Source organism: Ambystoma mexicanum, chromosome 6q, assembly GCF_040938575.1.
Source record: "Ambystoma mexicanum isolate Mex_15411 chromosome 6q, UKY_AmexF1_1, whole genome shotgun sequence".
NCBI classification, from domain to species: Eukaryota; Metazoa; Chordata; class Amphibia; order Caudata; family Ambystomatidae; genus Ambystoma; species Ambystoma mexicanum.
Window position 1 is genome coordinate 1,608,873,117 of NC_090937.1, and position 144,179 is coordinate 1,609,017,295.

The 144,179-nt window shown below is 49.0% G+C and overlaps 1 protein-coding gene across 1 annotated transcript; it reads left to right on the top strand.

Moving 5' to 3' along the window:
- The first annotated feature begins 44,646 nt into the window (after positions 1-44,646).
- On the top strand, positions 44,647-120,632 carry LOC138516898 (zinc finger protein 658B-like). Its single transcript, XM_069632352.1, has 2 exons — positions 44,647-44,769; positions 107,238-120,632. The coding sequence occupies exon 2, from the start codon at positions 107,459-107,461 to the stop codon at positions 109,223-109,225; it is 1,767 nt and encodes a 588-aa protein (XP_069488453.1). The 5' UTR covers positions 44,647-44,769; positions 107,238-107,458; the 3' UTR covers positions 109,226-120,632.
- The last annotated feature ends 23,547 nt before the right edge of the window (positions 120,633-144,179 follow it).

Sequence of the window (144,179 nt, forward strand, 5' to 3'; positions counted from 1 at the left end):
ATCCTGGCAGGGTAACAGCACCCGGGGATAGAGAACCAAGCACTGCTCTTGCAATGGCACCTGATGTCTGATGTCCAGGGCTAGGATCCTGGCAGGGTAACAGCACGTGGGGATAGAGATCCAAGCACTGCTGTTGCAATGACACCTGGTGGTCAGGGCTGAGAGCGTGGTAAGGTAACAGCACCTGGTGTTTGGCAATAGCACCCGATGGCCAGGGCTAGGAGCGTGGTAGTGTAACAGCAGCTGGGAGTGGAGTACCAAGCACTGCTCTTGCAATGAACCCTGATGTCCAGGGCTAGGATCCTGGCAGGGTAACAGCACCTGGGGATAGAGAACCAAGCACTGCTCTTGCAATGACACCTGGTGGCCAGGGCTGAGAGCGTAGTAAGGTAACAGCACCTGGTGTTTGGCAATAGCACCCGATGGCCAGGGCTAGGAGCGTGGTAGTGTAACAGCAGCTGGGAGTGGAGAACCAAGCACTGCTCTTGCAATGGCACCTTGTGGCCAGGGCTAGGAGCATGTTATGGTATCAGCACCTGCGATGGAGAACCACGCACTGCTCTTGCAATGACACCTGGTGGCCAGAGCTAAGAGCTTGGTATGGTATCAGCACCTGTGGGTGGAGCACCAAGCACTGCTCTTGCAATGACACCTGATTGCCAGGACTAGAAGTGCGGCAGGGTAGCAGCACCTGGGGATGGAGAACCAAGCACTGCTCTTGCAATGACACCTGATGGCCAGGACTAGAAGTGCGGCAGGGTAACAGCACCTGGGGATGGAGAACCAAGCACTGCTCTTGCAATGACACCTGATGGCCAGGGCTAGGAGCGGGGCAGGGTAAAAGCACCTGGAGGATGGAGAACCAAGCACTGCCGTTGGAATGACACCTGATGGCCAGGATAGGAGCGTGGTATGGTAACAGCACCTGGGGATGGAAAGCCAAACCCTTCTCTTGCAATGACACCTGATGGCCAGTGCTAAGAGAGCGGTATGGTAACAGCACCTGGGGATGGAGAACCAAGCACTGCTCTTGCAATGACACCTTGTGGCCAGGGCTAGGAGCATGTTATGGTATCAGTACCTGCGATGGAGAACCACGCACTGCTCTTGCAATGGCACCTAATGGCCAGGGATAGGAATGTGGTATGGTAACAGCACCTGGTAGTTAAGAACCAAGCACTGCTCTTGCAATGGCCCCTAATGGCGAGGGCTAGGATCCTGGCAGGGTAACAGCACCTGGGGATAGAGAACCAAGCACTGCTCTTGCAAAGGCACCTGATGTCTGATGTCCAGGGCTAGGATCCTGGCAGGGTAACAGCACCTGGGGATGGAGAACCAAGCACTGTTGTTGCAATGACACCTGATGGCGAGTGCTAAGAGTGTGGTAAGGTAACAGCACCTGGGGTGCAGAACCAAGCACTGCTCATGGATTGACACTGGATGACCAGGGGGAGAAACATGGTATGGTAACAGCACCTGGGGGTGGAGAACCAAGCACTGCTCTTGCAATGGCACCTGGTGGCCAGGGATAGGAGCGTGTTATGGCAACAGCACCTGCAATGGAGACCCAAGCACTGCTCTTGCAATGGCACCTGATGGCCAGGGCTAGAAGCGTGGTATGGAAACAGCACCTGGGGCAGCAGAACCAGGTACTTCTCTTGCAATAGCACCTAATAGCTACGACTAGGAGCGTGGTATGTTAACAGCACCTAGGGATGGAGAACCAAGCACTGCTCTTGCAATGACACCTGATGGCTAGGGATAGGAGCGTGGTATGGTAACAGCACCTGGGAGTGGAGAACCATGCACTGCTCTTGCAATGACACCTGATGGCCAGGGCTAGGAGTGTGGTATGGTAACAGCACCTGGGAGTGGAGAACCAAGCACTGCTCTTGCAATGGTACCTAATGGCCAGGGATAGGAATGTGGTATGGTAACAGCACCTGGTAGTTAAGAACCAAGCACTGCTCTTGCAATGGCACCTAATGGCGAGGGCTAGCATCCTGGCAGGGTAACAGCACCTGGGGATAGAGAACCAAGCACTGCTCTTGCAATGGCACCTGATGTCTGATGTCCAGGGCTAGGATCCTGGCAGGGTAACAGCACCTGGGGATAGAGATCCAAGCACTGCTGTTGCAATGACACCTGGTGGTCAGGGCTGAGAGCGTAGTAAGGTAACAGCACCTGGTGTTTGGCAATAGCACCCGATGGCCAGGGCTAGGAGCGTGGTAGTGTAACAGCAGCTGGGAATGGAGAACCAAGCACTGCTCTTGCAATGGCACCTTGTGGCCAGGGCTAGGAGCATGTTATGGTATCAGCACCTGCGATGGAGAACCACGCACTGCTCTTGCAATGACACCTGGTGGCCAGAGCTAAGAGCGTGGTATGGTATCAGCACCTGTGGGTGGAGCACCAAGCACTGCTCTTGCAATGACACCTGATTGCCAGGACTAGAGGTGCGGCAGGGTAGCAGCACCTGGGGATGGAGAACCAAGCACTGCTCTTGCAATGACAACTGATGGCCAGGACTAGAAGTGCGGCAGGGTAACAGCAACTGGAGATGGAGAACCAAGCGCTGCTCTTGGAATGAAATCTGATGGCCAGTGCTAAGAGAGCGGTATGGTAACAGCACATGGGGATGGAGAACCAAGCACTGCTCTTGCAATGACACCTGATGGCGAGTGCTAAGAGTGTGGTAAGGTAACAGCACCTGGGGTGCAGAACCAAGCACTGCTCATGGGTTGACACTGGATGACCAGGGGGAGAAGCATGGTATGGTAACAGCACCTGGTGGTGGAGAACCGAGCACTGCTCTTGCAATGGCAACTGGTGGCCAGGGCTAGGAGCGTGTTATGGCAACAGCACCTGCAATGGAGACCCAAGCACTGCTCTTGCAATGGCACCTGATGGCCAGGGCTAGAAGCGTGGTATGGAAACAGCACCTGGGGCTGCAGAACCAAGTACTTCTCTTGCAATAGCACCTGATGGCTACGACTAGGAGCGTGGTATGTTAACAGCACCTAGGGATGGAGAACCATGCACTGCTCTTGCAATGACACCTGATGGCTAGGGATAGGAGCGTGGTATGGTAACAGCACCTGGGAGTGGAGAACCATGCACTGCTCTTGCAATGACACCTGATGGCCAGGGCTAGGAGTGTGGTATGGTAACAGCACCTGGGAGTGGAGAACCAAGCACTGCTCTTGCAATGGCACCTAATGGCCAGGGATAGGAATGTGTTATGGTAACAGCACCTGGTAGTTAAGAACCAAGCACTGCTCTTGCAATGGCACCTAATGGCGAAGGCTAGGATCCTAGCAGGGTAACAGCACCCGGGGATAGAGAACCAAGCACTGCTCTTGCAATGGCACCTGATGTCTGATGTCCAGGGCTAGGATCCTGGCAGGGTAACAGCACGTGGGGATAGAGATCCAAGCACTGCTGTTGCAATGACACCTGGTGGTCAGGGCTGAGAGTGTAGTAAGGTAACAGCACCTGGTGTTTGGCAATAGCACCCGATGGCCAGGGCTAGGAGCGTGGTAGTGTAACAGCAGCTGGGAGTGGAGTACCAAGCACTGCTCTTGCAATGAACCCTGATGTCCAGGGCTAGGATCCTGGCAGGGTAACAGCACCTGGGGATAGAGAACCAAGCACTGCTCTTGCAATGACACCTGGTGGCCAGGGCTGAGAGCGTAGTAAGGTAACAGCACCTGGTGTTTGGCAATAGCACCCGATGGCCAGGGCTAGGAGCATGGTAGTGTAACAGCAGCTGGGAGTGGAGAACCAAGCACTGCTCTTGCAATGGCACCTTGTGGCCAGGGCTAGGAGCATGTTATGGTGTCAGCACCTGCGATGGAGAACCACGCACTGCTCTTGCAATGACACCTGGTGGCCAGAGCTAAGAGCGTGGTATGGTATCAGCACCTGTGGGTGGAGCACCAAGCACTGCTCTTGCAATGACACCTGATTGCCAGGACTAGAAGTGCGGCAGGGTAGCAGCACCTGGGGATGGAGAACCAAGCACTGCTCTTGCAATGACACCTGATGGCCAGGACTAGAAGTGCGGCAGGGTAACAGTACCTGGGGATGGAGAACCAAGCACTGCTCTTGCAATGACACCTGATGGCCAGGACTAGGAGCGTGGTAAGGTAACAGCACCTGGGGTGCAGAACCAAGCACTGCTCATGGAATGACACCGGATGACCAGGGGGAGGAGCATGGGATGGTAACAGCACCTGGGGCTGGAGAACCGAGCACTGCTCTTGCAATGGCACCTGATGGCCAGGGCTAGAAGCGTGGTATGGAAACAGCACCTGGGGCTGCAGAACCAAGCACTGCTCTTGCAATAACACATGATAGTCACGGCTCGGAGCGTGATATGTTAACAGCACCTAGGGATGGAGAACCATGCACTGCTCTTGCAATGACACCTGATGGCTAGAGATAGGAGCGTGGTATGGTAACAGAACCTGGAAGTGGAGAACCATGCACTGCTCTTGTAATGACACCTGATGGCCAGGGCTAGAAGCGTGGTATGGAAACAGCACCTGGGGCAGCAGAACCAGGTACTTCTCTTGCAATAGCACCTGATAGCTACGACTAGGAGCGTGGTATGTTAACAGCACCTAGGGATGGAGAACCAAGCACTGCTCTTGCAATGACACCTGATGGCTAGGGATAGGAGCGTGGTATGGTAACAGCACCTGGGAGTGGAGAACCATGCACTGCTCTTGCAATGACACCTGAGGGCCAGGGCTAGGAGTGTGGTATGGTAACAGCACCTGGGAGTGGAGAACCAAGCACTGCTCTTGCAATGGCACCTAATGGCCAGGGATAGGAATGTGGTATGGTAACAGCACCTGGTAGTTAAGAACCAAGCACTGCTCTTGCAATGGCACCTAATGGCGAGGGCTAGGATCCTGGCAGGGTAACAGCAGCTGGGAGTGGAGTACCAAGCACTGCTCTTGCAATGAACCCTGATGTCCAGGGCTAGGATCCTGGCAGGGTAACAGCACCTGGGGATAGAGAACCAAGCACTGCTCTTGCAATGACACCTGGTGGCCAGGGCTGAGAGCGTAGTAAGGTAACAGCACCTGGTGTTTGGCAATAGCACCCGATGGCCAGGGCTAGGAGCATGGTAGTGTAACAGCAGCTGGGAGTGGAGAACCAAGCACTGCTCTTGCAATGGCACCTTGTGGCCAGGGCTAGGAGCATGTTATGGTGTCAGCACCTGCGATGGAGAACCACGCACTGCTCTTGCAATGACACCTGGTGGCCAGAGCTAAGAGCGTGGTATGGTATCAGCACCTGTGGGTGGAGCACCAAGCACTGCTCTTGCAATGACACCTGATTGCCAGGACTAGAAGTGCGGCAGGGTAGCAGCACCTGGGGATGGAGAACCAAGCACTGCTCTTGCAATGACACCTGATGGCCAGGACTAGAAGTGCGGCAGGGTAACAGCACCTGGGGATGGAGAACCAAGCACTGCTCTTGCAATGACACCTGATGGCCAGGACTAGGAGCGTGGTAAGGTAACAGCACCTGGGGTGCAGAACCAAGCACTGCTCATGGAATGACACCGGATGACCAGGGGGAGGAGCATGGGATGGTAACAGCACCTGGGGCTGGAGAACCGAGCACTGCTCTTGCAATGGCACCTGATGGCCAGGGCTAGAAGCGTGGTATGGAAACAGCACCTGGGGCTGCAGAACCAAGCACTGCTCTTGCAATAACACATGATAGTCACGGCTCGGAGCGTGATATGTTAACAGCACCTAGGGATGGAGAACCATGCACTGCTCTTGCAATGACACCTGATGGCTAGAGATAGGAGCGTGGTATGGTAACAGAACCTGGAAGTGGAGAACCATGCACTGCTCTTGTAATGACACCTGATGGCCAGGGCTAGAAGCGTGGTATGGAAACAGCACCTGGGGCAGCAGAACCAGGTACTTCTCTTGCAATAGCACCTGATAGCTACGACTAGGAGCGTGGTATGTTAACAGCACCTAGGGATGGAGAACCAAGCACTGCTCTTGCAATGACACCTGATGGCTAGGGATAGGAGCGTGGTATGGTAACAGCACCTGGGAGTGGAGAACCATGCACTGCTCTTTCAATGACACCTGATGGCCAGGGCTAGGAGTGTGGTATGGTAACAGCACCTGGGAGTGGAGAACCAAGCACTGCTCTTGCAATGGCACCTAATGGCCAGGGATAGGAATGTGGTATGGTAACAGCACCTGGTAGTTAAGAACCAAGCACTGCTCTTGCAATGGCACCTAATGGCGAGGGCTAGGATCCTGGCAGGGTAACAGCACCTGGGGATAGAGAACCAAGCACTGCTCTTGCAATGGCACCTGATGTCTGATGTCCAGGGCTAGGATCCTGGCAGGGTAACAGCACCTGGGGATAGAGATCCAAGCACTGCTGTTGCAATGACACCTGGTGGTCAGGGCTGAGAGCGTAGTAAGGTAACAGCACCTGGTGTTTGGCAATAGCACCCGATGGCCAGGGCTAGGAGCGTGGTAGTGTAACAGCAGCTGGGAATGGAGAACCAAGCACTGCTCTTGCAATGGCACCTTGTGGCCAGGGCTAGGAGCATGTTATGGTATCAGCACCTGCGATGGAGAACCACGCACTGCTCTTGCAATGACACCTGGTGGCCAGAGTTAAGAGCGTGGTATGGTATCAGCACCTGTGGGTGGAGCACCAAGCACTGCTCTTGCAATGACACCTGATTGCCAGGACTAGAAGTGCGGCAGGGTAGCAGCACCTGGGGATGGAGAACCAAGCACTGCTCTTGCAATGACAACTGATGGCCAGAACTAGAAGTGCGGCAGGGTAACAGCACCTGGAGATGGAGAACCAAGCGCTGCTCTTGGAATGACACCTGATGGCCAGTGCTAAGAGAGCGGTATGGTAACAGCACATGGGGATGGAGAACCAAGCACTGCTCTTGCAATGGATCCTAATGGCCAGAGGTAGGAATGTGGTATGGTAACAGCACCTGGGGATCGAGAATCAAGCACTGCTCTTGCAATGGCACCTGGTGGCCAGGTGCCATTGCAAGAGCAGTGCTTGGTTCTCCATCACCAGGTGCTGTTACCATAACACGCTCCTATCCCTAGCCACCAGGTCTCATTGCAAGAGCAGTGCTTGGTTCTCCATCCCCAGGTGCTGTTACCATACCACGCTCCTAGCCCTGGCCACTAGGTGCTATTGCAAGAGCAGTGCTTGCTGCTCCTTCTCCAGGTGCTGTTACCATACCACACTCCTAGCACTGGACATCAGGGTTCATTGCAAGAGCAGTGCTTGCTTCTCCATCCCCAGGTGCTGGTACCCTGCCAAGATCCTAGCTCTGGCCACCAGGTGCCATTGCAAGAGGAGTGCTTGGTTCTCCATCACCAGGTGCTGTTACCATAACACGCTCCTATCCCTAGCCACCAGGTCTCATTGCAAGAGCAGTGCTTGGTTCTCCATCCCCAGGTGCTGTTACCATACCACGCTCCTAGCCCTGGCCACTAGGTGCTATTGCAAGAGCAGTGCTTGCTGCTCCTTCTCCAGGTGCTGTTACCACACCACACTCCTAGCCCTGATATGATATGATATGATATGGTATTTGTAACGCGCCTATACACAAGTGTTTCAAGGCGCGACGAGGCAGGGAGGGAGGGAAACAGGGGGAAGACAGACAAACGATCTTACTAGGCCAGGTGTCATTCAGATCGCGCAAGTGCAGAGGTAAGGGGAAAAGGAGAAAGTGCAGGGGGAGGAGGTGGGGGGGAAGTGCAGTACAAGGAAGTAGCGTAATAAAATAATAAATAATAAATAAAAAGGGCCAGCTGGTGGCAAGTGCGAGGTAAGTGCAGAGCAAGTGCTGAGAAGTGCTGGGAAGGGGGGCTGTAGGGATACAGTGACAGTCCCACAGTGCAGGGGGAGCCAGGGAGGCAGTGCAAGTGGAGAGTGGCTGGGCCCTGGACCGAGGTCGCTGAGAGTGGCCCAGATGCAGGTTTAGTGCAGAATTCAGTGGGGAGTTAAGCAGGTTTAGCAGGGGAGAGGGAGTGAGAAGGCAGAAGCGAAGAGGAAGGTTTTGAGGTACTTCCGGAACCGGAGATGGTTCTCCTCAAGTTTCAGGGAGGCAGGAAGGCTGTTCCAGAGGGAGGCCCCTGCTGCGGAGAGAGATCTACCACCAGCTCGTTGCTTCGAGAAGCGGCTGACCATGAGGGAGTTGGAGACGGATGAGCGAAGGGCTCGTGAAGGAAGATATTTAGGAAGAGAGAGTTGAAGGTATTTAGGCCCCAGGCCCCAGAAGGCCTTGTGGACAATGCAGAGGGTTTTGAACTTAATCCTCGCATCCACTTGGAGCCAGTGAAGAGATTTCAGTCCTGGAGAGATACGGTCCCTGGGCTTGAGGCCAAGGACAAGTCTCGCAGTTCTGTTCTGGATAAGTTGCAGAGGGCGGAGAGTGGAGGCAGGCAGATTAAGATAGAGGCTGTTACAGTAGTCCAGCCTTGAGAGAACCAGGGCTCGGGAGACAGTGAGCTTCTGGGGGAAGGAGAGGAAGGGAAGAATACCTCTGAGGAGGTGCAGCTGGTAGTGTGACTTCTTAGAGACGTCAGATATATGAGGAGAGAAGGAGAGTGTGGAGTCGAAGATGACCCCGAGGTTTTTAGCCTTGCAGGTAGGGGCGGGAAGGGGGCCAAGGGAGGCCGGCCAGAGAGCTGCAGGGAAGGAGGGAGTGGGTGTGCCGATGAGTAGAATCTCAGTCTTACTGGCGTTAAGGCAGAGGTCATTGGCAGCACACCATTCCTGGATAGCAGACAGACAGTCGGAGATGAGGGAAGGAGAGGAGGAGGCCGAGGGTAGCCTGAAAATGAGCTGGGTATCGTCCGCATAGCCCTGGAAGTGGGGGCAGAGCCCTGGACATCAGGGTTCATTGCAAGAGCAGTGCTTGGTTCTCCATCCCCAGGTGCTGTTACCCTGCCAAGATCCTAGCCCTCGCCATCAGGTGCCATTGCAAGAGCAGTGCTTGGTTCTCCACTCCCAGGTGCTTTTACCTTACCATGCTCCCAGCCCTGGCCACCAGGTGCCATTGCAAAAGCAGTGCTTGGTTCTCGATCCCCAGGTACTGTTACCATACCACACTCCTACCCCTGGCCATTAGGTGCCATTGCAAGAGCGGTGCTTGGTTCTCCACTCCCAGGTGCTGTTACCATACCACGCTCCTAGTCCAGGCCATCAGGTGTCATTCCATGAGCAGTGCTTGGTTCTGCGCCCCAGGTGCTGTTACTCTGCCACGCTCCTAGTCCTGGCCATCAGGAGCCATTGCAAGTGCAGTGCTTGGTTCTCCTTCACCAGGTGCTGTTACCCTGCCGCACTTCTAGTCCTGGCACTCAGGTGTCATTGCAAGAGCAGTGCTTGGTGCTCCATCCCCAGGTGCTGTTACGACCCTGCGCTCCTAGCCCTCATCACCAGGTGTCATTGCAAGAGCAGTGCGTGGTTCTCCATCGCAGGTGCTGTTACCATAACATGCTCCTAGCCCTCATCTCCAGGTGTCATTGCAAGAGCAGTGCGTGGTTCTCCATCGCTGGTGCTGTTACACTACCACGCTCCTAGCCCTGGCCATCGGGTGCTATTGCAAAACACAGGGTGCTGTTACCTTACTACGCTCGCAGCCCTGGCCACCAGGTGTCATTGCAAGAGCAGTGCTTGGTTCTCTATCCCCAGGTGCTGTTACCCTGCCAGGATCCTAGCACTGCACACCAGGGTTAATTGCAAGAGCAGTGCTTGGTTCTCCATCCCCAGGTGCTTTAACCTTACCAAGCTCCTAGCCCTGGCCATCGGGTGCTATTGCCAAACACCAGGTGCTGGTACCTTACTACGCTCTCAGCCCTGGCCACCAGGTGTCATTGCAAGAGCAGTGCTTGGTTCTGTATCCCCAGGTGCTGTTACCCTGCCAGGGTCCTAGCCCTGGACATCAGGGTTCATTGCAAGAGCAGTGCTTGGTTCTCTATCCCCAGGTGCTGTTACCCTGCCAGGATCCTAGCTCTCGCCATTAGGTGCCGTTGCAAGAGCAGTGCTTGGTTCTTAACTACCAGGTGCTGTTACCTTACCACGCTCCTAGCCCTGGCCATGAGGTGCCATTGCAAAAGCAGTGCTTGGTTCTCCACTCCCAGGTGCTGTTACCTTACCACGCTCCCAGCCCTGGCCACCAGGTGCCATTGCAAGAACAGTGCTTGATTCTCGATCCCCAGGTGCTGTTACCATACCACATTCCTACCCCTGGCCATTAGGTGCCATTGCAAGAGCAGTGCTTGGTTCTCCACTCCCAGGTGCTGTTACCATACCACGCTCCTAGCCCTGGCCATCAGGTGTCGTTACAAGAGCAGTGCTTGGTTCTCCATCCTTAGGTGCTGTTAACATATCACGCTCCTAGCCGTGGCCATCAGGTGTTATTGCAAGAGCAGTGCTTGGTTCTGCAGCCCCAGGTGCTGTTTCCATACCACGCTTCTAGCCCTGGCCATCAGGTGCCATTGCAAGAGCAGTGCTTGGGTCTCCATTGCAGGTGCTGTTGCCATAACACGCTCCTAGCCCTGGCCACCAGTTGCCATTGCAAGAGCAGTGCTGGTTCTCCATCCCCAGGTGCTGTTACCTTACCACGCTCCTAACCCTGGCCATCAGGTGCCATTCCAAGAGCAGTGCTCGGTTCTCCATCCCCAGGTGCTGTTACCATACCATGCTCCTCCCCCTGGTCATCCGGTGTCATTCCATGAGCATTGCTTGGTTCTCCATCCTCCAGGTGCTGTTACCCTGCCACGCTACTAGTCCTGGCCATCAGGTGCCATTGCAAGAGCAGTGCTTGGTTCTCCATCCCCAGGTGCTGTTACCCTGCCGCATTTCTAGTCCTTGCTATCAGGTGTCATTGCAAGAGCAGTGCTTGGTTCCCATCCCCAGGTGCTGCTACCCTGCCGCACTTCTAGTCCTGACAATTAGGTGTCATTGCAAGAGCAGTGCTTGGTGCTCCATCCCCAGGTGCTGTTACCACCCCACGCTCCTAGCCCTCATCACCAGGTGTCATTGCAAGAGCAGTGCGTGGTTCTCCATCGCAGGTGCTGTTACCATAACATGCTCCTAGCCCTGGCCACAAGGTGCCATTGCAAGAGCAGTGCTTGGTTCTCCACTCCCAGCTGCTTTTACACTACCACGCTCCTAGCCCTGGCCATCAGGTGCTATTGCCAAACACCAGGTGCTGTTACCTTACTACACTCTCAGCCCTGGCCACCAGGTGTCATTGCAAGAGCAGTGCTTGGTTCTCTATCCCCAGGTGCTGTTACCCTGCCAGGATCCTAGCCCTGGACTTCAGGGTTCATTTCAAGAGCAGTGCTTGGTTCTCCACTCCCAGCTGCTGTTACACTACCACGTTCCTAGCCCTGGCCATCGGGTGTCATTGCAAGAGCAGTGCTTGGTTCTCCATCCCTAGGTGCTGTTAACATATCACGCTCCTAGCCGTGGCCATCAGGTGTTATTGCAAGAGCAGTGCTTGGTTCTCCACTCCCAGGTGCTGTTACCATACCGCACTCCTAGCCCTGGCCATCAGATCTCATTGCAAGAGCAGTGCATGGTTCTCCACTCCCAAATGCTGTTACCATACTACGGTCCTAGCCGTGGCCATCAGCTGTCATTGCAAGAGCAGTGCTTGGTTCTGCAGCCCCAGGTGCTGTTTCCATAGCACGCTTCTAGCCTGGCCACCAAGTGCCATCGCAAGAGCAGTGCTTGGATTTCCATTACAGGTGCTGTTACCATAACACGCTCCTCGCCCTGGCAATCAGATGTCATTCCAAGAGCAGTGCTTGATTCTCCACCCCAGGTGCTGTTGCCTTACCACACTCTTAGCCTTGGCCATCAGGTGCCATTGCAAAAGTAGTGCTTGGTTCTCCACCCGAGGTGCTGTAACCTTACCACGCTCCTAACCCTGGCCATCAGGTGTCATTGCAAGAGCAGTGCTTGGTTCTCCATCACCAGGTGCTGTAACCTTACCACGCTCCTAGCCCTGGCCATCAGGTGTCATTGCAAGAGCAGTGCTTGGTTCTCCATCCCCAGGGGCTGTTACCCTGCCGTGCTCCTAACCCTGGCCATCAGGTGTCTTTGCAAGAGCAGTGCTTGGTTCTCTATCCCCAGGTGCTGTTACCCTGCCAGGATCCTAGCCCTGGACATCAGGGGTCATTGCAAGAGCAGTGCTTGGTTCTCTATCCCCAGGTGCTGATACCCTGCCAGGATCCTAGCCCTCGCCATTAGGTGCCATTGCAAGAGCAGTGCTTGGTTCTTAACTACCAGGTGATGTTACCTTACCACGCTCCTAGCCCTGGCCACCAGGTGCCATTGCAAGAGCAGTGCTTGGTTCGCGATCCCCAGGTGCTGTTACCATACCACACTCCTACCCCTGGCCATTAGGTGCCATTGCAAGAGCAGTGCTTGGTTCTCCACTCCCAGGTGCTGTTACCATACCACGCTCCTAGCCCTGCCCATCAGGTGTCATTGCAAGAGCAGTGCATGGTTCTCCACTCCCAGGTGCTGTTACCATACCACACTCCTAGCCGTGGCCATCAGGTGCCATTGCAAGAGCAGTGCTTGGTTCTCCATCCCGAGGTGCTGTTACCTTACCACGCTCCTAACCCTGGCCATCAGATGCCATTCCAAGAGCAGTGCTCGGTTCTCCATCCCCAGGTGCTGTTACCATACCACACTCCTCGCCCTGACCACCAGGTGTCATTCCAAGAGCAGTGCTTGGTTCTGCACCCCAGGTGCTGTTACCTTACCACGCTCCTAGTCCTGGCCATCTGGTGTCATTCCAAGGGCAGTGCTTGGTTCTCCATCCCCAGGTGCTGTAACCCTGCTGCACTCCTAGTCCTGGCCATCAGGTGTCATTGAAAGAGAAGTGCATGGTTCTGGTTCACCAGGTGCCGTTACCATACCACGCTCTTAGCCCTGGCCACCAGGTGCCATTGCAAGAGCAGTGCTTGGTTCTCCATCCCCAGGTGCTGTTACCCTGCCGCACTCTTAGTCCTGGCCATCAGGTGTCATTGCAAGAGCAGTGCTTGGTGCTCCATCCCCAGGTGCTGTTACCTTACCAAGCTCCTAGCCCTGGCCAGCAGGTGTCATTGCAAGAGCAGTGTTTGGCTCTCCATCCCCAGGTGCTGTTACCATACCGCGCTCCTAGCCCTGGCCACCAGGTGCCATTGCAAGAGCAGTGCTTGGTACTCCACTCCCAGATGCTGTTACCTTACCACGCTCCCAGCCCTGGCCATCAGGTGTCATTACAAGAGCAGTGCTTGGTTCTCCATCACCAGGTGCTGTTACCTTACCACGCTCCTAGCCATGGCCATCAGATGTCATTGCAAGAGCAGTGCTTGGTTCTCCATCCCCAGGTGCTGTTACCCTGCCGTGCTCCTAGTCCTGGCCATCAGGTGTCATTGCAAGAGAAGTACTTGGTTCTCCTTCACCAGGTGCTGTTACCCTGCCGTGCTCCTAACCCTGGCCATCAGGTGTCTTTGCAAGAGCAGTGCTTGGTTCTCCATCCCCAGGTGCTGTTACCCTGCCGCGCTCCTAGTCCTGGCCATCAGGTGTCATTGCAAGAGCAGTGCTTGGTTCTCCATCCCCAGGTGCTGTTACCCTGCCAGGATCCTAGCCCTGGACATCAGGGTTCATTGCAAGAGCAGTGCTTGGTTCTCCTTCCCCAGGTGCTGATACCCTGCCAGGATCCTAGCCCTCGCCATTAGGTGCCATTTCAAGAGCAGTGCTTGGTTCTTAACTACCAGGTGCTGTTACCATACTATGCTCCTAGCCCTGGCCATCAGGTGCCATTGCAAAAGCAGTGCTTGGTTCTCCACTCCCAGGTGCTGTTACCTTACCACGCTCCCATCCCTGGCCACCAGGTGCCATTGCAAGAGTAGTGCTTGGTTCTCGATCCTCAGGTGCTGTTACCATACCACACTCCTATCCCTGGCCATTAGGTGCCATTGCAAGAGCAGTGCTTGGATTTCCATTGCAGGTGCTATTACCAAAACACGCTCCTAGCCCTGGCCACCAGGTGCCATTGCAAGAACAGTGCTTGGTTCTCGATCCCCAGGTGCTGTTACCCTACCACGCTCCTCGCCCTGGCCATCAGATGTCATTCCAAGAGCAGTGCTTGGTTCTCCACCCCAGGTGCTGTTACCTTACCACACTCTTAGCCCTGGCCATCAGGTGCAATTGCAAAAGTAGTGCTTGGTTCTCCACCCCAGGTGCTGTTACCTTACCACGCTCCTAGCCCTGGCCATCAGGTGTCATTGCAAGAGCAGTGCTTGGTTCTCCATCACCAGGTGCTGTTACCTTACCACGCTCCTAGTCCTGGCCATAAGGTGCCATTGCAAAAGTAGTGCTTGGTTCTCCACCCCAGGTCCTGTTACATTACCACGCTCCTAGCCCTGGCCATCAGGTGTTATTGCAAGAGCAGTGCTTGGTTCTCCATCACCAGGTGCTGTTACCCTGCCGTGCTCCTAGTCCTGGCCATCAGGTGTCATTGCAAGAGAAGTGCTTGGTTCTCCTTCACCAGGTGCTGTTACCCTGCCGTGCTCCTAACCCTGGCCATCAGGTGTCTTTGCAAGAGCAGTGGTGGTTCTCCATCCACAGAAGCTGTTACACTGCTGCGCTCCTAGTCCTGGCCATCAGGTGTCATTGCAAGAGAAGGGCTTGGTTTTCTATCCCCAGGTGCTGTTACCCTGCCAGGATCCTAGCCCTGGACATCAGGTGTCATTTCAAGAGCAGTGCTTGGTTCTCTATCCCCAGTTGCTGATACCCTGCCAGGATCCTAGCCCTCACCACTAGGTGCCATTGCAAGAGCAGTGCTTGGTTCTTAACTACCAGGTGCTGTTACCTTACCACGCTCCTAGCCCTGGCCATCAGGTGCCAATGCAAAAGCAGTGCTTGGTTCTCCACTCCCAGATGCTGTTACCTTACCACGCTCCTAGCCCTGGCCACCAGGTGTCATTGCAAGAGCAGTGCTTGGTTCTCCATCACCAGGTGCTGTTACCTTACCACGCTCCTAGCCCTGGCCACCAGGTGTCATTGCAAGAGCAGTGCTTGGTTCTCCATCACCAGGTGCTGTTACCTTACCACGCTCCTAGTCCTGGCCATCAGGTGTCATTGCAAGAGAAGTGCTTGGTTCTCCTTCACCAGGTGCTGTTACCTTGCCGTGCTCCTAACCCTGGCCATCAGGTGTCTTTGCAAGAGCAGTGCTTGGTTCTCCAGCCCCAGGTGCTGTTACCCTGCCACGCTCCTAGTACTGGCCACCAGGTGCCATTGCAAAAGCAGTGCTTGGTTCTCCACTCACAGGTGCTGTTACCATACCACGCTCCTAGCCCTTGCCATCAGGTGCCATTGCCAAAGCAGTGCTTGGTTCTCCACTCCCAGGTGCTGTTACCTTAGCACACCCCCATCCCTGGCCACCAGGTGCCATTGCAAGAGCAGTGCATGGTTTTCCACTCCCAGGTGTGTTACCATACCACGCTCCTATCCCTGACCATTAGGTGCCATTGCAAGAGCAGTGCTTGGTTCTCCATCCCTAGGTGCTGTTAACATACCACGCTCCTAGCCGTGGCCATCAGGTGTTATTGCAAGAGCAGTGCTCGGTTTTGCAGCCCCAGGTGCTGTTTCCATACCACGCTTCGAGCCCTGGCCATCAGGAGCCATTGGAAGAGCAGTGTGTGGTTGTCCATCGCAGGTGCTGTTGCCATAACACGCTCCTAGCCCTGCCCACCAGGTGCCATTGCAAGAGTAGTGCTTGGTTCTCCATCCCGAGGTGCTGTTACCTTACCACGCTCCTAACCCTGGCCATCAGGTGCCATTCCAAGAGCAGTGCTTGGTTCTTCATCCCCAGGTCCTGTTACCATACCACGCTTCTCGCCCTGGCCACCAGGCGTCATTCCAAGAGCAGTGCTTGGTTCTGCACCCCAGGTGCTGTTATCTTACCACGGTCCTAGTCCTGGCCATCAGGTGTCATTCCAAGGGCAGTGCTTGGTTCTCCATCCCCAGGTGCTGTTACCCTGCAGCGCTCCTAGTCCTGGACATCAGGTGTCGTTGCAAGAGAAGTGCTTGGTTCTGCTTCACCAGGTGCTGTTACCATACCACGCTCCTAGCCCTGGCCATCTGGTGCCATTGCAAAAGCAGTGCTTGGTTCTCCATCCCCAGGTGCTGTTACCCTGCCGCACTCCTAGTCCTGGCCATCAGGTGTCATTGCAAGAGCAGTGCTTGGTGCTCTATCCCCAGGTGCTGTTGCCTTACCAAGCTCCTAGCCCTGGCCACCATGTGCCATTGCAAGAGAAGTGCTTGGCTCTCCAGCCGCAGGTGCTGTTACCCTGCCACGCTCCTATGTCTAGCCATCAGGTGCCATTGAAGAGCACTGCTTGGTTCTCCATCCCCAGGTGCCATTACCATACCACGCGCCTATCCCTGGCCACCAGGTGCCATTGCAAGAGCAGTGCTTGGTTCTCCATCCCCGGGTGCTGTTACACTGCCAAGCTCCTAGCCCATGTCATCTGGTGCCATTGCAAGAGCAGTGCTCCGTTCTCTGTCCCCAGGTACTGTTACCTTACTGCGCTCCTAGCCCTGGCCATCAGGTGTCATTGCAAGAGCAGTGCTTGGTTCTCCATCCCCAGGTGCTGTTACCATTACACGCTCCTAGCCCTGGCCCCCAGATGTCATTGCAAGAGCAGTGCTTGGTTCTCCATCCCCAGGTGCTGTTACCCTGCCAGTCTCCTAGCCCTGGCCATAAGGTGCCATTGCAAAAGTAGTGCTACCCCAGGTCCTGTTACCTTACCACGCTCCTAGCCCTGGCCATCAGGAGCTATTGCAAGTGCAGTGCTTGGTTCTCCATCCCCAGGTGCTGTTACCATACCACGCTCCTAGCCCTGCCCATTAGGTGTCATTGCAAGAGCAGTGCATGGTTCTCCACTCCCAGGTGCTGTTACCATACCACACTCCTACCCCTGGCCATTAGGTGCCATTGCAAGAGCAGTGCTTGTTTCTCCATCCCTAGGTGCTGTTAACATACCACGCTCCTAGCCGTGGCCATCAGGTGTTATTGCAAGAGCAGTGCTTGGTTCTGCAGCCCCAGGTGCTGTTTCCATACCACGCTTCGAGCCCGGGCCATCAGGTGCCATTGCAAGAGCAGTGCTTGGGTCTCCATTGCAGGTGCTGTTGCCATAACACGCTCCTAGCCCTGGCCTCCAGGTGCCATTGCAAGAGCAGTGCTTGGTTCTGCATCCCGAGATGCTGTTTCCTTACCACGCTCCTAACCCTGGCCTTCAGGTGCCATTCCAAGAGCAGTGCTCGGTTCTCCATCCCCAGGTGCTGTTACCATACCACGCTCCTCACCCTGGCCACCAGGTGTCATTCCAAGGGCAGTGCTTGGTTCTCAATCCCCAGGTGCTGTTACCCTGCCGCACTCCTAGTCCTGGCCATCAGGTGTCATTGCAAGAGAAGTGCTTGGTTCTGGTCCACCAGGTGCCGTTACCATACCACGCTCTTAGCCCTGTCCACCAGGTGCCATTGCAAGAGCAGTGCTTTGTTCTCCATCCCCAGGTGCTGTTACCCTGCCGCACTCCTAGTCCTGGCCATCAGGTGTCATTGCAAGAGCAGTGCTTGGTGCTGCGTCCCCAGGTGCTGTTACCTTACCAAGCTCCTAGCCCTGGCCAGCAGGTGTCATTGCAAGAGCAGTGTTTGGCTCTCCATCCCCAGGTGCTGTTACCATACCGCGCTCCTAGCCCTGGCCACCAGGTGCCACTGCAAGAGCAGTGCTTGGTACTCCACTCCCAGGTGCTGTTACCTTACCACGCTCCTAGCCCTGGTCAACAGACGTCATTGCAAGAGCAGTGCTTGGTTCTCCATCACCAGGTGCCGTTACCTTACCACACTCCTAGCCCTGGCCACCATGTTCCATTGCAAGAGAAGTGCTTGGCTCTCCAGCCGCAGGTGCTGTTACCCTGCCACGCTCCTATGTCTAGCCATCAGGTGCCATTGAAGAGCACTGCTTGGTTCTCCATCCCCAGGTGCCGTTACCATACCACGCGCCTATCCCTGGCCACCAGGTGCCATTGCAAGAGCAGTGCTTGGTTCTCCATCCCCAGGTGCTGTTACACTGCCAAGCTCCTAGCCCATGTCATCTGGTGCCATTGCAAGAGCAGTGCTCCGTTCTCTGTCCCCAGGTACTGTTACCATACCGCGCTCCTAGCCCTGGCCATCAGGTGTCATTGCAAGAGCAGTGCTTGGTTCTCCATCCCCAGGTGCTGTTACCATTACACGCTCCTAGCCCTGGCCCCCAGATGTCATTGCAAGAGCAGTGCTTGGTTCTCCATCCCCAGGTGCTGTTACCCTGCCAGTCTCCTAGCCCTGGCCATCAGGTGTCATTGAAAGAGCAGTGCTTGGTTCTCCATCCCCAGGTGCTGTTATCTTGCCACGCTCCTAGCCCTGGCCATCAGGAGCCATTGCAAGTGCAGTGGTTGGTTCTCCATCCCCAGGTGCTGTTACCATACCACGCTCCTAGCCCTGCCCATTAGGTGTCATTGCAAGAGCAGTGCATGGTTCTCCACTCCCAGGTGCTGTTACCATACCACACACCTACCCCTGGCCATTAGGTGCCATTGCAAGAGCAGTGCTTGGTTCTCCATCCCTAGGTGCTGTTAACATACCACGCTCCTAGCCGTGGCCATCAGGTGTTATTGCAAGAGCAGTGCTTGGTTCTGCAGCCCTAGGTGCTGTTTCCATACCACGCTTCGAGCCCCGGCCATCAGGTGCCATTGCAAGAGCAGTGCTTGGTTCTGCAGCCCCAGGTGCTGTTTCAATAACACGCTCCTAGCCCTGGCCACCAGGTGCCATTGCAAGAGCAGTGCTTGGTTCTGCATCCCGAGATGCTGCTACCTTACCACGCTCCTAACCCTGGCCTTCAGGTGCCATTCCAAGAGCAGTGCTCGGTTCTGCATCCCCAGGTGCTGTTACCATACCACGCTCCTCGCCCTGGCCACCAGGTGTCATTCCAAGGGCAGTGCTTGGGTCTCCATTGCAGGTGCTGTTGCCATAACACGCTCCTAGCCCTGGCCACCAGGTGCCATTGCAAGAGCAGTGCTTGGTTCTGCATCCCGAGATGCTGTTACCTTACCACGCTCCTAACCCTGGCCTTCAGGTGTCATTCCAAGAGCAGTGCTTGGTTCTGGTCCACCAGGTGCCGTTACCATACCACGCTCTTAGCCCTGTCCACCAGGTGCCATTGCAAGAGCAGTGCTTGGTTCTCCATCCCCAGGTGCTGTTACCCTGCCGCACTCCTAGTCCTGGCAATCAGGTGTCATTGCAAGAGCAGTGCTTGGTGCTCCATCCCCAGGTGCTGTTACCTTACCAGGATCCTAGCCCTGGCCAGCAGGTGTCATTGCAAGAGCAGTGCTTGGTTCTCCATCCCCAGGTGCTGTTACCCTGCCGCACTCCTAGTCCTGGCCATCAGGTGTCATTGCAAGAGCAGTGCTTGGTGCTCCATCCCCAGTTGCTGTTACCATACCGCGCTCCTAGCCCTGGCCACCAGGTGCCATTGCAAGAGAAGTGCTTGGTACTCCACTCCCAGATGCTGTTCCCTTACCACGCTCCTAGCCCTGGCCATCAGGTGTCATTGCAAGAGCAGTGCTTGGTTCTCCATCACCAGGTGCTGTTACCTTACCACGCTCCTAGCCCTGGCCATCAGGTGTCACTGCAAGAGCAGTGCTTGGTTCTCCATCGCCAGGTGCTGTTACCCTGCTGTGCTCCTAGTCCTGGCCCTCAGGTGTCATTGCAAGAGAAGTGCTTGGTTCTCTATCCCCAGGAGCTGTTACCCTGCCAGGATCCTAGCCCTGGACATCAGGGTTCATTGCAAGAGCAGTGCTTGGTTCTCCATCCCCAGGTGCTGATACCCTGCCAGGATCCTAGCCCTCGCCATTCGGTGCCATTGCAAGAGCAGTGCTTGGTTCTTAACTACCAGGTGCTGTTACCATACCACGCTCCTAGCCCTGGCCATCAGGTGCCATTGCAAAAGCAGTGCTTGGTTCTCCACTCCCAGGTGCTGTTACCATACCACGCTCCTAGCCCTGGCCATCAGGTGCCATTGCAAAAGCAGTGCTTGGTTCTCTACTCCCAGGTGCTGTTACTTTACCACGCTCCTAGCCCTGGCCATCAGGTGCCATTGCCAAAGCAGTGTTTGGTTCTCCACTCCCAGGTGCTGTTACCTTAGCACACTCCCATCCCTGGCCACCAGGTGCCATTGCAAGAGCAGTGCTTGGTTCTCGATCCCCAGGTGCTGTTACCATACCACACTCCTATGCCTGGCCATTAGGTGCCATTGTAAGAGCAGTGCTTGGTTCTCCACTCCCAGGTGCTGTTACCATACCACGCTCCTAGCCCTGGCCATCAGGTGTCATTGCAAGAGCAGTGCATGGTTCTCCACTCCCAGGTGCTGTTACCATACCACGCTCCTATCCCTGACCATTAGGTGCCATTGCAAGAGCAGTGCTTGGTTCTCCATCCCTAGGTGTTGTTAACATACCACGCTCCTAGCCGTGCCCATCAGGTGTTATTGCAAGAGCAGTGCTTGGTTCTGTAGCCCCAGGTGCTGTTGCCATACCACGCTTTGAGCCCTGGCCATCAGGTGCCATTGCAAGAGCAGTGCTTGGGTCTCCATTGCAGGTGCTGTTGCCATAACACGCTCCTAGCTCTGGCCACCAGGTGCCATTGCAAAAGTAGTGCTTGGTTCTCCATCCCGAGGTGCGGTTACCTTACCACGCTCCTAACCCTGGCCATCAGGTGCCATTCCAAGAGCAGTGCTCGGTTCTCCATCCCCAGTTGCTGTTACCATACCACACTCCTCGCCCTGGCCACCAGGCGTCATTCCAAGAGCAGTGCTTGGTTCTACACCCCAGGTGCTGTTACCTTACCACGGTCCTAGTCCTGGCCATCAGGTGTCATTCCAAGGGCAGCGCTTGGTTCTCCATCCCCAGGTGCTGTTACCCTGTAGCGCTCCTAGTCCTCGACATCAGGTGTCATTGCAAGAGAAGTGCTTGGTTCTGCTTCACCAAGTGCTGTTACCATACCACGCTCCTAGCCCTGGCCATCAGGTGCCATTGCAAGAGCAGTGCTTGGTTCTCCATCCCCAGGTGCTGTTACCCTGCCGCACTCCTAGTCCTGGCCATCAGGTGTCATTGCAAGAGCAGTGCTTGGTGCTCCATCCCCAGGTGCTGTTACCTTACCAAGCTCCTAGCCCTGGCCAGCAGGTGTCATTGCAAGAGAAGTGTTTGGCTCTCCATCCCCAGGTGCTGTTACCATACCGCGCTCCTAGCCCTGGCCACCAGGTGCCACTGCAAGAGCAGTGCTTGGTACTCCACTCCCAGGTGCTGTTACCTTACCACGCTCCTAGCCCTGGTCATCAGACGTCATTGTAAGATCAGTGCTTGGTTCTCCATCACCAGGTGCCGTTACCTTACCACGCTCCTAGCCCTGGCCACCATATGCCATTGCAAGAGAAGCACATGGCTCTCCAGCAGCAGGTGCTGTTACCCTGCCACGCTCCTATGTCTAGCCATCAGGTGCCATTGAAGAGCACTGCTTGGTTCTCCATCCCCAGGTGCCGTTACCATACCACGCGCCTATCCCTGGCCACCAGGTGCCATTGCAAGAGCAGTGCTTGGTTCTCCATCCCCAGGTGCTGTTACACTGCCAAGCTCCTAGCCCATGCCATCTGGTGCCATTGCAAGAGCAGTGCTCCCTTCTCTGTCCCCAGGTACTGTTACCTTACCGCGCTCCTATGCCTGGCCATTAGGTGCCATTGTAAGAGCAGTGCTTGGTTCTCCACTCCCAGGTGCTGTAACCATACCACGCTCCTAGCCCTGGCCATCAGGTGTCATTGCAAGAGCAGTGCTTGGTTCTCCATCCCCAGGTGCTGTTACCATTACGCGCTCCTAGCCCTGGCCCCCAGATGTCATTGCAAGAGCAGTGCTTGGTTCTCCTTCACCAGGTGCTGTTACCATACCACGCTCCTATCCCTAGCCACAAGATGTCATTGCAAGAGCAGTGCTTGGTTCTCCATCCCCAGGTGCTGTTACCCTGCCAGTCTCCTAGCCCTGGCCATCAGGTGTCATTGCAAGAGCAGTGCTTGGTTCTCCATCCCCAGGTGCTGTTATCCTGCCACGCTCCTAGCCCTGGCCATCAGGAGCCATTGCAAGTGCAGTGCTTGGTTCTCCATCCCCAGGTGCTGTTACCATACCACGCTCCTAGCCCTGGCCACGAGGTGCTATTGCAAGAGCAGTGCTTGCTGCTCCTTCTCCAGGTGCTGTTACCATACCACGCTCCTAGCCCTGGCCATCAGGTGCCATTGCAAGACTAGTGCTCGGTTCTCCATCCCAAGGTGCTGTTACCTTACCGCGCACCTAGCCCTGGCCACCAGGTGCTATTGTAAGACCAGTGCTCGGTGCTCCATCCCCAGGTGCTGTTACCATAACGTGCTCCTAGCCCTGGCCATCAGCTGTCATTGCAAGAGCAATGCTCGGTTCTCCATCACCAGGTGCTGTTATCATATCACGCTCCTATATCTGGCCATCAGGTGTCATTCCAAGAGCAGTGCTCAGTTCTCCATCGCTAGGTGCTGTTACCATACCACGCTCCTAGCCCTGGCCGTCAGGTGTCTTTGCATGAGAAGTGCTTGGTTCTCCATCCCCAGGTGCTGTTACCATACAACACTCCAAGCCCTGGCCATCAGGTGTCATTCCAAGAGCAGTGCTCAGTTCTCCATCCCTAGGTGCTGTTACCATACCACGCTCCTAGCCCTGGCCGTCAGGTGTCTTTGCAAGAGCAGTGCTTGGTTCTCCATCCCCGGGTGCTGTTACCATACAACACTCCAAGCCCTGGCCATCAGGTGTCATTCCAAGAGCAGTGCTTGATTCTCCATCCCTAGAGCTGTTACCATACCACGCTCTTAGCCCTGGCCATCAGGTGCCATTGCAAGAGCAGTGCTTGGTTCTCCTTCACCAGTTGCTGTTACCATACCACGCTCCTATCCCTAGCCACAAGATGTCATTGCAAGAGCAGTGCTTGGTTCTCCATCCGCAGGTGCTGTTACCCTGCCAGTCTCCTAGCCCTGGCCATCAGGTGCCATTGCAAGAGGAGTACTTGCTTCTCCATCACCAGGTGCTGTTACCATACCAGGCTCCTATCCCTAGCCACCAGGTGTCATTGCAGGAGCAGTGCTTGGTTCTCCATCCCCAGGTGCTGTTAACCTGCCACGCTCCTAGCCCTGGCCACCATGTGCCATTGCAAGCGAAGTGCTTGGCTCTCCAGCCGCAGGTGCTGTTACCTGCCATGCTCCTATGTCTAGCCATCAGGTGCCATTGCAAAAGCACTGCTTGGTTCTCCATCCCCAGGTGCCGTTACCATACCACGCGCCTATCCCTGGCCACCAGGTGCCATTGCAAGAGCAGTGCTTGGTTCTCCATCCCCAGGTGCTGTTACACTGCCAAACTCCTAGCCCATGCCATCTGGTGCCATTGCAAGAGCAGTGCTCCGTTCTCTGTTCCCAGTTGCTGTTACCTTACCTCGCTCCTAGCCCTGGCCATCAGGTGTCATTGCAAGAGCAGTGCTAGGTTCTCCATCCCCAGGTGCTGTTACCATTCCGCGCTCCTAGCCCTGGCCCCCAGATGTCATTGCAAGAGCAGTGCTTGGTTCTCCTTCACCAGGTGCTGTTACCATACCACGCTCCTATCCCTAGCCACCAGATGTCATTGCAAGAGCAGTGCTTGGTTCTCCATCCCCAGGTGCTGTTACCCTGCCAGTCTCGTAGCCCTGGCCATCAGGTGCCATTGCAAGTGCAGTGCTTGGTTCTCCATCCCCAGGTGCTGTTACCATACCACGCTCCTAGCCCTGGCCACTAGGTGCTATTGCAAGAGCAGTGCTTGCTGCTCCTTCTCCAGGTGCTGTTACCATACCACGCCCCTAGCCCTGGCCATCAAGTGTCATTCCAAGAGCAGTGCTTGGTTCTCCATCTCCAGGTGCTGTTACCATACCATGCTCCAATATCTGGCCATCAGGTGTCATTCCAAGAGCATTGCTCGGTTCTCCATCCCTAGAGCTGTTATCATACCACGCTCTTAGCCCTGGCCATCAGGTGCCATTGCAAGAGCAGTGCTTGGTTCTCCATCGCAGGTGCTGTGACCATACCGCACTCCCAGCCCTAGCTATCAGGTGCCATTGCAAGAGCAGTGCAAGGTTCTACATCCCTAGGTGCTGTTACCATACCACGCTTCTAGTCCTGGCCATCAGATGCCATTCCAAGAGCAGTGCCTGCATCTCCATCCCCAGGTGCTGTTACCATACCATGCTCCTAGCCCTAGCCATCAGGTGTCATTGCAAGAGCAGTGCTCGGTTCTCCATCCTCAGGTGCGGTTACCATACCATGCTCCTAGCCCTGGCCATCAGGTGCCATTGCAAGAGCAGTGCTCGGTTCTCCATCCTCAGGTGCTGTTACCATACCATGCTTCTATATCTGGCCATCAGGTGTCATTCCAAGAGCAGTGCTCGGTTCTCCATCCCCAGGTGCTGTTACCATACCACGCTCTTAGCCCTGGCCATCAGGTGTCTTTGCAAGAGCAGTGCTCAGTTCTCCATCCCTAGAGCTGTTACCATACCACGCTCTTAGCCCTGGCCATCAGGTGTCTTTGCAAGAGCAGTGCTTGGTTCTCCATCCCCAGGTGCTGTTACCATACCACGCTCCTAGCCCTGGACATCAGGTGTCATTCCAAGAGCAGTGCTCGGTTCTCCATCCCCAGGTGCTGTTACCATACCATGCTTCTATATCTGGCCATCAGGTGTCATTCCAAGAGCAGTGCTCGGTTCTCCATCCCCAGGTGCTGTTACCATACCACGCTCTTAGCCCTGGCCATCAGGTGTCTTTGCAAGAGCAGTGCTCAGTTCTCCATCCCTAGAGCTGTTACCATACCACGCTCTTAGCCCTGGCCATCAGGTGTCTTTGCAAGAGCAGTGCTTGGTTCTCCATCCCCAGGTGCTGTTACCATACCACGCTCCTAGCCCTGGACATCAGGTGTCTTTGCAAGAGCAGTGCTTGGTTCTCCATCCACAGGTGCTGTTACCATACAACACTCCTAGCCCTGGCCATCAGGTGCCATTGCAAGAGCAGTGCAAGGTTCTACATCCCCAGATTCTGTTACCATACTGCGCTTCTAGCCCTGGCCATCAGGTGCCATTCCAAGGGCAGTGCTCGCAGCTCCATCCCTAGGTGCTGTTACCATGCCATGCTCCTAGCCCTAGCCATCAGGTGTCATTGAAAGAGCAGTGCTCGGTTCTCTATCCTCAGGTGCGGTTACCATACCATGCTCCTAGCCCTGGCCATCAGGTGCCATTGCAAAAGCAGTGCTTGGTTCTCCATCCCCAGGTCCGGAGCTGTTACCATACCACGCTCCTAGCCCATGTCATCTGGTGACATTGCAAGAGCAGTGCTTGGTTCTCCATCACCAGGTGCTATTACCATACCACGCTCCTAGCCCTGGTCACCAGTGCTTGGTACTCCATCACCAGGTGCAGTTACCATACCACGCTTCTAGCCCTGGCCATTAGGTGTCATTGCAAGAGCAGTGCTTGTTTCTCCATCTCCAGGTCCGGTGCTGTTACCATACCACGCTCCTAGCCCATGCCATTGATGCCATTGCAAAAGCAGTGCTTGGTTCACCATCACCAGGTGCAGTCACCATACCACGCTCCTAGCCCTGGCCACCAGGTGCCATTGCAATAGCATTGCTTGGTTCTCCATCCTCAGGTGCTGTTACCATAACACGCTCCTATCCCTGGCCACCAGGTGTCATTGCAAGAGCAGTGCTTGGTTCTCCATCCCCAGGTGCTGTTTCCATACCACTCTCCTAGCCCTGGCCATCAGGTGTCATTCCAAGAGCAGTGCATGGTTCTCCATCCCCAGGTGCTGTTACCATACCATGCTCCTAGCCCTGGCCATCGGGTGTCATTGCAAGAGCAGTGCTTGGTTCTCCATCCCAGGTGCTGTTACCAAACCACGCTGCTAGCCCTGGCCATCGGGTGCCATTGCAAGAGCAGTGCTTGGTTCTCTATCCCCAGGTGCTGTTACCTTATCACGCTTGTAGCCCTGGCCACCAGGTATCATTGCAAGACTGGTCCTTGGTTATCCAAATCCAGGTGCTGTTACCATACCACGCTCCTAGCGCCATCAGGTACAATTGCAAGAGCAGTGCTTAGTTCTCCATCCCCAGGTGCTGTTACCTTACCATGCTCCTAGCCCTGGCCAGCAGGTGCCATTCCAGTAGCAGTGCTCGGTTCTACATCCCCAGGTGCTGTTACCATACCACGCTCCTAACCCTGGCCATCAGGTGTCATTCCAATAGCAGTGCTTGGTTCTACATCCCCAGGTGCTGTTACCATACCACGCTCCTATCTCTAGCCATCAGGTTCCATTGCAAGAGCAGTGCTTGGTTCTCCACCCCCAGGTGCTGTTACCATCCCACCCTCCTAGCCCAGACTGGACTGGACCCACGCGCCTGGACTTCCCCACAATACAATACATGGAAATTCCACCCAACAGCCGGTCAGGGGGAAGGGACGGAGTCAGGGCTTCCCAGGACTTTGGGAAAAAGGTAACAGGCAATAGAAAGCAAGAGGCCACAGGGGCCATCTTGTCTTCTATCAGGAATCAACTGATTCCAATGGCAGGGCCTTGGTATCCCAAAATGGAGGCTACTCATAGCACCTGTTAAATTCAGCATGGAGCTGCTACCAGCCCATACCCTGCTCTGTGGGCCACACACAGGTGCCCAAAAACATACAATAGGGGTACAGGGTTGTACCCCCACCCATGGGTGCCATAAGGGTATCCCAAGGGTTTGTACACCAAACCAAAATGAGGACGAGCTGCACTGCCAGGAGTCCCACATGGACTCCTCTGCAGAAAACAATACAGAACACACATGAAAAAGGACTACAGGACAGGGAGGCTCTGCCCCTCCAATGCATTTCCAGCATCACAACCATTCTGACATTTAAGTTAATACAAGTATTTAATTTGAACTTTGAATCTGTTGTATGTGTCTTCGTGATGCTTTCACACTTATCTAGTCCTGTCCCGGTCGCAAAGTTGTGATGACAAAATAAATTAGTCGGAAGAAGACTTAAAATACCGTTTTGGATCCATGTGATGGTCCTTTGCCTTGCTTTTGTTTGCAATCCAGATCCATGCCTCGAGGTGTTGGCACTCTACACCTAGCACAACTCCAGCCCTTTCCAACTAAGCCAACCTGGTGTTTCCTGACAATCATTTCAACAAACTTGCTTTTTCCACTCTGTCCTCCATAATTTGACTCCAGACCAAATGTGCTTCAATGAGCCGTTGAAGTTTCATTTTCTGAAAGCCCATAATGCGATTTTGAATGTTTTGAGACCTGTGCTTACTGTCAAACACTGGACATCTTTTATATTGACATGGGCTGGAGAGTGGTAGCACCCTATTGTATCAGACTGGGCGTCTGCTTGCACAATTGCCAACTTCCCCTTTCGTTCTAGAGCTATCCGGAAGGTGACCAATACACTTGCCGACAACACACCACAGACGCCACACTGCACAGCTGTCAGATCTAGCACAGCATAGCTCATGGCAGATTGGGAGTGGGATGGAAGGATGGAGGCCAGTCAGTCACCTAGCTCCTTAGTGCTTGTCATCACCCAGACAAAGTAGCCTACCTTATGACCTTTTTTGTCTTGAAGGTTGCAGCTTAATGAACGGTGCAGTACCTCCGTACTCTGATCAGGTGGGATAAGGGTCAGTTCCTGTAATTTGCTTGTCAATTCTCACTCTGGCTAGGTTCTCAGGTTGTTAGGTCTGAAGGGCAGCAACAGCACTAGCTGAAATGTGAGTTTTTGGGGTGCTTAGAGGAGCGGCACACTTCTCCTGCATCCCCCTGGAACTACACCACTGATTATGCAGCTGTGCCGGTGATTAGTATTGCCACATTCAGATAGCATTTCCCCAATCTAACTTCCTGTGTCGTATGATCAGTACAATGCTCCACTAGCAGATTACCCCAGAAGCGGTCCTGCAGCAATTCTGGGTGTCACTTTGTCTTTAATTGCTGGTTAATTGAGGGTGCATACATTTCCCCACCTCAGACTTGAGTGCTAAAACCTGTTCCATCCATGCGGTTTTTGCAGTGCAGCAATCCTTATACTCCTACTCTTTTATTTGTGTCCTATGCCTGACACTAGTAAATCTTCCAGCAAAAACAATCACGCACTCTGTTGCTGCGGGCATGATGGCCTCGTCTGCACACTGTCTGTGACAGTTATTACTCCTCTGCAGGAGTACAAGGATTAGTGGTGGTTTCTAAACTCCTGCTCAGCCCCACACTACTACTGAACCAGCAGTTATCCCAATCATAAAGATGAAAGTGGCAAACTCCGGATGGTGCACTTTCTTGGCATCTTTGAGGTAGCATGAGCCATGACCAGGATATAATCTCGAAGAGGGGTTAAGCCAGCAAGGATGCCCTCCGAAGAATAGTATTGTAGGAGCCAACATAAAAAAATATCCAAGGTTCTATAAAAATGTGACTTTAACTAAACTAGAAGGACAAACACTATGAAAAACACTGTCAAACCAACCATGTAAAGGAATATACAATTAATGCAGATTTCTGAGTGAAAAGGGACACTCTGAGTATAAAGACAAGGTTATGCAGGGAATTGTTTTTTAAGCACTGTTCAAGCTTAAGGATATGTATTTTCAAAAAGGTATGGAGAGTGGTCTTTGTTGTCACTGGAGACCTTAAAACTGGGAAAGGGGAACAAACACTGTAGGCAATCTTTGTATTCTTCAGTAAGGTTGCGCGTGGCTTCAGGGTGCTTATCACTGGGTCGAGGTAGACACTCTGCTCTTCAGTAAGCGGCCGTGAGATCGAAGCAAGCGTGGGACATGCAGTGATGTGCAGATTCTCGCAGTTAGACGGCTCATAAGGGCCTCTATGGGATGATTCAACTTCAGTGGCGAGCCAGACCTACTGAGTCCAACAGGGTCGGACTGGGACAAGAAATAGGCCCAGACACCCAAAAAAAGTGGCCCACCCCTCGCCTCAAAAAAAGTGGCCCTCAAACCATTATCCGTGAATTGCGCCAATTCATGACTTTACGGAAAATGCTACTTATGGAGGGTTCATGTGTCTGTCACATTACAACACAACTCATAAAATAACAACTTTGCATACAGCTCTATGACAAGGTATGAACCAACTCCCCCACTCACTGTGGTTTTGGGACCTGCTACAAGTCGGTGCTTATACAGGACTCCGCAACCCCAGCAGGGAAGGAGGGTTAGGGTGATGAACATTGGATAGGAAAAGGGGGGTGGGGGGAGTAGGGAAACCAGAATGAGGTTTAGGTTGAGGTTATGGATAGGTTGGGGATGTTAGGGTAGGGTTTTGATCACTGCGCATGCTTCCAGCGAGCTGTTACACTCATAGAAACACGTCCCTACTTCTGACCCTACACACATATACAATATCACTATAGCAGTATACAAAGGCACAGCAACTTAATAAACACATATGAGGTAGCGCAGCACTTAACTTAGGTTAGTGTCCCTTGTTGTCTCCTGTGATTTTGTGGTGCCAGGATGTGTCATAGTAGCTGTTCAAATGCTGCAAGAAAGTGTTACCCTATGCACATTCATTCCCCCCTCTTAGAGTTACATGTCCGAACAGCCATATCAAATAGCAAAAAATAAGCAGCTTCATTAGATTTTCCCTCCACATCCCGAGGCAAGAGTTGCCAGAACAACAACTTATAAAAGTGCAAAGGGCCCAGTGATGGGCACTGTGTATAAGCTCTTTTCCCGTGCACTGTGTACTAATAGGGCTGCACACAGTACTACTTCTGCCATCGCCTCTATGGATTAGGCCCAATGGAATTTAACATGGCAACAGGAATTATTATAAATATAAAAAATCCGAGCCAAATTGAGGTTTAAACATTTTACATCAGTACATCACCACCACTCACCTGTATTGCCCATCATCCCTGCACTCAAAGAACAGTACTTGAGGAATGAGGAGACTCGTGTGACCCCCTGATGACACGGTGGGTCCTTCACTAAAGTCCTGGTAAAAACAAGCATTGGCAAAGCCAACAGTTTTTGCCTGTGCATATGTATTAGGCATTTGCGAGGCACTGCTATTATATGCCCAGGTTCTCGCACCATTTTCACCCCCGCTACCATCAATGGCCAGTTAACACTATGACATTGCTGGGCCTACCCAAAAGCCACAACTGTTGGCATTGACAATGCTTTTTTTATTTTAAGTGTCTGGGTGGCCAGTAAAGCAGTGCATCAGGTCACCACTGGGGTGCCTGCTGATCTTTGGCTGCGCTGGCTATGGAGTGACAAGAAGTCCTTGGGTTGGGTGTGACGTGGGTGTCAGAGTGATGGAGAGCGTGTCATAGCGATGTTACTGTACATGCAGAACAGTCCCACACATCAGTAAAATATTACCTATCCAAAAATGTAGTCCCTCAGTAAGTCACCCCAATAGGGTACTATTATAGCAGCTATGACCTAGGAGTAATACCCTTAGAACTACTGCACGTTAAGTTCATATGATTTTAAGCTTAAAATATGATGTCAAACATTTAGAAAAATATACACATGGAAAATATTAACGTCAGCCAATAAAAATGGACATCGCTGTTTTTATTTTTAAAAGTGATACATAACAAAACTGCTTCTTTTACGCTGTTTAGAGAGTACACACACGATTCATTAGAGTTCTCAAAGGTAACTCCTGTGGGTGTGCTGTCTGTCTTAACTATGCCAGTGGTTGTTGGGGAGTAACAGCACATGCATATTCCAGGTTAAACAGAAAATAGGTCAAACATATAGCAAGAGTTAGGGGCCAAAAGCGTTAACACAGCACTGCACAGCTCAAAAATAAGACAAAGCCACAGCTATTACTCACCTCATCGGAGCCGTTCCTTTCCGGTTTTTCATCTTAATTCCACAATCGTTAAGTATTAGAAATGTAACAGGCAGGCGAAGGAGAAAATCCAGACACTTGCAGTTCCCTTTCAATGAGAGGAGTCATGGCCCACAACAAGCACAGCTACTGCATCACCCTACCACCTGCCAGAATCACGGGCCACAGCAAACAGAGAACAGGCCAAAAACACACAGCCTCTTCCCCGGCTGCCACACAGCAGAAAGGTACAACCCAACACAGATGTAAAACAGGCACCACGCAAATACAGTGCCTGTCCTAACGCAGCACGGAGAAAGAAAGGTAAACAACACCCCCCCCCCCCCCCCCCCCCGGCCCCTCTAACAGGAATGTAAAGTGTAGGTTAAGATGAAAGTAGGGGGTATCTTTTTATGTTTATTTATTATGGATGTTCAGACATGATTTAGTTGCAATAACCAAGCATGACTAACACACGTCCCCAGCCCAGTCCCATTCTCCCCCTCGCTGTGCGATTACTTAAACCCTGTTCAGTGAGCGCCAGTCAGGCATGAATGCCTCACCAGAAAACTCTGACCATTAGGACTCGTCGCTGGAAGCCTTTCCATGACTGAAACGTTTGACAAGACATGCGGGTTTTCATGGATTTCATGAAAGAAAGCAAAACTGGAAAGCACCAAATCATGGCTGACATGAACCTTCCATTAAAATGCATCATTCCCTTGCTGCTCAGGTGCCGCTCTAATTAACTGCTTTTGCCTTTCAATTTTCAACAAAAGGGGGCTTTTTTTCAGTGTAAACGTTTCCGTTAATGTGTATGAGAGGACAATGCATGGCAAAGCAATGAGCAGAAACAGACTGTGTGAAACAGACTGTGCTACGGTGACCAACTTTAAACAGAGAAAGAGAGGAGGGAGGCTGCAGGCTGGCCTAGAGGCTCCGACCTAAACTTACTTGTTGCCATGTCATGTGGTTCCAAGTCCTGGGTCCAGATCTGGGAAGAATCTGAAGATAGATGATAGAGAGATCACAGGCAGCAGCAGGTGCCGTGATGGTCACACTGTGTCTCAGTCTCTGCTGCTGGCCTGCTGCTGCATGGTGCCTGCCTGCACCTCCCTCGCCGCTCGGTGCTGTGCACACACACAGAGACTGCCTGCCCAGGGCCCCATGCCCAGTGAGTGCCACACTGACGCTGCCGCCTGCTGCAGACTAGTGCACACACTGAGTGCTGCCTCGGACAGTCTGACTGTGTCCAGATGTGACTCTGTCTCCAACTCGACTTGTCTGTGCAAAATTCGTGCCCAGCACTGAGCAGGAGGTCCATGTGCATTCTACATCCTCAACTCACACCTCACACGTGACATTACTATGTCACAGAAATAATCCAGTCCTCCGGCTCCTCCGATCTTCTGGCGCCGCAGAGTGCTGCTCCCTTCCGGCATAATCATTTAATTGGTTAATGTATATCCCTCCCTTCCCCGGCGGGCCCCAGCTCCAGGCACAAGTTGCTTTCAACTTTGCATGCAAGTTCAACACATTTGTTGTACTTCTTGCAAAGTTGAAAGCAAGAAGTATTTGTCTCTCACCTCTCTCCCTCAGTTTCTTTCTCTTCCCTCCTCCTCCCAACCTAACTTCTTTACGAGTCTTTGATACAAGAAAACATAATTGTTATGCGGCCCAGCCCAGTACTCGTCAGCCAGCCCCGGGTGTTACATTAGCAAAAGCATTAGCAGCAAGCTGCAAGGATAAGCAAAAGTGCTACCTTGACTGCTCGCTCACACGCACAGCCTCCTGGCCCAGGCGGACTGGTGCCAGCAGCCACGCCGGCCCAGGCCCGAATGCCCGTTCCCAGCAATTGGGAGCACGGACCACCACCGCCGCACGGCGGCCCCCCCAGAGAGTAGCTGCAGCCCGGCCCCTAAACTGCATCTGCATGCATGATGACATTTGAAAAATAATTCAAAGCAAGGCAACAACGTATAAACACACACGTTGTTACCTTGCTTTTATGATGCAAAATAAATGTATTTTCGAGATTACAACAACAAAAAACCGGCCCAGGGTGGCGTGAATAAAAAACCGGCCCCCAGGTCCTCAAATGTTTTTCTATAGCAGGGATCGGCTCTTACAGTGCTGAAGAAAACAAAGGTGATGTTGAGTTGGTGGTTCAAACATGTACTTTGCTGAGGAGAGCTCAGTTGCATCTTTCAGAAGCTAGGAATGTTTTGTCAGTCGGGGGTATTCAACTCCAAAGTGAATCAAAATGGGAGACCAAGATTCTAAGGCTGCTCGTTTTGATTCTGTGCTGATATATGACCCCGTCTAGGGTCTTAAAGGAAAGAGTCCTTCTCCTGTACTGTTCGGCTGGAAAAGTTGAAATGGGGCACTTGCAGGTGTGCAACTTCCGGCAGGCTGAATCCTGGCCACCAGTGTTTCAGCATCATGCTGACTTTTCAACAGCGGGTCATTCTAACTTTTCTTTTGATTTGGATGATGGTGGAGGCACCTTGACCCTTCCTTGGAAGTGCTACATTTCACCCCAGTGGTTGGGACCTTACTAGTCCTGAGATGAGGGGAACACAAAATCAAGTTGCAAGCCACTGGTCTGCCAGATGTCACTTGCCATCTCAATTCTGTATATGCACACAACACCATTTCTTAATCGGCAAGAGTCAAATATCACAACCAGGAACACAGCTCCATCTCTGTAAACATTCTGATCCACGGCTCACGCAGTCCATCCCTCTGGACAGCGCATTGCGAGCGAGAAAGGTCTCTCTACAGTTCAGCACAAACATCTCGGATATACGCAAATATGCTCTTCCGTGAAGAAAAGACTCCCGAGAACTTCCAGTGCTGCCAGGTCAGAATGAGAAAATAAGCTGAATGCCCCTTCAAAACAAGCCCAAAACAATCAGACTCCAATATGGATAAGCTGAAAAAACAAGCACACACCTAAAACGCTGCGGATAAGTCACAAAAGTCAGATTCACCACACTAAATTATAAACCTACAGAAAGGACATAGACATGGTGTGTTACAACAACAAAAAAGGCTTTATTAAATCTTGATGTTTTTGGCACAGTCCAATAACTATGTAAGGGGAAGTGAAAGTGACCATCATCTGCTTCCTCCTCCACGTTGTTTTCTTCCCCAGTTGTGTAGATATGCTGATTAAAACGTTTCAGCATTTTTGTGCTTGGCTCAAAGTTCAAACAGCAAATTGCTAGTCTTCGCAGCCCAAAACGAATGTTCAAAATGCTGCTCAGTGTTTGCTGCCTCACTCGGTTCCGTGTTTTAGACTTGACAATGTTCATCTGTGAGAACACTCTCTCAACGTCTGCATTACTTAGCGGCATTGCAAGTAATGACAGGGCAAACAAGGCCAGTTCTTTGAAGCACCGCTCCCCACTGGCATCTGTAAAATTGAAAACTTCCACCCAGAACTCAGTTGCCTGCCTGTCTTCTTTTACTTTCCAGTCCTGGAAAGAAACCGCACGATACTGGCTTTCCAACAACCCCACATCGCCTCTGAACAGCTTCAGCATGGATATATCTGACAGGGTGGGTTTTGCCTGCGACAGTATCACAGATGGTGAGAATGCTGCCATGGATTTCCACACAGCAACATTTTCGGGGAGTCTTTGCTGCACCTGTCTGGCAGCCTCAAAAAGAAAGTCTCTGCATCTTCCTTTCACAGTCAGCTCCTGCTCCTTAGAAATGACATTGGGCCTCATTACGACCCTGGCGGAAAGTGACTGACCGGACCGCAACAGCGTAAATAGCGTTTCCGCCATTGCACGAAGGAGCAAAGTGCGGCTAATCACGACCCATCGGGCACGAGCATTACGCCATGGCGGAATCCGAAAGGCTGCGATGGCGGAAATGACCCCAAAACGGCCCTTACCGCCGCCGTACGCTGCACCAGGTGCAATACCGCCACCCATCTTAGCGGTCACCGTAATGAGCGGTCACCGTAACGAGCGGGCACCGCAAATTACGGCCACCGTAAATATACGGAAACGGAAGTAAAAGCATGTGGCCGGAACGGGAAACAGCACGCCGCACAACTATAAAAACCGAATCCCAACACAACCATTAAAAATCCGACCCTGACACACATCCCAACCCGTTAGCAACCCCAGTTAAAAAAATAAATATGGGAAAGGTAGCCAAGAAAGCGTGTGACCGCAAGCGGCAGGTACACTTCTCCCGAGAGGAACTGACCGTGCTCACCGAGACCCTCCAGGAAAATGCCGCCGTCGTCTTCTCCAGTCAAATGACCAGGACGGCCCTTGCCAACAAGAAGGCCATATGGGCCCTGGTGGCACAGCGCGTAAGTGCGGTGGGGACAACACCCCGCACGCCACAGCAATGTCGCAAGCGGTGGGACGACCTGCGGATCCGCGTACGCAGCATACTTTCTGCGAACAGGAACATCGCCACAGCTACCGGGGGGGGTTCAGAGTCGCCCATCAAGTTGACCCCCTGGGAGGATATCTGCGCCTCCACCATAGGAATGGAGAGCATAGAGGGAGTCGGAGGGATGGAGAAAGGAGTGCCGACATCCGGAGAATCAGGTAGGTTGGCCAAGAGAAACAATGCGAAATCCACAAACCACGAACATGTGCAGTACCATGTGACCCCATAGTGCAATACATACTTTGCCCTGACAGCGCCCTCTAAAAGTCAGAATGAATAAACAAATCAATCAAGATGCCATAAACAACCCCTACATGTGCAGCATGCACCCCTTAACTGCAGGCAGCCAAATGAATGCATCCTCAATCCACACGAAAATGAGACCACCTCCAAGGCCCAGTCCCAAATCAGCCTCATGTACCACCCCAATGCATTTGATACGTTGCCATTCCAAATCCGACAGACCCATAACTAACGCTCGCCCCTCTTTACTCCACCACAGGGTCCGATACCAACGACGAGCTGCAGGACACCCCTACCAGCACGCCTGCAAAGAGGGCCAGGACCAACGTCCCAAGAGCCTCCACCTCAGGTGCAAGGATCAAGACACGGCAGCAGCAGGAATCAAGTGGCAGCACACTGGAGGGGACTGCAACAGGCACCCCAGCAGCCAGCAAGTCCACAACCCCAGCACCACAGGTCCCCCCAAAGAACGTATCTGATGGCACTGCCTCTGGTGGTAGCAGCACCATAGGTGACACAGCTGTCATGCCAGCATGCTCCGACACGGAAAACAGTGCTGGCGACGTAGATACCATCCATGACCTTTCCCAATCCCCCTGCATGTCCCATCCCCTACACCATGACGAAACCACGCAGGGGCACCTTGAAGACGACGACTGGCCAACCCCCACAAGTCCTGTGCCAAGGCAACATGTGTTGAGCAGCCCCCCTGTCACACCACCGCAAATGTCCATGGCCCAGCAGAGGCAACAGTCCCTCGACCTGCTGATCGAGCAACAGCAGGAAGTGTCCACGCTACTCAAGGACCATGCAAATGAATGCGGGGGTTCCAGGGCAGCCATGGAAACATCCACCGAGACACTCAGGGCACAAATAGAGAAAAGTAGTGAGAGCCTCAGGGGAGAAATGGAGAGAAGCACCGAGAGCCTGAGAGCACAAATGGAGAAAAGCACCGAGAGCCTGAGAGCACAAATGGAGAAAAGCACCGAGAGCCTGAGGGGGGAACTGCATGCGACGTCCAAAGACGTTTGTGCTGAACTCGCTGCTGTGCGCCGTGTGCTCTCGGAGCTCTCACAAACCCTCAGAGACATGCATGGACGCGAGCAGGCAGAGACATCATCCGTGGCAAGTTCCTTCCAGGGCAGCCCCCAACGCAGATCTGGCAGGAACCTGCGCTCCACGGGCAGGGGTGCCCCTGATACCCGTAGAGGGGGCTTGCAATAGCGTCCAACCACGGACAGCATGCATATTTGGACACTGGTGTTGGGGGGGGAGGTAGTAGGGTGGAGGGGGTGTGTTGGGCTTCACTGGGTGGCGGGTCCATAGGGTGTATAAATCAAATCACATTAACAATACAGCATCTCATTATCATCCAATGACATGTGTGGACATTGATATTTGCGTACGAGGCCTTCATAGGCGTACAGTCCACAATGTGCCTGTACTACACACACACAGTGCCACAGGTCCCCTTTCCGTGTAATAGGCACCATGCGTGGTTGCTAGAAGCAGGCATCTATGATGCTCTGTCGGATTGCACGTGCATCCTGTGCCTCATGGACTCCTTGAGGTGCCTCCACATCCCCACCCTCATCATCATCATCATCTTCAGGTGCATGCAGTACAGCGTCAGGGGGCATGGGCACATTCCTACGTATGCACATGTTGTGCAGCATGACACATGCCATGACCATCTTAGAAACCTTCTCATGGCTGTACATGAGTGCCCCGCCAGACCTGCTGAGGCTGCGGAAACGAGCCTTCAGTAGGCCGAATGCCTGTTCAATGACCACACGGGTACGTGAGTGGGCATGGTTGTAGTCCTCCTCATGCTCGTTCTGTGGGTTCCGGATTGGTGTAAGGAGCCATCTCTTCAGTGGATACCCGGCATCACCTGTATGAGACGAATAAAGGGTGTCAGTGGAATGATAGTGCTAAGTAGCCCCCCCCCCCTCCTGCAAGGTCATTGACGCATCAAATGGGCCACGATGTCATGCATGGAATGAGACTCACCGAGTAGCCAGGATCTGTGCCCTGCGTGTCGCTCCATGTAGCGTGGTATTCTTGTGTTCCTCAGGACCATAGAATCATGGGTAGATCCTGGAAATCTGGCACAACAATGCGTAAATATCTTGTTGGAGTCACACACCATTTGCACATTGATTGAATGAAATTGTTTCCGGTTGCGGTACTGGACCTCCATGGCATGTGGGACAACCAATTCAACATGGGTGCAGTCGATGGCACCAATGCAACCCGGGATGCCGCCAAGTGCATGGAATCCCACTTTTGCGTTGGTAATCTCCTGGTACGTGCGTGGTAGTGTGATGTGGTCGTCTGCGTGCTTCAGGAGGGCATCGTGCACTTGGAAGAGTGTCCGTGAGAACAGTGGCTGTGAAATGCCATGCAACTGTCCCACTGTGTGCTGGTAGGTGCCTGTGGCCAGGAAGTGGAGTGCAGACACCACCTTCAGTAGGGGTGGGATGGCGGTTGGGCTATCTATCATGCTCACGAGGTCAGCATGTGTCATGTCCACAATGGCGATTATGGTGTCCCGGTCCAAACGGTAGAGGGTGTGGATCTGCTCAGCAGTGAGGTTGAACGGATCGGCTCGGAGGCGTGGGATTGCGGGCCGCCTGCGTGGTGGTAGTGGCAGTGCTTGTGGGGCTTGCTGACCCTGCCTTGCCCTCCTCCTCCTCCTTCTCCTCCGTCTCCCCTGTGCGCCCGGTTGTTGTACCTGTTGTTGTTCGTCGTCTTCTTGTAGTTGTAGCACTTGCAGTGCTATCTGGTCCCCCAGGCCCAACATCGCTAGTCCTGCCGGTAGCATTTTGGAGTGGGAGTGGTTGTGGGAGGGGTTTGGGTCTGCTATATATGTGCTGTCGGCCTGTATGGCCTCCACCTGTGCTGATTGAATGATTCTGTGGCAGATGCTATCCCTTCTGGCCGAGCACGTCCCGCACGTAAGGCTGCATTTGGCCGCATGGCATCTTGGGATTGGAATCATGTATCAAATCCCGATGGCAGTGTGATGTACTTTGACTGATTTTCATGCTATGCTCCCATTGTTACACATGCTATGATTGCAGCCGCTTACATACCTGTGAAGAGTCAGTGGTATGTAGGGCTCGATCGATGGCCGACCCTCATGCAGCACAGTAACGTACTTCACCGACGGGCGTGGCGTCCCATTTGTGATTGCAGCCAGTTAGCATTATGACACACAGCCGCACTACATTGATGTAATTGTGAATGCAAGCGTTCACAGAAGCCTTTTCGACGTAATGTTGCAAGTGAGGAATTCGAAGGCCAGCATTTTTGGTTTTGAAGTAGCGGCGAGGATACGCCCACAGGTCTGGCTGGAAATGTAACGTTCTATTGTAGAATGTCCTTGGGACATGGCCCATAACGAGCAGGCAATGAATGATATGAATTGAATGGGATGCGCAATAGCGTAGTGGACGATAAGGCAGGACGTTCCCAAATCCATCTTGCTTCACAACACTACAGATCCGGCCAGGGGCACAGTGGTTTTTGCGGACTGCATTACGCACAGACGCGATGGAAGTTTCACATATAATGTGAGTGAATATTCATGCGTTTTCATTGCGGGATGAGGGAATGATGAATGGATGCATGGACTGATGATTCCGTTTAGGGTCTGCCATGTACATGGGTTTTTTGAATCACTCCCCTTCCCCTGCGCTATGTGATGCAAGGCTGCCATAGTGGGACATACGTCTATCTGCCCTTGTCGGATCCTCCCTGTCTCGACGCGCCTTCATACACTTGTGTCTAGGCACGTTACTAATCCCATGTCATGGGTTCTATCTTGACGGACGCATGCACAGTAACCGACGTTGCCAATGGTGTATTTAGCTCGATTGATTTCGTTATGATTCGATACTGATTTAGGGGTGTGTATATTCCTTTGGAGTGGGCTAGCATGCATATGGGTGTGGATTTGGTGTGTTGAATGAAGATTGTAATGCATCATGAGTCCCGTAATGCAATCGGTTAATTTGTGTTTCTTTTGGGTGACAGGTATCTCCTGCCCTATTGCAGATGCCATCTCTACGCCACTCCTCCAGATGGTTTTTACTCTCGACTCCTGCAGCTTCGGGTGAATCAGTGGAGCACCATTTCGATCTTATGGGACGATCGCCAATGGGCCACATGCCCTTACGCTGTACTGGTGGCTAGGTGCAACATTTCGGCCTTTCAGCTCGACTAGTGCCTGCCTCATGGGACGGACCTGCGGTTCTTGCCGCTTCCATGTTGCCTTTTGGAACGTTGATGTAGGCCCTGTGTGCCATGATGGTACAGGGCGTCACACAAGTGGAAGCTGGTCAATTATTGCAGATGCAGCCCTCGGTGATGATGGTTGTTTTGGTGTTATTTTGCAAATTGCTGTGGGGCCTTTGTCATTTGGATGTGCATTTAAATTGTATTCCGATATTTGTCGTGTTGCGTTGTTCTTTGCAGGTGATGTGGCGATTTTCGCTTTGTGGCGGTATGTATTGCGAGATGATCTGCATTGTGTTCCGCCTTCTGAGTTGAGTTGTGTGGTACAGTACTGGCCGCGTTTGCCTACGTAGCACAGTATGGTCACGGATAGGGGCTGCCATTGTGACTGTTTACATGATGTGCTGTTCAGGGGCGGGGGATTGGCTTTTGGCCGACTGGTGCCTGTCAGCCAGGTCGATTGGTGGAATGATGGGATGTTCAGAATGTGGCTGGTCACAGGTGACTGTGTTTGCGTGCGTTTGTTGGAGGGGGACTGGGGTCATGTCCATTGGAATAGCTTCTGTATTGATGCCATCTGTGCCCTGCAGCTCCCATCGGCCCCTCTTGGGATGAGCCTGGCTGCTCAGTCACTCTGCCAACTTGTGTGGTACATGCTTCTGCTGATGGTTGGTTTGTTTACTGGCAAGAGTACAGGGCTGGTGCAATCCCCCTCAGGATGCTGTTTTGGATGTTGCCTTGCGCTGGTGGCAAGCGATGGGGGACTACTGTTGTTTTGTGTCATGTGTTCTTGATTTTCATTTTGATGTATTGTACCTTCACATGCCTGTGCTGCGTCAGTACGGCTATGGTGACATGCCGTACATGGATGCCCACTCACGGGGCGCTTTGAGCCCCTGCATGCTTTTCTACGTTGGCATGCATGGGTGAATTGTAGATTTCACTGGTTGCATAGTGTGGGTACATTGCGCCTGCCAGGAGTTGTGCAATGTGGCCAGGGAGTGGAGTACAGGCACTCAGTGGGCCATTTACGGTTGGTTCACGATGCCGTATTTCTCGCCATGGCGGAATGGTACTTTACGACGTGCTTGATGGCGTTCAGTACATGTCCGCTAGGGTCAGAATTCGCGTACCGTTGCGCCATGGCGGTGATTCCGGTTTTGCAAGGCGCGCGTGCGCGTACTTGGTGCAGTTAGCGTTGCCGTTCACTGCGGTGTCGCTAATGGCATCGTACTTTACGGTGACGGGTCATGATCGCAACGAGCGGTGTTCGATGGCGGTATTGCATTTCCGCCATCATTTTTCCATTTCCGCAAGGGTCGTAATGAGGCCCATTGTCTGCAAGTGCAATGTTGAACATTGTTCCAAATGAAATTGCAGATGTCGGCAAGTGATTACGGTTGTCTCCCAAATCGATGTCAATCAGGCCTGCATCAGATGGAGGGATACATTTGGGGATAATAATTCTCGCAATGATTCCCCTGTAGAAGCTTTGCAGAGAGTCCAACATTTTAAATGCATTGCCACAATCCAGTTGGAAGAGTTTGTTTAACCGTACAAACTCTTGCAATATTGGGGTCAGAAAGGTCACATATAATTTGTTCACCGGGTCACAGTACATTTGATACAGAAGTTCTGCTTCATAGCACCATTCTTTGTCCTTGCACAACTGGAAATGAAGTTTTAGTGCATCCCACTGCTGTAAAACACGCACACAGCAGTCATAGATAGAAAGCCAGCGGGTGGCTGACAGCTGCACAAGCTTCAACGGCTCCTCCCCATTGTTAATGAGAGCATAGATATTTGCATACTCCCTTTGCCGCTGTGCACTGCGTGCAAACCAGTTGTAGGTACTACCCACAAGAGACTCCAAGTTGCGTGGTAGCAGTTCAACTGCTTTGCTTGCGCACAGCTGAATAGAATGACACACACACTTTATGAGGATGAGGTGCTCGTTCTGTTGCCGAAGTCTTGTGTAGGCTGAGTTGTGCCTGTGGACAGTAGTTTTGATCAATCTTACAGAATATTCTTTAAAATACAGAATTTGCATCTCATTTTATCAGCCCCCCCTGCTTCCTTGACGCTATTCAAACAGCCCGTCACACAAGGAATGAATTGCCATTTGCATAGGTGGCCCACCAAGAGAGGGAAACACACACAGCAATGGACGGGCAAGGCATCTCTGCTTGCGGAGGCCAAGCTTCCTGGAGGCCTAGGGTCATGCCATGGCTGTCTCTCAGCTGCTAATTGCGAAACTGAAAGCCCACAAGCACAAGGTTGGACGTTTGAAATGTACGGGGTGCAGAAAAGTGGAAGGCTAAAGTTTAAACCATAAATACAACACGTCAGGACATTTTATGGTGTGCTGGTGGGGCTATGCACCTGCTGCTGGGCTGCTATTGGAAAGTACATTTAATTCGGATCAGTTAATGATGATGCTTCAGGGGTTCACTGTAGTGCATACGGGTTGTACATTCACTCGAATATATCTATTGCCACGTGAAACACCAAAGTCTGCATTCATATCCATACATGCGAGTGCTGCTATGGCTCAGGCGATAGCTCAGTGTATTAAACCATACTTGCCAACCCTACCGATTTAGGCGGTAGGATACCGCTTTTTAAGCAGTCCTACCGCCTACCGATTTTTTGACATGAAATACCGATTAAAAAAAAAATTTTTTTTTTACATTTTTTTTTTTTTGACCACGCCAGCTCGGGGAGTCTTTCAAGGGCTCCCCCGAGCTGGCGCACCGGGAGAATGCCCGGCATGCAGGCTTTTAATGTCAAAGGCACCCACGGCGGTGGGCTAAAAGCGCCCTTCCGCCGCGGGTGCCTTTGACAAAAGGCGCCATTAGCCCCCCACCACGCCAACTCGGGGAGTCTTTCAAGGACTTCCCCGAGCTGGCGTAGCGGGAGAAGGCGCAGCATGCAGGCTTTTAATGTCAAAGGCACCCACGGCGGTGGGCTAAAAGCGCCCTTCCGCCGCGGGTGCCTTTGGCAAAAGGCGCCATTAGCCCCCCACCACGCCAACTCGGGGAGTCTTTCAAGGACTTCCCCGAGCTGGTGTAGCGGGAGAAGGCGCGGCATGCAGGCTGTTAACGTCAAAGGCACCCACGGCGGTGGGCTAAAAGCACCCTTCCGCCGCGGGTGCCTTTGGCAAAAGGCGCCATTAGCCCCCCACCACGCCAACTCGGGGAGTTTTTCAAGGACTTCCCCGAGCTGGCGTAGCGGGAGAAGGCGCAGCATGCAGGCTTTTAATGTCAAAGGCACCCACGGCGGTGGGCTAAAAGCGCCCCTCCACCGCGGGTGCCTTTTGGTCAAAGGCGCCATTAGCCCCCCACCACGCCAGCTCGGGGGAGTCTTTCAAGGACTTCCCCGAGCTGGCGTAGCGGGAGAAGGCGCAGCATGCAGGCTTTTAATGTCAAAGGCACCCACGGCGGTGGGCTAAAAGCGCCCCTCCACCGCGGGTGCCTTTTGGTCAAAGGCGCCATTAGCCCCCCACCACGCCAGCTCGGGGGAGTCTTTCAAGGACTTCCCCGAGCTGGCGTAGCGGGAGAAGGCGCAGCATGCAGGCCTTTGATGTAAAAGGCGTCCACGGCGGTGGGCTAAAGGCGCCCCTCCGCCGCGAGTGCCTTTCACAAAAGACGCCATTAGCCCCCCCACCACGTCAACTCTGGTGAGTCTTTCAAGGGCTCCCCCGAGCTGGCGTGATGGCAGAAGGCGTGGCAGGCGCCTCATTGTCATTGAATACACCCGCTGCGGCGGGCTCATTCAATGACAATGGGCTGCTGACGCGCCCTATTCCTATCATTACCTCCTCGACTGACTATTTTTGAAACTTTAAGATTCCTACAGATTTTTGGTCACAGAATGTTGGCATGTATGTATTAAACACGTGTGGCAGAGATCCTAGCTATGCCGGATCACTGCACCAAGTTCGGGCACCAAGTTCGGGCAGGGCGACTCTGCCATTCCCATGTTTGAGGTTGGCCAACTTCCTACCGACAAATTAACGGGTTTTAACTGGGAAGACTATTCCAAGGCACGTGCGCAGTGTGAACACACGAAGTACGGCCAGGCGTCGGGAAGAAGGATTGCTCCTCTGCACATGCGCACTGAGACCGTACAATCTATCGGCCATGCGTGTGGAAGCAGTCCATTTCTGTGCGCCTGCGCAGTGTGAACCCACGATCTATGGCCAGGCGTCACGCAGAAGCCCGCCTCTTCTGCACATGCGCACTGAGACCGTACAATCTATCGGCCATGCGTGTGGAAGCAGTCCATTTCTGTGCGCCTGCGCAGTGTGAACCCACGATCTATGGCCAGGCGTCACGCAGAAGCCCGCCTCTTCTGCACATGCGCACTGAGACCGTACAATCTATCGGCCATGCGTGCGGAAGAAGTTATTTCTCTGCACCTGCGCAGTGTGAACCGAGGATCTATCGGACAGGCGTCATGAAGAAGCACGGGTCCTATGCACATGCAACTGAGACCATAAAATCTATCGGCCATGCGGCAGGAAATGGTCCATTTATCTGCACTTGCGCAGTGTGAACCCACGATCTATGGCCAGGCGTCACGCGGAAACCCTGCTCCTCTGCACATGCGCACTGAGACTCTGCGATCTATCGGCCATGCGTCAGGAACCAGTCTATTTCTCTGCACATGCGCAATGTGAATTTTTCGCCACCTTGTCTTTTCAGGGTCATCAGTCTGGAGAGATGGAGCCCTCTTGTCTCCTTGCCACCGACGTCTTGCCCGGCTGTGGCACCTGTGCCGCCTATGGACGGTGAGAGATGCATTTCCCTGACTATAGCCTGGATCCTTAGCTCTATGGAGCTGTCTATATATGCACCCCTGGTAGGTTATAAATGCAGTGCCTGATCCAGCAGCTGCAGATGTTTGATGCAATTTGTAGGTCGTGTCATTCTTTGAGATATGAGCACTTTGTTGAAAAGGCCGGGCAGCTTTACCGTAAAATTAGGCAGGTAGTGCCAGCCTGCAGTATCCAGGACTAGGTCCACCATGCCACCCTGCAGTAACTGGGAATACACCCACATACAACCGTCAAACCAACCTGTAATAACGGAGACTGTGCCCATCAAACCATCCTGTAATAGCTGAGACTATTCCCATCACACTACCCTGTAATAGCTGAGACTACTCCCATCATACCACCCTGTAGTAGCTGGGACTTCTCCCATCGTACCACACTGTAGTAGCTGGGACTACTCCCATGGTACCACCCTGTAATGGCTGAGACTACTCCCATCATACCACCCTGTAGTGACATCATACCACTTTAGTATCCAAGACTACTCCCATCATACCACCCTGCAGTAGCCAAGGCTACTCCCATCATACCACCCTGTAGTAGCTGAGACCTCTCCCATCATACCACCATGTAGTAGCTGGGACTACTCCCATCCTACCACCCTGTAGTAGTTGAAAGGACTCCCATCATAGAACCCTGTAATAGCTGAGAATACTCTGATCATTCCACCCTGTAATAGCTGAGACTACTCACACCTTACCACCCTGCAGTAGCTGAGACTATTCCCGTCATACCACTCTGTAGTAGCTGAAACTACTCCCATCATCCCACCCTACAGTAGCCGAGACGACTCCCATCACACCACCCTCTAGTAGCTGGGACTACTCCCATCATACCACCCTGCAGTAGCTGAGACTACTCCCATCAACTACCATGTAAAAGCAGAGACTTCTCCCATCATACCACCCTTTAATAGCCGAAACTACTCCCATCATACCACCCCATAGTACCATCATACCACTCTGTAGTAGCTGAGGCTACTCCCATCATGCAACCCTGCATTTGCTGAGACTACTCCCATCATGCAACCCTGCATTTGCTGAGACTTCTCCCATCATACCACCCTGTGGTAGCTGAGACTACTCCCATCGTTCCACCCTGTAGTAGCTGAGACTACTCCCATCATGCCACCCTGTAGTAGCTGAAACTACTCCCATCATCCCACCCTACAGTAGCCGAGACGACTCCCATCACACCACCCTCTAGTAGCTGAGACTACTCCCATCATACCACTCTGCAGTAGCTGAGACTACTACCATCATACCACCCTGCAGTAGCTGGGACTACTCCCGTCATACCACCCTGTAGTAGCTATGACTATTCCCGTCATACCACCCTGTAGTAGCTGAGACTACTCCCATCATTCCACCCTGTAGTAGCTGAGACTACTCCCATCATTCCACCCTGTAGTAGGTGAGACTACTCCCATCATGCCACCCTGTAGTAGCTGAAACTACTCCCATCATCCCACCCTACAGTAGCCGAGACGACTCCCATCACACCACCCTCTAGTAGCTGAGACTACTCCCATCATACCACTCTGCAGTAGCTGAGACTACTACCATCATACCACCCTGCAGTAGCTGGGACTACTCCCGTCATACCACCCTGTAGTAGCTATGACTATTCCCGTCATACCACCCTGTAGTAGCTGAAACTGCTCCCATCATACCACCCCATAGTACCATCATACCACTCTGTAGTAGCTGAGGCTACTCCCATCATGCAACCCTGCATTTGCTGAGACTACTCCCATCATGCAACCCTGCATTTGCTGAGACTACTCCCATCATGCAACCCTGCATTTGCTGAGACTTCTCCCCTCATACCACCCTGTAGTAGCTGAGACTATTCCCATCATACCACCCTCTAGTAGCTGAGACTACCCCCATCATACCACCCTGTAGTAGCTGAGACTACTCCCATCATACCACCCCATTGTAGCTGAGACTACTCCCATCATACCACCCTGTAGTAGCTGAGACTACTCCCATCATTCCACCCTGTAGTAGCTGAGACTACTCCCATCATTCCACCCTGTAGTAGCTGAGACTACTCCCATCATTCCACCCTCTAGTAGCTGAGACTACTCCCATCATACCACCCTGTAGTAGCTGAAACTACTCCCATCATCCCACCCTACAGTAGCCGAGACGACTCCCATCACACCACCCTCTAGTAGCTGAGACTACTCCCATCATACCACTCTGCAGTAGCTGAGACTACTACCATCATACCACCCTGCAGTAGCTGGGACTACTCCCGTCATACCACCCTGTAGTAGCTATGACTATTCCCGTCATACCACCCTGTAGTAGCTGAAACTGCTCCCATCATACCACCCCATAGTACCATCATACCACTCTGTAGTAGCTGAGGCTACTCCCATCATGCAACCCTGCATTTGCTGAGACTACTCCCATCATGCAACCCTGCATTTGCTGAGACTACTCCCATCATGCAACCCTGCATTTGTTGAGACTTCTCCCATCATACCACTGTGTAGTAGCTGAAACTATTCCCATCATACCACCATACAGTAGCCGAGACCACTTCCATCACACCACCCTGTAGTAGCTGAGACCACTCCCATCATACCACCCTGTAGTAGATGAGACTACTCACATCACACCACCCTACAGTAGCTGGGACTACTCCCTTCATACCACAGTGTATTTGCTGGGACTACTCCCATCATACCACCCTGTAGTAGCCGAGACTACTCCCATCATACCGTCCCGCAGTAGCCGAGACTACTCCCATCATACCACCCTGCAGTAGCCGAGATTACTCCCATCATACCAGCCTGTAATAGCTGAGATTATACCAACCATGCCATCCTGTAATAGCTGAGAATACACCATCATTCCACCCTGTATTAGCTAAGACTGCTCCCATCATACCAGGCTACTCCCATCCTGCCATCCTGTATTACATGAAAGGGTTACTGAAGGGGAACTTGCCCCATGATCCTTTGATTTAATTTCTGACTACTATGTCTCTGGAGGATAGCTCAGTGGTAACGTACTCGCCTTGGAAGCAAGACGTCACGGAGCACCACAGGTTCGATCCCCGGGTTCGTGCTTAGAAACCTCTGGGTATTAAGCGCGTTATAAATAACCTGTCATATTACTAGGCAGCCCTTATCTAACAAAAGAGTTTTACATTACAGCTCCAAGGAACACCACAGAATTGAAATACAAATGACAGCCTGGCAGGTGGACACGTACTTTAAAAACCCAGAGGCTTCTTCAGATGCTGGGGACCTGGCTTCTGATTCTTACAACTTAGACAACTGGCCCAGGGGGGAGAGAAAATCCTGATCTATGGTGTGTAAGCCAGACAACAAATACACAGCTCTTAAAATATGCTGAGTTCGGACTAATTCAGGCTGGTGGCAAGGCAACTCCAATTAGGGGCTGATTCCCCCACACCAGGGGCTCCCCTCCCCGTATTTGCATGTTGTAGAAGCAGTGTAGACACAGATCCTGGAGGTGTATTAAGGCAGAGAAGCAAAGTACCTAAAGGTAGCCAGACAAACGGAACAAGATGGAAACACAGAGCAAAGAGCCTGAGGACAGGACCGAAGAGGCACTGGAGGCAAAGAAGTAGAGAATAGGGGGCAGCAACCAAGTATTGGAGGCAAGGGGATGAGGTGACCAAGCAGGAAGCACAGCTAAAGAGGCACAGCAGGCAGGAGCATGAAGCGGGAAACCCAGCTTTGACTACTCCCGGCATACCACACTATAATAGCTGGGCCAACTTCCCACTAAGCCATCTGGTAATAGCTTGGACTACTCCCAGCATACCACCCTGTAATAGCTGGGCCAACTTCCCACTAAGCCATCTGGTAATAGCTTGGACTATTCCCAGCATACCACCCTGTAATAGCTGGGCCAACTTCCCACTAAGCCATCTGGTAATAGCTTGGACTACTCCCAGCATACCACCCTGTAATAGCTGGGCCAACTTCCCACTAAGCCATCTGGTAATAGCTTGGACTATTCCCAGCATACCACCCTGTAATAGCTGGGTCAACTTCCCACTAAGCCATCTGGTAATAGCTAGGACTATTACCAGCATACCATCCTGTAATAGCTGGGCCAACTTCCCACTAAGCCATCTGGTAATAGCTTGGACTATTCCCAGCATACCACCCTGTAATAGCTGGGCCAACTTCCCACTAAGCCATCTGGTAATAGCTTGGACTACTCCCAGCATACCACCCTGTAATAGCTGGGCCAACTTCCCACTAAGCCATCTGGTAATAGCTTGGACTATTCCCAGCATACCACCCTGTAATAGCTGGGCCAACTTCCCACTAAGCCATCTGGTAATAGCTAGGACTATTCCCAGCATACCATCCTGTAATAGCTGGGCCAACTTCCCACTAAGCCATCTGGTAATAGCTTGGACTACTCCCAGCATACCACCCTGTAATAGCTGGGCCAACTTCCCACTAAGCCATCTGGTAATAGCTTGGACTACTCCCAGCATACCACCCTGTAATAGCTGGCACTATTATTAGCATACCTCTCTGCAGGTGCTGGGACTACTTCCAGCATACTACCCTGTAATAGGTGGTGCTTCTCCCATCATACCGCCCTGTAAAAGCTGGGACTACTGCCCAACAAAGTACCCTGTAATTGCTGGGACTTATCCCAGCATACCACACTGTAATAGCTGGGGCAACTTCCCACTTAGCCACCTGGTGATAGCTTGGACTACTCTCATCATACCACCCTGTAATAGCTGGCACTACTCCCACCATACCACCCTGTAAAATCTGTGGCTACTTCCCACCAAAGCATCCAGTAATAGCTGGAACTACTCCCATCATACCACCCTGTAGTAGTTGAGACTTCTCCCATCATGTCACCCTGTAGTAGTTGGGACTACCACCATCATACCACCCTGCATTAGCTGAGACAACTCCCATCATATCACCCTGCAGTAGGTGAGACTACTCCCATCATTGAACCCTGTAATAACTGAGAATACTCCCATCATTCCACCCTGTAATAGCTGAGACTACTCACACCTTACCACCCGGCAGTAGCTGGGAAAACACCCACCATACCACCCTGTAATAGCTGAGACTACTCAGATAATACAACCCTGCAGTAGACGAGACTACTCCCATCATGCCACCCTGCAGTAGCTAAGACTACTCCCATCATACCACCATGCACTAGCCGAGACTCCTCACATCATACCACCCTGCAGTAGCCGAGACTATTCACATCATACCACCCTGTAGTAGCTGCGACTACTCCCTTCATACTACCCTGTAGTAGCTGAGACTTCTCCCATCATGTCACCCTGTAGTAGCTGTGACTACCACCATCATATCACCCTGCAGTAGCTGAGACTACTCCCATCATATCACCATGTACTAGCTGAGACTTCTCCCTTCATGCCACCCTGCAGTAGCTGAGAATACACCCACCATACCACCCTGCAGTAGCCGCGACTACTCACAACATACCACCCTGTAGTATCTGAGACTTCTCCCATCATACCAGCCTGTAATAGCTGATACTGTTCCCATCATACCACCCTGTAATAGCTGAGAATGCTCCCTTCATACCACCCTGTAGTGGATGGCACTACTCCCATCGTACTACACTGTAATAGCTGAGACTACTCCCATCATACTACCATGTAAAAGCGGAGACTTCTCCCATCATACCACCCTTTAATAGCCGAAACTACTCCCATCATACCACCCCATAGTGCCATCATATCACTCTGTAGTAGCTGAGGCAACCCTGCATTTGCTGAGACTACTCCCATCATGCAACCCTGCATTTGCTGAGACTTCTCCCATCATACCACCCTGTGGTAGCTGAGACTACTCCCATCATACCACCCTGCAGTAGCTGAGACTACTCCCATCATACCACCCTGCAGTAGCTGAGACTACTCCCATCATTCCACCCCATAGTAGCTGAGACTACTCCCATCATACCACCCCGTAGTAGCTGAGACTACTCCCATCATACCACCCCGTAGTAGCTGAGACTACTCCCATCATACCACCCTGTAGTAGCTAAGACTACTCCCATCATACCACCCTGCAGTAGCTGAGACTACTCCCATCGTTCCACCCTGCAGTAGCTGAGACTACTCCCATCATTCCACCCTGTAGTAGCTGAGACTACTCCCATCATACCACCCTACAGTAGCCGAGACTACTCCCATCATACCACTCTGCAGTAGCTGAGACTACTACCATCATACCACTCTGCAGTAGCTGAGACTACTACCATCATACCACCCTGCAGTAGCTGGGACTTCTCCCGTCATACCACCCTGTAGTAGCTATGACTATTCCCGTCATACCACCCTGTAGTAGCTGAAACTGCTCCCATCATACCACCCCATAGTACCATCATACCACTCTGTAGTAGCTGAGGCTACTCCCATCATGCAACCCTGCATTTGCTGAGACTACTCCCATCATGCAACGCTGCATTTGCTGAGACTACTCCCATCATGCAACCCTGCATTTGCTGAGACTTCTCCCATCATACCACTGTGTAGTAGCTGAGACTATTCCCATCATACTACCATACAGTAGCCGAGACCACTTCCATCACACCACCCTGTAGTAGCTGAGACCACTCCCATCATACCACCCTGTAGTAGATGAGACTACTCCCATCACACCACCCTACAGTAGCTGGGACTACTCCCTTCATACCACAGTGTATTTGCTGGGACTACTCCCATCATACCACCCTGTAGTAGCCGAGACTACTCCCATCATACCGTCCCGCAGTAGCCGAGACAACTCCCATCATACCACCCTGCAGTAGCCGAGATTACTCCCATCATACAGCCTGTAATAGCTGAGATTATGCCCACCATGCCATCCTGTAATAGCTGAGAATACACCATCATTCCACCCTGTATTAGCTAAGACTGCTCCCATCATACCAGGCTACTCCCATCCTGCCATCCTGTATTACATGAAAGGGTTACTGAAGGGGAACTTGCCCCATGATCCTTTGATTTAATTGCTGACTACTATGTCTCTGGAGGATAGCTCAGGGGTAACGTGCTCGCCTTGGAAGCAAGACGTCACGGAGCACCATAGGTTCGATCCCCGGGTCCGTGCTTAGAAACCTCTGGGTATTAAGCGCGTTATAAATAACCTGTCATATGACTAGGCAGCCCTTATCTAACAAAAGAGTTTTACATTACAGCTCCAAGGAACACCACAGAATTGAAATACAAATGACAGCCTGGCAGGTGGACACGCACTTTAAAAACCCAGAGGCTTCTTCAGATGCTGGGGACCTGGCTTCTGATTCTTACAATTTAGACAACTGGCCCAGGGGGGAGAGAAAATCCTGATCTATGGTGTGTAAGCCAGACAACAAATACACAGCTCTTAAAATATGCTGAGTCCGGACTAATTCAGGCTGGTGTCAAGGCAACTCCAATTAGGGGCTGATTCCCCCACACCAGGGGCTCCCCTCCCCGTATTTGCATGTTGTAGAAGCAGTGTAGACACTGATCCTGGAGGTGTATTAAGGCAGAGAAGCAAAGTACCTAAAGGTAGCCAGACAAACGGAACAAGATGGAAACACAGAGCAAAGAGCCTGAGGACAGGACCGAAGAGGCACTGGAGGCAAAGAAGTACAGAATAGGGGGGCAGCAACCAAGTATTGGAGGCAAGGGGATGAGGTGACCAAGCAGGAAGTACAGATAAAGAGGCACAGGAGGCAGGAGCATGAAGCGGGAAACCCAGCTATGACTACTCCCGGCATACCACACTATAATAGCTGGGCCAACTTCCCACTAAGACATCTGGTAATAGCTGGGACTATTCCCAGCATACCACAATATAATAGCTGGGCCAACTTCCCACTAAGCCATCTGGTAATAGCTTGGACTACTCCCAGCATACCACAATATAATAGCTGGGCCAACTTCCCACTAAGCCATCTGGTAATAGCTTGGACTACTCCCAGCATACCACCCTGTAATAGCTGGGCCAACTTCCCACTAAGCCATCTGGTAATAGCTTGGACTATTCCCAGCATACCACCCTGTAATAGCTGGGCCAACTTCCCACTAAGCCATCTGGTAATAGCTTGGACTATTCCCAGCATACCACACTGTAATAGCTAGGCCAACTTCCCACTAAGCCATCTGGTAATAGCTTGGACTATTCCCAGCATACCACCCTGTAATAGCTGGCACTATTCTTAGCATACCTCCCTGCAGGTGCTGGGACTACTTCCAGCCTACTACCCTGTAATAGGTGGTGCTTCTCCCATCATACCGCCCTGTAAAAGCTGGGACTACTGCCCAACAAAGTACCCTGTAATTGCTGGGACTTATTCCACCATACCACACTGTAATAGCTGGGACAACTTCCCACTTAGCCACCTGGTGATAGCTTGGACTACTCCCATCATACCACCCTGTAATAGCTGGCACTACTCCCATCATACCACCCTGTAAAATCTGGGGCTACTTCCCACCAAAGCATCCAGTAATAGCTGGAACTACTCCCATCATACCACACTGAAGGAGCCTGGACTACTCCCAGCATACCTCTCTGAAGGAGCGTGGACTACGCCCAGCATATCACCCTGTAAAAGCTGGGACTATTTCCCACCAAAGCATTCAGTAATAGCTGAAACTACTCGCAGCCTACCTCCCTGAAGGAGCCTGGACTACTCCCATCATATCACCCTTTAAAAGCTGGGACTACATCCCACCAAGTACCCAGTAATTGCTGGGACTACACCCAGCATACCTTGTTGCAGGAGCTGGGACTACTCCCATCATACCACCCTGTAATAGCTGATACTGCACTCATACCACTCTGTAACAGGTGACAATACCCATCGTGCCACCCTGTGAAAGCTAGAACTACTTCCTACCAAAAGACCCGGTTATTGCTGGGACTACTCACAGAATACCAACCTGTAATAGCCGAGACTACTCATCATACCACCCTGTAAAAGCTGAGACTACCCCCATCATACCACCCTGTAATAGCTGATACTGCACTCATACCACTCTGTAACAGGTGACACTACCCACCATGTGAAAGCTAGGACTACTTTCCACCATAGGACCCGGTAATGGCTGGAACTACTCACAGAATACCAACCTGTAAAAGCTGAGACTACCTACCACCAAAGGACTTGGTAATAGCTGGGACTACTCCCAGCATACCTTGTTGCAGGAGCTGGGACTATTCCCATCATACCACCCTGTAATAACTGACACTACCCATCACGCTACCCTGTGAAAGCTAGGACGTCTTTCCACCAAAGGACCCGGTAATAGCTGGGATTACTCCCCTTGTTGCAGGAGCTGGGACTACTCCCATCATACCACCCTGTATTAACTGACACTACCCATCATGCCACCATGTGAAAACTAGCACTACTTTCCACCATAGGACCCGGTAATGGCTGGAACTACTCACAGAATACCGACTGGTCATGCAATCTAATGTAGAGGTGCTGTTTTGTATTAATGTTCATACCGCATAACCTGTTTCAAATAATAGTGCATATTAAAAAAAGGCATTTTTAAAACTGAATCAGTGGGGTTGTGTTTTCTGTCTATAAGTGTATTCAATGACAAAGAGGGTGTGAAATTACAGGGAAGAGCCCCAGTGTATAAAAGAGGTAACACATTTTACCACGGGTAGTTGAACTAGAAGTAAAGTTTGGTACTCTTAGCAAGAAAGTTTAAAAGTGTATGATGCATGTGTGACTGGTGAATCATTCATAATGAAAAATGTCTTATGAATAAATCTGTCCAAGACAGTAATCCAGTCTCGTTCTTCGCCTGCCAAGCCATTACAAACGGGGGAACGGCCATATGCAAATCATGCTTGGTCCCACCCCGAAAGGGGCAGTCCAGCCCGAACTGCTAGTTCAAATCCCTTCTGCACGAGACCACAAGCATCCCCAGGCATCCCTTCATTCCACCCTGTAAAGGCTGGGACTGCTTCCCACCAAAACATCCACAGCCTCGCATAGGCGAGTGCTTTTTGATAGGGCGTGTATCATTTCTGCTAGTCCGAGCGGGCAAGCCTCTTCATGAAATCTTTATTTATAATAAAGATGCTGCAATGACTGTGAAGCCTCTAGGTGGTAGCAGTGCACTGTGCCCAGCATTTAAATGTTCTATCTAAAAATCTTTCAACAGCGTTGTTACCTCTGCATATTTCTATTCTCAGTCAGCCAGCTTTTGACAATAGTTTTCTCCCTTACAGCTCTAAAAATGCCCACAAATGAACAGTATGTTGTGCCTGGACATGAATATGCTTCATCAGTAGAGGAGCTGCAGTTGTAATACAGACATTTAAGAAACCTCAATCACAAAGTTGATTTTGTAAACCAATTACACTGGACCTGCACTCTCAAGAATTTTACATGTGCTACGTGGGGTTAATAATTAAATATGTGTTTATGGTCAGTTTTATGCATTATTTTAAAATTGATATGATATGGCATTTATAACGCACCTATACACAAGGGTTTCAAGGCCCAAAATTCACCTTAAACACATCACAAACTTGACGTAAAAAACGTCCAACTGCAGTATCAGTGTGTGGCCGGAGTGGTCTGTGAATGTGAGACAGTGTTTGCGTGAAGCATTGATGGCTTGAGTAGGAAGCACTAGAAGGTGCTATGGGTCAAGGGATGTGGTCAGAGTGGTCTGTGAATGTGAGAAACTGTTTGCGTGAGGTATTGATGGCATGAGGCGGAAGCATTAGAAGGTGCTAGGGGTCAAGGGATGTGGTCAGAGTGGTCTGTGAGTGTGAGAAAGTGTTTGTGTGAGGTATTGATGGCATGAGGAGGAAGCATTAGAAGGTGCTACGGGTCCGGGAATGTGGTCAGAGTGGTCTGTGAATGTGAGAAAGTGTTTGCATGAGGTATTGATGGCACAAGGAGGAAGCATTAGAAGGTGCTAATGGTCAAGGGATGTGGTCAGAGTGGTCTGTGAATGTGAGAAATTGTTTGTGTGAGGTATTGATGGCATAAGGAGGAAGCATTAGAAGGTGCTGAGGGTCAAGGGATGTGGTCAGAGTAGTCTGTGAATGTGAGAAAGTGTTTGTGTGAGGTATTGATGGCATGCGGAAGAAGCATTAGACGGTGCTGAGGGTCAAGGGATGTGGTCAGAGTGGTCTGTGAATATGAGAAAATGTTTGTGGGAGGTATTGATGGCATGAGGAGGAAGCATTAGAATGTGCTTAGGGTCAAGGGATGTGGTCAGAGTGGTCTGTAAATGTGAGAAAGTATTTTTGTGAGGTATTGATGGCATGAGAAGGTTCTATGTGTCAAGGGGTGTGGTCATAGTGGTCTGTGAATGTGAGAAAGTGTCTGCATGAGGTATTTATGGCATGAGGAGGAAGCATTAGAAGGTGCTAAGGGTCAAGTGATGTGGTCGGAATGGTCTGTGAATGTGAGAAAGTTTGCGTGAGGTATTGATGGCATGAGGATGAAGCATTAGAAGGTGCTGAGGGTCAAGGGATGTGGTCAGAGTGGTCTGTGAATGTGAGAAAGTGTTTGTGGGAGGTATTGATGGCATGAGGAGGAAGCATTAGAAGGTGCCAAGGGTCAAGGGATGTGGTCGGTGGATGCAAGAAAGTATTTGTGTGAGGTATTGATGGCATGAGGAGGAAGCATTAGACAGTGCTAAGGGTCAAGGGATGTGCTCAGAGTGGTCTGTGAATGTGAGAAAGTGTTTGTGTGAGGTATTGATGGCATGAGGAGGAAGCATTAGAAGGTGCCAAGGGTCAAGGGATGTGGTTGGTGAATGTGAGAAACTATTTGTGGGAGGTATTGGTGGCATGAGGAGGAAGCATTAGAAGGTGCTAAGGGTCAAGGGTTGTGGGTCAGAGTGGTCTGTGAATGTGAGAAAGTGTTTGTGTGAGGTATTGATGGCATGAGGAGGAAGCATTAGAAGGTGCTAAGGGTCAGGGGGATGTGGTCAGAGTGGTCTGTGAATGCGATAAACTATTTGTGGGAGGTATTGGTGGCATGAGGAGGAAGCATTAGAAGGTGCTAAGAGTCAAGGGTTGTGGGTCAGAGTGGTCTGTGAATGTGAGAAAGTGTTTGTGTGAGGTATTGATGGCATGAGGAGGAAGCATTAGAAGGTGCTAAGGGTCAAGCGATGTGGTCAGAGTGGTCTGTGAATGTGAGAAAGTGTTTGTGGGAGGTATTGAGGGCATGAGGAGGAAGCATTAGAAGGTGCTGAGGGTCAAGGGATGTGGTCAGAGTGGTCTGTGAATGTGAGAAAATGTTTGCGTGAGGTATTGATGGCATGAGGAGGCAGCATTAGAAGGTGCTGAGGTTCAAGGGATGTGGTCAGAGTGGTCTGTGAATATGAGAAAGTCTTTGTGTGAGGTATTGATGGCATGAGGAGGAAGCATTAGAAGGTGCTAACGGTCGAGGGATGTGGTCGGAGTGGTCTGTGAATGTGAGAAAGTGTTTGTGTGAGGTATTGATGGCATGAGGAGGAAGCATTAGAAGGTGCTAACGGTCGAGGGATGTGGTCGGAGTGGTCTGTGAATGTGAGAAAGTGTTTGTGTGAGGTATTGATGACATGAGGAGGTAGCAGTAGAAGGTGCTGAGGGTCGAGGGATGTGGTCGGAGTTGTCTGTGAATGCGAGGATGTGTTTGCGTGAGGTATCAATGGCATGACGAGGAAGCATTAGAAGGTGCTGAGGGTCGAGGGATGTGGTCGGAGTTGTCTGAGAATGTGTTTGCGTGAGGTGTTGATGGCATGAGGAGGAAGCATTAGAAGGTGCTACGGGGCGATGGATGTGGCCGGTGATGGATAGCAAAGAGGGGTTGGTAATTATTTGTAATCTTATACATCTGTTCATTAACCATAGTTGTTCCTGAAATCGTGGCTTGGAGAGACTATTTATGCACCGGACATTAGCCCCAACAGTTTGCTGTGGCAAAGTGAAATGCATCGGTGCATGGAGGAGAAAGGAACATTTCACTGTTTCAGAAAGGGGGCTGCTCTATGAGAGGTGGGGGATAGCAGCAGGAAACCTACTTTCATGTTCTGGACAAGTTGTTTGTGCAAGACTAGACTTGAAAACAAGATGAAACACATCGATATCCTTTGTGAATTCGGTAAGATATATGGTTTTGAACACTGCATTGCCGCCTCACCCCCTGATGAACAGGTGCTATCCTGAGAGGTCCGGGCAGGCGCCATTATGGTTATTAACCATTTGAAACACGTCAGGGCTTGTACACAGGGTTCCAGTTTTGATCCCTAGGAAACGTGCACCCGCACACACCCACCCTCCCCCCGGAAAGTATGTCTCTACTTCAAATTAAGTGAAAAGCCAGTTGAAGCTTGGTGTTTTATGTAAATTGGTCTTGTAGAGTGGACCTCTGCCATACTGATGACCTCTATGTGTGGCATTGCAAAAAGGAGCGCTCAGGAATCAGAGGGAGAATCATATGTATCCAGAGGTGCCGATGTATTCGAATCATGGGTGCCGGTGTATTTCAATGTGATTAGTGGCTGTGAGAATGGAGTGTGCATTTTATCAATTGGGCAGAGCCCAAGATCAATCATTGGAAGGTCAGCACTACATGTTTAGGCTACTCGCGGGCACGGCACAGTCATTTGAAAGCCAGCACTGCGAAATTAGGCTACTCTTGGGCACGGCACAGTCATTGGAAAGCCAGCCCTGCAAGATTAGGCTACTCGTGGGCACGGCACAGTCATTGGAAAGCCAGCACTGCAAGATTAGGCTACTCATGGGCACGACACAGTCATTGGAAAGCCAGCACTGCAAGATTAGGCTACTCGTGGGCACGGCACAGTCATTGGAAAGCCAGCACTGCAAGATTAGGCTACTCGTGGGAACGGCACAGTCATTGCAAGATTAGGCTACTCATGGGCACGGCACAGTCATTGGAAAGCCAGCACTGCAAGATTAGGCTACTTGTGGGCACGGCACAGTCATTGGAAAGCCAGAACTGCAAGATTAGGCTACTTGTGGGCACGGCACAGTCATTGGAAAGCCAGCACTGCAAGATTAGTCTACTCGTGGGCACGGCACAGTCATTGGAAAGCCAGCACAGCAAGATTAGACTACTCGTGGGCACGGCACAGTCATTGGAAAACCAGCACTGCAAGATTAGGCTGCTTGTGGGCATGGCACAGTCATTGGAAAGCCAGCACTGCAAGATTAGGCTACTCGTGGGCACGCCGCTGTCATTGGAAAGCCAGCACTGCAAGATTAGGCTACTCGTGGGCACGGCACAGTTGGGAGGAGAATGGGTGGCAGTGGGCTAATGATGTGAGCAGGGTCATTGCTCCATGAGGGGTAAAGTGGCATTCGTAGCCAGATTGTTGCTGGGCTGGTGATAGACTGTGTGCGTAGTGTAAAGAGCTGGACAGAGGATTTGGTTCATTGGGGGCAAGAGGGAATACACCATGTTCCAGAGTGCTGCCTTCTGATGAATGATATGCACCGCTATTTGATAGTGTTTCATGTTTTACACCAGTATTTAACTACGCATGTTAACTACGAGCATACCGTTTCCTGACAGTGTCATTTTAGTCTGACATTTTTTGATACAATAATTGTCTGTGTATATTATTTGCTCCATGTTTCAAACCATGTGTCCTGCAATTTAAAACGGATTTGATGTGGGGAGCGCTGTTGTCCGCAAACGAAAAATGGCCGCCTAGAGCCAGAGCTCCATCCCGGCGAACATCCTAACAGAAAGATCCTGACCCAGAGCACCCCGCAGAACAATAAAAAAGAAGCGGAGAGTGCAGCTAAAGATCCTCGCCATCAACAGAAAAAATCCTGGAGAGAAAGGCCACTCTGACAAGGAAATACAGCGAAGTGAATTTCGAGGGGTCGAGGGAGGTAGCGCGAGCCGCTTCTCAGAACCGCGTGAAACCAGGAAACAGTTGCAGACATTCCTGCCAACAGACCATAGCGACCTAACGGCCTGCTACAACCCGGCGAACGAGGAGACAGTCGATTCGGCATGGCTATTTAATGCTACACTCCTGCTATGAGGGGAAATTGAAGGTCTGAAGCAGACGTGCGAAGAGGAGCGGGGTAGAGAAATCCCGACACCTCAATCCAGACAGCACCCAATCGGCCCGTACGTGGCCACTGCGCTGACAAATCAAGGAAGACCCCGAACCGTGTCGCACCACCGGCTCCAGAAACCTGAGGACCTGCAGTGGGGAGCGGTACAGCCATAGTAAGGTAAGGGCGCCGAGCGACTACGCAGCAACAAGGCGGCCGCCCGCCTCTGGTTGGAACCCGGCGTTGCGGGATAACTGCGTAGGCCCTTGTGCATCCCCTCCCAAGGAGTTAGCAGCGGTGGATACGGAGCTCACCCCCTGAAAGCGGACTAACATCGGGTCCGGCTGGCGAAACAGCACACATAAGGAAGTGAAGATTCAATGTTCTATTGATGCGTTAAGGCGGCCCACAACTGAAGGGAATCAGCAATGCCCCATACTCTGCAGCAACAAGTATAAAACCCTGGCAGGCCGAAACGGACTTAGCAGGCATAATTTTCAAAAATACGTGGGAGACCACAACCCACTCACACACGAGCGTAATGCAGAGCCTGGAAAGAGACACGGGAAGTGAAAATAATCCTATAAATAAACACCCTACCTCTGAGGCACGGTTAATCTGAAAACAGCACAAAGTTGTATTTAAACGAAATCCGGAAAAAATAAGGCTTGATGAAAACTATGATTGAAGCTACTATACACCATAACAATTGATAGATCACGACCTTCACACAGCAGAACACGCAAACCCGAACGCAGCGCAAACAAGTTCTATGCAGAGTTGGAAAATATGCCAAAAAGCACGTAAAGGGTGGATACTCAGAATAAACTGGGGAATACAACACCTGGACAGAAGATAATAAAAGCAGTTCGGCAACAGGAATACAAAAGAACCCGAACGCTCCGCAGTAACAAATTGTAATATATCAAACACCGGTTTGGGACGATATTAATGGAGAGGCTGAAGCGCGGGTGCATGCATCAGAGATTTAGATATTATATAAACGCATAGTATACGCTAAAGCTACTGGAGACTCTGGATCGGCACGTTAGGAAACATCACATAAAGATAAAACGAATATCTGACAAAATGCCAAAAGGAGCAGGGGCCCGGAAGAAAGGGCCAATGGACTCATTTACTAACAGCCAAATGTCAGAACCTGGGCCAGGAACGCCGACCACCTCCAATGCCCGAAATGATGCCGAAAGCAAAAACAAAGTTGACAGGCTAACTACCATTGTCCAAAATGGGTTCCTTGCGATAAATGTGAAATTAGATGATATCGTATCATCTATTGGATCCTTAAAGGCACGAGTAGATAAAGAAAACTCCAGAATTACAGAAGCAGAAGGCAGAATTAGCACCAATGAAGACACCATTGCTAACCACGATCGAGACATAATGCAGTTGAAAGGCGAATTTGTTAAAATACAAACCAAATGTGAAGATCTTGAATCTCGCTCTCGGCGAAACATCAGGATTGTTGGTGTATCTGAAAAATTCAGTAAAGGAGCAATGGAACAACAAGTTGAAACCCTCCTGCAGACCCTCTTTGGGCCCGAAAGTTTCTCAGAACATTTCCTGGTTGAGAGAGCACACCGCACGCTGGCCCCATTGCCGAAACCCAGAGCACCACCCCGTACGATCATAGCACACCTACTCAACTACAGAGACAGAGATACAATACTTAAGAAGGCCCGAGAGCAAGGCATATTACACTATGAAGAAAACTGTATCCACATATACCCAGATTTTTCGGCGGGAGTCCAGGCCAGCCGATGATCCTATGAGCCATTGAAAAGGCTGCTGAGAGCACGAAAGGTCCAATATGCATTCATATTTCCTGCTAAAATGCGAAACCAGCATGGGGGAAGAGCACATTTTTTCGAGAATGCCATGGCCTATATAGAAGCCAACATACCTCTACCCCCGGCAGGCTGTGGCCCAGATCAAAATGGTAGATCTCCCCCTAGAGCAGACTGATACTACCCAAGTATTTGATGAATCGAAATAAACACCAGCCACAAAGATGAAACGGAAAGAAACAGAAATATGCGGGGTGCACCGTAAATGAATAAGGAAGCCGGACTGTGAGCCTGTAACTAGTGGCCATACAGCGACAGCATGGCAATCCCAGGAGATCTCCAAAATTTTGTATGGTTCAATCATCAAGTTAGGGTGGATGATGGGGGTGGCGGGCGGGAGGGACAGGGGAAGGAAGGACTACCTGTTGAACTGTTGGAAAGTTGTGCAAGTTGTTTTGATAATGGTCTAACAGAGAATTGCACTGTGCATACTAAATGGTACTTACACCAAAATACTATAATGAGCAGATACAATGACGGGGAATGTTAACAGTGACAGTGGGATGAAAATCAAACTCCTGTCATGGAATGTTAGAGGTCTAAATAATCCCTCAAAAACCAGAAAAATCGGAACATATATTAATGGACACTCCCCCCATGTAGTTATGCTGCAAGAAACGCATACACAGGGCCCCAGCAACACAAACATACTCCCCTCTTGGGGTAAACAGAGATACCACACAGAATACTCCACTCAGGCACGAGGAGTAATAACAATCCTGCATCCATCGTTGGGATTCCAGACCAAAGGTCATAAAATCGACCCCCAGGGAAGATATGTAATGGTTTGGGGAGAGATGGCAGACAGATCAATTGTATTAGTCAACACATATGATCCAAATATAGATGACCCAGATTTCTACCTAAACATACTGGAATTGTTGGCAACACTTTACACCTCCAACATAGTATGGGGTGGAGACTTCAACCTGGTGCTGGATCTAGATCTGGACAGATCCTCTAAGGTCAGACGGACGCAATCCAAAGCATCCACTATACTAGACCAGATCATGCCACAATTGACACTGAGAGATGCATGGAGAGCACTACATCCATGCACCAGGGAATACACATATTATTCGAGTGTACACAACTCAGAATCACGAATCGACTATTGGTTGTTGTCTGAAGACATGCTGAGTATGCTCGAGAAATGTGAGATACACCCTCGAACAATGTTCGATCACTCCCCAGTATCCCCGGAACTAACGCTTAGAAACGTCCCAAAACCACAGAAGAGATGGAGAATGCCCGCAAATATACTCCAGGATCCCAATGTGACAGAATCATTACATATAGAAATGGAAGAATTCTTTAATAACAATGTGGGGACAGTAGACCGACACTCTACGCTATGGGAGACTTTTAAGGTCTGGGTAAGAGGGGCATTGATCTCCAAAACTACAGGACTGCTGAAATCAGTGAGGCGTGAACTAACCGAAACGGAGACTCAACTTCGACGGTTGGAAAATTCCTATAGTGAAACCCGAAACACAGACACACTAGCAGAAGTAAATCATCTCCTAAAAGAATTTGTCAGGCTGGCAACAAGGGAAGTACAATACATGGCAGCCCCAACAAGGGCGCGCAGATCCGGGGAAGAGAACAAGGCAGGAAGCGCCCTGGCCAACATCATTAGAGCTGACCGTCAACACACGCTAATAACGAACTTCCAAGGCATGGAGGGAGGGGGGTCACCGGGAGTCGGACCATAAATCAGGAATTCCTAAAATTCTATCAAACTATATTCAAATAATGATAAAAAAACAATACCAGAAATACATAATACTTAGATGGCCTGGAATTCCCGACCCTCCCACCAGAAGCTAAAATGGCCCTTGAAAGCCCAATTACTGAGGAAGAAATCACAGAAGCTATAAAATCACTAAAATCGGGAAAGGCCCCGGGATCCGATGGGTTGGGGGTGGAACTATATAAAGAATTTGGTAAAGAACTGGTCCCAATCATGCTAAAGGTATGGCAAGAAGCATTGGAATTAAATGAGCTCCCCGAGTCTTTGCGAGAAGCGATAATAACAGTGCCGCCGAACCCCTGATGCCCTCCACAAGACATATCATTGTATAGGCTGCTTTCACTCATAAACATTGACGCTAAAGTTTTCGCCAAGGTCTTGGCAAACAGGTTGTTTCCGAACATGCCGTCCCTGGTCCATCCGGATCAGAACGGTTTAATTCCTACACGATCCAGTGCATTGAACTTGCGTAGACTGTTTGCAATAATGGCACAGGTGGATCCAGAGGCACAGGCTGTGGCGATATCCCTGGATGCCGAGAAGGCATTCGACTCGGTATCCTGGGTACATCTCTTTGAAGTGCTGGACAGGTTTGGAATGGGCCCCAATTTCATCAGATGTGTTAAATTATTGTATGGCAAAACTGGGGTAAGAGTTCTCACAAACAATATGATTTCGGACCTATTCACGCTGGGTAGAGGTACTAGACAGGGCTGCCCATTCTCACCAATACTATTTGCATTAACCCTCGAACACATGGCCTTAATGGTTAGACTAAAACATGGGGATAGAGGAATAAGAATGTCCGGCCCACCCTAGTCGATCTCGCTATATGCGGACGACACTTTACTGTACATCCGGGACCCCGACACCCTAATGCAAGACATATACAAATTCGCCGACTACTCGGGCTATAAAATAAATAACGGGAAATCGGAAATACTACCACTTACACCTCACACCACATGCCCATTGTCAACTGAAAATCTCAAATGGGCAACCGGACACATACGATACTTAGGTATAATGATATCTCAGGATAAAGCTATATAATGCCAAATTATTATTATTATTATTATTATAAACAAACACTGTATACGGAAAATTATGAATTAATAATACAGGGACTGAAAGTAAAGTTTCAAACATGGGCTAAGCTGCCTATATCCCTAAATGGCCGGGCTGCTATCCTTAAAATGGTGGTCCTTCCCAGGTTACTTTATCTTTTTGTTAATATACCAATCTGGCCGGGCAGAAACTTCTTTGAAAAAATTAGAGCAATGGCGGTGTCCTTTGTGTGGGATGGGAAAACCACTAGAATGAAATGGGAAAAGCTCACTGAACCTTATTGTACTGGGGGCTTAGCTGCACCAGACTTCGAACTATATTAGCTAGCGGCGCAAGCGCAATTTGCAAAACATTGGTATGACCCGGAGGACCGCTCACCACATATATGGCTCTAGAAATTTGCGGCACATCCAATAGACCTCCGCTCTATTATATTCTATCCCCAATACAAAGACTCCTGCCCTTATGACCCAATAGGAACCACAGTACGCGCATGGACAGCACTGTATACAAAACGGAAAATAGAAACCCCATATGACCCAGATGTCCCTTTGTGGAAATACCCTGGTATACCGCCCACGCTGGACAAAACAATACAAAGACATTGGGATCCGAACAAAGAAATCCGAATGCGAGACATGTTTAGGAATGGGAAATTTGTAACAAGGGAGGAATTTGGGGAGGCAATAGGAGGGGAACCACTTAAAATACTTGAATATCATAGAATGAAATCGGCATTTAGTGCACGTTGGCCACACTTTCCAGACGAACCACCATAACACCCGTGTATACAAGCTACCAAATCAGGTACGGGGATTGGAGTCTCCAAATTATATTCATTAGTTCAAACACATACCCCTACTGCGAATCACATCAAAGCCAAATGGGAGAAAGGCCTAAATCTGAGCATTCCGGATGAAAAGTGGACCAAATATTGTATGCTTACCAAGTCGGTATCTTTGAATGCCGGCCTTCGACTGGTTCAGTTCAAGATCCTAAATAGGCTACACTACACCCCCGCGAAGATGGCAAAATTCTTGGCGGCCCAATCGGGGGAATGCCCTAAATAAAAAAACTAGTCAGGCAGGGTCATACCACATGTACTGGGAATGCCCCCTAATTATTGTATTCTGGAAAGAGGTTGTGGAAATACTGGAAGACATTACACAGATCCCAGCAACCATGTCTCCGCAAAAATATCTATTTGGAGACATAGGCAAACAAGCGGAAAAGACCAGGAGATTGTTTAATGTGTCGTGTGCTATATGCATAGCTTGTTTTTTTCATTTATATCTATCCATATCATGTATGCTAGCATGCTACTGCAGTGTTTTGCAGTATCTGCTGCTGGTCCAAAAGATAGGTAGGTTGGGCCAAGTAAAGGGCATTACAGTAGTCCAATGAACTCAAAGTCCTGGAGGCCACCACCGGGACCCACAGCCCCATCGGGAAAAACGGTAGCACACTACGCAGAACTTGAAACTTAAAATGACCTGTTTGGCAAACTGCACTAACCTGAAACTCCATCAAGAGGGAGGCCGACATTTTGACACCCAGATTCTTAGCCATAGTTACAGGGTGAAGAAAAGGGACCAGCGAGTGGGGACAATAATTTGGTGTCCAGGAGTGGATGGCTGACGGCGGACCCACCACTAGCTCCTCTGTTTTTCCTCCATTAAGGCTCATACAATCTCCTACTGCTTTAAGACAGGCTCTAGCCATGGCTGTCTCAAATGAGTTTTCCAAACTCAGAGGAACAATAATCTAGGTATCATCCGCATGCATATGGCAGCGTAAGTCATAGGGCTGGATCAGATGGACAAGGGGCTGAACATATAAATTAAAGAGAATAGGAGAAAAGGCCGATCCCTAGGGAATACCACATGACAAAGCCTTAGAAGATGACCTAAATGGTTGCAGTGCCAGGACTTGGGAGCGGTCAGTTAAAGACCGGAACTAATCAAGCACCGGAACTGACAGGCCAGCCAGTGATAACCTATGAAGCAGAATGGTATGGTCAATGGTGTTGATCAGGACGCTGCCCCCACCCTGATCAGCCAACCTCGCCCGGTCATCCTGATTCAGTCCCTCTTCCGGGCCTAAAGCCCAACTGAAATGGATTGAAAACAGAGATACCTTCCAGAATAGAACTCAACATGGGAGTAACTATCACCTCCAGCAACTTCATAAGATATGGAAGTAGAGAGATGGGGCGACAGTTTGATGGGAGTAGAGGATCAAGTGAAGCTTCCTTTAAAAGTGGTATTACCATGACCTGCTTAAGTATGGCTGGGACCAAGCCTACAGAAAAGGAGTTGTTGACCGCTGTAGCGACTAACATCGCAATAGCAGGTATAATCAGAAATAAGGACTTTTTACACATTCTTCATCGGAAATTAGATAATAGTAGAGGAACATGATATGACCAAGTGTCTCAGATCTTGAATTAATCCTTCGCTACACAGAGTACATTCTCCAGCAGAAGGATCAAGTTTTACTAATTTCTGTTGTGTTTTGTTAGATTTGATGAGATTAAGACTAAAACGCAACAGCTCAGCTCTCAACACAGGATTGGGAAATCGTCTTATGTAAGGGAGAACATATTTACTGGGTTTTTCACATAGAGTAAATGTTTCAGTATTCTTTAGATGACTAATCAAGGCTCTAATACTTATCCAGTCTGCTTGCATAAGTGCAAGCTTTAACTTGTCTTGATTTTCTATAATGTTGGAACTAGAACATTCACAGTTGTACACGATCGTTTCTGCAGCGTGTGTAAACTTGTCAAATATGAGTTCTTCTGCACAGAGAGATGGACATGAATATCATCATACATTGAGTGTTCTTTAGGAATTAGAATCTGTCTGTAGATGGTAAGAACCTTCCAATTATAATATGATTTCAAAGAATGCAGACCTAACTCATAGCGCAACCTCGAGATAGACAGAGAAAGAGGTAAAGAAAGTGATTTTTTTGTTAATGTTAAAGTATATTTGTACCACACACTATCACCACCGGAGTGGTCCCCTGGCGCTCTGGTGGATCTGAAAAGGAAAGGGGTTGGGTGGTGATTTAGTGGGAACGAGCGGGATAAGTGCAAGAGAACAGTGATGTTGGCAGCTTCAGTTTGGTTGACACCGTTCGATGAGCTTGGGGGTGCTTTCCAGTCGGTAGCCTTTGTGTGCTGTTGTGCAAAGCTATGTGTGGTTTGTTTTGTTGTTGCGGTGTAGTGAAGTCTGTGCGGTTTGTTGTGCTTTAGGTTTGTGGTTGTGTTTGGTTAGAGTTTGAGAGGTGTATACAGAGGGGTGAAATTGTTAGTGGGTAAATTATTGGCCTCGCTATCTAGAAGTGATATGTGCTAAATTTCCACCTTCTTTCTAGATGTTGCACGTGAATATCTCCACATTTCTACCTGGATCCGGCACTGGCTAATATTCACAATCCTGTCTATATATGACGCATGCCAATATTCACAATTATATCCAGATGTGGCACTGGCCCACCTTAGAAATCCTGTCTAGATGCAAAGTAAGGTAGAATTCACAATTTATCTAAATGTGGCATTGGTAATATTCCCAATGCAGTCTAGATGTGGCACTGGCCGACATTCACAATCCTGTCTATATGCGACACAGGCTAATGTTCAAAATTCTATCTAAATGTGGTACTTGCTATCATTCACAATGCTATCTCGATGCAACGCAGGCTATTGTTCACAATTCTGTCCAAATGTGGCACTTGCTAACCTTCACAATCCTATCTAAGTGTGGCACTTTCTAACCTTCACAATCCTATCTAAGTGTGGCACTTGCTAACATTCACAATCCTATCTAAGTATGGCCTTGATTTAGAAGAGAGCCGATCAAAGGGGGAACAGCATGCGGTAAAGTCACCACCGATCAAGAGAAGGTCGTCGGGGAAACTGATTTTAAGATCAGTGAGAATGGATGAGAAGTCTTCAAGAAAAGATGTCAGTTCGCTAGTCGCAGGGTTCCATTATGTTTAATAATTGGAGACCACGGGACGTTGAGTCCCACCTAATGTTGCACCTGAGTGCAAGGATGTCTTTACTTATACATATGACTTCGGATTCAGTGGTGTTACGTATTCGCCAGAAGGGCGGCCACGAATTGGACAAGTGGCTTGCTGACAGATTAAAGTGAAGCCATCCAGATGCAGTTCGTCCTAAGCCATGTCTCCTGAAGGAAGACCAGATCAGAGGCTTGAAATATGCTCTGACTAATGTCCTTATGCTGAATGACTGAGGACCCCTTGTGTTCCAGCTCAATACATTGATTTTTGTGTCTTGTGCCTAGAGTTTAACTTCAGTGGCATTTATACGATTGAAGACCTCAGTTATTATGTCAGAAAGTAGAGACAATAATTTTGTTTTGTCTGTATATGCCTGGTTTGAACTAGTGCTTTGAGAGCAGTTCCATCCAAATCTCACACATGACAGCTGGGTAGTAGAGTTGCTTTCACATCAGAAGTCAAACAAGGTCAATCATTTTTCGGAGTTATTGGGGCAGCGGCGTACATGTCGAAAATACCTCTACTCCAATATTTTTCAGTTCTGTTGCACATGTCAACAATGCACTTGCACCTTCCTTCAATTTCAATATTATCTCCACGATGTGTGTGGTTTTATCATAAGGAAATGAAAGTCTCCCAATGTTGTTTGATGAAAAGAGATAAAGGTCAGGAATCGTCTTGGTGTATTATAGGATGTTACTGAGAGTGAGTGCAGGATGACCTTTTTTGGGGTTAATTTGTTGAAACCATAATTTGAGGATAGCAAAAGGCTTGTGCAAAACAAGTTTCAATGGTTTATCTGGAATAGACTCCTTCATTATTAGTTCGTCAGTTTGCAACCCTGTGGTAGTTTTAGATTTCCCATTGGCTAAGTCAGGGGGAGGTGCGGCAAGGGTTCCAACACCGGATCTAGAAGATCTTTTCATTTTATGTCGTCATGTGACTTCTGATGGACGGCCTTCGCACCCAGTTTGGGGCCTTTCACGATCTTAGACCTTTTAGCATTGCCCTGACTTATGTTGTCTAGGGCTTTGAAGAAGTTTCTTTTTCCCGCTTTTTTTTGTTTCCCACTTTTTTGGTTATGGTTTGGTTTTTGGGATTGGTCAACCTCTTCATTTTTCGTTTGAGCACTCTTTTTAGTTTTCTTCTTGCTTTTCTTTTTTTTAACAGGCTCATTATTGTGAAATTCATGGTCTTGCTCCGGTTCCTGGGTCAGGATGGGTTGTCTGGCATTACTTACTCGAGGCCGAGCAGTGTTTGAATGTGGATGAGGGGTAGAATTAGAGCTATTGTGCAATTGATCAGAATTCTACTTAATTATCACATCATTTGTTGTTTGTTCATCCACGGTCTGGGCCAGACGTGTACATTCTTCCATCAAAGAGGCAGAGAGTGGAGTGTCATCTCCTTTTTCGGGTTTACAGGAGACTATTGCCGCTTGATCTGCTGCACCAGCGTTCACAGAATTTTGGGCCAAAAAGGAGGCTACAATATCAGACCACATAAGGTCATTATTAGTCTTTAAAAGGTTGAGGTCATTTGCTAGGATTTTCTCTCCATCCATTTGTTCCTGTTTGTTCATTTTCAATTGTGTTACAATTGTGTTACAATTTGTTAAAATTGATGATGCAAAGCTCCATTCAAACCAACCAAAGTAGAATCACAGTTGCACACTTCCTTAGTGAGTTCCTGAATAAGTGTGAACTTCGTCTTTTGAAGATTTGAAAACATTTACCAGCGAATTAAGCACAAAATTTGACTTCACAATCCTATCTAAGTGTGGCCTTGATAACGTGGGATCAGGACATCTCTGTTGGGCAATATGGGAATTACTGTCGGGGGATTTCACAACATGTCCTCACCGAGTCTTGATCCCTAAACCGTTTTTGCACTAGGCTTAGATGGAGTGGAGAGATCATTCTTGTGTTGAATCATTTGAACAGGATCATTCACATCAGTGTTGTGCTGCGGGATCTCGTGTATTTCACTAAAAGTAGTGATGCGCCTGTTTGAGTCATTTAAATCAATGTTATTAGGTCGATTTTGTGGGATTGGGTTTACTACCCAAGAAAGAGATTCAAATTCATTCAGACTCCGGGATCTTTGTTTTTTTTTGTAATCCAATTGTTTATATGGCGTTTTATTGTTGAGGTCGAGATGGTGTGTCCCAAATTCTGGTTTAGCTTATTTTTAACTAAGTGAGTAGAAGTTAATGGCAATATTAAGGGCTCCTCCGTCTCCATTGGAGGCACGGCTAATGGCATTCAACGAGATCCATCCTTGTATTGAGTCCTGTGTTGATAACTTCATTTGGAGATGTTAACTGATGACATTTGACAATTTTCGATGCCTTCCAAATGTCCCTCCATTTTAGGGGCTTTTAAGTCATCTTTGAAAGTAGTACTGTGCAGATTGTACATCTTTGTTGTGTTCATTATGCAATTTAAAAGGGATATAGATTGCACTTAGCTAGCGTGCTAGCAAAACACACGATAAAAACGTGTGTAAAAAAGTGTGCAGCAAGTGAAAGAAAAAAGAAAAAACTAAAATTATTTTCTTTGGAAACTGTAAGAGTCAAAGTACACAGCAGCTTCCAGCGACTTGACTCACGTTCTGGATTTGTACTGAGGTGTCGCGCGAGGGGCTAAAAGGCAGATAATGCTAGAGGTCACCCCCGCGTTGTGTTCTTATTCTCTCAGGTATGTGTGTAATTACCAGTCGCCACATGCCCTCCGAGATGAGGACTTCGAAAGGAGTGCAAAAGCACCAAGTCCTGTTCTGCAGTCAGTGTCCAAACGCATAAGCCCACAGTCACCCCGACTGTTCTCATGGGACCTGAGGTTTTTCTAGCGTGGCGCCAGAACACAGTTAGAATGTGAATAGGAATGATGACGTGTCGATTGAGGGATGAAAGAGTTTACTAGTGTTTAGTGAGTAAGTGTAAAGAAACGTACTTGTGCTGACAGGCTCCACAGGCTCCGCGGCCGAACACAGCCAAACACTTCTGCACACTTCGCTACTAAGAACATTCTTATATAGCGCAACACTAACCTAAAGATCTCGGGGCGCTCACATAGACAGAAAAACATGAAAGACAGATAGGCCACGGTGGTATAGGCATAGAAGAAGTTACTAAACATAGTGACTAAAAGAGTCTTTCAGGTGTTAGGACGTTTGTTATTTATTATTAAGCCCAGGCTTCGAAGGGAGAGGTCTTGAGACGTTTCCTAAACTGCTGCAGTGTCATACATTGTTTTGTTTGTAACGGAATCAGATTCCTATTTTTAGGAGCCCGTGCAGTTAAGCTTGCTCCACCCATTTTCTTCAGGGTCATGCGCGGTTGGATCAATAACATCTGGTCATTTGATCCCAAATTTAAATCTGGCTTTAAGGTAATCCGGAGCATCACCTTGAAGACAATAACTAACCCTTTAAAGTTAAGTCGTTGTTCTATAGAGAGCCAGTGAAGTTTCTTCAGATATTCTGTGATATGTGTTTGGCGGCTCAGCCCACAAACAGCCTGAACCGCGCCGTTCTGTATGGTCTGAAGTCTCTTAATAGTGCATTCGTTGTTCCCTATAAGGGGGCTATTGCAGTAGTCTAACTTAGTGTTAACTATGGCTGCTGCAATTGACGCTCTGTTATTTTCGGACAAATGGGGACACATTTGCCACAGAAGAGGTATGAGAGAAGCACATGATGATTTAAGATATGATACATGCTTCTGAAAAGATAGGTGGGCATAAAAAAATACTCCTAGAGTTTTAACATGGTCGGATACTGGGATAATGTTACCATTTATCTCAAAAGCTTTGTAGCGAGTATCCATGTTGTTCATTTTAAACCGTGTGCTATTGATAAGCAGCTCTTTTTTCTTGCCATTGAGAGCTAACAAGTTTACTGCCATCCATTTCTGGATTTCCCCAAATATGTCATTAATGGTAGCCAAGTCCTCCTCATAGAGAGGAATGGAGTCAGCGGGCGAGGTCGATTTGAGCTTAATAGTAGCTTTTATTATTGCATCTGTGACCATCACAGGAAATGTGGACCAGAATGATAGATTTGTGGAACCGGCTATCGGCACAGGAGCTTCTACATCAACATTAGACACTGGATATAGTTTGGTGAATACAGTTAACTTTATCAATGAAAAAGTCAGACCGTTCATTAAAGAAACGTTGGGTAGAAGGGATAGTGTCCAATGAGGAAGGGGCATCTGATAAAGACCTAACAATTCTAAAAACTCTTTAGGTTGATTCTAAGCATTGGTAATTTGACCAGAAAAATGCACACATTTAGCTAGATTGATGCCCTGCTGATATGAACGTGTCAGCTTGCGAAAGTTCAGTCTGGCCAAGACGGAGTAATCGGAGCGCCATTTTCTCTCCGCTTTTCTACGCAGAAGGCGTAGCTGTGCCAAATAAGGTGAAAACGAGGTCTCTAAAGAGTGTCTCCTATCATAGCCCCTACAGTACCTCAAAAGGACTGCTCCCATCATACCACCCCACAATAGCTGAAACTATGACCAGCATACCACCTTGTAATAGCTGGGACTGCTCCTATTATACCATCCTACAATAGCTGAAACTGCACCCAACATACCTGCCTACTACACTTTATAACAGCTTGGACAGCTTCTATCATCCCTCAACAGTCCACCAGGCTGCGGCATGTCTTATTATGGGTGTACGGAAATTTGACAATCGCCCCAGTCCTACGCAAACTACATTTGCTTCCTCTCCAGGCCATGATACTGTTCAAGACAGCATGTTACATCTACAAAGCAAGTCATGATTAGCACACCAGCGTACCTGGCGGCTAAGCTCCACATGTCTGGTGACACACACTCCTCGTGAAGCAAATGGACCAAATGGCCAGAATCACAACTCGTACGCAAAGAGAGGAACCACAAACAATCCTTCCCATTATACACACCCACCTCCTGGGACTCAACCTCAGTATCGGCTCAGTTCACCGATTTCGCGTAATCTGTTAAATCATGACTTTTTCAACAACACCTGACCAAGGACTAATCCCAATGGATGTGCATACCGAAGCACAGACCTCAACTCGCAGTACTGCACTACTGTGAAAAGATGCCCGCACAAATGCTGGCTTCCCACACTCTGTACTTGAGCTAGGTCATGCTTTAAACAATTTAAAAAGGGGCATCATAGTCATAAAAGTAACATTCATATTGCTTGTATTTATTAAAGGCTAACTACATTTACAACTATTTAAAGGAGTTTACAACTATTTAAAGGAGAGAAACATAATCGCATATGGTTCAAATTGATCTGAATAAATTACAATAAATATAGGCACGGGTGGGGAGCTCATCCTCCAAGTACAATTGCTAAACAAGTCTATTTAACACTCTTGTTTTTCTGGTTAATGTCCGACATAACATGTTTCGACCACCGACCACCTTCATGTGCATAATCATTTTTGCGTTTGGTCTTCTTCAGGGACCAAATTCATGCATGGTCAATGCTATTGAATCACTAACGGGGATAGCCGGAGTTCAAATTTTCATACTTCCAAAATGTGGCTAAATGGATGGAATGGTGTTCTCCTGTTTGTCCGCTACCATGCATAGTGAAGTCCCTGTCTCATTCATTCTGGGATGAACTTCTTAAATTTAGATTGAATTGTTATCCAACCTTGGAGGTTATAGGTCCTCGACTGAGGCTGGTAAACCTCAGTTGTAGGATATGTAAAACTGAGGAAACCGAATCACTGTTTCACCTTTTTATTAAAATGTGAAGCGTTAATGTCCCGGAGATTGTTATTTTTTTTTTCATCAATTTGTGGCCTCTCCCTCGACTGTGTTTGTGGAAAACGTATGGTCTAGCCTCATGAGCACCTCTTCTGTTTCGTATCTTGTGGCTCTTTTAGCATTTACGAGAGACATTCTGGTAGTGCTTGGCGGATCTATCCTTTTTAGTTAAAATCCTTTTGTTTAAGTGAGGGTTGACATTATCGTTGTATATATGTGTTTTAATCTAAAACGATGTAATAACAATTTTTAGTATATTTTTAGTATATTGTCAGGTATTCTTAGTTTGAAATATTTCTTTTAAATAACTTATTTTTCCAGGTGGGTTTGATATTTTAATATGAATTTTGTGTAACATTTCTTAATGTAACATATCACAATTATAAACAAATGTATAAATTAATTATCTATGTTTCATCAGGTGCTCTCATACAAAACCCTGTGTTCCATTTGCTCTTGGCTCAGATCTAACTGCAGCTGGAAGATCTGTTTCCTGTTGTAACTTTGCATCGGGTGAGGTTCAGCAATCCGATCCAGACACACATTACAGCAGCGAGAACTAGAAATGAGAGCAAACAGAAGTGTGCCTGCCTGGCAGAGTCGACATTTTTTGATATACTGCGCAAACCCTGCACAGGGGGGTATGATAGGCCCCAGAGACATTATGTGCATTTGATCATGAAGGGAACTTTCTTTTTTACATTTTTTATTTGTATAAGGTTTATACAAAACCTTTCCAAACATTATATAAAACCATCGTGTTATTACATACATTTAAATGGATTAGTTCTAACATTTAAGATCCTGAAAACGCATATTAGAAGTATAGGTCACTGTCTCCTCCAGTACTATGTGCAAAATAACAAGGGTACAAATTGAGATAGTAATACATAAATAATACTTTCGAACATTAAGACCTATAGGTGCATAATTAAAATATGTCGAGCAGCTAAACTTTATAAAACACGGACTCCTTCAGGTGTGGTAGGGAAGAATGGAATATTAAGAACATTTCTGAGTCCTGTTTGTAACATATCTATGAGCACACTACGGCAATGCTTGACTAACGGGAGCAACTTAGTGCGCAAATCATTTAAGCACAATGCAAAGGATTCCCCAATAACAAAAGTTTGTTATTAATTACATTCAATAGTCGACAGAACATTTTCTCCCCATATATGTTGAGGCCGTAGAAATATCCTTGAGAAACTAGTTTCACCAATAATGTTTTTCCCAAAGGCTTGCAATCTAGCCGATTCAAAATGAGGACACACTATAACAAGCTGTTTCAATGTTTCACATTGATCACTACACAGACAGAATCGATAGGTGGTAGATGATTTTACAACACCTTTAGGGACCCAATGTTTCATTCTTTCAATGGAGTGGAATTGTTTGAATTTGAATCTAATATACAAGGAGCGAGCCTTTTCACAAGGAGAGCAAAGGAGATAAGAGTAACAGAGTTCTCTTTTCAGCGAATCTGGCATATTCCTTGTACAAACTGTATTTGTTTATAGCCTCAATTGTACCCACCTAGTCAAAAACATAAAGTTTATTTTTAACATAGCGCGGACATGTAATGAGGTATTGATTGTCCGTCCACGTCTATTTTTCTCAATAGAGATTGCATTTCCACACAAAACAATGATAATGAAGCTGGACAAGCATCAGCGATCATCGCGGATAAATCGGCATACAGCGAATTTTGTGGTGGATTGGTCATTTTTGGGTAATAGTTCAACATTCTCCCTTGGTATCTTGAAGAAAGTGAACTAAGCCCGAGTTCATGTCTCATAATGGGGTTAGGAAGTTAATTGGCTAATCCCAAGGTTTGCTTCCAGGTGCGACCCTGAAGTTGGTCTAAAAGTTTGCTTATGTCTACCAGACACATATCAAGACCATACAATAGGATTGATAGTGTAGAAGTCTATTACAGGCATGATAGAAAATCTGCAATATTCTTAGAAACTTATTTTCATCCGTGAGAGTAGAGGTCTTCGATTTTGATTGAGAGAATTCATGCACATGGTTATCAATGAAGTATCACAGAGATTATAGCCCAGGGAGCGTTCAATTGTGATGCCTTCAATTGACCATTTGAGAGACCTGACATTTTTCCTGCCACTTAAAATCGCAATCTTAGATTTACTGGGATTCGAGTGCAAGTTATATTTGTGGCCATAGATTGAGAAAATTTGTAGTTTGTTCTACAGTCCGAAAGCCATTTTATCAAAGAAGATTAAGTCATCAGCAAATGCCATCCAGTGGATTCGAAGTTTGGCTAGTCTGACTGGGAATATGTTTTGATGTTGCCAAATTTCGTTAAGGTCACTCAGATAAAGGTTAAAAGAGTGGAAGCTAGGTTACAACCTTGTTTAACTCCAGTAAATGTAGGAATTGCATCGGTTAACACACCATCCTGGTTGATTTGCACCCTATAACTGGTGTTGAGATGCAACATAGAGATGATGAGAATGATGTGAGGAGGGATGCCAAACTTTGCCATTTTATTCCAAAAAGGATTAAGATTGATGCAGTCAAAGGCTGAAGTCATATCAAGAGATGCCATGAACACTGGACCACTATCTGGCTGCTTTGTTGACTCAATAATGTGGGAGAGAATTGTGGCATTAAGAGCTGGTCCTATCTTTTTGCGAAAGCCTATCTGGAATTTCGAAATGGTGTCGTGTTCTTGAATATACTTTTCTAAATCATTGTGGATCAAGATGGAGAATACTTTTGATGAGGCATACATGAGGGCAATGGGTCTGTAGTTAGAGGGATTTGGTATAATTATTGACCGAAGCCAGGACTGTTAGGCAAAGTTTGTATGCATTGCCCTCTGGGACCACTACACACAACTATGTCTGCAGGTGTAAGCAAAACCAACCCTTGGTATAAGTCTGTACCACACAGTTTTTGGTAGCGAGCTGAGCAGCCAGGCTTATCTCAAGAGGGAATGTGAGCAGCAAATGATGTTACACAGAGGTCTTACAATCACAGGTGTTCAAATAGACTCTTACTTAAGGTTTCTTAGTTAAAACAATTAAAATGTATTCACCAGAATTCATAAAACATTCACTAGAAGGAAGTAGTTAAAGATCATACACAAATACACTTCAGAACTGTACTCAATAAGGCTCTGAGACATTCACACTACTTTGAAGTAGGAGCAAAAGGGCATTTAGAATACTTTGCAAGAGTAGTCAAAGGAAATAAGTTTAGAACATGAAAGGGCTCGCAATATTTTAAAACAGTGCAGATACTTTGAGTTCACCAGGAGAGTCAATTCAATTCAATAGGTTCGGCCAAAGTCTATGGGCTAAAAGTCTTGGATATGTAAAAGCGGTTCTGGTTTTCAAACGTTAAAGTCTCTGTTAAAGTTCTCCGAAGTAGTTTGCAATCAAAAGAATTATTTGTGAGGTTACTAGCTGATCAGGCCTGAAAGTTGCAAAAATTGTACGCACTTTTGTCGTGGGAGATAAATTATCTTGATCGGGTTTTCACAGTAGGCAGCTGAAGGTGTTTGTTCCTGGCAGTTCCTGCAGATCTCGCTGTTCCTGAGCCTTAGTCGTGGGGACAAGAGGGAGGACGTTGGGGGACTGCTGCACTGCACGGGGACTGGTCCACAAGCTGGCAAAACTTCGATTCCAGGTAGCTGTCTTCAAGCACACAAGCTGGTATCCTTCACCCTGGGTATTCAGTTTCCTACAGCACTCTGCGGAAAATACAACCAGCTTTGAGACGGTGTCCAGGTGGCTTACGAGTTGATTGATCCTATCAACTCGAAGGAAGAAGTCCTCCTTGAAGGAACTTCTCTGTCTATGAGAACTTAGCGATTCGGACCTGTAGAAGGGCTTCACCGGGCAAACCCAACAGTCCAGGAGTTGCAGCAGCTGTCCTCTTCCAGCTCGTCTTCGTTTCTTTCATTCCAGTGGTCGACACTGCATTCCAAGCCTAGAAACTTGCCTTTTATCCAGTTTACTCCCATTCATTCCAGCCTAGCTGCCACTCACCCAGCAGGGTGGCTGTCCTTGCCTGACAGTCAGCCAGCCAATCACACCAGAGTGCTTTTGGGTCTCCTAGGAGACTAAGCACAGGGAGTTTCTGGCACCTCCCCCATGTCCTGCCTACCCCAGACGCTCAGGCACCAGAGGCGGTCTTCAGTCCTGAAGCCTGCCAAAGGCGATGGAACAAAGGGACAAAACCTGTTTTGGCACGCAGAGACAAACACTAGAAGGCCCTTTCCAAAAAATAATGGTGAAAAAAAGAAACCCGGGACCTGTTTAAACAAAGGGGGCTCAGACGCCATCTTGAAAAACATGGCTCCCTCGATTTTTAGCTACCAGAGCTACGAATAGTTTGCGGTCAGGAAAAATCATGGTAGTTCATTGTAAAACCACTGCCACAAGCCATTTTAAGAGGAAATGGTAGCATTTGACTGCTACATGAGTTTCTAGACACAGGGGATACTAGGTATCCCCTCCAGCACTCTGTTGTAAGACAGGGTTCTGCTGGATCTAGGAATTTAAAAAGACTAGTAAAGTCAATTTAACTTTACATTCTCTGGGAAACAGTAGTTTATCCCAGAGAAGGTATTTAAACCCTGGGAAAGGCTAAAAGACCTCCCTGTGCCACTGCACTGAGGGTGCTGTGTGACACACAAGACAAGATGATGCCTATGATGTTGTCTAAAAACTCCATAATCAAAAAGAACACAGAAAACACATTGGGCCTCATTACGACCATGGCGGTAGGGGACTTACGCCGGCGTAGTCAATGGCGTACATTTACGCCATACTACGAGTTCCCTTACCGCCATGGCGATTTTAACGCCTGCTTTTTGCAGGCGGTAAAATCCATGGCGGTAAGGGGCATTAGAGTTAATTACGCCACCGTAACTTACGGTGGCGTAATTAACGCCTTCCCCACTCCCATTATGCCCTATGGGGCCAGAATGTGAATGGGGAAGGGCAAAATGGGGATTGGGGATTTACCGCCCCGCCAAGGTCGGGATGGGGCGGTAAATCCGCCAACCACCATGGCGGAGTTGGCAGCTTAGCGCCATGGTCCATGGTGCTAGTAGCACCATGGAACTCCGCCATGGTCGTAATGAGGCCCATTGAAATGAAAAGTTCAAAGTCCCAAAGTTTAGCAAAAGAGCTGGAGGGCTCTAAGGTAGAGAGAATTGGCACATTTATGAGAATTTTCCCCAACAAGGACTCTGGAATCCACTGGGATTTAAATATAAATTCAAATTTAACCTTAAGAATCTAGGCCCTAAAATTAGGATCAGATTTGAGCACACACGAAGGGATCCCATCGGGAGCTGCAGCTTTCGAATAGTTCAGTTTGGAAATTGCCCACTGAATATCCTCCAAGGACCTTTGACAATGCCCCATTATTGAGATGTTGAAGTTTAAATATGCAACATCAGTATAGGCAGATGGTATTAAATTTGCGAAAGATGTTTTTCCCAATCTTCTGTCAGGATAGAGGCAACAGTAGATCTTTGTCACATTCCTTATGAGTGCCCAGACAGATTTAGTTTTGTGCTTGCACATATGTTGAATCATTTATTGATCATCAGCATTGTGCAACTTGAGTTTGATTCATTTAAATTTGTTCTTGTAACTCTGCGTGATCTGATTTTTAGTGCCTTTATGTTGAGAGGTGGTCAATGCCAGACCTTTTAGATCCCCAGCTCTTTGTTTTTCTTCCGTTTTAGGTTGGCAAGCTCTGTTAAATGTGTGTTTATGACATAAATGATTAGACGTCTGTTTTTTAGCGAGATTATTAAGCATTCATTTAATGATGGTATTGTTACGTTCCTCTACCTGTTTGAAATCTGTCCCTGGAGAGATCAGACCGACCTCCCGCATGATTTTTTGACTAACCATAGTACTCAGCTGTCGACATAGTTTTGAGTCCCAATGAAGGGATATGGCAGGACTCTCAAATTCTATAAGCGTTAGTGCGGATACAATTTTATGTGTGTTACAATCTGAGTTCAGATTCAGGTTGATGATCAAATGTTCACCAAGACGAGGATTACACCTTGTCGCAGGATCACAAAAGCCCAATAGGTTAGTAGACACGCAGGAGTAGTCTATGTAAGAATTGGATGAGCCTCTTTGCGAAGTTCAATTAGAATCTTTAACGCTGATCTCTGCAATGTGTATATCTCAGTCCATTAGATATGACACCCATCTTTCCCCTCTAAGCATGGAGGTGGACTTGCCATTCATCACTGCTTTCCATTGTACACCCCTAGATGAACTGATATAGTTAGAGCTGAAGTCACCACCTATGACTACCACATAATGTGGATTACAAAGGAAGGCATCTTCTAGGATCATGTCCAGAGAGAACTTCACTGGATTCCAATATAAACATATCATCAGAAAAGAGATATATACGTTACCCTGTTTGCTCAATTCTATAGCCATCACATTTTCAGAGGATGAAATCATTTTAGAGAGAGCTTTCGTGTTGGTATCAACAAGAATTGCTAAGCCTCCAGATGGTCTGCCTGATGGACCCATGTTGGCAGGTGCGGTATATGTAGTATAACCGTTCAAGTGAAAATGTTTCACCTTCATGGTTTCCTGAATTAGGATTACTGATGGTTTGTTACCATTTTGGATGGAGCTGTACGAAAAGTATAAGTTCTTGTAGCCGCATGAGTTCCAGGATTTAAAACGTATAACTTAGAGCTACGCTGGAGTATTAGCATGTTTGATGGACAAAAAGGTTTTCATTAGGGGTTTTCTACCCAAGTCCAATCTTTGACTGCTCTGGCTAGAGAGGAGAATTGAGCCATCATCTCATTATTCAATGGTTTTGTGTTATTATTATTAGGAGTATCACTTTTGCTAAATTCAATTGCATTCTCATGTGTCTCCACGAATTGAAGGGCTTCTTCCTTGTATTTAAATAAATTCAGGTGGAGTTCCAATTGTGTGAGATCTGCTGTATGTTCTCATATTAGTTTCATGATAGAGGAATGGACTTGGTATATCATGCGATTGTTGTTTTTAAGTGACGTAGTCACCCAATCGATGTCGTCAGAGTTTAAGATTCTTAAAGATGGAATCTGATTTAAATGAATTAAGAATATAAAATCGATTTATTCTGGATTTACCATTAATTTTTGAGTCGCTCTCCCATCCTAGAATGTTTGAAGCCTGGGGAGTGAGATCTGGCAATCCTGCAACATTTGCTACATTGGTTTTCAAAGTAACCTGATCATTACATATGATATCCACTTTTGAGTCATGCACCTGTAAGCTAGAGCTTGTCTGAGCAATTGGAGTATATTCAGATGAGGGGAGTGCATTAGGCTGTAACGGAAGATCTGTCACAGTAGTGAGCATTTTTGTGCATTTTTTTGGCAATTCTTTAGCAAGTGGCAAACCATGGCCTTTTTTATTTCCTATGATTGGAAAGAAACTGGACAGCTGTGTTTGTTTGATGTCACTGGTATCACTCAATAAACAAAAAGGAACCTGCATTGACTCGATTGACTTGAAGGTCGTCGAGTCCTCCCAAGCTAATGCTTTTACAGCAGTGGAGTTATTCGTACCCGCTCTCCTTTTTTTTGTTTTTGTTTTTAGGTTGAGGTCCGAAGTTGGACTTTTGAGGAGATTCGTCCTCCTTGAGCTGCAAGTGGGATTTACTTTCCTCATTTAGCTGGTGCAAGTCCAATTTCTCATCCTCGTTTGAGATGGTGCAAAGATCTTTTATGAAAGAGTTATGTCCATTTATTTTTGACAATGGTAAATTCTTAGATGTTTTGCCTGTGGTGTCATTTTGACCCTGTCTGTTCGCCCTTCTTTCGAGAGCCCTGAGCTCAAGTCGCCTGGCTTTATGACAAAGATATTGATTTGAGGTCCCTAGTTCTACTGGGGCAAGTATGATTGAAGAAGTTGCAGGCAAAGTCTTGCAAGGGATTTTATCATATGGATCTATCAAGTCAGTCAACAGAGAAGGACTGTTGGGATCCTCGCTCACTGATGCTACCGCTAGTCCAACCTTCTTAGGAGTCAAACAACAATTCATGTGTTTGTCGGAGACAGTCTCCTGAAGAACTTATCATCAGAAACGTGATGCAAATCACCAATTACAGTTGCACATGAAGTGTTCTTTGGAACGGGCAAGCTATTGACATCAGCAGTTTGCGTTTATTTATTCCGACTATCCACATCAAAAGTTTGGCTGGAACAAGAAACAAAGAATGTCCTCATGTTTCAGTACGGGTGTGTAGGACTTAAAGGTTTCTTGAGCGAGGATAAAACCTTCCAAATTGTTCTTCTTTGCAAGAATATCCCACAAAGAAATCTTGATGTCACAAATCTCATAATAAGTAACCTCATGGCCCTTGTCTTAATAGATTCAAAATGTGGGTCAGTACAGGAAAAGAATACATGTATGGGTGTTTAGGTCTTGGGATAGAGTAATGCTAGATGGTGAAGCATTTGGACATGAGACTCTCCTATGGTGCGGTGAATGCTCCTTGTTAGAGTTTTGCTGATGTTCGTTGAAACCAAGAGCTAAGCCTTTCAAGTCATATATTATGCTAGTTAAGGAGGGAGAAGGGGAGCTGGCCAAATAAACAGCTATTAGTGTTAATGATAAAGATGAGCAACCAGTTTCAATACAGTTAAACCTGGCCCTAAAACCCAGTGTGTCGTACATCTAGGGCTGCATTGTCATGTCGGTCCTGAACTTATTGAAAGCGTCAAAGAAATTTGACTAATATAATAAAGTGGGGTAGATATGGAAACTACAGTAGTACACTGGCTTCCTATTCGGCACAGAGTCCTATTCAAGACACTCCGCATTACACACAGGTGTATATCAAAAAAAGCCCCACCGAATCTAGCCAAAAAAATTGCCATGCACCAAACAGATAGGCCCATTAGAACCTCCTATACCCGCAGACTGGTACAACCTAAATTCAAGCGCACCAGAGCCGGAGGCTCTAGCTTCCTCGTCCTTGCTGCAAAACAATGGAATGCCCTTCCCAGTCACTAAGAGCAGAAAAATCCTACTGAGCATTTCTCAAAGTCCTAAAAACCTGGCTATTTGCTTAAATCGTCAGTCACTCGTAGAAGTCCTCTGCCACACAAAGATTTGATCCTGTCTTTGTAACCATCATTACCTGCTGCTGTTTACACAATATGTACTTCTGCCTAATTTACTGATCAAAGAATTTGTTTTGCCTACGAGCTCCATGTAACTGGTTTCATGAGCAGAGATGCCTCAGGGTTTGCGTGCGCTCTACAAATGCAAAAATAAATAAAATAAACTCATTCTGCCGCTATCCCTGTAATTGAATCAAAACCGAGAGATTGCTGAAGGTCTGAAGAAATAAGTCTTTATTCCTCCTACTGGCGTTTCGGCTGTAGTGGACCCCAGTGATGTGCAGGCCAAGCCTTCGTCAGGGCGCTCAATAAAAGCAATAGTGAGGAAAATAAGTTGTCTACATTTGCGAATTTCTGAATATCTATTTTCATATTTAAACGCATCTTGTTCAAATCATTTGTTGTAGGCGACATCCCAACTCTCCATCTAAGCCCTATTTATACTCCAGACTGACTTGGACTACCATGCCAAGGGATGGTAAAAATTAAGAGTGAACTTATTTTAAGAAAACAAGTGACTCCAAAAGAACAACACTCAACTGCCTGTTCTGGGACACCTCAGAGCTTCCATGGAGGGACCTGGGCTATACTAATAATAATGATTACTCACCAAGCCCGGGAGGAAATGAAGAGTTAACCATCAAGGTAAATGGTTCCATGGAATAATGTCGCCACAAACATCTCGCCATACAAAAATATCACCGAAAAATGGCTGTTTTTTGTGGCGACATTATTGCATGGAACATGCGGGGGAACCCCAAATTTCTTTTTATTTTCTTTTTTTTTGCCCCTGTCCCCATATATACGGTCACCCAAATAATATCGCCACAACCTTTTCCCGGCAATATTATTTACGGCGACCATATATATGGGGATAATATTACCTGATACCAGGTAAATATGGTTCCTGATATTGTGTGTTCACTGGCAGCCGTGCTAAGTCACGCAATGCTGAAAAGCCAATTGAGACATTGTCAGGACGGCAAATGCATTAAGCAACCATTGGATCATGAGACTAAAGACTTGCAAGACATGCCTCAATGAGGAGAGCCACTGGGCCGCCCATCTGTAATAATGGGCAGCCTCGTTTGTATCCATTACTACACCTAATCCATCTATCAACCTGTGTTGCTAACTGTAGTTACCCAAAAACATGATGGTGATTCCATTTAAATCTTTTGGCACCACGCTGTCCGCCATCCTCAGTGGATCAGACTTGCCAAGTTAGCGTAAACATAGTGTCTAAGTCCTCTGACAGTAACCTCACGTTAGCCATGTTCAGTATTACGGTGAATGTATTTTAATTATGCTACCCACCTTCAGAGGTGGCACAGATTTGCCAAACTAGTACTAATACAGTGCTTAAGACCCAGGTAGTACAATTTTCTGACTAACTGTGGGCTTGGAGTTTTAGGTTGATGATGAGACTTTCCCCTCATCAACTTTAGTAACCACACTTTTCTGCCACAATGTTATTCCACCATGGCTGCCGCTGACTATACAGATAACGGGTTACCTACAGGGTGACATGATATTACTACGCCATGACACGATCCTCACGCCATGGCGGGTTTGTTCACTTTGATCTATGCGGGAGCTTCCGAAATGAAACTAATCGGACAAATGCCAAACGCGAGCAACAGCAGCACCACAGAAGGGAAGATGAAGCGGCAACGCCTCTGCCTTCTGGTGCCTTGGTTTCTTTCTTTCGCATGTTAACGTCACTATAGACTGAGAATGCATCAAGCTCGAAATTGTTACTAATGCCGCACTGTGTTGCCTTTGCAGCTACATGTGCGGCAAGACAGATTTATAATAAATAAGACACATAACATCTGATAACTGTGATTACAAAAGGCTTGTTATAGGCCATTTATTATACCATACGCAGGTCAAAATATCTATTGATATATAGGTATATAGATATGAATACAAAATACCAAATAAACATATAGTTAATTATACTAGAACATAGAAAAGAAACATCTTCACTGTCAATGCTGCTGCAGAAGACACCTTCATCTTGGCCGCTACAACACTGCTTAGTCCCTGAGCAGGTATGATATGATATATGGCATTTATAACGCACCTATACACACGTGTTTCGAGGCGCGACGAAGCAAGGGTGGCGGAACAGAGGAAAGACGGACAACGATCCTACTAGGCCAGGTGTCATTCAGATCGCGCAAGTGCATGGGAAGCGGGAAAGGGAAAAGTGCATGGGGAAGGGAGAGGGGAAAGTGCAGTACAGGGATAGTAGAATAAATAAGATAAATAAAAAAGGCCAGATGGTGGCAAGTGCAAGGTAAGAGCAACATAAGTGCTGGTGAGGGACTGTAGGGATACAGAGTAACAGTCCCCAGGTGCGGGGGTTGCCAAGGAGGCAGTGCAGGTGTGCCTGGGCCCGAGATCAGAACGGGTGGCCAGGTAACCAGTGCAGTTTCAGCCAGGAATTCAGCAGGTGAGAGGGCGAGAGAATGCAGAAGAGGAAGGTTTTGAGGTGCCTCCCGAACCGGAGATGGTCCTCCTCAAGTTTCAGGGAGGCAGGAAGGCTGTTCCAGAGGGAGGCTCCTGCTGAAGAGAGAGATCTCCCAACATCTTGTTGCTTGGAGAAGCGACTGACGCTGAGAGAGTTGGAGGCTGATGAGCGAAGAGCTCGAGAAGGAACATATTTGGGAAGAGAGAGTTGAAGGTAATGCGGCCCCAGGCCACAGTAGGCCTTGTGGACAATGCAGAGGATTTTGAACTTAATCCTCGCAGCCACTGGGAGCAAGTGCAGAGATTTCAGTCCTGGAGAGATACGATCACTGAGCTTGAGGCCAAGGACAAGTCTCGCAATCCTGTTCTGGATAAGTTGCAGAGGGCAGAGAGAAGAGGCAGGAAGATTTAGATAGAGGCTGTTACAATAGTCCAGCTTAGAGAGAACCAGGGCTCTGGAGAGGGTGAAAGGCAAAGAGATCACACGCACCAACAGGATCTGGAGCGGAGCATCCCCCCATCCAGTGAGACTACATCACCCGGGGATCCAAGTTCTGACTGCTATTTCAGCTTACCAGCCTCTTCTCTTCATGGGGCTTTTCCCTGCTTCTTTCAGTTATGACTGCCCTCGGCAGAAGGGCAGATCACAAGTAAAAGTGGCAAAGGGTAGAAAACCCCAGCCAGAAGTGGAAAAATCCAGCTATCCTCTCCTTGCATTCATTCCCAGGACCCCTCATCACTGCACCTGCATTGCGCTCTGACTCCCTTTTCAGTTCATCCTTCAACGGACAACACCATAACTATTCTCCACACTAAGTCCGTTCGGCAACAATATTTACATGATCTTGCTTTGCCTTTGCTACCAAGCTGCATGTCTACTCTGCCAAGCTCACAAAGCCTACGAAAAACATAGGCGTTATTACAATGATGGAAAGTTAATGTCCAAGATGGCCGCCCACCAGCGGCCTGTTATTTTAGCGGATAAGCATTGCAGCCAGAGAGGGGAATGAGGATTTGGGTGTCATAGGCGTAGTTAGTATGGGAGATACCGAGTGAGTCAGGGAGGTCGAAGAGAGGTTTGATGAAAATGTTGTTGAGGGTAGGGGAGAGACATGAGCCTTGCAGAACACTGACTGAGATGGGTTCTGGGGGGCGCTAGCATTCTCAGTGAATACTCTTATGGATCTGTCCTCAAGAAAAGAGGAAATCCATGATGTGGCTTCAAGCGAGAAGTTGGCCGCACATGTGAGGTGTTGGCATAGGCTCTTGTGATCCACCAGGTCGAACGCCATTCAAAGGTCTACGAGTAGCAGGATGGCTGGTTTTCCAGCATCCTTAATCTCATTGAGCTGGTTTTTGAGGTCAAGCAGGGCTGCTTCCGTGCCATGCCCCGAGCAGAACCCGGATTGACACATTCCCAAGATTTGGTTGGATCCCAGGTAATGCTGGATTTGGATGTAAGCAGACCTATCCAGGATTTTAATGAGGAATGTGACTGTGGTGATTGTGCGGTAGTTGTAAGAGATGTTGTGGTCTAGTCATGGTTTCTTGAGCAAAGGATTCCTTGAGACTGGTAGGGAACAGGCAAGAGGAGAAAGAGGCATTGATGAAAGTGGAGATAAATGGGGCCAGGGCGTGGGCGCAGTCTTTTATGATGTAGAGTGGGCAAGCGTCACATTTACATCTAGACAGTTTAAGGCCATTCAGGAGGGCAGTGACTTTGGGTACAGTGATTGGATTAAAGTGAAATGGAGGGAGGGCACACAGGGTGATGTGGTGCATGATGACGTGCGGGGGCAGCGCATGGGTGCTGATGGTTGCTTCCTTGATTTGGAAGAGTGTTGTGGAAGGTAGACATTTTGTCTAGGAGTGCATTATGGATTGTCGTGCACCAGGCCATATCCTTTGTGAGGTTGGGCGGGTGGACGAGGGGTTTTTCCAAATCCCTGAGGATGGTGAAGATCTTGCGTGTGTTGGACTTGCCGCTTCTTGTTTATAAGTGGTAGATTTAGCCAGCAGAATCGCATGTTTGTATAGTTTGGCTGCAGTGGCGAACAGTGCTTTGTGGGAGTCTGATGGTGATCTTCTCCAAATGGACTCAGCCTCCCGTCTTTTAGAGCGGACAGCTAGGGGATCTGCAGTAAACCAGGAATTGCGGTGTGTAGTTGATTTAGTTTTGCGAGTGTCTAGGGTGGGGCGATGGTGTCGATGGCGTATCCCAACATTTTAGAGTAGAGGTCTGCTATCAGGATAGTGTCGGTGAGGGTATTGTGCCCCAAGTGTAGAGACCCAAGCAGGGGCAGAATGCGTTCTATGGTGAGGTTTTATGAACTGCGTTCGATAGTTGTCGGCAGAGGTGGGGCGATGCGAGAAGGTAGGCTGTTGGGTGAGATGGTGAAGGAGATGATGTGGTGATCTGACCAGGGGCAAGGCAGATTAGATCTGATAGGGACTAGGCAGTTGATGTCAGCTATCCAGTCCAAGATGCAGCCTTTAGAGTGAGTGAGTGGCTGCTGTTAGAAACCTGAAGGTGTCTCAACCGCTAGTCCCTGGGTATCTATCATCCAGGTGGCCAGGACACGGCCATTGCTATTCGATCCAGATCCTGGGGGTGGACCAGTGTGGGATGATCACCTGGATGAGGGGGGAGTCTTCGGCGAGTGGAAGTGGGACACCAAAGGGTGAGACACGGTAGCCCCTTTCCTGGAACTTCTTCCCCGTCCTACCATGTAGGCTACTTGGAAGTTCAACCCACCCCCTTTTTCCGACACAAACACCTTCTCATGGACAGTTCATCGTGAGCAACAACGGACTAACACCAGAACCGTATACCTGGCATGTGCCAAAACCTTAGTCAGACACAGTCAGTCAATTACTAATCATCACACACCTGACTCCCATTACACTTCCCCACACGGATAAAAGGCAGAGCATGACAGCACACTCTGACCTGAGAGGATACGTATAACATAAATTTCAATTGGTCTGACCCCGGCGGAGGGAGACTAGTTGAATGTAAAGAGGAATCTGAGTCCGACTGAGGGGGATCTGGGGTGTACCGTGAGTCACCCGAGACAGAACAGTTTTGGAAATAATGCATGAAAAAGGGATCTGATCCCGGCTGAGGGGAATCCAGGGAGAAACGTTTATGGTTTTTGCTTTATACATCAGGCCCTCCAAAACAACCGACTTTGATGAAACAAGAGAGTTGAGTACGGGAGGCCCTGATTTTGGAACTTTCATTATATCCTCGTACCCCAGATGCCATAGTGTTCACTTTGCTTAGAGTGAACCACCTTGCCCTGTGCTCAAAACATGGGGAAGGGAGACCATTGGCCCCAGTATCCTGATTATCATTTTAATCAAACACTTCTTTCTTTTTATGAAGTGCATCCCACACTATTTCATAACTTGTAGTAAGGAGTGGCAATAGGTTTTTTAGTATAGGCCCCTTTTATTTGACAAGACTCCACTAGGACTGCATTCTTTATTATTTGATGGTCGTAGCTTTCTCCCATCTTAGATTTAGATTTCGATAGGCGTTTATCACCCCTCTTTGAAAGTTCAATAAACACCCTTTGTTAGGCAAGATTGTATGCAGTACCCTTTGGGTGCACTACAACAACCCTGTCCTCCTGGCAATAGGAACCCAACCTTTGCTATAAACTTGTACTACACAGGTTGGTAGCATGTTGAGCAGCCAGGCTCATCTCAAGAGGGGTCAATGTGAGCTGCAGGGAAGTTACACAGAGATTCACAGTGACAAGTATTCAAATAAACTCTTACACACAAGGTTTCTTGAATAAACAATTATTAATTTATTTATCAGTCAGTTAGAGTAAGCCCTCTTCAGAAGTGAGCAATACACCACAATGCACTTCAAAACCTGTACACTCTTAGTTTCTAAATCAGTAAATACCCTTTTGGGATGGCCCACAGTCACAATCTACACCCTCAGGTGACTTCAATAGCTAGGGTGCTGGGGACATTAATGTCTTACTGTTTGCATTTAGAATACTCTTAGAATTTGGTCAAAGGAACAGGTTATTAGAACACACAAGAGATCACAAATAATCTTAAGCAGGCAAATACTTTTGGATCCCCTAAGCAGACTCATTCAGTATGACAGGCTAAGCCAAAGTCAATGGGCATAAGTCTTATATGGGTTGAAGCACCCGTGGTAGGTAAGTAGAAAAGTCTTAGCATAATGTTTTAGAAGTCTTTGAAGAAAAGAAGAATCAAATGTAGGGCCACAAGCTGTTTAGACTTGTGAGTAGTAGAAGATGCAAGCAACTCTACAATAAGAGGTAAGTTCTCTCAGACGTTACAGTACCTATATATTGAAGAAAAAGTGCAGCAGATGACCTCTGTTCCTGTGCAGCTCTGCAGATCTCACTGTTCCTGGGCCTCAGTCATGGAGGGAGGCAAGAGGGAGAACCTCTGGGGACTCCTGCTATGCAATGGGACGGTCACCGCTTGCAACCCGCAATCTTTCCAATAAGTGGCACTTTGGTGTTTCAGCTCGTCGGACTACCACAAATAGCAACGCCGCGATTCCTGGCTGTCGAGATGGACTTTCCTTGCTTCTGGGGTCCCGCACTCTGTTGAGGGGGCTCAGGCTCGGTTAGTCCTGCTTCCTGGGACTCTGGAGGATCTTCCTGGAGCTCTTAGCCAACTTAATAGCAACGCTCACAATCTGGTGTTTCTCTCCCAGGCGTTTTGGTTTCCAGCAGCAACTCTGTGGAAATGCAACCAGCTCTGAGAGAATGTCCAGGTGGCTTGCTTTGGAATTCATTGGTCCCACCAACTCAAGGGGAGAAGTCGTCCTTGCAGGGGCTTCTGCTTCTCTGTCGATACGAATTTGGAGTTTCAGCACAGCAGCAGGGCTTTACCAGGCAAACCAATGATCCAGGAGTTGCAGCCGGCGTCCTCTTCAAGTTCATCTTCGGTTCCTTCATCCAGTGGTCGACTCTGCCTTCCAAGCCAAAAAGCCTCGCCTTTTATGCAGTGTCACCCATTCATTCCGGCCGAGCTGTCAGTCACCCAGCAGGGTGGCTGTCCTTGCCGGACAGTCAGCCGGCCAATCACCACAGAGTGAATTTGGGTCTCCTAGGAGACTAAGCACAGGGCGTTGCAGGCACCTCCCTTACCTCCTGCCCCCACCAGACACCCTGGAGCCAGAGGCGGGCTTCACTCATGAATCCCGCCAAAGGAAAATCGAACAAAGGGACTTAACCTGCTTTGGCGCGCAGAGTAAATCTCAAGAAGGACCTTTCTAAGAAGAAATGGCGAAAAAAGAAGACCAGGCCATTTTGACAAAAATGGCACCCATGGGTGCTTTACTGCAGCTGCGACGGCAGCCTGCGGTAACATGACACCATGGTAGTTAAAAGTAAACCATTGCCACCAGCCGTTCATCAAGGAAAGGGTAACATAAAAATGTTCATGAGAAGCTAGACAAAGGGGATACAAAGTAACCCCTCCACCACACCACCCTATTGTAAGCTAGTGTGTGCTGGGTCTAGAAAAGTGCAAAGTCAATTTCACTTTACTGCTCTTGGAAACAGTAGTTTATCCAGGAGAAGGTATTTAAACCTTTTGGGAAATCTAAAAGACTTACCTGTGTCACTGCACTGTAAGGTGCTGTGGGACACAATGTAAAAGATGATGTCTATGGAGTTTGTCAGACTCCATAACCAAAAGAAACACAGAGTTCAAAATCACATTAAAATACATGAGAGAGTGGGAAAAAGGGTCTCACTCTCTCCAGGTTAAACAAATCAAGTCCTCAAAATCCAGCAAAGTTGCTGGGGGTCTCTAAGGTAGAGGGAATTAACGCATTTCTGAGTATTCTTCCTAACACCCTTGCACTGTGGTCACTTGTGTCTGTTATACTTTGATACCATGCCTTCCTTACAATGCCATCATTTATTGTTTGAACTGTAGGGTGTCGAGGGAATTAGCTACGGAGACAGCATTTATGTCATCATCATCATTGAGACCTAAGTTCAGGTCGCCCAAAAGTATGATTTTGGAGGTGGGTTTTATGTAGGTGTCTAGTACATGTTTGAGGTCTTCTTCGAAAGATAGGAGAGGACCAGGTGAGCGGTAGATGAGATGCAAGGTAATGGCCTCAGTGTGCGATAGGGGTAGCTTGATGGTGAGAAAGTCGCAGTTAGCTACTTGGGTGGTGCTAAGCTGTCTGCTTGGGAGGGAGTCTTTTTCTATCAATGCCACCCGTCCGCCTATTGCATGGAGTCTATCACTGCAAAATATGGTGAAGCCTGCGGAATGGCGATACAAGGATGGGCCTGATGCGGCATAAAGCCAGGTCTCACAGATGGCCAGGAAGTCTAGGTTATTGGCGATGATGAGGTCATGTATATCTAGGGGTTGTGCTTGGATGGATCTAGCTTTGGTTAACGCGCAGTTCATTGGTTGGTTGGTCAAGAGGGTCCTATTTGAGATGGGAAGTGACCACCTACCATGGTCATTTGGCACCCTGGGCAATATAGTGACACAATGTGGTGGCTGGCTGGTATCCGCCGTGTTGGTGGAAGAGGATGCTGAGCTGAGTCGTGTTGATGCAAGTTGGTAGTGCAGTAGGGGGATTATGTGGGTTTTGTGGATGGGCTGGTGTTTAGTAGTGCGCACAGAGATGTCTAGTTGCAAGGGTGCAAGGATTCAGAGTAGGCCATTGGGCATGGCGGCAGGTAGGACAGAGTAGTCTCTCTTGCAGTCGCCTCCCTAGGTGAAGCTTGGTTCCTAGTCTGGGAGGGTTTAGCTGGGTGATGTATGATATGATATATGAAATGGCATTTATAATGCACCTGTACCTGTACATAGTGTGAAAATTCAACCACACATAGTGACCTACATACACAAATCTTATGCTTCCAAAAACATAGGTTTGGCAAATACTGCCGACGTAGATATAAAAACAAAGGTACATACTATACCAAATGTCGCTTTGGCTTCCCTAGACCAGTTTGTGCAAAAGGACAAGTAAATAGATTGATGTCATATCACCTAAAAACACATACAACATTAAAAGGGACGAAGCATCCAAGTATATCAATGATTACAATACTATCATTGCCCTCTTGTGGAATGCAAATATAGACATACAATACATTGCAGACAATTCCACTGCTGTTGCAAGATATGTCACAGCCTATCTCACCAAAGCTGAAAGAAACAGCGAAAAGACCTCTGGGATGACATTTCATCTGATAAAACACTGTCACAAAATGTATACAGCTTCAGTATTAATATTCTATCCCATAGAGAATATGGGTACTAGGAAACTGCAGACCGTTTAACAGGTACAGCTTTATATGGCAAATCTGAACTCATTGTCTGCCTAAACTTTGGTCCAGCTTCATCCAGACAAAGAGTACTCAAATACTACCAAGAGATAGGATCATTTGTGGCTATTGTTTCTAACAGCCAGGACATTTAAAAAAATAATTTACTAGACACATACTACCCGAACAGAAATACTGCTTTGGGAAACATGTGCCTGTATGACATTGCCCAAAACTACTCCTAAAAAAATAATGTCAAACCAGATGAGACAACTGGCAAATATTTAGTTTTAACTTGTGAAGGGAGCCTAGTCAAACTTACCAAACCTAGCCTAATTAATCATATAAAATTACCATTTAAAACTCCACAACAGAGGGAACTTTATTACATGTTCCTTCTGCAAACCATGCAGAAAAGAAGAATTATTATTAGGTAACCGTGACTCATTTGAAGCTGCATTCAATGCAAATGAAAGCATTATAACAAATGTCAATTTCAAACAATGTAAAGAAATGTTTATTTGTTTATTTATTTATGCATTTATAAAGCGCTCAAAGCCCAAGGGCAACTAGGCGCTGTTACATACTTAAGGAAATGGTTACAAGGAGTTAATCACCTAACTTCAATGGTTACAGAATCACACTTTTACACAGAGCTTGCACACAAGCAAATATAAAGTTATATACATTTCTGCAAATTATGTGCATGATTCATGCAGATATTGAGGAGGTGACTAAGCAGCTATTGCAGAGGATCAGTCTTGAAAAGAAGAGTTTTTAGACCTTTTTCTGAAGGACCAGAAGGAGGTGTCATTTCTAAGATGATTGGGGAGGGCATTCCATAGTTTGGGGGCTATAGTTGGGAAATTTGCTCCTCCAGCTTCTTGTCTTTCCCTCTTCCCCAACTAACTTCCCCGACCACCTTTCTTTACAGATCCGCCTGAGCGCTTGGAGACCAACTCCGTTGTTGACGGTGCGCTATATAAATACCTTTAACATTAACATTTTGTAGTTGGGTGTGATGAGGAGGTTAGTGTACTGGGATCGGGTAGGTCTGTTGGTGTTGGCTTTGCGGATGAGATTGCTGAGGTACAGAGGTGCCTTATTAGTGATGCATTTATGGGTGAGCGTCAGTATTTTGAAATTAATCTATCTTGGACCGGGAGCCAGTGGGTTTTTCTTCTCATGGTAGAAATGTGGTCATGTCTAGGAATGTTTAAGGCAGCTCTAATGGGGTTGTTTTGGAGGGCCTGTAGATTTTTGATGTTTCTTGAGCTGGTTCCTGCAAATAGTGAATTGCAGTAGTCTACCCTTGATAATATCAGGGCTCTTGCCAAGGTGATCAGATTGTCGGCCAAGAGGAACGGTCTGCTGGCTCTAATCAGTTTGGTAGTGTGCGCTGCTGACGAAACAACGGCATTAACCTGTCTGTTTAAGATAAGAGCGGAATCGATGTACACTACCAATGTTTTTATTTCGTTGGAAACTGTGATAACGTTACCATTGAAGATGAAGGATTTGTGGCTCTGAGGCAGGTTGTTGAGTTTAGTTTTATTGCCGATGAGGATTAGCTCAGTGTTCTTGTCATTGAGGCGCAGTTCGTTAAGCGCCATCCAAGCCTGGATGGCCAGATAAATCTCATTCCATTTTTTTGAGTCAGTGTCATGGCAACCTGTAATAGGTATTAGTATTTGTGTATCGTCTGCGTAGTTTGTGTACGTGATACCCATGTTGTCTTGTTTATCAAACAGAAGCTTGGTAAAAGCATGGTAAAGTGTAGGTGACACACAGGAACCTTGAGGTACACCACAGGTCACAGGGGCTGGTGGTGTTGCTGAGTTGTCAGAAAAGACTCTCATGGTACGATTAGAGACAAATGATTTAATCCACTTGATGGATGCTGCTGAGATTTGTGAGGCGTGTTCTAGGTGCTGGCAGGGGATGTCATGATTAACTAGATCGAAGGCTGCAGAGAGATCTAAGAGAAGGAAAATGCACAGTTCCCCCTTGTCTCTGTATTGATCCATTTGCGTTTTAGGTGTAACAGGGCAGTCTCTGTGCCGTGACCTGGCCTGAAGCCTGATTGTCTTAGGCTCAGGAGGTTGTTTTCTTCTAGATATTTTTGTATCTGCATATAGACTGCGCGATTGAGTATTTTTAATAAGAATTGTATAGTGGTGATGGGGTGAAAGTTAGTGGGGATGTTGGGGTCTAGAGTAGGTTTCTTGAGAAGGGGTAGACCCCAGGCTGTTTTTAAGTCTCTTGGAACCGTGGAGTTAGCGAAGGAGCTGTTGATGAGGCTGGTAATGAAAGTGCAAATTCTGGAGTGCATTCTTTTATCAGGGTTGCCGGGCAGATGTCACCTTTGCATCTAGATGGCTTTAAACGTTTGATGATATTCACTGTGCCTGGGATCGAGAGAGGAGAGGATGAGAATTTGGAGAAAATGAGAATATTGGACAATGAACGCCAACAAGAGGAAGAAGTTGAACCTCAACTATATAAAGACAATCCTGAGGGCAGTCAACCTTTCTTTACAGGAAGTCAAGAACCACTTGGAGAATCACTCTTTCTAAATGAAGAAGAAATTGCCATGACTGATGTAGAAAATACCATGTATCAATCTAAACAAACTGAAGAAGACTTGTCAGTTCACAAATCACAGTTAAATGATGAACAACTTACCATTTATCTACAGGTCACTGAAGAAATTGAACATGGTTTTAAACATGAAACTAAAGGTTATAGCTGTAAAAATTATAAACCTCTGCTCTTCTATGTAAGTGGTGAAGCTGGTTCTGGAAAAACATTCTTAATTAAAATCATCAGCAAATTTCTACAAAATTTAACAAACTTCAGTTGTTGTAACAGCTCCACAGGTTTAGCTGCTTACAACATAGGAGGTGTAACCTTAGACCCGACTACTGCTCCTTCCAGTAGAACACCAAAACAAATTAGAATGCTACAAATTATCAGCAGAAGCTGCTATTGAAGTATGCATAGTTCTGAAACAAATCAAAGTGCTCCTAATAAATGAAGGTTTTTGTTTATTTATTTATATGGCGTGCCAAACCCTAAGGTATCAGGCACAGTTACAGGTTGCATAGTGGAGCGTAACAACAATACAGCAATGTAGATTCATACAATAAGGTTGCAGTTAGCATGGTACATGATAAAAATAAAAAGAGGCATTAAACACATATTTACACAAATTTCATAGTAGTGATTTTCTAGACAAGGTTTCCGAGGTAGATATTATACATCATGCGAAATGAGCCATGTTTTAGTGCCTTTTCTAAAGTTGTAGAAGGAAGGTTCTGATCTTAAAACTACTGGTAAGGTGTTCCACAACTTGGCTGCCAGTACCGGAAAGCTACTACCACCTGCTTTCTTAAGCCTCAATTTTGGAACCCTAAGGCAGTGAGAGTGTATTGTTCTGGTGGGGCATTCAGAGATATTTTTGGAGAAAACGTCAGCCAGATATTTGGGAGATGAGTTGTTGAGACATTTGTGCGTGAGGGTTAATGATTTAAAATTAATTCTATCTTTGACTTATAGCCATTTAGTGTTCCGTCTGGCAGCTGAGATATGCTGCGTTCTCAGAATGTTTAATGCTGTTATTAGTGGGTTGTTTTGTAGATTTCTAATTTGATAATGTTATGGTTAATATACCCCTGATATAAGGCATTAAAATAGTCTATTTTGGACAGTATTAATGCTCTAGCCAGGGTGGTACAACGGGATGTAGAAAGAAATGTTTTACATGCATTAATTTACATGTGTAAGCCGTAGCAGAGGCAGGGGCTTTGATTTGTCTATTCAAATTTAACGCTGAGTCAAGGTAAAAACACAAGGTTTTTACCTTCTTAGATGCCTTGATATTATTACCGTCAATATTAAATAATCTGAACTTGTTACTCAGATTATTTAGTTTTGCAGTAGAACCAATAAGCAGGAGTTCTGTCTTGTCATCATTAAGACATAATCCACGAGTGGCCATCCATGCTTGGATAATATGGTAAATCTTTAGTAAGATAGCGTCTGTGTCATGGTCCCCAGTGATGGGAATGAGAATCTGGGTGTCATCTGCATAATTAGTGTAGGTGACACCCAGATTATCAAGCTCATCAAAGAGGGGCTTAGTGAAGATGTTATACATGGTCGGAGAGACGCACGATCCCTGTGGTACAAGTGATGGGTGTTGGCTCTGCTGATGCATCAGGTGAGAAAACTCTTATGGTTCAATTGAATCCAGGCAGTGGCGTCGTCAGAGAAGTGGGTAGATGACTTGAGGTGTTTACAAAGTACTTTGTGGTCCACTAAGTTGAAAGCTGCTGAAAGGTCTAAAAGTAGTAGGAGAGCAAGTTTTCCATTGTCCTTTAAGAGGTCCATTTGGTTTTTAATGTCTATTAGAGCCGATTCTGTGCCCTGGTAGGCCTAAATCCTGATTCTCTTGAGCCGAGGAGATTGGTAGCTTCTAAGTACGCCTGTATCTGTGGGTACACAGCTATCTATTATTTTCAAGAGAAAAAAGAGCAGTCGTTAAGGGTCTGCAATTTGTTGGGATGTTTGGATCAAGGGTCGTTTTTTTAGTAGCGGCAGGTCTTTTATATTATTGGAGACAGTACATGTGTTGAAGGAGGAGTTTATTAGAGTCTTGATTAATGGGGCTAGTTGCATAGCTGCTTCTTTGATTATGGGAGCTGGGCAGTTCTCCTCCTGGCATCTGGATATTTGAGAGGCTTTTATTTTCCCCACTTTGTGGGTAGAGACTTGGGAAAATTTTAAGCGGTTACTTGGATTTGTCTGAGTCATTTGGTGCGCCTTTGAGAGTGATATCTTTGGCAGATTACGTTTTTTAGTTTCTATTTTGTCTTGTAGAAGAGCAATATTGTTTGGACAGTGCAGCTTGGATATTAGAGCACCAGGTCTTATCCTTGATGCAGGTTTCCGTTTGAGGCATGGGGGATTCTAGTTCTCTTAAAATGATGAAAAGTTCTCGGGTGTTGGAGTTCGCTTTATTTATCCTGTTGTTATAAGGGTCTTTTTTAGTTTGAAGAATCTCTACTTTGTATTTATTAGAGATTTTGCTAAATTTGTCCTTATTAAGTGTTGCAGGATTATTACTCCACGCAGTTTCTGCGTTCCTTTTCCCTTGTGTAGAGCTTTGAGACTGGGGGAGAACAAGAGTTTACATGTGCCTGTGGCTTGCCTTTGCGCATTTTGATAGGTGCTATTTTATCAATGGCTTTTTTTGATCGTTTGATTGTAAAGTTCTACTAGTACTGAAGTGTCCAAACTGGAATTGGTCGGATTTGTGATGGGTTGGAGTAGTGATAGTAGGTTCTAGGGGGAGGATAAGTTGCGCTATTTAGTAAGGTGAAGGAGATAGCATGGTGGTCGCTCCACGCACAAGGTTCATTGGATATCATTTTAATATCACAATTGAGGTACCTTTGTGTGTAGGCGAGTTGATATGATGGGTGATGCCTAACTCAGAGACGGTGTTAGCAAGTATTGAGGCATTATCATCTTTAGGGTCGTTAAGGCCGAGATTCAGATCACCTAGTAAGATAATTTGTGAACTCATTTTATGTTTGTGGTTAGTAGTGAGGTAATATCCTCCTCAAATGTAGACATGGGGCCAGGTGGTCTATATATGAGATGTCTAGTTATAGTGCGTGACGCAGTGAGGGGCAGTTTCACTGTCAAAAGTTCTCCTGCAGGGAAGGGGAGTTGTGGGAGGGCCCTTAATCCCAATTTGGTTTTTGAAAATGATTGCAATGTCACCACTTCGCGCAGTTTCTCTATCTAAACTTAGTATAGTGACATTTTCTGGTATAGCTAGTGTTGAGGGGCCTGGTGCAGAATGCAGCCAAGTCTCTGGTGTGGCTAGGAAATCTAGTTGGTTCGTGACGATAAGGTCCGCTATGTCTAAGGCGTGAGCGTCCATGGATCTTGCATTTATTAGTGCACCTTTTGATAAGTGGAGTGTCCGTGTCAAGTGCAAATACTGGATCGCACACCTTTATCTCTAGCGTTGTGTTACTGGGAAGGCTATTGGTGTTAGGCTTTGGTTTAGTCCTCTTTTTGGTTAGGTTATTGATGAAAAGGTTGTCTTTACTTGTGATGGATGTGTAGAAGTTGTAGTTTAGTCTTGATCCTAGTCTTAAATTTCTAGAACTCGTTGCGCATGGTTGGTTAGGTGTAGGCCTGGAGGCATAGCGTTTGATCCATTGAGCTGTTGATAGTAAACTAGCGGGATTGGTGAGTGTTTTAGCAGTTGGGCAAGTATAGGTAACAGTTGGTTTACATGGTGGTAAGAAATTGGTGGGTCTGATGAGATTCGACTGTGGTAGAGGGTAAGTCATGGTAAGAGAGAGGCGAGGTTTGTAGGACATGGCTATTGTTGTGTTAGTTACGCTCATGGGGCTGCATACCAAGAGGGTGGCCATGACGGTGGTGATAACATGTACAGGTGATGATGGATCAGGGAGTGAAGTAATCACTGTCAGTATACTTATGATATTAGTCAAGAGAAGATACATGAGATTGTGACTAGATGTGCATGGCATCTAGAATAGGAGCTCTGTAGAGTTATACGGCATGTCAGGGCATACTTTTCTAGACAATAGTGTAATAAGTCTGAGATGGGTCTATTCTGTGTAGACAATAACGGTACAATACACAGTTAGTTATTGTTGGTTCTATTGGGCAAGGTGTGGCTGGGCTGCCATCGTTAAGTAAATCAGGTAAGTAGTTATGACAGTAATTGAACGCCTAAGCAGGAAAAGACCAACCCCGGACTGGAGGCTTTACATGGCAAGGTTACAGCTGATAGAGCCGTGTATGAGTAATCTAGGGCATTTTTGGCCGAAACGTGGCCGTGGCTATAGTACATTAACTATGTATACAACAAGTAAGAGCTCCAACTAGCGGCACACTTTGAAGGCGATTGTGAGATTTGCTAGGCATAGTTAACATGTGGAAACTGGACATAGTGGTTAGTAACTAAAACAATTGTAAAGTCATATATTGTGGCATATATTTAGGCCACATGGTTAAGGTGTTGGACACTAGCATATTAGTTCAAATTAGTGCATATTCATTTAGAGTCTGCTACAATATACATAAACAGTAATAGGCTACTAGAAGGATCACAGTTAGAAACTAGCATATATTCAGTACCATCGGCATGTTATATGCAACGCGAGCCGTAACTGGATAGGGTAACTATGAAGTCTTACTTACAGCATAAGGTAGTATGTCATTACTAGAAGTGTGTAAGATAGGTCTAGTATAATACGTTAAGGCAGAACGCCAGGTGGTCGAGCAAATTGTACTTATTATACATGATGATGGTAGTTTTGAAGCTTACCGCTTGCAGTGTGAGGCATGAAGTGCAGCAATCGGTTGCTTATCGGCTGTAATCCTAAGGTAGTCCACGTGGATATGAAATGCAGCAATAGAGTAGACCTTGGTTTGTCATCTTGGGGATGATGAAAAGTCACTCTCTGTGAAGATGGCTGAGTAATGATAGAAAGGGTAGAGGTTTGCACCTCTAGGCCCTGGAGGCCCGGACAGGCACAGACAGGATCTGGCCTTATAGTGGGGCCTTCTGCTGTGGGCCGGCTTTTGCCTGCCGGCACACCTGTTTGGATAATGTAGGTGGTCTGGCCCAATCGTATCGTGCTCGGAATGCAGTTGAGGCGTTGCTTAGCAACGTTTGAATTGCGCAACGGCGGCCATTTTCTAATGGTCGGATCAGCTGTAATAACGCACTAAGTTCGGATTTGGCTGCGCCAGTGAGTGCGCCGAGAACAACAGATGCTAATGCACATATGGCACGAAAAGTGGAAGTGAATAAAGATGTGGGGTAACCATGTAGCCATGTACTTAGATCCATCCGCCCATTCTTGAGCGAGAAGCACAGTGCCACGATCGCCAGAGCAACCATTCTGTCATGTTTAGACTATGGAATCTCCCTCATGCTTGGGGCCACCAACAACTGCATCAAGAGATGCCAGGTCTTGGAAAATAAAGCGATGCGAAGAATAAGGGCAAGAAGAAAAGTGATCATATTTCTATGGACAGGAAAGCACTGCAGTGGCTCAAGATCAAAGATACGATCCAGTTCAAAGCCCTGACACTGGTGCATAGGTGCCTGTATAGCACTGCTCCTGCATACTACAAGAAAAAGATCTCACGATACATCCGGAATCGTTCATTGAGATCCGAGGTGCAAGGCAGGATTACAGTGCTTCCCCACAGCCGAGCAACAGGCTCGGGCAGGGCCTTCACTGTTTTTGCAGCAAAGGATTGGAATAACCTACCACTAATTCTCCGACTCTGACCAGGTCTTTAGAAAGAGCCTCAAAACACACCTTTTCAATTAAGGACACTAGTACACAGATATCTAGTTGGCTTAGGTCAGATCATTTTTAAGTCCTGTATGTAATCTATATGGAGGCTTTCGGCGCTTTACAAGCACATAAATACAAATAAAATAAAAAAATAAACCAAGTAAGCATGGTTTTCAACCTCATGCTGGCTTTAATTCACCACAGAATGCAAGAAGTCCTAAAAATGGATTAAGAAGAACTGTTTGGAGGAAAACACGTTACTGTTTTCGGAGACCTCCTACAGTTAAAACCAGTAAAAGGTGAAACTATTTTCAAAACATTAGGACAAAAAACAATGCTGCAACACACTCGGCAGCAGAGGAAATGTAAATCTCAGGCAACATTTTCAGTACAGAGAACTAACTCAAAACATGCGTCAGTCTGCAGACCTCAGCTATGCAAAAGCATTAGAACAGGTCTGCTTACTAAAGATGCTAAATCCGTCTTAAATAGTAGACTAATCCATGAGCTATATAGGCGTAACACATCTGCACCTGATGTCATGGAACAATTAACTCAACAAAATATAAAATGCATGTCTGTTAGCACTGATTTTCTATCCTCTGGCCTGGTGGACAGATGTATAGAAGGCCAACCTGTATTGTGACGGACAACTCGGGGGAGCTGTAGCCAAACCAATTCAGGTAGCAGTGAAAGGCGGTCTTGGCTGAGTTCTCAATAGGTGGTGAGCTTGTAAAGGGTCCACAATGAGTACACACATCGGGAATCACAGATTACACTTAGATACGATGTATAAAAATACATGTATTATTCATTGGCCAACACACACTATAAAACAATGACTACTGGCGTGTAGAGTTATCACACAACACTATAAAAATAGTTTACATATATACATCACTTGTTGCAGGACATAATATTAATCAAAACTCCTGCAAAGTAAATACATATTAAATCATGTACTGCAGGTTCACAGAGATTTCACCCTAGCTTTAAAAGTCCAGCCCTATGTTGTCTGGTGCCTTATGCTCAAAAGTTCAGGATAAGTCCAGAGAGTTTGTGAAGCTGGAAAAAATGCAGGTAGTGTCTCTGGGGTCCAGTAAACAATTCCTGTTATTAGAGTACAAGTTAAACTAGCCAATTAAAGTAGCCCCAATGTTCAGAAATCTTGCGCGAGCAAGCAATGGGAAAGCCAATATTGTTATAATAAGTTTATTCTAAGAAAGCATCACTTCAAAGGGAATTGGCAGGTCATTGGAAGAGGGTCTGGACATGGGTTTCCCGGCATCAGCCTCCATCCTTGATTCGCGGGGGTTGCAGGATCAAGCGGTTCTCCGGTTGGTGTCTTTGGCTGGTGCAAGGACTCTCGATTGAAGAGCTTGGCAAACAATGGTGCAGCACCCCTCTCAAGGCAGGCCTCAATGCAGGGAAGCTGTTTTGGACGGTGGTCACTGCAGCACGGTGATGCAAAGGGACTCACTAACTGCGGTCAGACTTTTCCCTCCTATCTCGGGTCTCCATGACGCTAGTTTCAGGCCTCGACTCAGAAGGGCGGTCTCTGTAGCGCGGTAGCCCAAACTCTAAGCTGGTCAGCCACTGGTTGGTTCAGGGGCAATTCCGTCGACTCTTCTTCACAGGGCACTGAGCAGACATTAGGAATGGATGGTCCTTCCACTCCATGAGTCGCAGCTCCCTCACAGGACTGCTAAAGATCGACAGCAAGACAGGGCTCCTCCAGGACAGCAGCAGAAGTTGGTCGCCAGACCTCCTTCAGACTGTTCTCCTGTTACTTCGCGGGTCTCACAGCTGGACAGAAGATCCACCAGTGATTTTTGGTTGTTAGTCTGTATGTTGGACTTAGGTTCAGTGAGTCATTCCTTGAGTTTTCTAGTGTTTTGTCCTAAGTAGAATTTGCCACATGGGCAAACCAAGCCGTAAATGATATGCTTAGAATCACAGGTGGCAATGTGTTTGTACCCATTTTTTTACCAGTGCGTGGATGTCTGATGTGGTCACCATTTTGAATATTGTTGCAGTGGCTGCAATGTAAACAGGGAAATGTCCCATGTTTACGTTTGGTTAAGAGAAGTTGTCTCAATTGGTCAGATCTTTCTGCTTTGAACAGACTTTCCCTTAGATTCCGTCCTTTGGTGCATGCCACCATGGGAGGTTTCGGGAAGAGTTTAGTGAGTTGTGTGTCTAATGTAGTGATCTTCCAAATGTAGAAAATGTAGAGCGGCATAATGGAAACCACAGTGTTGACATCGTACAATGACATCATCACACTCTGGCATTAAACATCAGTTACGTTACATAAAAAGTACCCAATTTTGGACCAGAATATGACTGCTCTGAGATCGAAGATCGGGTTTTGTCATCACAGAATGGAGGTGAGACCCACTCAGGTTCTGTCCATCCTGTTTCACAACTTTTAATCTAGAGTAAACCTAACAGGTTGCATCCCAAACTGATAGGTCATTATGATCTTGATTTCAGATTCGTTCCTATTTGAACCCATTCACCATAACAGGCGTAATCATTGATGAATTGCAATACCTGAGCTTTGCTCTCTCCTCAGTTGATATCAAGGAGCGATTTCTACCAGATAGTTTGATTTCTTCCTCATAACATTTTGTTTATTTAAAATATTTTGACCCATAATGCAAGGGTCACGCACAATTTACACTTAACCATATTTTATGGTTCTTTTCAAATACATTACAGACTATCACTACAGAGTCAATCGTCATGACACACTGTAGGTGAGTGACCCTATACATATACACGTAATAACGGAACTGAATTACTTGCTAAAAAGGATGGAATTTGTTTGATCCCAACCGTTGATATAATTTTTACAGATCTATAGGCACGTCCACTCGTTACCACGTCTATACGCTAGATGTCCAGTGAAAGGCCCTGTACTCCAAGTGCAATTAAGGTCTTCCTCCGTTTTACAGGTAGGCACCTGCAGTGATTCTTGAATCTAGAATAGTTTGATACATACTTTAATTTGAGTGATTAGAGATATATATTATCTTCCATGTAATCCTACTATTGCGTGGGGAGATCATTGATAACATTCCGGAACAGATCATTTATGCAGCAAGAGAAGATATCTTATGGATATTGTTCCCCGTGAAGTCAGCCAGGTGATTGGCAGCTGAGCATGAGCGAGACTAGCTCCCACATTCCGGTATAGAAAGCATGAAGTCCTGTTTGTCACACGTCCCTGCATAGAAAGCATGTAGTCCTGTTGGTCACACGTCCCTGCATAGAAAGCATGAAGTCCTGTTGGTCACACGTCCCTGCATAGAAAGCATGAAGTCATGTTTGTCATACGTCCCTGCATAGAAAGCATGAGGTCACACGTCCCTGCATAGAAAGCATGAAGTCCTGTTTGTCACACGTCCCTGCATAGAAAGCATGTAGTCCGGTTTGTCACACGTCCCTGCATAGAAAGCATGTAGTCCTGTTTGTCACACGTCCCTGCATAGAAAGCATGTAGTCCTGTTTGTCACACGTCCCTGCATAGAAAGCATGAAGTCCTGTTTGTCACACGTCCCTGCATAGAAAGCATGTAGTCCTGTTTGTCACACGTCCCTGCATAGAAAGCATGTAGTCCTGTTGGTCACACGTCCCTGCATAGAAAGCATGTAGTCCTGTTGGTCACACGTCCCTGCATAGAAAGCATGAAGTCCTGTTTGTCACACGTCCCTGCATAGAAAGCATGAAGTCCTGTTTGTCACACGTCCCTGCATAGAAAGCCTGTAGTCCTGTTTGTCACACAAAGCAGGAAAGCATGTAGTCCTGTTTGTCACACGTCCCTGCGTAGAAAGCATGTAGTCCTGTTTGTCACACGTCCCTGCGTAGAAAGCATGTAGTCCTGTTTGTCACACGTCCCTGCATAGAAAGCATGTAGTCCTGTTGGTCACACGTCCCTGCATAGAAAGCATGAAGTCCTGTTTGTCACACGTCCCTGCATAGAAAGCATGAAGTCCTGTTTGTCACACGTCCCTGCATAGAAAGCATGTAGTCCTGTTTGTCACACGTCCCTGCATAGAAAGCATGTAGTCCTGTTTGTCACACGTCCCTGCATAGAAAGCAGGAAAGCATGTAGTCCTGCATAGAAAGCATGTAGTCCTGTTTGTCACACGTCCCTGCGTAGAAAGCATGTAGTCCTGTTTGTCACACGTCCCTGCGTAGAAAGCATGTAGTCCTGTTTGTCACACGTCCCTGCATAGAAAGCATGTAGTCCTGTTTGTCACATGTCCCTGCGTAGAAAGCATGACGTCCTGTTTGTCACACGTCCCTGCATAGAAAGCATGTAGTCCTGTTTGTCACACATCCCTGCATAGAAAGCATGAAGTCCTGTTCGTCACACGTCCCTGCATAGAAAGCATGTAGTCCTGTTTGTCACACGTCCCTGCATAGAAAGCATGAAGTCCTGTTTGTCACACGTCCCTGCATAGAAAGCATGAAGTCCTGTTTGTCACCGACCTTATGAACATGTTTCTTTCTGATCCTTCAGATGATTGATGGAGTTTGACGATGTACACATTTCCTCAAACAGATTTGCTTCTGATGAAAGGTTGATCCTGAAACACGTTGAGCTCCTTATATTATTTGTTGTCTATTAAAATACAAATATCAATGGATTCTCTCTTATTCCGTCTTTAAATGTATCTTATGAAACAGTCACAATGTATTGATTAGCAGACCAACTATTAACTGACACAGCTCAGTATTTATGGTGTGCAGGAGACAGGAGTATCCAACACTTGCTGACACTCCTTTATTTGTTTGATATAGCAGCAGCTTCTTGCGCCAGAGCTGCATTCCCCCATGCCCCCGCACCCTAAGCCATTCAATAAAACTCCTAAAGTCATAAACTGACTCCACAAACAATTGGTGTGCCTAACATAGAATTTGTCTTTCTTGTAGCATCACAGGCAGCATCAAGAGGGATCTATGCCATGTGATATGCAATGTGGGTGCCAAGACTACACCCTCAATATTCATCCATCACTAGGGGTCCAAATTAATAGACTGGAGAGCATTACTTGGGGCCTGCGGTCCTTTAGGATGCACCAGCTTGAACACTTCGCATTGCACATTTTCACCATTGAAGTTTCAGTGTCTTTTTCTTGATGGTCTGAGAGTGAGATGATTTGGCTTTGGTACATGTCATTGTACGTACTGGGACTAAGAAGGGGTAATGCTCTCATTACTTGCCGTAATCTGTATTACTCCTTGTCCTAGACTTCCTATACATCTGCCTCTCTCAACTTGAAGAATGGATTGCTCCCTCCTTCGTATCATACAGAAGGTCCCAGGAGAGTTGAGCAGTCTTATACCCTGAATGACAGTGGGGGAAAAAATGCCAAAATCATTTTTGCAAGTAGACTGCTATAAGAAGGCAGGCGCCTTCATTGGTATGCACAGTGGCAAGGAAGAGTAGGATTAGGAGTAAATAATTTTACTCATAAGAAATTAGAAAATTACCCTGCAGACTATACAATGATTATTAATAATATATGAAACCTTTTCTTCTTTCAACAGAGACCAGAGCCATAATTAAAACCAAACTCTTGAAATGAACATGAGAAAGTGAGCTATACAGAGGAATACGAGAGGTACCACAGAATCATCATTTTACTAAGCCTATAACGACATTCCCACCCTCACAGGAGAGTCCAGTGCCCTGCACATCGACTAGGATCCATACGAACAAGAAGGCATTGGTCTGCTGCTTCAGTCACAGGCTCAGTCAAATCACGTACATGAACTTTCACATGCCTGAGAAGCGGGACAAGTGTACAGAGTGTAAGAAAACCTTCACCCACAGTTCAAACATGGACATCCATCGCAAGATCCACACAGGGGTGAAGCCACATGAGTGCACAGAGTGCAAGAAAAGCTTCACTTTCCCTTCATCTCTGAGAAGACATCAGAGGGTCCATACTATCGAAAAGCCATACAAGTGCACGGAGTGTCGGAGAAGCTTCAAGCTCTGTAGTGCATTGAATCTTCATGAGAGGACCCATACTGGGGAGACGCCCTACAAGTGCACAGAGTGCAAGAAAAGCTTCAGTTTCTCCTCAGCTCTGAGAAGGCATGAGAAGATCCATACTGGGGTGCAGCCTTTCCAGTGCACAGAGTGCAAGAAAGGTTTCAGCCTACCTTCATCTCTGAGATACCATCAGAGGATCCATACTGGGGAAAAGCCATACAAGTGCACAGAGTGCAAGAACAGCTTCACTGACTCTTCATCACTGAGAAGACATCAGAGAGTGCACACTGGGGAGAGGCCCTACCAGTGTACAGTGTGCAGGAAAAGCTTCTCTGACACTTCATCTCTGAGAAAACATCAGATGGTCCATACTGAAGAGAAGCCCCATAAGTGTACAGAGTGTGAGAAAAGCTTCAACCTCAAATCAAACCTGTACAAGCATCGGAATATCCACACGGGGGAGAAGCCCTATGAGTGCGCAGAGTGCAAGAAAAGCTTCAGTCAACCATCAGCTCTGAGATACCATCAGCGGATCCATACTGGGGTGAAGCCCTACAAGTGCACCGAGTGTGGGAAAAGCTTCAATCTCTGTAGTAGATTGAATCTTCATCAGAGGATACATACTAAGGTGAAGCCCTACCAGTGCACAGAGTGCAAGAAAAGCTTCTCTTACTCCTCTGCCCTGAGAAGCCATCAGAAAATCCATACTGGAGAGAAGCCTTTCCAGTGCACAGAGTGCAAAAAAAGCTTTTCACAGAAATCAAACTTGTACAAGCATGAGATGATCCACACTGGACAGAAGCCCTATGAGTGCACAGAGTGCGAGAAACGCTTCACTGACCCTTCATCTCTGAGAAAACATCAGAGAGTCCATACCGGAGCGAAGCCCCACAAGTGCACAGAGTGCAAGAAAAGCTTCAGCAGCTGCAGTAAATTGAATCTGCATAAGAGAAGCCATACTGGGGAGAAGCCCTACGAGTGCACAGAGTGCAAGAAAAGCTTCAGTCAATACTCATATTTGAGAACACATCAGAGAATCCATACTGGGGAAAAGCCTTACAGTTGCCCAGAGTGCAAACAAAGCTTCAGTCAATCTACAGTTCTTAAACGCCATCAGAGGATCCATACTGGAGAAAAGCCGTACAAGTGCACAGAGTGCAAGAAAAGCTTCAGTCAACCCTCAGTTCTTAAACGCCATGAGATGATCCATACTGGGGAGAAGCCCTACAAGTGCACAGAGTGCAAAAAAAGATTTGGTTTGAAAGGGGCCTTGATTATCCATCAGAGGATCCATACTGGGGTGAAGCCCTACAAGTGCCCAGTGTGCGAGAAGAGCTTCACTCAATCCCCAGCTCTGACACGGCATCAGAGGGTCCACACTGGAGAGAAGCCCTACCAGTGCACAAGTGTGCAAGAAAAGCGCCAGTCTTTCTTCAGCACTGAGAGTCCACCAGAGGGTCCATACTGGGGGATGCCCCATGAATTCACAGATTGCAAGAAAAGCTTCAGTGACCTCTCACCTCTTAAGACACCATGAGAGGATCCATACTGGGGTGAATCCCTACAAGTGCACAGAATGCAAGAACTTAAGTGACCCCTCTGCACTGCGAGTTCATCCAAGGGTCCACGCTGAGGAGAAGCCCTACCAGTGCACAAGTGTGCAAGAAAAAGGGCCAGTCTTTCCTCAGCACTGAGAGTCCATTAGAGGCTCCATACTGGGGGGAAGCCCTAGGAGTGCACAGAATGCAAGGACAGCTTCAGTGACCCCTCAGCACTGAGAAGCCATTACAGGATCCATCCTTTAAAAAAAAAAAAAAAAGACTGAAGAACCATGCAGTCTTTAGGGGGTCTTTGAAGACCCAAAAGTTCCCATGGTGCCAAGTGAAGAGATGTAGCGCTGTGAAGCCTTGGCCATAAATGAAATGAAAGAAATACATCTACAGCAATGAACAGGACTTACAGCACAAGATTAATCGGGCAATTAAACTCTAACAGGAATTCAAATGCAGGAAATAAAAGGGATCCTATATTACACTGCGATTCGCACCCTCAGTAATACTGAATATAAATAAAGAATGAAGAGTAGATCTGGCAATATTCAATACCAATATTCGGTGAAAGAATTGTTCCTGAATTTAATACATAATTATAAAGGGTGTGCTCTTCCTATTTAGGAAGGGCACACTCTTTATGATTATGTATTAAATTCACTGAATATTGGTATTGAGTGTTTCTTGAATACTAAGTGGCGCAGAAGCCGGTGTGAAAACCCCAACCTATTCATTGTGCATGGAGAGACGATTCTACAGAGCATTCAGGAAAACAATAAAGTCGCACTATTTGGCAAAAATATATATCAAGGCCCCATTAGAACATTATACACAATGTGATCAGTGAAATAATGGCAGCCATGACAAATGAACTAGAAATTAAATGGCAACAAATCACAAAAATAATCGTAGAAAAGATTAAAATGGCAAAACACAAGAAACTCCATGTCTAACTCTGTACCAAATTTCAGGATGAAACAACTAATCTTGATGCAGGAGACCTAAAAGAATGCAGCAAATATCTCTGCCAGTGCTGGACGTCAACACCAGTGACGCTAGCAACAGGAGAAACATTTCCACTCCTCAAGAACCTCTACCAGTGCTGGACATCGACACCAGCGACGCTAGCAACAGGAGGCACATTTCCACTCCTCAAGAACCTCTGTATGTGCTGCAAATTCAGACCAGCTATGCTAGCAACAGCAGACACATTTCCACTCCTCAAGAACCTCTGTCGGTGCTGCAAATTCAGACCAGTTATGCTAGCAACAGGAAGGACATTTCCACTCCTCAAGATTCTCTGCCAGTGCTGGACATCATCACCAGCGACGCTAGCAACAGGAGAAACATTTCCACTCCTCAAAAACCTCTGCCGGTGCTGCAAATTCAGACCAGCTATGCTAGCAACAGGAAGAACATTTCCACTCCTCAGGAACCTCTACCAGTTCTGCATACTCATACCAGCTCAGCAAGCAACACGAGAATCATTTCCACTCCTCATGAACCTCTACCAGTGCTGCAAATAAACAACAGCCAGGCTAGCAACAAGAAGAACATTTCCACTCCTCAGGAATCTCTACCAGTGCTGCAAATCAACACCAGCCAGTCTAGCAACAGGAAGAACATTTCCACTCCTCATGAACCTCTACCAGCGCTGCATACTCATACCAGCTCAGTAAGCAACAGGAGAAACATTTCCACTCCTCAAGAACCTCTGCCAGTGCTGCAAATTCAGACCAGCTAGGCTAGTAACAGGAAGAACATTTATACTCCTCAAGAACCTCTACCAGTGCTGCAAATCAACACCAGCCCCGCAAGCAACGGGGAGAAAATGTCCACTCCTCAAGAACCTCTAACAGTGCTGCAAATCAACGCCAGCCAGTCTAGCAACAGGAAGAACATTTCCACTCCTCAAGAACCTCTACCAGTGCTCCTCATATCAGCAAGGCAAGCAACAGGAACATTTCCACTCCTCAAGAAATTCTAGGAGTGCTGCAAATCAACACCAGCTAGGATTTCAAAATGAAGAACATATCCACTCCTCTAGAACCTCTACCAGTGCTGCAAATCAACACCATCCAGTCTAGCAACAATAAGAACATTTTCACTCCTCTGGAACCTCTACCCAGCGCTGCAAATCAACACCAGCTAGGATAACCACAGGAAGAACATTTCCACTCCTCAAGAACCTCTAGCAGTGCTGCAAATTCATACAGCTAGGCTAGAAACAGGAAGAACATTTCCACTCAAGAACCTCTAGCAGTGCTGCAAATTCATACAGCTAGGCTACAAACAGGAAGAGCATTTCCACTCCTCAAGAACCTCTAGCAGTGCTGCAAATCAACACCAGCGAAGATAGTAACAGGAAGAACTTTTCCACTCCTCAAGAAGATAGTGCCTACTCTACATATTCCTACCAAATTACCTGTCTACCTGCAAACCGTACGCTAGATGTGGGTAAGGCACATATTCATATAGAATCCATACCTGCTTACCTGTAGCCAATGCACTCCCCCCCGGATAGAACCGGACAGGGGGCATTTTCATACAGAATCCACACCTGTCTACCTGCTACCTATACACAGTACCATGATATATATTTGGGATGGACGCATGTCCATATATAATCCACCCCTGTCTACCTGCTATCATACACTGTCCCATGGATATATATGGATGGGACACATGTCCATATAGAATCCACACCTGTCTACCTGCTATCATACTCTGTACCATGTGAGATGTGTTGGTGGGATGCATGCCTATATAGAATCCACACCTGTCTACCTGCTATCATACACTGTACCATGGGATATATGAGGACGGGATGCATGTCCATATAGAATCCACACCTGTCTACATGCTACCTATACACTGTACCATGGGATATATGAGGACGGGATGCATGTCCATATAGAATCCACACCTGTCTACATGCTACCTATACACTGTACCATGTGAGATGTGTTGGTGGGATGCATGCCCACATAGAATCCACACCTGTCTACCTGCTATCATACACTGTACCATGGGATATATGTGGACGGGGTGCATGTCCATATAGAATCCACACCTGTCTACCTGCTACCTATACACTGTACCATGTGAGATGTGTTGGTGGGATGCATGCCCACATAGAATCCACACCTGTCTACCTGCTATCATATACTGTACCATGGGATAGATGTGGGCGGGATGCATGTCCATATAGAATCCACACCTGTCTACCTGCTACCTATACACTGTACTATGTGAGATGTGTTGGTGGGATGCATGCCCACATAGAATCCACACCTGTCTACCTGCTATCATACACTGTACCATGGGATATATGAGGACGGGATGCATGTCCATATAGAATCCACATCGGTCTACATGCTACCTATACACTGTGCCATGGGATATATGAGGACGGGATGCATGTCCATATAGAATCCACACCGGTCTACATGCTACCTATACACTGTACCGTGTGAGATGTGTTGGTGGGATGCATGCCCACATAGAATCCACACCTGTCTACCTGCTATCATACACTGTACCATGTGATGAATGTGGGTCGGGATCTATGCACACCTGTCTACCTGCTACCTATATACTGTACCAATGGATATATGTGGGTTGGATACATGTCCATATAGAATCCATACCTGTCTACCTGCTACCTATACACTGCACCATGGGATATATGTGGACGGGATGCATGTCCATATAGAATCCACACCTGTCTACCTGCTATCATACACTGTACCATGGGATATACATGGACAGGATGTATGTCCATATAGAATCCACACCTGTCTACATGCTACCTATACACTGTGCCATGGGATATATGTGGACGGGATGCATGTCCATATAGAATCCACACCTGTCTACCTGCTATCATACACTGTACCATGGGATATATGTGGACAGGATGTATGTCCATATAGAATCCACACCTGTCTACATGCTACCTATACACTGTACCATGGGATATATGTGGGCAGGATGTATGTCCATATAGAATCCACACCGGTCTACCTGCTACCTATACACTGTACCATGTGAGATGTGTTGGTGGGATGCATGTCCATATAGAATCCACACCTGTCTACCTGCTACCTATACACTGTACCATGTGAGATGTGTTGGTGGGATGCATGCCCACATAGAATCCACACCTGTCTACCTGCTATCATACACTGTACCATGGGATATATGAGGACAGGATGCATGTCCATATAGAATCCACACCCGTCTACATGCTACCTATACACTGTACCATGGGATATATGAGGACGGGATGCATGTCCATATAGAATCCACACCTGTCTACATGCTTCCTATACACTGTACCATGGGAGATATGTGGGCGGGATGCATGTCCAGATAGAATCCACACCTGTCTACATGCTACCTATACACTGTACCATGGGATATATGTGGACGGGATGCATGTCCATATAGAATCCACACCTGTCTACCTGCTACCTATACACTGTACCATGTGAGATGTGTTGGTGGGATGTATGCCCAAATAGAATCCACACCTGTCTACCTGCTACCTATACACTGTACCATGTGAGATGTGTTGGTGGGATGCATGCCCACATAGAATACACACCTGTCTACCTGCTACCTATACACTGTACCATGTGAGATGTGTTGGTGGGATGCATGCCCACGTAGAGTCCACACCTGTCTACCTGCTACCTATACTCTGTACCATGTGAGATGTGTTGGTGGGATTCATGCCCACATAGAATCCACACCTGTCTACCTGCTATCATACACTGTACCATGGGATATATGAGGACAGGATGCATGTCCATATAGAATCCACACCCGTCTACATGCTACCTATACACTGTACCATGTGAGATGTGTTGGTTGGATGCATGCCCACATAGAATCCACACCTATCTACATGCTACCTATAAACTGTACCATGTGAGATGTGTTGGTGGGATGCATGCCCACATAGAATCCACACCTGTCTACATGCTACCTATACACTGTACCATGTGAGATGTGGTGGTGGGATGCATGCCCACATAGAATCCACACCTGTCTACCTGCTATCATACACTGTACCATGGGATATATGTGGACGGGATGCATGTCCATATAGAATCCACACCCGTCTACATGCTACCTATACACTGTACCATGTGAGATGTGTTGGTGGGATGCATGTCCATATAGAATCCACACCTGTCTACATGCTACCTATACACTGTACCATGTGAGATGTGGTGGTGGGATGCATGCCCACATAGAATCCACACCTGTCTACCTGCTATCATACACTGTACCATGGATATATGTGGACGGGATGCATGTCCATATAGAATCCACACCTGTCTACATGCTACCTATACACTGTACCATGTGAGATGTGGTGGTGGAATGCATGCCCACATAGAATCAACACCTGTCTACCTGCTATCATACACTGTACCATGGGATATATGTGGGCAGGATGTATGTCCATATAGAATCCACACCTCTCTACTTGCTACATATACACTGTACCATGGGAGATATGTGGGCGGGATGCATGTCCATATAGAATCCACACCTGTCTACCTGCTACCGACACACTGTGCCATGGGATATATGTGGGCCAGATGCATGTCCATATAGAATCCACACCTGTCTACCTATACAGCGTACCATGGGATATGTGTGGGAGTATGCAGGTCCATATAGAATCCACATGTCATGTCTACCTGCAACCTATATATATACACTTTACCATGGGATATATGTGGGTGGGATGCATGCCATATCGAATCCACACCTTTGTGCCTGCTACCCATACACTGTACCATGGGATATATGAGGGCAGGATGCATCTCCATATCGAATCCACACCTGTCTACCGGCACCCTATACACTGTACCATGGGATATGTATATGTAGTATGCAGGTCCATATAGAATCCACACCTGTCTGCCTGCTACCTATACACTGTACCATGGGATATATGAGGGCAGGATGCATGTCCATATTGAGTCCACACCTGTCTACCGGCACCCTATACACTGTGCCGTGGGGGATATATGTGGGTGGGATACATGTCAATATAGAATCAACACCTGTCTACCTGCTATCTATACACCCTTCAATGTCAATGGGATATATGTGGGCAGGGTGCATGTCCATGTAGAATCCACACCTGTCTACCTGCTATCTATACACCCTACAACGGGATATATGTGGCCAGGGTACATGTCCATATAGAATCCACACCTGTCTACCGGCAACCTATACACTGTACCATGGGATCTATGTGGGCAGGATGCATGTCCATATAGAATCCACACTTGTCTACCGACACTCTATACACTGTACCATGGGAGATATATGGGTGGGATACATGCGCATATAGAATCCACACCTGTCTACCTGCTACCTATGCACTGTACCATGGGAGATAAGTGGGCAGGTTGTATGTCCATATAGAATTCACACCCCTCTACTTGCTACCTATACACTGTACCATGGGATATATGTAGGCAGGATGCATGTCTGTATAGAGTCCACACCAGTCTACTTGCAACCTATACACTGTACCATGAGATAAATGTGGGTGCAATGAATGCCCATATAGATTTCACACATCTACCTACTACCTATACACTACCATGGGATAGCTGTGGGTGTTATTCATGTACATATATAATCCACACCTGTCTACCTGTACACTGTGCCATGGGATATATGTGGGCAGTAAGCATGTCCATATGGAATCCACACCTGTCTTCCTGCTACCTATACACTACCATGGGATATATGTGGGCAGGATGCATGTCCATATAGAATACACATCTGTCTACCAAGTACCTATACACGGTACCATGGGATATATGTGGGTGGGATGCATTTCCTTTATAGAATCCACACCTGACCTGCTACCTATACATATATGATATATGATATATGTTGGCAGGATGCATGTCCATATTCAATCCACACCGGTCTACCAGTACCTATACACTGTACCATGGGATATATGTGGGTGGGATGCATTTCCTTTATAGAATCCACACCTGACCTGCTACCTATACACTGTACCATGGGATATATGTGGGCAGGATGCTTGTCCATATTCAATCCACACCGGTCTACCATGTACCTATACACTGTACCATGGGATATATGTGGGTGGGATGCATGTCCTTATAGAATCCACACCTGTCTACCTGCTACCTATACACTGTACCATGGATATATGTGGGCAGGATACATACCCATATAGAATCCATTAACATCATGTCAATAGAACAGAGGGGCAACCGAGTCTTGTGAAAACAAAGAACAGGTAATGCTGAATTCTAGCCATCGTGCAGGAACCCTACAGTGCACATGTAAAGCGCATACAGTGCACATGTAAAGTAGGCTGTAAGTTTAGCCATATTTGTCAAATCTACCCTGGTGAATCATTGCGGGGCATATACTAAGATCTTCCAATTGAGCCTTTTTAATTCTTTTTGAAAACAACAGTTTAAAATTATTTTTTACTTGATGGCCACGATTAACCATTCAATCAGACTTTCTAATTACTAGTAATTTGTTAAGCAATTTTAGCACCCTGGCGGGGGCGCTGCCACTCAGGTGGCTAGGAACGCGATCTGAAACCTACAATCTCACTGTATGTTCTAAGCCTGCTGACGGCTGATTTCCTCTACCGCTTTCTTCCCCCTACACTCTGTCCCTCTTTTTTTGTTTTACCACCTTCTCACCCCCCACTTAGCGGCTGCACTGGCCATAGCCGCCTCTTCTCGGCTCCTGCTGGCCGCCATGGAAAGGAAAGAGGATCTCTGTACAGCAACATGGGATATATGTGGGCAGGATGCATGTCCATATAGAATCAACACCTTTCTACCTGCAACCTATACACTGTACCATGCGATATATGTAGGTGGGATGCATGTTCGTATAGAATCCACACCTGTCTACCTGCTATCTATATACCCTACCATGGCATATATGTGGACAGGGTGCATGTCCATATAGAATCAACACCTTTCTACCTGCAACCTATTCACTGTACCATGCAATATATGTAGGTGGGATGCATGTTTGTATAGAATCCACACCTGTCTACCTGCTATTTATATACCCTACCATGGCATATATGTGGACAGGGTGCATGTCCATATAGAATCCACACCTGTCTACCTGCTATCTATATACCCTACCATGGGATATATGTGGACAGGGTGCATGTCCATATAGAATCCACACCTGTCTACCTGCTATCATACACTGTACCATGGGATAGATGTGGCTGGGATGCATGTCCATATAGAATCCACACCTGTCTACCGGCAACCTATACACTGTACCATGGGATATATGTGGGCAGGAAGCATGTCCATATAGAATCCACACCTTTCTACCTGCAACCTATACACTGTACCATGGGATATATGTGGGCAAGGTCCATGCCCATTTAGTATCCACACCTCTCTACTTGCTACCTATACACTGTACCATGAGAGATATGTGGGTGAGATACATGCCCATATAGAATCCACACCGTCTACCACGTACCATGGGATATATCTGGGTGGGCTGCATGTCCATATAGAATCCACACCTGTCTACCTGCAACCTATACACTTTACCTTGGGCTATATGTGGGCAGGACGCATGTCCGTATTCAATCCACACCTGTCTACCAAGTACCTATACATTGTACCATGGGATATTTGTGGACAGGATGCATGTCCATATAGAATCCACACCTGTCTATCTGCTATTTATACACTGTACCATGGGAAATATGTGGGTGTGAAACATGTCCATATAGAATCCACACCAGTCTACTTGCAACCTATATACTGTACTATGGGATATATGTGGGCAGGATGAATGTCCATATTCAATCCACACCTGTCTACCAAGTACCTATACACTGTACCATGGGATATATGTGGGTGGGATGCATGGCCACAGAGAATCCACACCTGTCTACATGCTACCTATACACTGTACCATGAGATATATGTGGGTGGGATGCATGTCCATATTCAATCCACACCGGTCTACCAGTACCTATACACTGTACCATGGGATATATGTGGGTGGGATGCATTTCCTTTATAGAATCCACACCTGTCTACCTGCTACCTATACACTACCATGGGATATATGTGGATGGGATGCATTTCCTTTATAGAATCCACACCTGACCTGCTACCTATACACTGTACCATGTGATATATGTTGGCAGGATGCATGTCCATATTCAATCCACACCGGTCTACCAGTACCTATACACTGTACCATGGGATATATGTGGGTGGGATGCATTTCCTTTATAGAATCCACACCTGACCTGCTACCTATACACTGTACCATGGGATATATGTGGGCAGGATGCTTGTCCATATTCAATCCACACCGGTCTACCATGTACCTATACCCTGTACCATGGGATATATGTGGGTGGGATGCATGTCCTTATAGAATCCACACCTGTCTACCTGCTACCTATACACTGTACCGTGGGAGATATGTGGGCAGGATGCATGTCCATATAGAATCCACACCTGTCCACCTGCAACCTATACACTGTATCATGGGATAGATGTGGGCAGGTTGCATGTCCATAAAGAAATCACACCTGTCTACCTGCAACCTATAAACTGTACCATGGGCTATATGTGGGTGGGATGCATGTCCATATAGAATCCACACTCCACACCTGTCTATCTGCTACCTATACACAGTACCATGGGATATATGTGGGCAGGATGCATGTCCATATAGAATACACATCTGTGTACCTGCTACCTATACACTGTACCGTGGGAGATATGTGGGCAGGATGCTTGTCCATATAGAATACACATCTGTCTACCTGCTACCTATACACTGTACCGTGGGAGATATGTGGGCAGGATGCATGTCCCTATAGAATCCACACCTGTCCACCTGCAACCTATACACTGTATCATGGGATAGATGTGGGCAGGTTGCATGTCCATAAAGAAATCACACCTGTCTACCTGCAACCTATAAACTGTACCATGGGCTATATGTGGGTGGGATGCATGTTCGTATAGAATCCACACCTCTCTACCTGCTACCTATACACTGTACCATGGATATATGTGGGCAGGATACATACCCATATAGAATCCATTAACATCATGGCAATAGAACAGAGGGGCAACCGAGTAACGTTTTGTGAAAACAAAGAACAGGTAATGCTGAATTCTAGCCATCGTGCAGGAACCCTACAGTGCACATGTAAAGCGCATACAGTGCACATATAAAGTAGGCTCTAAGTGTAGCCATATTTGTCAAATCTACCCTGGTGAATCATTGCGGGGCACATACTCAGAGCTTTAAATTGATCCTTTTTAATTCTTATTGAAAACAACAGTTTTAAATTATGTTTTACTTGATGGCCTGAAATAACCATTCAATCAGACTTTCTAATTACTAGTCATTTGTTAAGCAATTTTAGCACCCTGGCGGGGCGCCACCCAGTCAGGTGGCTAGGAACGTGGGACGAAACCTACAATCTCATCCCATGTTCTAAACCTGCTGACGGCTGATTTCCTCTACCGCTTTCTTCCCCGCCACCCTCCGTTCCTCTTTTTTTGTTTTAACACCTTCCCACCCCCACTTAGCGGCGGCACTGTGCACAGCTGCTCTTTCTCGGGTCCTGCTGGCCACCATGGAAAGGAAAGAGGATCTCTGTACGGCAACAGTGACTTTGCTTCACGGGCATCATGTCTAAGAAACATTCTTGCCAGGAGAAGTGAGAAGGAGCCCCAAAGGAGGGAAGGAACCGGAGTCGGCTTGAAGGAGAGCCGGAAAAGTGCCACCCGCTCCATGGGGATTGGATAATCTGAAATTGCTGATGGGGTTTATATCACCTGACCATCCACTGTCATGTGATGGGGGCAAAAAGAGCATGATGGGAAGGGGGGTGAACTAAGAGCTCTTAGACCAATACAGAAGCTGAGATAAAAGAAAGGAAACTTACAAATAAAGCAGAGAAAGGGGACTATACCATAGTCTCCCAAAAAGTGGCCGGCATCGACGGGAGCAGAAGGAAGCCTCATGCTGCCGTATTGAGAGACTGGATTGCCCCTGACTCCTGGTGCCAGGCTGCCACGTGAGAAGGCTGATGTCTGTAGGACCTGTGTACTTGTGCTAGACCGCTCAGGTGAGGGGTATTGATGTGTTCAGATATGTCTCAGATTCTTTGTTGTTTTACCAGAATAAATCCTCATTCTTAAAATGTGAAGATAGTGCTGTAATAACTCATTACATTTTTCAAAAGGATGCATCATATATGATGGGGAAATTAAATCCTAGGCATTTTAACTTCTATAAATGATTATATAATACTGATATAAATAAAAAAATATTTCTAATGAATACTTTTCTCACAGAGGCCTCATCTTTTTAAATCTTCTTTACATACAGTGTTGACCAGAACATGTGTTGAGCACCACCAGGTGGCGCTGTGCAGGTCTAAGGTCCACTCCATCACTACTCCTTTGCATCCTTTTGTGACAAAGGATGTTGTCCATTTATGTTCGTGGAGCCACTGACTCAACCTACATCAGATTCTTAAATTTTGGTCACTCAATGTAGGAAGGTGTTTGGTGCATGGGGGAAGTTTCACAACTTCGGCATTTGGCTTTAGTATAGTTTGTGAACGTTTTAATATGTTATTTTTTTGGATGTGTGTTGATTTTTCCATTTTATTATACTGCATTGTACAATTGTCCCTTCGTTAAATATTTTTGACACTACAAGGCGCAATAACTCCAAACACTTCCTAGAAATGGAGTCAACGCTTCGTGACCAAGTTGTTTAATTCCTAGTCTGATTCCTTTCAGCGGTTTTGGATTTCGCTGCGTAGAAATTCTGACTTTTTCTCTATGGGGAAATAAATGGGACTAGGCCGAAAACATTGTTTTTTAAACTTTCTTAATAGCTTTTCATTTTTTTAGTGAATATTTAGAAGGAATATATGTATCCAGTAGTCAAGATGTGTGACATAAATTCCCACACATAGAGCCGTACTGGCAAAGTCCTGGGGTCTTGGTTGTGGAAGACAGGAAAGCGAGGAGCGCGGGAAGCGCTGGGAAAAAGGGGTATTATCAGCTTGAACAATGAAATTCAACCAGTGTGGGTAGCGCTAATTCGGTAACAGTAAAAGGACTGAAGAAGTCAAACCTGAGGCAGGAATGAGAGTTCAGTTAATATAAGGGTGCCTGGGGGGGTCCTGATATACCCATGAGGGTACGTATATAAATTTCACAAGAATCAGGATGAGAGATCCTACAAACAAAATGTGTGGTTCTGAACATATACATTTATTTCAAGAACACATGTTTATTCTTAGTTAGTTTACACAACTTTCGATAAGCATGAAAGCGAATGACAACGGACAAGTGTAATTGTATATGGTGGAAATGCTGTATGTAGCCAGCAACCATTCTAGGCTGTGGATCCCCCGGTGATGCACGCACTTGTTCGGATCGTGATCAGGCACCCATTCAGGCCCTCATCAAGCCCCCGGAATCCTGACATGAATCTATACATCAGGAACACACGGTTTATTTAGAGTGCATTTCTGCACCCTCAATCCAGCAACAATACAATGATTGGCTACATACAGCATCACCACTGCTATCACAGCAGCAGATATTACAGACAGCACCACTACTGGTGTCAATCCTGATGAAGGCCAACAACCAGCCAGGCTACAATCCAGCCTTCCATGGCCGACACACACCCGTGTCGATCCCCCGTGACACAACTGCAAAAACCCTTCTTTGTGTATGTCCTGTAGATTTTGTTGTGTACACCCTGTGTTAACTACACCCCGGACCACTTTCTGTCCTGGGTAAACTTTGTTTAAGTATAGGTCTTTCAGACTGTCATATGTGTCTGTGCCCTTAGGTGGAGCTTTTGACCTCAACATCAAAGAGGCTGATACTTACCTTGTATTTCCACCATATACAATTACACCTGTCCGTTGTCATTCGCTTTCGTGCTTATCGAAAGTTGTGTAAACTAACTAAGAATAAACGTGTTCTTGAAATAAATGTATATGTTCAGAACCACACATTGTGTTTGTAGGATCTCTCATCCTGATTCTTGTGATATTTGTGGAATGAGAGTTCATGCAGGACCAGAGGCTTAGGCAATCCTTGGAGCAAGCCGGGTTTGGTATCCAGAAAATCAGTCAGGAACAAGGTTGAAGACGGAAAACAGCATGTGAAACGAAGCCATGGTCAAATGCCAGCAAGGTGTAACCAGATTGAAATCAGGAGGCGAAGGAAGTCTATTAGCCGTAGTCCGGGTCAAAATCAAATGGACAAATGAGTTCAAATACCATAGTGTCGGTAACAGGGAGTAGCTTGCAATTAGAAGCAGCAAACCCCCTGCGCTGCTATGCTTTTAAACTACGGTGGGGGTGGAACCGACAATAACGATCAGACGATACCACTCACGTGACAGTGGGAATGCTGCTGTCAAGGCAACAAAATGCTGTACACGGCTGCGGCTCGCCTTCAGGGAAGCTTCCAGCGAGTGTAAAATGGAGCGGTAATATGTCGTCTCCGAATAGAGAGGGATCTAGGCTTCTGCAGTCGTGGCGGACAAGAACAGGGAGATGTAACACAGGAGGGCAAACAGATCCCTAGTGCTCCGCAGAGAGAAGCAGGACTTGTGTGCACTGGACCATCGCCCAAGAGATGTTCCTCATCCCTTTTCACTTGGCGTGAGTCAAGAACACCATCGACAACTCTCTCAACAGGGTTCTGCGCTCCTGCCGTGAGTGGAAACTTTGACAGGATCAAGTGGACCGCCTCTTCCTCAAGTGGGGCAGACACCAGATCGTTCTGTTTGCGGCAGCTACAAATTCTAAATGTCAGAAATTCGCCAGTGGTTCCACCAGGTGAGGAGCATGGACGCGTTTCCTTTCCCATGGTAAGGCCTGTTCCTGTATGCGTTCCCTCTATTGCCTCTCCTGCTACGAGTCATCGATCAACTCCAACGGTGCTGGTGCAAAATGATCCTCATCGCCCCGGCGTGGCCTAAGCAGATTTGGTACCCGGATCTTCTCAACCTGTTAACGTCACTCCTGGTCAAGCTGCCAGTGGTCGCGGATCTGCTCACCAGAGAAGGAGGCGCAATCCTGCATCACGGCCCAGTGTCACTGAACCTGAGGGATTGATTCCTGCAGCCTTAAAGTTTGGAGGGTACGAGTCGCCGGCGGACTGCAGGGAGGTCCTTGCCAGGGACAGAGCATTGTCGACTCTTAAGTGCTATGGGCACAAGTGGAAGGTTTCGCAACGTGGTGCCGGACGCTGAAGATCAATCCTCTGAGGGTCACGGCCCCGCAGATTCTTCCGTACTTGTCCTTGACCAAGGAGGAGCTGGCGCACGCCTCTTTCAAGATGCATTTGGCAGCTATCTCCCCTACACCAGGTCTCTGGGACGGTCTTCTCTTTGGTCCCACTGTCTCGTCAAGGAGTTCCTCAAAGCACTGTTCCGATCGTTCCCGCCGGTGAAGGCTCTTGCCCCGGTGTGGGAACTCAATGTGGTACTGGCGCGGCTTATGGGGGCTCCCTTTGAGCCTATGCACCAGGCCCCTCTCAGGTTCCTCTCATGGAAAACGGCTTTCCTCGTGGCCATCACCTCTGCCAGGAGGGTAGGTGAAATCCAGGCCATATCCTGCAAGCAGCGTTATCTGACTTTTCACGACACAAGGGTGGAGCTGCGGATGCACCCCTCCTTCATGCCAAAGGTTCCGTCGGAATTCCACCTCAATGAGCCTTTGGTGTTGCCTGTGTTCTTTACGAAACCTTAATTGCCGGCTGAAACAACTTTGCACTTGCTGGATGTGGCTCATGCTCTGAAGTTCTATGTGGCACGCACCAAGAGTTTCCGGAAGACGTCTCAACATTCATGAACTTTGGTCCTGTGAACCATGGGAAGGCCTTGTCCAAGGCTTCCATCTCCAGGTGGCTCTCTGGCTGTATAACACACTGTCACCGGTTGGCAAGCTGACCGCTGCCCGGCCGTCCGAGAGCACCTTCCACCAGAGCGATCCCTGCGACGACGGCATGCTTGTCTGGTGTGCCCCTGCTGGACATCTGCAGGGCTGCTACGTGGAGGTCCACGTACACCTTCACAAGATTCTACTGTATCAACAGGGATTCCAGAGAGGAGTCCAGGGTCGGCCAAGCAGTGCTATGCAACCTGTTCGCTTGAATTAATACGACTGCTTTATTATTTTCCTGTTTACATTTACACACAGGTTTAGAGCAGAGAGCAGTGCAAAGGTCAGGTTACTTGACAGAAACCAGAAGGTTTTGTTTGATGTGTATCTACATGGATATAATTGCAAGTAGTCTGTGAAACGGAATGTATTTCTCTGAAGCCTTTAAAAAAATAAACTGCACCCTGTGATAAAAGGAATGGTTTATTTCCATTCAGCTTCTGCTGTCTTGATGGATGCTCATGGGGCAAACAGAAGCACTGTGCATATTTATTTTTCTAGAATTTTAGGATTGTATAAGTAATAAGATGGAAAACTAAGTTGCAATTGAAAATTATTTTGTACCAAATTATGCTTTTTTTCCCCAGTGAAAGCAAACCACTATTGCACAATTGTTTTTCAGAGTTCGAGCACTGTGTGCATAATCATGCGGAGGCAGATCATTTTTACATAATTTACACTCTATAAAAACAGTGTGTAAAATGATGACTATGCACAGTCTAGTTTACATCCATTCAACCGTGCAGTCAATGGGGTACATTACTATAAATGGTCAGTGGCAGCAGAGTCTTTGCTCAAGTGTGAGTGATTGTCATTACACTGATCACAGGTGTTCTAGCCTCCTCTCAATTCTTCAAGACTACAATTAAAACATCCAAAACCTGGCTCTCCAGGAAGTACAAGTGTTGTTAAAAAAACAAACAAATGAAAGTTACATTGGTAATTCAAATAGAAACTCAGCAAAACGGGTCTCTGTGATAATCCAGATAGGTATTTAACTTTATGTAGTGCTTCATAAATGGTTCGTCCAACATCTAGGTACGGTGATTATTATACCTCCGTCGATACTCAGTTTACCAACCTCTGAAGGATGTTAGCTAATAGGATAGCTCAGCCGGTTCAGCACTCGTTGCTGCAATCTGTGCGTGATCTGTAGGTTGCAGGTTCGAATCTCGGCAAGGCCAACTCAGCCTTTCATCCTTTCGAGGTCGGTTTGGTGTGGTGGTAATTGGGATAAATATGTTCTATGTACAGCGCTTTGCCAAAAGTGCTATATAAATAACTATTTGACCATTTACTTAGATATAGAATTTAGCATGGAGTCCTTGCCTTTCTGCACTGTTGCATCTTAAGATTGGCATACCTTTAGGTAGGAATAGCTCCAGGAAATGTGGACTTTCATTAAACATCAGAAGACAATTCTGCTATCGAACGTCAAAACACACAATACAATTCATGTTTGCTTTACTATGTAATTGGCTAGGTTTTGTGATTTCAACATTTAAATGTATACAGGAAGATCAAATGGCCAGACCTTAGAGAAATATTGAAAGGTGTATTCTGTCACAACGCAGAAAGCTGCCGCATAGTAATGATTTCTATACAGTTTTTGCATATGTCGGTTGGAAGGCATATATTTTACTTTCTTGCAAAGGACAAAAGTCATTTTTACTCTCTTAAAATCACATTTACTGTCAGTGTTTAAAAATAGGGAGTAAAATACTCCCACCTCAAAATCTTATCTGGAGTACTGGGTAAGAGTAATTGCTTCTGGATTCACATGGGGTCTGGCATGGATTCACATGCTCATGAATATTCCCCGTCGTCAGGCCGGGAGTCCTCGGTAAAAGAAACTGTTTCACTTTTCCTTACAAACTGTCTTTCTCCAATAAACCAATCACAGAGCTCAGGGTCATACTGCCCACAGCCAATGACTGCCCTCTCCCTATGCCCCTCCTTTGCAGCCATCTTCATATTGTTACTGCACGTTCAAGTGTTGGGAGTCCCTGTGTTTTGCTCTGTAAAGTTTTTCTGTGTTTTTGAGTTTTTTCATTAAAATTTCAAATTTTTTTCAAATAGAGCCTGTGTGTTCTTTCTTGCTTTCGACCGGCAAACAAGGATCCATTTGTCGCCGTCTTTCGTCGCCCCTCACGGGCAAGAATCGTCGAGTTGTCATCGAAGATTCCAGAAGGCCATTGGGCCTACACAGCACGCCGGGCCATGTCGGACGAGAAAAACAGTGGTTCTCTCTTCAAGCTCTGCTCCAGCTGCGGACTAAGGAACTTGTTTGTGGAGGACAAACCCTCCCAGTGTCTCTACTGTCTCCATCCGAACCACAAGGAGGCAGATTGTGAGATTTGCCTGGGATTCACCAAATGCACCATGAAAGATCGACACAGCAGATTGGTGGCGTGGCTCAACAGCAGGGCCTCTACCCAGTGCGGCAAGCAGGGGCTTGCCTCACCCAAGACCGGCCGGTCCAAGGTGCAGGCTACTAAGTCCTTTGAGGCTCCGCATCCGTGGGGGTCCAAGTCAAGGCCAAGCATTGCAAGTCCATTTCCACTGGAGTCGCCGCGCAAGCGGGTCCCGCGACGAGCAGGGCGCATTCGACATCACCATCTGCCTCCTCGATCTCAAGCCATTGTTCCAGCTCCTCCTCGGTGAAGGCCAAGGTGTCCAATAAGGTGACCTACCTGCCCCTGAAGGCCCAGGTGGCCCAGAAGAAGTCGTCTTCGTCAATCGAGCTGGTGGTGGCCAGCCTCGCAAAGTCGAAAGGGGCTGACCCAGTCCAGGGGACCCCGGCTAGGAGGCTTCGACTAATCCGGTGGAGAAGAAACCGGAGAAGAAGATACCACCCCTGAGCCCGGCTGCGACCCCGGAGGATGGAAAGAAGGGAGCGCCAGGGGGGGGGGGGGGGTCAGTGGAGGCCTCTACGGTGCTCCAAGGCACGGATATTTATTCGTCAGACGAGGTCATGGCGTCCATTCGCACGGTCATGGAAGAAGTGGGGAACAATGACATCGGCGGAAACTCAAAAGAGGATGCCGGTGAACCCATTGAATGTGGGTGACGACGACGGGTTGCCGTTACTAGACCGCGCTCCTAGTCCTGGCCATCTGGTGTCATGGCAAGAGCAGTGCTTGGTTCTCCATCCCCATGTGCTGTTACCATACCACACGCCTAGACCTGACCTCAGGCACAATTGCAAGAGCAGTGCTTGGTTCTCTACTCCCAGGTTTTGTTACCATACCACACTCCTAGCCTTGGCCACCAGGTGTCTTTGCAAGAGCAGTGCTTGGTTCTCCATCCCCAGGTGATGTTGCCATACCACGCTCCTAGCCCTGGCCATCAGGCTTCATTGCAAGAGCAGTGCTTGGTTCTCCATCACAAGGTGCTGTTACCATACCATGCTCCTAGCCCTGGCCACCAGGTGTCATTGCAAGAGTAGTGCTTGGTTCTCTATCACCAGGTGCTGTTACCATACCACACTCCTAACTAAGGCCACCAGGTGTCATTGCAAGAGTAGTGCTCGGTTCTCCGTACCCAGGTGCTGTTACCTTGCCAACGCTCCTAGCCCTGGCCACCAGGTGCCATTGCAAGAGCAGTACTTGCTTCTCCATCCCCAGGTGCTGTTACCTTACCACGCTCCTAGCCCTGGCCACCAGGTGTCATTGCAAGAGCAGTTCTTGGTTCTCCATCCCCAGGTGCTCAATTGGGACCATACCACGCTCCGAGCCCTGGCCACCAGGTGCCATTGCAAGAGCAGTGCTTGGTTCTCCATCCCCAGGTGCTGTGATGTGACCACACCACGCTCCTAGCCCTGGCCACCAGGTGCCATTGCAAGAGCAGTGCCTGGTTCTCCATCCCCAGGTGCTGTTAACATTCCACGCTCTTAGCCCTGGCCACCAGGTGCCATTGCAAGAGCAGTGCCTGGTTCTCCATCCCCAGGTGCTGTTATCTTACCACGCTCCTAGCCCTGGCCATCAGGTGTCATTGCAAGAGAAGGGTTTGGCTTTCCATCCCCAGGTGCTGTTACCGTACCACACTCATAGCCCTGGCCATCAGGTGCCATTGCAAGAGAAGTGCTTGGTTCTCCACTCCCAGGTGCTGATACCTTACCACGCTCCTAGCCCTGGCCATCGGGTGTCATTGCAAGAGCAGTGCTTGGTTCTCCATCCCCATGTGCTGTTACCTTACCACGCTCCTAACCCTGGCCACCAGGTGCCATTGCAAGAGCAGTGCTTGGTTCTCCAACCCCAGGTGCTGTTACCATACCACGCTCCTAACCCTGGCCATCAGGTGCCATTGCAAGAGCAGTGCTTGGTTCTCCATCCCCAGGTGCTGTTACCATACCACGCTCCCAGCCCTGGCCATCAGATGCCATTGCAAGAGCAGTGCTTGGTTTGCAATCCCCAGGTGCTGTTACCTTACCACGCTCCTAGCCCTGGCCACCAAGTGTCATTGCAAGAGCAGTGCTCGGTTCTCCATCCCCAGTTGCTGTTACCACCCCGCGCTCCTAGCTCTTGCCACCAGGTGCCATTGCAAGAGCAGTGCTCGGTTCTCCATCCGCAGGTGATGTTACCACCCCGCACTCCTAGCCCTGGCCACCAGGTGCCATTGCAAGATCAGTGCTCGGTTCTCCATTCCCAGGTGCTGTTACCCTACCGCGCTTCTAGCCCTGGCCAACATGTGTCACTGCAAGAGCAGTGCTTGGTTCTCCATCCCCAGGTGCTGTTACCACCCCGCGCTCCTAGCCCTGGCCACCAGGTGCCATTGCAAGAGCAGTGCTTGGCTCTCCATCACCAGGTGCTGTTACCACCCCGCGCTCCTAGCCCTGGCCACCAGGTGCCATTGCAAGAGCAGTGCTTGGCTCTCCATTCCCAGGTGCTGTTACTATCCCCCCCCCCTAGCCCTGGCCACCATGTGTCATTGCAAGAGCAGTGCTTGGTTCTCCATCCCCAGCTGCTGTTACCATACCGCACTCCCAGCTCTAGCTATCAGGTGACATTGCAAGAGCAGTGCTTGGTTCTCCATCCCCATGTACTGTTACCTTACCACGCTCCTAGCCCTGGCCACCAGGTGCCATTGCAAGAGCAGTGCTTGGTTCTCCATCCCAAGGTGCTGTTTCCCCCTGCACCCCTAGCCCTGGCCATCAGGTGCCATTACAAGAGCAGTGTTCGGTTCGCCAACCCAACGTGCTGTTACCACCCTGTGCTCCTAGTCCTGGCCACCAGGTGCCATTGCAAGAGCAGTGCTCGGTTCTCCATCCCCAGGTGCTGTTGCTATACCACGCTCCTAGCCCTAGCCACCACGTGTCATTGCAAGATCAGTGCTCGGTTCTCCACCCACAGGTGCTGATACCATACCACGCTCTTAGCCCTGGCCACCAGGTGTCATTGCAAGAGCAGTGCTTGGTTCTCCATCCCCAGGTGCTGTTACCATACCATGCTCCTAGCCCTGGCCATCAGGTGCCATTCCAAGAGCAGTGCTCGGTTCTCCATCCCCAGTTGCTGTTACCACCCCGCGCTCCTAGCCCTTGCCGCCAGGTGCAGTTGCAAGGGCAGTGCTCGGTTCTCCATCCCCAGGTGCTGTTACCCTACCGCGCTTCTAGCCCTGGCCACCAGGTGTCATTGCAAGAGCAGTGCTCGGTCTCCACCCCCAGGTGCTGTTACCCTTCCGCGCTCCTAGCCCTGGCCACCATGTGTCATTGCAAGAGCAGTGCTTGGCTCTCCATCACTAGGTGCTGTTACCAACCCGCGCTCCTAGCCCTGGCCACCAGGTGCCATTGCAAGAGCAGTGCTTGGCTCTCCATCCGCAGGTGCTGTTACCACCCCGCGCTCCTAGCCCTGGCCACCAGGTGCCATTGCAAAAGCAGTGCTTGGCTCTCCATCCCCAGGTGCTGTTACCTTACCACGCTCCTAGCCCTTGACACCAGGTGCCATTGCAAGAGCAGTGCTTGGTTCTCCATCCCCAGGTGCTGTTACCTTACCACGCTCCTAGCCCTTGCCACCAGGTGCCATTGCAAGAGCAGTGCTTGGTTCTCCATCGCCAGGTGCTGTTACCACCCCGCGCTCCTAGCCCTGGCCACCAGGTGCCATTGCAAGAGCAGTGCTTGGCTCTCCATCCCCAGGTGCTGTTTCCACCCTGCACCCCTAGCCCTGGCCATCAGGTGCCATTACAAGAGCAGTGTTCGGTTCGCCATCCCAACGTGCTGTTACCACCCCGTGCTCCTAGCCCTGGCTACCAGGTGCCATTGCAAGAGCAGTGCTCGGTTCTCGATCCCCAGGTGCTGTTGCCATACCACGCTCCTATCCCTGGCCATCAGGCTTCATTGCAAGAGCAGTGCTCGGTTCTCCATCCCCAGGTGCTGTTGCCATACCACGCTCCTAGCCCTGGCCACCAGGTGTCATTGCAAGAGCAGTGCTTGGTTCTCCATCCCCAGGTGCTGTTGCCATACCACGCTCCTAGCCCTGGCCATCAGGCTTCATTGCAAGAGCAGTGCTTGGTTCTCCATATCCAGGTGCTGTTGCCATACAACACTCCTAGCCCTGGCCATCAGGCTTCATTGCAAGAGCAGTGCTTGGTTCTCCATCACCAGGTGCTGTTACCATACCACGCTCCTAGCCGCTCCTAGCCCTGGCCACCAGGTGTCATTGCAAGAGCAGTGCTTGGCTCTCCATCATCAGGTGCTGTTACCTTACCACGCTCCTAGCCCTGACCACCAGATGTCATTGCAAGAGACGTTCTTGGTTCTCCACTCCCAGGTGCTGTTACCTTACCACGCTCCTAGCCCTGGCCATCAGGCTTCATTGCAAGAGCAGTCCTCGGTTCTCCATCCCCAGGTGCTGTTGCCATACCACGCTCCTAGCCTGGCGATCAGGTGTCATTGAAAGAGCAGTGCTTGGTTCTCCATCACCAGGTGCTGTTACCCTGCCACGCTCCTAGCCCTGGCCATCAGGAGCCATTGCAAGAGCAGTGCTTGGTTCTCCATCACCAGGTGCTGTTACCATACCACGCTCCTAGCCTGGCCATCAGGAGCCATTGCATGAGCAGTGCTTGGCTCTCCATCCCTAGGTGCTGTTACCTTACCACGCTCCTAGCCCTGACCACCAGATGTCATTGCAAGAGAAGTGCTTGGTTCTCCACTCCCAGGTGCTGTTACCTTACCACGCTCCTAGCCCTGGCCACCAGGTGCCATTGCAAGAGCAGTGCTCGGTTCTCCATCCCCAGGTGCTGTTACCATACCACGCTCATAGCCCTGGCCATCAGGTGCCATTGCAAGAGCAGTGCTCGGTTCTCCATCCCCATGTGCTGTTACCCTGCTGTGCTCCTAGCCCTGGCCACCAGGTGCCATTGCAAGAGCAGTGCTTGGTTCTCCATCACCAGGTGCTGTTACCCTACCACGCTCCTAGCCCTGGCCACCAGGTGCCATTGCAAGAGCAGTGTTTGGTTCTCCATCACCAGGTGCTGTTACCCTGCCACGCTCCTAGCCCTCACAATCAGCTGCCATTGCAAGAGCAGTGCTTGGTTCTCCATCCCCAGGTGCTGTTACTACATCAAGCTCCTATGCCTGGCCACCAGGTGTCATTGCAAGAGCAGTGGTTGGTTTTCCATCCCCAGGTGCTATCACCATACCCCGCTTCTAACGCTGGCCACCAGGTGCCATTGCAAGAGCAGTGCTTGGTTCTCCATCCCCAGGTGCTGTTACCATGCCACGCTCCTAGCCCTGGCCACCAGCTGTCATTGCAAGAGCAGTGCTCAGTTCTCCATCCCCAGGTGCTGTTACCATGCCACGCTCCTAGCCCTGGCCATCAGGTGCCATTCCAAGAGCAGTGCTCGGTTCTCCATCCCCAGTTGCTGTTACCACCCCGCGCTCCTAGCTCTTGCCGCCAGGTGCCATTGCAAGAGCAGTGCTCGGTTCTCCATCCCCAGGTGATGATACCACCCCGCGCTCCTAGCCCTGGCCACCAGGAGAGCAGTGCTCGGCTCTCCATCTCCAGGTGCTGTTACCACCTCGCGCTCCTAGCTCTGGCCACCAGGTGCCATTGCAAGAGCAGTGCTCGGTTCCCCATCCCCAGGTGCTGTTACCCTACCGCGCTTCTAGCCCTGGCCACCATGTGTCATTGCAAGAGCAGTGCTTGGCTCTCAACCCCAGGTGCTGTTACCACCCCGCGCTCCTAGCCCTAGCCACCAGGTGCCATTGCAAGAGCAGTGCTTAGCTCTCCATCCCCAGGTGCTGTTACCACCCCGCGCTCCTAGCCCTGGCCACCAGGTGCCATTGCAAGAGCAGTGCTTGGCTCTCCATCCCCAGGTGCTGTTACCTTACCACGCTCCTAGCCCTTGCCTCCAGGTGCCATTGCAACAGCAGTGCTTGGTTCTCCTTCCCCAGGTGCTGTTACCTGACCACGCTCCTAGCCCTTGCCACCAGGTGCCATTGCAAGAGCAGTGCTTGGTTCTCCATCCCCAGGTGCTGTTACCACCCTGCGCTCCTAGCCCTGGCCACCAGGTGCCATTGCAAGAGCAGTGCTTGGTTCTCCATCCCCAGGTGCTGTTTCCACCCTGCACCCCTAGCCCTGGCCATCAGGCTTCATTGCAAGAGCAGTGCTTGGTTCTCCATCCCCAGGTGCTGTTGCCATACCACACTCCTAGCCCTGGCCACCAGGTGTCATTGCAAGAGCAGTGCTTTGTTCTCCATCCCCAGGTACTGTTGCCATACCACGCTCCTAGCCCTGGCCATCAGGCTTCATTGCAAGAGCAGTGCTTGGTTCTCCATATCCAGGTGCGGTTGCCATACCACAATCCTAGCCCTGGCCATCAGGCTTCATTGCAAGAGCAGTGCTTGGTTCTCCATCACCAGGTACTGTTACCATACCACGCTCCTAGCCGCTCCTAGCCCTGGCCACCAGGTGTCATTGCAAAGGGCAGTGCTTGGCTCTCTATCTCCAGGTGCTGTTACCATACCACACTCCTAGCCCTGGCCACCAGGTGTGATTGCAAGAGCAGTGCTTGGTTCTCCATCCCCAGGTGCTGTTGCCATACCAAGCTCCTAGCCCTGGCCATCAGGCTTCATTGCAAGAGCAGTGCTTGGTTCTCCATATCCAGGTGCTGTTGCCATACCACACTCCTAGCCCTGGCCATCAGGCTTCATTGCAAGAGCAGTGCTTGGCTCTCTATCTCCAGGTGCTGTTACCATACCACACTCCTAGCCCTGGCCACCAGGTGTCATTGCAAGAGCAGTGCTTGGTTCTCCATCATCAGGTGCTGTTACCATACCACGCTCCTAGCCTGGCCATCAGATGCCATTCCAAGAGCAGTGCTTGGTTCTCCATCACCAGGTGCTGTTACCCTGTCACTCTCCTAGTCCTGGCCATCAGGAGCCATTGCAAGAGCAGTGCTTGGTTCTCCATCACCAGGTGCTGTTACCATAGCACGCTCCTAGCCTGGCCATCAGGAGCCATTGCATGAGCAGTGCTTGGTTCTCCATCACGAGGTGCTGTTACCATACCACGCTCCTAGCCGCTCCTAGCCCTGGCCACCAGGTGTCATTGCAAGAGCAGTGCTTGGCTCTCCATCCCCAGGTGCTGTTACCTTACCACGCTCCTAGCCCTGACCACCAGATGTCATTGCAAGAGAAGTGCTTGGTTCTCCACTCCCAGGTGCTGTTACCTTACCACGCTCCTAGCCCTGGCCACCAGGTGCCATTGCAAGAGCAGTGCTCGGTTCTCCATCCCCAGGTGCTGTTACCATACCACGCTCATAGCCCTGGCCATCAGGTGCCATTGCAAGAGCGGTGCTCGGTTCTCCATCCCCATGTGCTGTTACCCTGCCGTGCTCCTAGCCCTGGGCACCAGGTGCCATTGCAAGAGCAGTGCTTGGTTCTCCATCACCAGGTGCTGTTACCCTACCACGCTCCTAGCCCTGGCCACCAGGTGCCATTGCAAGAGCAGTGCTTGGTTCTCCATCCCCAGATGCTGTTACCCTGCCAAGCTCCTAGCCCTCACAATCAGGTGCCATTGCAAGAGCAGTGCTTGGTTCTCCATCCCCAGGTGCTGTTAGTACATCAAGCTCCTATGCCTGGCCACCAGGTGTCATTGCAAGAGCAGTGCTTGGTTTTCCATCCCCAGGTGCTATCACCATACCCCGCTTCTAACCCTGGCCACAAGGTGCCATTGCAAGAGCAGTGCTTGGTTCTCCATCCCCAGGTGCTGTTACCATGCCACGCTCCTAGCCCTGGCCACCAGCTGTCATTGCAAGAGCAGTGCTCGGTTCTCCATCCCCAGGTGCTGTTACCATGCCACGCTCCTAGCCCTGGCCATCAGGTGCCATTCCAAGAGCAGTGCTCGGTTCTCCATCCCCAGTTGCTGTTACCACCCCGCGCTCCTAGCTCTTGCTGCCAGGTGCCATTGGAAGAGCAGTACTCGGTTCTCCATCCCCAGGTGATGTTACCACCCCGCGCCCTGGCCACCAGGTGCCATTGCAAGAGCAGTGCTCGGCTCTCCATCTCCAGGTGCTGTTACCACCCCGCGCTCCTAGACCTGGCCACCAGGTGCCATTGCAAGAGCAGTGCTTGGTTCTCCATCCCCAGGTGCTGTTACCCTACCGCGCTTCTAGCCCTGGCCACCATGTGTCATTGCAAGAGCAGTGCTTGGTTCTCCATCCCCAGGTGCTGTTACCCTACCGCGCTCCTAGCCCTGGCCACCATGTGTCATTGCAAGAGCAGTACTCGGTTCTCCATCCCCAGGTGATGTTACCACCCCGCGCCCTGGCCACCATGTGTCATTGCAAGAGCAGTGCTCGGCTCTCCACCCCAGGTGCTGTTACCACCCCGCGCTCCTAGCCCTGGCCACCAGGTGCCATTGCAAGAGCAGTGCTTGGCTCTCCATCCCCAGGTGCTGTTACCACCCTGCGCTCCTAGCCCTGGCCACCAGGTGCCATTGCAAGAGCAGTGCTTGGCTCTCCATCCCCAGGTGCTATTACCTTACCACGCTCCTAGCCCTTGCCACCAGGTGCCATTGCAAGAGCAGTGCTTGGTTCTCCATCCCCAGGTGCTGTTACCTTACCACGCTCCTAGCCCTTGCCACCAGGTGCCATTGCAAGAGCAGTGCTTGGTACTCCATCCCCAGGTGCTGTTACCACCCCGCGCTCCTAGCCCTGGCCACCAGGTGCCATTGCAAGAGCAGTGCTTGGTTCTCCATCCCCAGGTGCTGTTTCCACCCTGCACCCCTAGCCATGGCCATCAGGCTTCATTGCAAGAGCAGTGCTCGGTTCTCCATTCCCAGGTGCTATTGCCATACCACGCTCCTAGCCCTGGCCACCAGGTGTCATTGCAAGAGCAGTGCTTGGTTCTCCATCCCCAGGTACTGTTGCCATACCACGCTCCTAGCCCTGGCCATCAGGCTTCATTGCAAGAGCAGTGCTTGGTTCTCCATATCCAGGTGCTGTTGCCATACCACACTCCTAGCCCTGGCCATCAGGCTTCATTGCAAGAGCAGTGCTTGGTTCTCCATCACCAGGTGCTGTTACCATACCACGCTCCTAGCCGCTCCTAGCCCTGGCCACCAGGTGTCATTGCAAAGGGCAGTGCTTGGCTCTCTATCTCCAGGTGCTGTTACCATACCACACTCCTAGCCCTGGCCACCAGGTGTGATTGCAAGAGCAGTGCTTGGTTCTCCATCATCAGGTGCTGTTACCATACCACGCTCCTAGCCTGGCCATCAGGTGTCATTGAAAGAGCAGTGCTTGGTTCTCCATCACCAGGTGCTGTTACCCTGCCACGCTCCTAGCCCTGGCCATCAGGAGCCATTGCAAGAGCAGTGCTTGGTTCTCCATCACCAGGTGATGTTACCATACCACGCTCCTAGCCTGGCCATCAGGTGCCATTGTATGAGCAGTGCTTGGTTCTCCACTCCCAGGTGCTGTTACCTTACCACGCTCCTAGCCCTGACCACCAGGTGCCATTGCAAGAGCAGTGCTCGGTTCTCCATCCCCAGGTGCTGTTACCATACCACGCTCATAGCCCTGGCCATCAGGTGCCATTGCAAGAGCAGTGCTCGGTTCTCCATCCCCATGTGCTGTTACCCTGCCGTGCTCCTAGCCCTGGCCACCAGGTGCCATTGCAAGAGCAGTGCTTGGTTCTCCATCACCAGGTGCTGTTACCCAACCACGCTCCTAGCCCTGGCCACCAGGTGCCATTGCAAGAGCAGTGCTTGGTTCTCCATCCCCAGATGATGTTACCCTGCCATGCTCCTAGCCCTCACAATCAGGAGCCATTGCAAGAGCAGTGCTTGGTTCTCCATCACCAGGTGCTATCACCATACCCCGCTTCTAACCCTGGCCTCCAGGTGCCATTGCAAGAGCAGTGCTTGGTTCTCCATCCCCAGGTGCTGTTACCATGCCACGCTCCTAGCCCTGGCCACCAGCTGTCATTGCAAGAGCAGTGCTCGGTTCTCCATCCCCAGTTGCTGTTACCACCCCGCGCTCCTAGGTCTTGCCGCCAGGTGCCATTGCAAGAGCAGTGCTCGGTTCTCCATCCCCAAGTGATGTTACCACCCCGCGCTCCTAGCCCTGGCCACCAGGTGCCGTTGCAAGAGCAGTGCTCGGCTCTCCATCTCCAGGTGCTGTTACCACCCCACGCTCCTAGCCCTGGCCACCAGGTGCCATTGCAAGAGCAGTGCTCGATTCTCCATCCCCAGGTGCTGTTACCCTACCGCGCTTCTAGCCCTGGCCACCATGTGTCATTACAAGAGCAGTGCTCGGTTCTCCATCCCCAGGTGCTGTTACCCTTCCGCGCTTCTAGCCCTGGCCACCATGTGTCATTGCAAGAACAGTGCTCGGTTCTCCACCCCAGGTGCTGTTACCACCCCGCGCTTCTAGCCCTGGCCACCAGGTGCCATTGCAAGAGCAGAGCTTGGCTCTCCATCACCAGGTGCTGTTACGACCCCGCGCTCCTAGCCCTGGCCACCAGGTGCCATTGCAAGAGCAGTGCTTGGTTCTCCATCCCCAGGTGCTTTTTCCACCCTGCACCCCTAGCCCTGGCCATCAGGTGCCATTACAAGAGCAGTGTTCGGTTCGCCATCCCAACGTGCTGTTACCACCCCGTGCTCCTAGCCCTGGCCACCAGGTGCCATTGCAAGAGCAGTGCTCGGTTCTCGATCCCCAGGTGCTATTGCCATAACACGCTCCTAGCCCTGGCCATCAAGCTTCATTGCAAGAGCAGTGCTCGGTTCTTCATCCCCAGGTGCTGTTGCCATACCACGCTCCTAGCCCTGGCCACCAGGTGTCATTGCAAGAGCAGTGCTTGGTTCTCCATCCCCAGGTGCTGTTGCCATACCACGCTCCTAGCCCTGGCCATCAGGCTTCATTGCAAGAGCAGTGCTTGGTTCTCGATATCCAGGTGCTGTTGCCATACCACGCTCCTAGCCCTGGCCATGAGGATTCATTGCAAGAGCAGTGCTTGGTTCTCCATCACCAGGTGCTGTTACCATACCATGCTCCTAGCCGCTCCTAGCCCTGGCCACCAGGTGTCATTGCAAGAGCAGTGCTTGGCTCTCTATCTCCAGGTGCTGTTACCATACCACACTCCTAGCCCTGGCCACCAGTTGTCATTGCAAGAGCAGTGCTTGGTTCTCCATCATCAGGTGCTGTTACCATGCCACGCTCCTAGCCTGGCCATCAGGACCCATTGCAAGAGCAGTGCTTGGTTCTCCATCACCAGGTGATGTTACCATACCACGCTCCTAGCCTGGCCATCAGGTGCCATTGCATGAGCAGTGCTTGGTTCTCCATCCCCAGGTACTGTTACCTTACCACGCTCCTAGCCCTGGCCACCAGGTGACATTGAAAGAGCAGTGCTTGGTTCTCCATCCCCAGGTGCTGTGATGTGACCATACCACGCTCCTAGCACTGGCCACCAGGTGCCATTGCAAGAGCAGTGCTTGGTTCTCCATCCCCAGGTGCTGTTACCATACCGCTCTCTTAGCACTGGCCATCAGATGTCATTGCAAGAGAAGTGCTTGGTACTCCACTCCCAGGTGCTGTTACCTTACCACGCTCCTAGCCCTGGCCACCAGGTGCCATTGCAAGAGCAGTGCTCGGTTTTCCATCCCCATGTGCTGTTACCCTGCCGTGCTCCTAGCCCTGGCCACCAGGTGCCATTGCAAGAGCAGTGCTTGGTTCTCCATCACCAGGTGCTGTTACCCAACCACGCTCCTAGCCCTGGCCACCAGGTGCCATTGCAAGAGCAGTGCTTGGTTCTCCATCCCCAGATGCTGTTACCCTGCCACGCTCCTAGCCCTCACAATCAGGTGCCATTTCAAGAGCAGTGCTTGGTTCTCCATCCCCAGGTGCTGTTACTACATCAAGCTCCTATGCCTGGCCACCAGGTGTCATTGCAAGAGAAGTGCTTGGTTTTCCATCCCCACGTGCTATCACCATACCCCGCTTCTACCCCTGGCCACCAGGTGCCATTGCAAGAGCAGTGCTTGGTTCTCCATCCCCAGGTGCTGTTACCATGCAACGCTCCTAGCCCTGGCCACCAGGTGCCATTGCAAGAGCAGTGCTTGGTTCTCCATCCCCAGGTGATGTTACCACCCCGCGCTCCTAGCCCTGGCCACCAGGTGCCGTTGCAAGAGCAGTGCTCGGCTCTCCATCTCCAGGTGCTGTTACCACCCCGCGCTCCTAGCTCTGGCCACCAGGTGCCATTGCAAGAGCAGTGCTCGGTTCTCCATCCCCAGGTGCTGTTACCCTACCGCGCTTCTAGCCCTGGCCACCATGTGTCATTGCAAGAGCAGTGCTCGGTTCTCCATCCTCAGGTGCTGTTACCCTTCCCCGCTCCTAGCCCTGGCCACCAGGTGCCATTGCAAGAGCAGTGCTTGGCTCGCCATCACCAGGTTCTATTACCACCCCGCGCTCCTAGCCCATGCCACCAGGTGCCATTGCAAGAGCAGTGCTTGGCTCTCCATCCCCAGGTGCTGTTACCACCCCGCGCTCCTAGCCCTGGCCACCATGTGTCATTGCAAGAGCAGTGCTTGGTTCTCCATCCCCAGGTGCTGTTACCTTACCACGCTCCTAGCCCATGCCACCAGGTGCCATTGCAAGAGCAGTGCTTGGCTCTCCATCCCCAGGTGCTGTTACCACCCCGCGCTCCTAGCCCTGGCCACCATGTGTCATTGCAAGAGCAGTGCTTGGTTCTCCATCACCAGGTGCTGTTACCTTACCACGCTCCTAGCCCATGCCACCAGGTGCCATTGCAAGAGCAGTGCCTGGTTCTTCATCCCCATGTGCTGTTACCTTACCACGCTCCTAGCCCTTGCCACCAGGTGTCATTGCGAGAGCAGTGCTTGGTTCTCCATCCCCAGGTGCTGTTACCACCCCGCGCTCCTAGCCCTGGCCACCAGGTGCCATTGCAAGAGCAGTGCTTGGTTCTCCATCCCCAGGTGCTGTTACCACCCCCCGCTCCTAGCCCTGGCCACCAGGTGCCATTGCAAGAGCAGTGCTTGGCTCGCCATCACCAGGTTCTATTACCACCCCACGCTCCTAGCCCATGCCACCAGGTGCCATTGCAAGAGCAGTGCTTGGCTCTCCATCCCCAGGTGCTGTTACCTTACCACGCTCCTAGCCCATGCCACCAGGTGCCATTGCAAGAGCAGTGCTTGGCTCTCCATCCCCAGGTGCTGTTACCTTACCACGCTCCTAGCCCATGCCACCAGGTGCCATTGCAAGAGCAGTGCTTGGCTCTCCATCCCCAGGTGCTGTTACCACCCCGCGCTCCTAGCCCTGGCCACCATGTGTCATTGCAAGAGCAGTGCTTGGTTCTCCATCCCCAGGTGCTGTTACCTTACCACGCTCCTAGCCCATGCCACCAGGTGCCATTGCAAGAGCAGTGCTTGGCTCTCCATCCCCAGGTGCTGTTACCACCCCGCGCTCCTAGCCCTGGCCACCATGTGTCATTGCAAGAGCAGTGCTTGGTTCTCCATCACCAGGTGCTGTTACCTTACCACGCTCCTAGCCCATGCCACCAGGTGCCATTGCAAGAGCAGTGCCTGGTTCTTCATCCCCATGTGCTGTTACCTTACCACGCTCCTAGCCCTTGCCACCAGGTGTCATTGCGAGAGCAGTGCTTGGTTCTCCATCCCCAGGTGCTGTTACCACCCCGCGCTCCTAGCCCTGGCCACCAGGTGCCATTGCAAGAGCAGTGCTTGGTTCTCCATCCCCAGGTGCTGTTACCACCCCCCGCTCCTAGCCCTGGCCACCAGGTGCCATTGCAAGAGCAGTGCTTGGCTCGCCATCACCAGGTTCTATTACCACCCCACGCTCCTAGCCCATGCCACCAGGTGCCATTGCAAGAGCAGTGCTTGGCTCTCCATCCCCAGGTGCTGTTACCTTACCACGCTCCTAGCCCATGCCACCAGGTGCCATTGCAAGAGCAGTGCTTGGCTCGCCATCACCAGGTTCTATTACCACCCCACGCTCCTAGCCCATGCCACCAGGTGCCATTGCAAGAGCAGTGCTTGGCTCTCCATCCCCAGGTGCTGTTACCCTACCGCGCTTCTAGCCCTGGCCACCATGTGTCATTGCAAGAGCAGTGCTCGGTTCTCCATCCTCAGGTGCTGTTACCCTTCCCCGCTCCTAGCCCTGGCCACCAGGTGCCATTGCAAGAGCAGTGCTTGGCTCGCCATCACCAGGTTCTATTACCACCCCGCGCTCCTAGCCCATGCCACCAGGTGCCATTGCAAGAGCAGTGCTTGGCTCTCCATCCCCAGGTGCTGTTACCACCCCGCGCTCCTAGCCCTGGCCACCATGTGTCATTGCAAGAGCAGTGCTTGGTTCTCCATCCCCAGGTGCTGTTACCTTACCACGCTCCTAGCCCATGCCACCAGGTGCCATTGCAAGAGCAGTGCTTGGCTCTCCATCCCCAGGTGCTGTTACCACCCCGCGCTCCTAGCCCTGGCCACCATGTGTCATTGCAAGAGCAGTGCTTGGTTCTCCATCACCAGGTGCTGTTACCTTACCACGCTCCTAGCCCATGCCACCAGGTGCCATTGCAAGAGCAGTGCCTGGTTCTTCATCCCCATGTGCTGTTACCTTACCACGCTCCTAGCCCTTGCCACCAGGTGTCATTGCGAGAGCAGTGCTTGGTTCTCCATCCCCAGGTGCTGTTACCACCCCGCGCTCCTAGCCCTGGCCACCAGATGCCATTGCAAGAGCAGTGCTTGGTTCTCCATCCCCAGGTGCTGTTACCACCCCCCGCTCCTAGCCCTGGCCACCAGGTGCCATTGCAAGAGCAGTGCTTGGCTCGCCATCACCAGGTTCTATTACCACCCCACGCTCCTAGCCCATGCCACCAGGTGCCATTGCAAGAGCAGTGCTTGGCTCTCCATCCCCAGGTGCTGTTACCTTACCACGCTCCTAGCCCATGCCACCAGGTGCCATTGCAAGAGCAGTGCCTGGTTCTCCATCCTCAGGTGCTGTTACCCTTCCCCGCTCCTAGCCCTGGCCACCAGGTGCCATTGCAAGAGCAGTGCTTGGTTCTCCATCCCCAGGTGATGTTACCACCCTGCGCTCCTAGCCCTGGCCACCAGGTGCCGTTGCAAGAGCAGTGCTCGGCTCTCCATCTCCAGGTGCTGTTACCACCCCGCGCTCCTAGCTCTGGCCACCAGGTGCCATTGCAAGAGCAGTGCTCGATTCTCCATCCCCAGGTGCTGTTACCCTACCGCGCTTCTAGCCCTGGCCACCATGTGTCATTGCAAGAGCAGTGCTCGGTTCTCCATCCTCAGGTGCTGTTACCCTTCCCCGCTCCTAGCCCTGGCCACCAGGTGCCATTGCAAGAGCAGTGCTTGGCTCGCCATCACCAGGTTCTATTACCACCCCGCGCTCCTAGCCCATGCCACCAGGTGCCATTGCAAGAGCAGTGCTTGGCTCTCCATCCCCAGGTGCTGTTACCACCCCGCGCTCCTAGCCCTGGCCACCATGTGTCATTGCAAGAGCAGTGCTTGGTTCTCCATCCCCAGGTGCTGTTACCTTACCACGCTCCTAGCCCATGCCACCAGGTGCCATTGCAAGAGCAGTGCTTGGCTCTCCATCCCCAGGTGCTGTTACCACCCCGCGCTCCTAGCCCTGGCCACCATGTGTCATTGCAAGAGCAGTGCTTGGTTCTCCATCACCAGGTGTTGTTACCTTACCACGCTCCTAGCCCATGCCACCAGGTGCCATTGCAAGAGCAGTGCCTGGTTCTTCATCCCCATGTGCTGTTACCTTACCACGCTCCTAGCCCTTGCCACCAGGTGTCATTGCGAGAGCAGTGCTTGGTTCTCCATCCCCAGGTGCTGTTACCACCCCGCGCTCCTAGCCCTGGCCACCAGGTGCCATTGCAAGAGCAGTGCTTGGTTCTCCATCCCCAGGTGCTGTTACCACCCCCCGCTCCTAGCCCTGGCCACCAGGTGCCATTGCAAGAGCAGTGCTTGGCTCGCCATCACCAGGTTCTATTACCACCCCACGCTCCTAGCCCATGCCACCAGGTGCCATTGCAAGAGCAGTGCTTGGCTCTCCATCCCCAGGTGCTGTTACCTTACCACGCTCCTAGCCCATGCCACCAGGTGCCATTGCAAGAGCAGTGCCTGGTTCTCCATCCTCAGGTGCTGTTACCCTTCCCCGCTCCTAGCCCTGGCCACCATGTGTCATTGCAAGAGCAGTGCTTGGTTCTCCATCACCAGGTGCTGTTACCTTACCACGCTCCTAGCCCATGCCACCAGGTGCCATTGCAAGAGCAGTGCCTGGTTCTCCATCCCCATGTGCTGTTACCTTACCACGCTCCTAGCCCTTGCCACCAGGTGTCATTGCGAGAGCAGTGCTTGGTTCTCCATCCCCAGGTGCTGTTACCACCTCGCGCTCCTAGCCCTGGCCACCAGGTGCCATTGCAAGAGCAGTGCTTGGTTCTCCATCACCAGGTGCTGTTACCTTACCACGCTCCTAGCCCATGCCACCAGGTGCCATTGCAAGAGCAGTGCCTGGTTCTCCATCCCCATGTGCTGTTACCTTACCACGCTCCTAGCCCTTGCCACCAGGTGTCATTGCGAGAGCAGTGCTTGGCTCTCCATCCCCAGGTGCTGTTACCACCCCGCGCTCCTAGCCCTGGCCACCATGTGTCATTGCAAGAGCAGTGCTTGGTTCTCCATCACCAGGTGCTGTTACCTTACCACGCTCCTAGCCCATGCCACCAGGTGCCATTGCAAGAGCAGTGCCTGGTTCTCCATCCCCATGTGCTGTTACCTTACCACGCTCCTAGCCCTTGCCACCAGGTGTCATTGCGAGAGCAGTGCTTGGTTCTCCATCCCCAGGTGCTGTTACCACCTCGCGCTCCTAGCCCTGGCCACCAGGTGCCATTGCAAGAGCAGTGCTTGGTTCTCCATCCCCAGGTGCTGTTACCACCCCCCGCTCCTAGCCCTGGCCACCAGGTGCCATTGCAAGAGCAGTGCTTGGCTCGCCATCACCAGGTTCTATTACCACCCCGCGCTCCTAGCCCATGCCACCAGGTGCCATTGCAAGAGCAGTGCTTGGCTCTCCATCCCCAGGTGCTGTTACCACCCGCGCTCCTAGCCCTGGCCACCATGTGTCATTGCAAGAGCAGTGCTTGGTTCTCCATCCCCAGGTGCTGTTACCTTACCACGCTCCTAGCCCATGCCTCCAGGTGCCATTGCAAGAGCAGTGCTTGGTTCTCCATCCCCATGTGATGTTACCTTACCACGCTCCTAGCCCTTGCCACCAGGTGCCATTGCAAGAGCAGTGCTTGGTTCTCCATCCCCAGGTGCTGTTACCACCCCGCGCTCCTAGCCCTGGCCACCAGGTGCCATTGCAAGAGCAGTGCTTGGTTCTCCATCCCCAGGTGCTGTTTCCACCCTGCACCCCTA

Excerpts from the sequence above, each read along its gene's own strand:
- LOC138516898 (XM_069632352.1), top strand. The coding sequence starts at position 107,459 with ATGAACTTTCACATGCCTGAGAAGCGGGACAAGTGTACAGAGTGTAAG.